The sequence below is a fragment of the Rana temporaria genome, chromosome 4, assembly GCF_905171775.1.
Source record: "Rana temporaria chromosome 4, aRanTem1.1, whole genome shotgun sequence".
Lineage (NCBI taxonomy): Eukaryota > Metazoa > Chordata > Amphibia > Anura > Ranidae > Rana > Rana temporaria.
Window position 1 is genome coordinate 40,797,190 of NC_053492.1, and position 144,179 is coordinate 40,941,368.

Sequence of the window (144,179 nt, forward strand, 5' to 3'; positions counted from 1 at the left end):
AGGGGTAACTATATGCCGGAAAAAGCCGAACGCAAACGACGTAAAAAAAAAGCGCCGGGCGGTCGTTCGTTTCTGAATCGGCGTAACTCCTCATTTGCATATTCCTCGCGTAATAATACGGAAGCGCCACCTAGCGGCTGGCCTGGAATTGCAGCCTAAGATCCGACGGTGTAAGTCACTTACACCTGTCGGATCTTAGGGATATCTATGCGTAACCTGATTCTATGAATCAGGCGCATAGATACGACGGCCGGACTCAGAGATACGACGGCGTATCAGGAGATACGCCGTTGTATCTTCTTTCTGAATCCGGGCCACTGTATTTTATTCATGTTCTTAACCTGTAAAAGCCTTATTTGTATAGACACCCAAGAGCCCTGAGACTTCAGTTGTACACCACCATCTTGGATGTGATGTCATCAGCCTCAACTAGTTGTCACTTTGTAAGTAGTAGTAATCCCCCTTTGCTTCTCCTCCCTCCTGGCAGATAAATACATTTTTTTTTAGGGAGGTGAGGGAAGGGAGGGAGATGCTGTGTCACCACAATGAGTAATTACACTCTTCCAGAAGAAGAAAGGTTTATGAACTGCAAGGAGGGAGGGGACTGTGCTACGGAATTGACTTTCTCAATGCAAGTGAATAAGAAAAAAATATGGAAAGAAAAAACAAATATGCATATAAATTATTTAAAATGTCTGTGCTTCTAACCATGAATTTAAAGTTGGTGACATGGTCTCTTTAAAGGACAATTTCATTTTTAATTAAGCTTCTCTCACGTTTCAGGGATTTTCAATGTGCAATCCCATCCAGCACTATACAAAACATCCCAATACATAAAGTAAAAATGCTCAACTTCTTTAGTAAAATAACCCCAACTAGTGGCTGAATCTGTTTAGGATCTCAGTATAGCACAGATCATGTGACTCTGAGGAGGCACGGTAATTCCTATTGCAGGTGTGAGGTCCAGAACAGCCCCAGGAGGAGCCTGGAAGGTGAAGTTTTGCAGCAGTCTTGAAAAGAAGAGGAACAGCTCTATTTTAGCCAAATTCTCCCCTGCACAGCTTCTCTTACCTAATAAAAAGGGAAGATAAACTTATAATTATGACCTACACTTACTCAAACCAATCGGTATAAAAATCAACTTAAATCAGGTTTAAGGTGGCTATAAATGGCTCAAAATTCAGCAGACCTAGCCAAATTTGGACCCATGTGTTGCCACTGGCACTCGGTTGAAAAGACCTGTTGGAAAAAAGCTGTTTGATTAGCATCTGCAGCCAAAATGTGTAGTGCTGATCTGCGTATTCTGACCGAAAAGGAGTTACAAGTTAACCATTTCCCTACCAGAGGACGTCATATGACGTCCTGGACTTTAGGGGGATATCGGTATGATGCCTGCAGCTACAGGCATCATTCAGGTATCCTTCTTTTCAGGCGAAGATTCTGCGCACCATAAGAACGATCATAGCGGCCGTTACGCCATCCATTGCTTTTCTGGGCTCTCCAATGCCATCGGAGGCCCGGAGAACGAACCAGACGGTCACCGGTCACCTCTATAGCCATCGGAGGCCCGGGCACGACGTTATTTTTTTCCCGATCTGATGCTTTCCAGCCTGGAGGAGAGATGTGGGGTCTTATCTCCATAAAGAGGACATGTCACACACTATTCCTATTACAAGAGATGTTTACATTCCTTGTATTAGAAATAAAAGTGATTAAAAAAAGTTAAAAAAAAACAAAAACAGGTAAAAAAAAATATTTAAAACGCCCCTGTCCCCAGTAGCTCGCGCTCAGAAGCGAATGCACACGTAAGTTCAGCTCACATATGTAAACGTCGTTCAAACCACACATGTGAGGTATCGCCGCATGCGTTAGAGCGAGAGCAATAAATCCAGCACTAGGCCTCCTCTGTAACTCTAAACTGGTAACCTGTAAATAAAATTCAAAGTGTCTCCTATGAAGATTTTTAAGTACCGAAATTTGGCGCCATTCCATGAGTGTGCGCAATTTTAAAGCATGGCAAGTTAGGTATCTATTTAATTCGGCGTAACATCATCTTTCAAATTATACAAAAAAAATTGGGCTGTTTTGTTATTTTTTTATTTGTGAAACCGTTAAAAAAAAGACGTTTGAAAAATTATTGCGCAAATACCTTGCGAGATAAAAAGTTTCATTGACCGCCACTTTATTCCCTAGGGTGTCTGCTAATATATATATATATATATATATATATATATATATATATATATATATATATATATATATATATATATATATATATATATATATATATATATATATATATATATATATATATTAATTTTTTTTGGAGGTTCTGAGTAATTTTCTAGCAAAAAAAAATATGATTTTTACATGAAGGAGAAAAGTGCCAGAATAGGTTAACATGCTTACCACTAGATGTTTCTGATCCCATCATAACATCGTAAAGGGAAAGGGTTGTAATTAGGTGTTAGCTTCCCTTTTAAAACAATCTGTACTGAGGGATGTCATTGGCGTGGCTAGTGCCCACATAATAAATGCCAGTGTGAGAGGAACCCTAGGTAGATGGAGCATTGGAGCCAAACACCACAGAGCTGCTAAGATGTAGTCTCATGCAGAGCTGACCTAAAGGACCATTTGCAAGTTCCAGGTGAGGTTGTACAGAATATGGGAGGAATTTCTGTAGTCACCCTGCCTCCCTTGACTTTCTTCTACAGGTCCTGCAGTGGGGTTCAGAAGACAGAGTGACTGCCACAAAATAACTAACCTTGCATGTTGCATTTCACACAAAGATTCTGCTAGTATTTCAATGTGCTGTGTCAATGGAAAGTTACAGTAAAGTGCAGAAAATACATTTTTGTGTGGACATTCATTTATTCTCAAATACTAGAACCTCAGGATGTCATAAGCAAGCAACCTCAGACCAGGAGATTGACATAAAATGGCGGAGAGTCTAACTCAACAGCAGGTGGGTGGTTGTCTTATTCAAGAAGAAGTGGGGATGGGGAATTGCACAGTTTGGCGCCAACACTTGCCAAATACACTTCCTCTTACACACTGTTAGCATACAATAGTGCAAAGGGGAGGATTCCCCCATCCACCTAATGGGTCTAAATAAAAACAAAAATGCATAGCTATTTGCAAGTGAAACGGCAAGTACAGTGTCTTGAAAAAGTATTCATACCCCTTGAAATTTTCCAAATTTTGTCATGTTACAACCAAAAACTTAAATGTATTATATTGGGATTTTATGTGATAGACCAACACAGAGTGGCACATAATTGTGAAGTGGAAGGAAAATGATAAATGGTTTTCAATTTTTTTTACAAATAAATATCTGAAAAGTGTGGCGTGCATGTTTATTCAGTCCCCTTTACTCTGATACCCCCAACTAAAATCTAGTGGAACCAATTACCTAATTAGTAAATAGAGTCTACCTGTGTTTAATTTAATCTCAGTATAAATACAGCTGTTCTGTGAAGCCCTCAGAGGTTTGTTAGAGAATTGTAGTGAAGGCCAAGGACCAGACAGGTCAGGAAAAAAGTTGTGAAGAAGTTTAAAGCAGGGTTAGGTTATAAAATAGTATCCCAAGCTTTTAACTTCTCATGGAGCACTGTTCAATCCATCGTCTGAAAATGGAAAGCATATGGCACAACTGCAAACCTACCAAGACATGGCCGCCCACCTAAACTGACAGGTGGGGCAATGGGAGCATTAATCAGAGAAGCAGCCAAGAGGCCCATGGTAACTCTGGATTAGCTGCAGAGATCCACAGCTCAGGTGGGAGAATCTGTCCACAGGACAACTATTAGTCGTGAACTCCACAAATCTGGCCTTTATGGAAGAGTGGCAAGAAGAAAGCCATTGTTGAAAGAAAGCCATAAGAAGCAAACATGTGGAAGAAGGTGCTCTGTTTAGATGAGACCAAAATGGAACTTTTTGGCCTAAAATCAAAATGTTATGTGTGGTGGAAAACTAAGGCCTTGTACACACGATAGGTTAAACAGAGGATAACGGTCTGATGGACCGTTTTCATCGGTCAAAACCGACCGTGTGTGGGCCCCATCGGTTATTTAATCATCGGTTAAAAAAAATCCAACTTGTTTTAAATGTAACCAATCCAAAAAAAATCCACGCATGCTCAGAATCAAGTCGACGCATGCTTGTAAGCATTGAACTTCGTTTTTTTCAGCACGTCGTTGTGTTTTACGTCACCGCGTTCTGACACAATCGTTTTTTTTAACCGATGGTGTGTAGGCGCGACGGACCATCAGTCAGCTTCATCGATTAGTCAATGAAAACGGTCCATCGGTCCGTTCTCATCGGATGGACTGATCGTATGTACGCGGCATAACACTGCACATCACCCTGAACACACCATCCCCACCATGAAACATGGTGGTGGCAGCATCATGTTGTGGGGATGCTTTTCTTCAGCAGGGACAAGGAAGCTGGTCAGAGGTGATGGGGAAGATGGATGGAGCCAAATACAGGGCAATCTTAGAAGAAAACCTGTTAGAGTCTGTAAAAGACCTGAGAAGGGGGCGGAGATTCACCTTCCAGCAGAACAACGACCCTTGTAGCCAGAGCTACAATGAAATGGTTTAGATCAAAGCATATTTATGTGTTAGAATGGCCCAGTCAAAATCCAGACCGAAATCCAATTGAGAATCTGTGGCAAGACTTGAAAATTGCTGTTCGCAGATGCACTCTCTAGGTGTGCAAAGCTGGTAGAGACATTCCCAAAAAGACTTGAGGCTGTATTTAAAGAGCGAAAGGTGGTTCTATAAAGTATTGACTCAGGGGGGCTGAATACAAATGCACACCACACTTTTCAGATATTTATTTGTAAAAAATAAATAAATACCATTTATCATTTTCCTTCCACTTCACAAATATATGCCACTTGGACTATGACATAAAATCCCAGATAAAATACATTTACGTTTTTGGTTGTAACATGACACAATGTGAAAAATTTCAAGGGGTGTGAATACTTTTTTCAAGGCACTGTATATTCATTCTTTGTGAATTAACTTATTCGTTTTAGGGATTTTTCACACAATGTATAAAGCTGTGACTGTTGTGCGAATGAGGAAACATTTAATGTTCTTAAGGTATTTTCTTATCAGGTTGAATGTGTTTTTAGGCTTTTATTTTCCTACTAATATAATTTTTTAAGCAATTTTTGGTCAAATGTTGTTGGGTTATTTATTTATTTTTTCCTCTTCTAGTTTAAAGTTCTTAGGCTATTGCTTTATGCTATGTTTGGTTGGATGTTGTTGGGCTAATGTTTAAGACTTTTTTCTCTTCTGTCCGAACATTCTTGTGCTATTTTCTCTTTGGATTGTTGTTAGGGTAATAGAGACGGTTAAATTCTCCCTGAATAATACAACTTAAATATCAAAACTAACATTTTAACTATACTAAAAGCATTCTGATGGTATATTCATGGATTTTACATGAATGTTGATACAGTTACACATTATTTTTATATATATATATATATATATATATATATATATATATACCAATTAAAGTTATTTTTTATTATAAAGAAATAGTGGGCCATATCCACAGCCAGCCGCCGTAACTTAAATATTCCCATTTAAGTTACACTGGCTGAAAATTTCTACCTAAGTGCCCGATCCACAAAGCACTTACCTAGAAATTTTCGGCTGTGTAACTTAAATCCGGCCGGCGTAAGGCGTTCCCAATTCAAATGGGGCGAGTCCCATTTAAATTAGGCGCGCTCCCGCTTTTACAAGGTGTACTAACTTTACACTTTGTAAAAGCAGCCCTAATTTTACAATTGCAAACTAATACTTACGGAGAAAAAACGAAGCTGAAAAGCTTCGTGGATATCCGTAAGTGCTAATTTGCATACCCGAAGCGGCATTTCGACGCAAAAGGCCCCCAGCGGCGGATGCGGTACTGCATCCTAAGATCCGGCAGTGTAAGTCTCTTACACATGTCGGATCTTCTGTCTATCTCTTGGAAACTGATTCTGTGGATCAGTTCCAAAGATAGAAACAGGGATACGACGGCAGAACAGCAGATCCGCCTGCGTATCTCTTTTGAGGATCTGGCCCTATGGGTCTTAGTCTCAAAGTATTTTAGTAATATAAGAAAGTTGGTGCGCTACTCACATAACTAACTTATTTTCACAGCTCTAAAAGTGTTTACATATAAATATATTACCTGCTGAGAAAGGCATAAAAGCTTCGTTTCGTAAGAACTGTCCATCGGCAGTTAAAAAATGCTGAGGATAAAACTCTTCCGGTCTCTCAAAGTAAGTCTCATCGCGCAAAACAGTTGTCAGTGATGGGATAATATAAGTACCCTGAAACACAGATTGAATTTTGTTGGTGGTATTGTTTTGGAGCATATTCTATTTTCTAAAGTGCATTACTATAAAAAGAAAGAGGGAGTGAGCAGATGTAAAATTTATAAAAAAAAGGGGAGAGGAGCGAGGAAAGCAGGAAAAGTGAAGGAGAGAGTGGTTGGTTAGTTTTCAAGAAGTTTGGAGAAAGTCCATCAAGTCTAATTTATGTTGTGCACAGGGCCAGAATTTTGGCTAGGGCACCACGACCACTGGGGGTGGTGCTTTGCTACCTAAGTCACAAGACCCTGCACCTTGTCCCACTACAGTTGAACCTCGGATTACAAGCATAATCCGTTGAAGGAGTATGCTCGTAATCTAAAGTGCTCACATATAAAAGCGAGTTTTCCCATTGAAGTTAATGGAGAATGAAAATAATTTGTTCCTCATTGACTTCAATAGGATGCAATACCGAATGCGGCCAGAGGTTGGGGGCGCCAGAGAGCGTCGAAAACGGCCCGAAAAGGCCAGAGGACACTTCGGCTCATTTCATGTGCCCCCGTACCTCAGGCCAAATGATGTACTGCAGGCCAATGTTTGGCTTTTCTCGGCTCCTGTGCTCCCATACCTCAGGCCAAATGAGATACTGCAGGCCTATTTACGGCTCTGCTCGACTTCTGCGCTCCCGTACCTCAGGCCAAATGAGGTACTGCAGGCCTATTTAGCTTAAATTCTGCTCGTCTTGCGGGTCAACACTCGCAAAACAAGTCAGAATTTAAAAAAAAAGTTGATCGCAAATCAAAATGCTCTCAAACCAAGTTACTCTTAAACCGAGGTTCCACTGTACTTTTATTTACTTATAGGCTCATAGAGCTTTTCAGGTCAGTGATAATTTGCCTCTGTGTAGCACTGATTAGAGGTCAGGCCCTTCAAACCATATCATAGTAGCCAATCATGAATGGGCAACATCAAACCTATTTTCATTATATTGTACTGTCCACCATAAGGTACAGTGCTGCCATCAGTCAAGGCTCTTTTTCACCAGAGCTCAAGGGGCCTTAAATCTGGGCAGACAGTAGCATCATAACGCAACCTGAGTGACTGCAGGAGCCTTACTTATAGAAGCTGAGAGCTTTTGTGCCCTGCAACCACTGCCTGCTGAGTTGGGGTCTGAGTGAGGTCTATTTTTTTTAGTTTAAAGCATTAAAGAGTAACAGAATTTTTGTTAAAAAAAACCTATCCCCTTTGGGTGATTAATATACATTGTAGGGATTTTAATAAACGTTAAGTATCTCACTAAAATTAAAATTCCTATAGCAGGGGATGCCTAAAAACTGCCTTAAATCTTAGTGCAGTCTTCTGGGAAAATCAGGGTGCCAATCACATAAGCAGGACATGACATATCCGGGGTTGTTCTGTACACCAATGGTTTACAAATTCCTCCAGGTTGACAAATTCCATGTACATTTTCTGTCCCCTCAAAATAACTTAACACACAGCCATTAATGTCTAAACCGCTGGCAACAAAAGTGAGTACACCCCCTAAGTGAAAATGACCAAATTGGGCCCAAAGTGTCAATATTTTGTGTGGCCACCATCATTTTCCAGCACTGCCTTAATCCTCTTGGGGATGGAGTTTACCAGAGCTTCACAGGTTGCCACTGGAGTCCTCTTCCACTCCTCCATGACAACATCATGGAACCGGGTTGATGTTAGGGACCTTGCCCTCATCCACCTTCTGTTTGAGGATGACCCACAGATAGGGTTTAGGTCTGGAGACATGCTTGACCAGTCCTTCACCTTTACCCTCAGCTTCTTTAGCAAGGCATTGGTCGTCTTGGAGTGTTTGGGGTCATTTTTATGTTGGAATACTCCCCTGTGTCCCAGTCTCTGAAGGGAGGGGATCATGCTTTGCTTCAGTATGTCACAGTACATGTTGGTTCCCTCAATGAATTGTAGCTCCCCCAGCACTCATGCAGCCCCAGACCATGACACTCCCACCACCATGCTTGACTGTAGGCAAGACACACTTGTATTTGTACTCCTCACCTTGTTGCCGCCACACACGTTTGACACCCTCTGAACCAATTACGGTTATCTTGGTCTCATCAGACCACAGGACATGGTTCCAGTAATCCATGTCCTTAGTCTGCTTGTCTTCAGCAAGCTGTTTGCTGGCTTTCTTATGCATAATGTTTAGAAGAGGCTTCCTTCTGGGATGACAGCCATGCAGACCAATTTGACGCAGTGTACAGTGTATGGTCTAAGCACTGACAGGCTGACCCCCCCCACCCCATTCAACCTCTGCAGCAATGTTGGCAGCACTCATATGTCTCTTTCCTAAAGACAACCTCTGGATATGATGCTGAGCATGTGCACTCAACTTCTTTGGCCGACCAGGGCGAGGCCTGCTTGAGTGGAGCCTGCCTGTTAAACTGTATGGTCTTGCTCACCATGCTGAAGCTAAATTTCAGGGTCTTGGCAATCTTCTTATAGCCTAGGCCATCTTTATGTAGGGCAACAATTCTTTTTTTTTTAGATTCTCAGAGAGTTCTTTGCCATGAGGTGCCATGATGAACTTCCAGTAACCAGTATGAGAGAGTGAGAGTGATAACACCAAATTTAACACACCCGCTCCCTATTCACACCTGAGACCTTGTTACACTAATGAGTCACATGACACCGGGGAGGGAAAATGGCTGATTGGGCCCAATTTGGAAATTTTAACTTAGGGGTGTACTCACTTTTTTTGCCAGTGGTTTAGACATTAATGGCTGCTTGTTGAGTTATTTTGAGGGGACAGAAATTGTACACTGTTATACAAGCTGTACACTACTTTACATTTTAGAGTTGTCACATGAAAAGATATAATGAAATATTTACAAAAATGTGAGGGGTGTACTCACTTTTGTAAAATACTGTATATAACAATGGGTAGATTGGACAGGTATGCCTGGAGGGAACCCACTCCTCCTTAGAGGCACAGGGGCAAACTGCACACCCTGCACATAGCACAATGGCAGCGAAGGCGTCCAGTGAGTGTCTATGATCACTTTTTCAACTTTCTGGGATGTGAAAAAGGGACCTCTTTGTATGTAGGAAAAGGACACACCCCTGCCATGATACTTAATTACACAGATCATTGTTTAACCGATTGAGGACCGCCGCACGACGATATACGTTGACAAAATGGCACGGCTGGGCACAAGAGTGTACATGTACATCCCCTTTAAGATCCCAGCCATGGGTTGCGAGCGCAAAGCCAATGGCACGCTCACGACCCGGTCCTCCTCTCCGTAACCATCACCTCAGGAACAGCGGACCCGATTGCCGCCAGGTGTCCCGTGATTGGGTCACAGAGAGGAAGAACGGGGAGAGGTAAGTGTAAACAAACCTTCAACGTTCTTCATAGTGAGCCTGTCACTGATTGTCTGTTCCCTGTCATAGGGAACGACGATCAGTGATGTCACATGCCCAGCCACGACCCCCCACAGTAAGAACACTCCCTTAGTGCACACTTAACCCCTACAGCGCCCCCTTCTGGTTAACCCCTTCACTGACAGTGCCATTTTTACAGTAACCAGTGCATTTTTATAGCACTGTCCGCTGTAAAAATGACAATGGTCCCAAAATAGTGTCAAAAGTGTCCGATGTGTCCGCCATAATGTCGCAGTCACAATAAAAATCGCTGATCGCCACCATTACTAGAAAAAAAAATATTAATAAAAATGCAATAAAACTATCCCCTATTTGGTAGACGCTATACATTTTGTGAAAACCAAACAATAAATGCTTATTGCGATTTTATTTACCAAAAATATGTAGGAGAATACATATCGGTCTAAACTGAGGGAAATTTTTTTTTTTTTATATCGTGGAGGTAAGTATGACATGTTTGTTATTTAAAAATAAAAAACGGAAACCTTTAGTGTCAATTTAACTGACCAAAGGGTACTGTAGCAAAAAAGAGACATTCGTTTCTAGGGTTTGGAAATATTTTCAAGTACCGTATTTATCTTCCTATAGCGCACCGGCGTATAGCGCGCACCCATACTCTAGAAGGGAAATCTAGAAAGGAAATTCCTGAAAAAAAAAGAATTACTTACAGTTTGTCGGTGTCTTGCCCGACGTCCATCGGCGGCCTTGTCCGGTCCGGCGTCCATCTGCGGCCTCGGTGGTGTCCTCCCCGCTTCTCCCGCGCTGTCTCTGAGCTCTCCCACGCTGTCTCTGAGCACCGCCACCGACATATACCGAGCGCAGTACACTCGGGTACACTCAGAGACAGCGGATCGGCGTATAACTGATTTTAAGGGGAAAAAAGTGGGCGTTATACGCCGATAAATACGGTATATGTAAACTCAAAACAATGGCTGTCTTTTGTTTGCTTCCTTTTGGTCTGTCAAATTTACTTTTTGAATTATTTTGCTATATCTGTTCAATAAGTGCAACAAAAAAAAAGGTTTGGTCCTGTCAGAAATCTTATTAGCTATTAGTTTCCTGAGCTCACTGCCTATACTGAATTCTTATCAGTCATCATTATTTTTAGATCTTTCTTTGGACTACATCTCTCCACTGTATATAGAAGAGGACAGGGGTGTTCTGTTGCCCTGTTCTGGGTTGACAACACTAATCCCTCATAGACACAGTTGAGAGGTCATTGTCACTCCAGGAAAAAAAAAAGTGAGTTACTAGCGAGATCACCAGATGAAAATAAACAAAAAGAAAATGAATGCAAGCACCACACCTAAAGACTGGTGAGATAAAACATATGACATTTTTGTTCTTCGGCCCTAATTGTGAGTCTGGTGCAGGCTTGTAAGAGATAAATAGAAAACGGGAGTGAAAGGTCTTGTCTATAGTATATACATTTATACATACATACCTTTGGTATAGTATATCCCCAGAATGTGACATCTGTAGTTGTTTCGTGGGGAAGGTTGTTTGGTACAATATTGGCAAATCTTTGGATCTCATGAATGACAGCATCTGTATAGGGCATTTCTTTCCTGTGAGAACTTTGTGGTCTGGAGGAACCAATCACATTATCAATTTCCTTCTGGACATTCTCTGTTCAAAGAATACACACATCAGGAAATATAAATCTGTTATTTTTTGACCTTTCTATATTTGAGACAATGAGAGTGGCTCATCTACTACACATCTACTACAAAAAAAAATGTCCAATTGCTATATAATCTCCTTTAGGTTCATAAATATTTACTATACTAAAGGTTTTTATTGAAAATATAAAAAAGTTTTTCAGCATGGATACAGAGAAGGCAGTCTGTGAATACAACCAAAAAAAAAAGTGCATATTCGAGCCGACTTACATCAAGATGGCTAAAGTGTATCGATTATCATGCACAAAATCAATCATATGCCCGAAATCCATGGTAGAGAACAATCATGTATATTATAAGAGCAACATTAAACAACTGAAGCAAAAGAAAGAAAAAGAAAAACAAAGGGAACATGAAAATAAATAAAAGAAAAGAAACAAAATCTCAGGTCATTCAGTTAAACGTAGTAGAAACCAAGGATTCCATTTAGCATCGTAAATTGGAATAGTATCTCGAAGTGTATGATGAATTTTTTCAGTTAACATAATTTGGTCCACCCTCGCCAAAACCTGCGCGAGGGGGACCGTGCTAGACTTCCAGTGAAGAGCAACTGTCCAATGAACAGCCATACAAATAGTGTAAAACTGTTTCATAAGGGGTTTTGGAATATTGTGAATTCTCTCAAATGGCAGACAGTGAGGCCTCGTACAGACGACCGGACCTGTCCGATTAAAACGGTCCGCGGACCGTTTTCATCGGACATGTCCGCTGGGATCATTTTGTCTGATGGCTGTACACACCATCAGACCAAATTCCCCGCGGACAGGATACGCGGTGACGTGGCGGCGACGTTGCAGCGACGTGGCGGCGACGATGACACGGCGACGTACGCGACCCCGGAAGTTCAATGCTTCCACGTATGCGTCAAATCACTTTGACGCATGCAAGGGATTTCGGCCGAGCGGACATGTCCGATGAGTCGTACTGACGATCGGACATGTCCGACGGACATGGTTCCAGCGGACATGTTTCTTAGCATGCTAAGAAACATTTGTCCGCTGGAAACCTGTCCGCTAGGCCGGGAATCCGGTCCGGTCGGCCCTACACACGACCGAACATGTCCGCAGAAACTGGTTCGCGGACCAGTTTCAGCAGACATGTTCGGTCGTGTGTACGAGGCCTGAGTGTGTGTCAGAGCCATGCGCCTTCCCTGCCAATCTATCCATCAACTCCAGAATCTCCCTCTAAGTGGGCTGCAGCCTCTCACATTCCCAAAACTTGTGCAGAAAAGAACCATGATGGGGGCAGCCCTGAAAGCATAAGGAAGAACTTTGGGGGAAAATTCTACTCAATCTTAGAGGAGTAAGATACCAACGGGTGAATAATTTAATAGCAGTTTGCCTAATAGAAAGGGAGATAGTACATTTCCTCAGGTTCTGCCAATTAGTCTCCCAGTCTCTATATTCATAATCAAGGCTCAACTCTTGATCCCATTGCGTCATGTGTTTCAAAATGGAGCCACTCCCACCCCCCTCCATAGACTTATATAGCGCCGAGATCAAGCCCCTCTGCCTGGGGGAAGTGCTACAAAGGGTTAGTAAATTGCGTAGGAGTTTGTACATTCAATTTTTAATATGTTTTGCCAACTAGAGCTTGCCCTTTTTAAAAAATGCTACATCTACATGGAGTTCTTACTCTGAATTTCAGGGTATTTCATCATTAGGAGAAGTCCCCATCTCAGAGTGGTGGAAGTTGTCTCCATCCCAGCAGCGAACAAGTTACTTAGAAGTATGATTAGGTTATTGTCGTGAAAGTAATTACCAGCACCAGGCTTCTCCTAGAATGGAAAGTTCAACAATGTAATTATAATGACCATAAAGATAAATAAATATACAGTATATACATTTAAAGCTGAAGTTTATTCTGCATATTTTTTGCCTGCACAGATTCCCTGATTACATAACAAATTTGAGATCCAATGACATCATCACAGTGTCTACATGCTTCTCAATGTAATAAGAGCAGATCATGGCTGGTACAGTAGAAGAGATCGACTGGTAGCTTCCAAAAAACAGAGACCGAAGTCCTGATGTAATCAGTGGGCTGACACTTGGGGGGAATTATGCAAGCATCAACATGCCTTGGTGACTGGATGTCAGTCTGGAGGAGTGGGTGTTCATAGGCAGGCTACATTTGCATGCAGACCACCCTAAATAATGCACATTTGTGATGCCAAACCTCTATAATGGAAAGCACTAAAATCCAATAAATGAAATGGCAGGCCACAGACAGTCAGGCTGGGGTGGAAAGTGCTAGAGTATGCTGGACATTCTCCAAGCAGGCGGCTGCGGGTCCCGGGAAGGCCCACGATTGCGGTCAGCAAGGGCAGAACAGGGGAATGCCTTTGTAAACAAGGCATTCCCCTATTCTGCCTAGTGACACTGTCACTGATGACCATTCCCCGTGATCGGGAACGGTCATCAGTGATGTGTCACGTGTAGTCATGCCCCCTAACAGTAAGTCAAAACTCAGTCGCTCACTGCTGAACCCGCCAAATTTGTATCTTTAGCAAGTAATGATTGCTAGTTCCTTTGAAGAAGTACCAACACAAAGTTCCACACCTAGGGATTAGAGCTCTTATTCTCACCACCTATGGATCTGCAGACTTTGTTCCATTAGTCCTTGCATGGCATCGGTCATTTAAGCTCTCACTGCTTAAAATAACTGTCATTAGGCTCAGTTCACACAGATAACACACCAGGATAAGGGCCTGTGTCTAAGGGCTTTGGGCTTATAGCCAGTGTCATCTGTTTGACATCTGTTTGAGATGCTTCTGAGATTATTTAAAATGCATTAACATTTGCATTTGAGCTGCAGTTGACCTTTTTCTGATCTGATTTGAACTGGTTTAAATGGGTTTTGCATTCCAATAGACCTGTACCAGAATGTAAAACCAGCTTGAAGCAAACAAAGGCCCTTCAGCGCAGTTTTCAGTTTTCAGTTGAGTTGAACATTACAGAGTCATGGAAAAAATAAAGGCCCATATCCTTGTTTTAAAGCTTTGTAAATTTAGCTAATTCTGGCAAACAATTTGCATAGCTTTGTGAATCAAGTCCACTCTGCAGGCCATTTGAACCTATGATGAAAAATGTAAAATAGTCAGAGATTCCATTGAATAAATGAAATGCATTTCACCAGACACCTAAACAATGTCTAGGCCCCTTAACCCCCCTGGCGGTATGATTATTTAAGATTGTAGGTGCTGAAAGTGGTACAATTATTTTGCAAGGAAATTTGGTGTTTTATACTGTAGGCCTGTAATTTTTAGGAATAACTCACTTAAATATGACCAAACAAGAGTCTAGTAGGCATCCCGGGTATGATTTTTTTTTTTAAAACAAAATTATAAATTATATTATAATAAATAATTATAAATAATTATAACAAATAATAATATAATTATAATAAAAATTATTCAATAATGTAATCAACTCAAAATCAATGAAATTTGCTCAGTTGCAGAATTGTCGCTGTCATTACTTTTATTTTTTTATGATGAATTTCCGCACAAATCACTATCGCTCAATTCTGCAAGTGATTATAATTTATTATCGCTGTTTTCTAGCTGCTCTAAAACCATTTTTGACATAAATGGACACTTTTGGTTGCTATGGACAATCTACAGTTTGCAGGCAGAAAAAACAGTTTTTATGATACAAAAGAACATGTAGGGCACTGGGCAGACCAGTAGGGACAAGGGGGGTGTGTATTTTTTACATACAGTACTGTAATCTATACGATTACAGTATACTGTATGTAATGTGTTTGTATACTTTTTTAAATTTGGCGCCGTTCTCCACCCACCTGCGTCGTAACGTTGCAGGGAACGGAGATCGGCGGCACACGGGGACACTGTGTGAATCAAGCGAGGACCCGCTCGCTCACACAGCGGGGAGGCATCGCTGGATCCAGGGACAAGGTAAGTAAACCCTGCCTGTGGATGCTGCGAGGCGAGCCCGAGTCTGGCTCGGGGGTTACCGATCGCAGCACAAAAATGTAACCCCGAGCCAGACTCGGGAATACCGCCAGGAGGGTTAAAGGTCATTGGCCAGAGTATGAACAGGTCAGTGTGCCTGAGTGCTAACATATTTCCCATCATCAGGCTTTAATAAATCTGTAGGGAGGGTAAAATGGCAAAAGACATTGCCTTTTGGGGCACAGGCAGGAAAGATTATATTGTGACACTCTTATGCCGCGTACACACGACCGTTTTTCACGATGAGAAAAATTCAATTTTTTAAATTAGTCATTAAAAACGACCGTGTGTAGGCTCCAGAGCATTTTTCTGGACAAGAAAAATTGCCATTAAAAATTTAGAACCTGCTCTATTTTTCCTCGTTGTTTTTCTCGTCATGAAAAACGGTCGGGTGTAGGCTTTAACGACAGGGAAAAAAATGTGCATGATCAGAAGCAAGTTATGAGAAGGGAAATTTGCATCATGAGCCCAAAGGGTGGCGCCATTCGAATAGAACTTCCCCTTTATAGTGCCGTTGTATGTCACCGCGCTTTGCTCAAGCCTTTCTTTTCACGATCGTGTGTATGCAAGGCAGGCTTAACAAGAATCACGTTGAGAAAAACTTCGTTTTTTTCCATGACATAAAAAATGGTTGTGGGTACGCGGCATTAGATATTTTAATTATTACAGTAATCGGTCTATGAGAATTGCTGCAGCCTCTAAATATCAGACCATGATACAAATTATCTCAAATTTTGTAAGGCATCTCTTAAAAAAATGGAATGGGAATATAATTACCTCCTTAGGATGCCAAGCTATACAATCTATAGAACTACCATTATTAATGCTTGCCAGACAACACTGAGTGGTACAATACCTCTTGTTGTCTTATGAGAAATACATCGATTAAGCTTCTCGGGTCATTTCTGTCTAGCTGAGCTGCATGTTTCATGAAAGTACTTCTTAAGAAGGTCTGAAATTCAAAACCATTTTTAAAAATGGTTTTATGGTCCCCAGGTATCCATCTTATCACTTGTGGGTAACTGTTGTACAGCTAAAAGAAAGAAAGAAAACAGAATAATGATGTATGTACTGTAAATGCAGTGAAAAGTGGAAAACACATGTTATTTATTTATATGGGAAAACTTTAACTTCAGCTGCAGGCTGACCTGCTGATTGCCTGGCTTCTTTTGCTTTTTGAGTCGCTGAACAGATATAGCATGCAGGTTAGAAGTTTTAACTTTACCTGCCACTTGCTCCCTTCTTTCCTTCTCTTGCTGCTACCTTTGGCCTTGTGATTTTGATATTATCTGGCAAATCCTCTTAGAATGCTTTGGGACAGTCCTTTGGATTACAAATACTCTCACACTGAGAATAAGCACTCTAACTGAAGTTTAGGGGCCTTGTGACTGGCAAACTTTATATTTGTTGATCCTCTAGGCCAGGGGTAGGCAACCCTGGCACTCCGGCAGTAATGAAACTACAAATTCCATCACACCTCTGCCTCTAGGAGTCATGCCTATGATTGTCAGGGTCTTGCAATGCCTCATGGAACTTGTAGTTTCACCACAGTTGGAGGGCCGAGGTTGCCTACCCCTGCTTTAGGCAGTGGTGTAGATAGGGACAAAAGCACTAAGTAAGTAGTCTTCGTTAATGTGATGATTTCTGCTTCTGCTTTTGCTCTGATGTTTTAGTTGATAGAGTTGTTCCCTCTATTTAGCCTAGTGTGTTTGGGCCAGGCACTTCACAGGCAATTTTTGGCATCATGATGTGTCATATGAGGCATCACATGATGCAGCCAGAACATCCCAGGCAATACCCATAGGTCTCAATGGCTGAGAAAGAGCTGGTGCTGGAGCCGGAAAGGGAAGTTACTGTTATGCAGCTTTAGTGACCAATAGGAAGGTTAGGTAGAAGGGAGGGTTTGGACAGAGTATCAACATCCAAGGTCTGGTCAGAATTAGCCTACATAGTGCACAAATGTTAAGATACAAGCCAGAGGTCAGGGCAGGTAGCAGAAAAAGATATCCAGGAATCAGCCAGAGGTCAGAGGAGGAAGCAAACAAGGATAACCAGGAACAAGCCAAAGGTCAAGGAAGGCAGCAGATTCAGATAACCAGGAACAAGGAGGTTGGTGCACAAAAATCAGTGGATATGATGCAGGCTGGATAGTGGAAGACTTAAAAGGGAGCTTGGCAGCTAGTTTTAAAAAGTTTTGCTTGGACAGTAAGTTGGAAGCTGCAAATAAGGTGGGCAAGAGGAAGAACCTTGTTGGTTGGCTGCAGCTGATAGGGGGAGAAGGGAGTTCCTCAGATTGACTGCAGTCTGACAGAATGGAAGAGTAGCACTCTGATAGGTTATGGGCAGTCTAGAGAAGTACACTGCTCTGAATGGCTGTTACCTTTTAAGAGCAGAGTACCGCTCTGACTGGATTTAGTCGCCACACTCCATGTAAAACAGCAGCACAGTGACTAAGTGGTCAGCACATCTACCTAGCAACACTAGGGTTATTGGTTTGAATCCCAACCATGGCAATACCTGCATTGAGTTTGCATGTTCTCCCTGTGCCTTTATAGTTTTCTCACACACATTTCTGGTAGGTTAATTGGCTCCTGTCCCAATTGGCCTTAATGTGTATGAATGTGAGTTAGGGACCTTAGATTGTAAGGGACTGATGTGAATGTACAATATATATGAAAAGTGCTGGGTAAATTGATGCTACTATATAAGTACCTGTAATGCCTTGTACACACGGTCAGACTTTTGACTGTGCAAAAGTCCGCCGTGAGTCCGTCGGAAGTACGACGGAAAGAAAGAGAACAGATTCTCTATCTAAGGTCCGTCGGACTTCCGACAAAAAAGGTCCGATGGAGGCTACACACGGCCAGACTTTCCGAGAAAAAAAACCTGTCTGACTTTTTTTCTCAGAAAGTCCAGAAGTATGTACGAGGCATTATAAATAATACCTGGCATTGTGCACATCCATAGAGTCAGATGCAGTGATAGAGTGTGGAAGGTAAGTAATGTTGACACTAGGGCAATTTAAAAAACAAAAGACAGGTGCCATAGATTCTCCTTAATTAGAACCAAACAGTAAAAAGGGTTTACCATGACCATGGGGCTTCCAATGAGCCTTGAGTTTTCCATCATCATGCTCATTAGCCTTTTAAAGATTGGATCTTCAAAATCATAGCGATGGCCGAGCATTATAGACACTATTATGTTGGCTACAGCAGAATTCATGATCATGGCATTGTTAAATGGTTTGCCTACAATAAAAGAAACAGTGTTAGAAAAAAAGAATAGAAGGCTTTCTAAACCCTTGGCTTTCCTGATGACATGGTAACACGAAACGTGCGTCGAGGCGCCTGATCACGCAAGATCAACGCACTTCCGGTCCCGCTGGCTCTCTGGATCCGAGAGGTGGAACGCACGCCACCTTGCGAGCTTCCTCAGCGTGGAAACCGTCTCTCCACTAAATATACAACGCTGACTAGCCTCAGTGCCGGGGAAAGGCACCAACAAAAGTAAGGGGCCACTTGGCGCAATCTTATTTTATACATTTTTTTTAAAAAGATATTAACCTATGGCGTTTTTTTCTTTCTTCTGACTTACTTTATGTTATGGAGTCTGGTGGAAACAAGTGATTAAGAGCCGCGCATGGAAACCATGGCTTATGCCATATGCTGTTATTGACCTCTTTTTAACTAAATAGGTCAACATCTTGTGGTAAGGTGCCATCCTTGAGCACATTTGTGGTGATTGTTCCATTTTTGGTGGAGGTGGAAACTTCTATTAGTGGATTGGAATTATTCTTCGAGCACAAGTTTATCAACAGCACTTTATGAATGGACTTTTTTGCACAATATTCATTTTATTTATAATTTGAAACCTCCTAAGTGGGGGTCATTCACTGTTTTCCTAAAAGATATGTAATTATTTGGAATGAAAAGTTACAACTTGACATTTTAGAAAATATCTGAATTAAAGTGAATCTAAATCCAATTTTAATTTTTAATTTTTAGAGTGGGTAAGTGTTAGGTTTAAAAGGCTGTTATGTCCCCATTTGTGAAATTCACGTTCTCTGTTTTTCCTGGAGACCATTGTAACAGGAAATGAAAGGGTGGAAATCCAAGATTTTGAGTTGTCACTAGAACAACAATAGAGGGGAAATCTTCCAGTGAGGACACTTGTCCAAGTGACAACGCTCAAGAGCAAAATGTCAAAAGAAAAGTTATATCTCCCCAACTGGATAGCAAAAAAGCTGTCTCGCAAAACTAGCAGTTAGAGAGTTGAGACAAACTTTTTGGGGTCATGGGGTGTTCTTTTAGAGGGTATTTATTAGGCACCTTTCTATGCATCTTTTCCCCCGAGAAAGACAAGCTGTAACTTGACAAAACGTTGGTTTAATAAAGCAACCATTACACTATTACATTTCTTCTATGGAAGTCCTACGGGTGCCCAACTATATTCTAATAGATAATGACATATATACAAACCTTTAAATGATTTAAACGTATTCACTAATGCATCACATTCTTCATGAATCTTGTCCTCCAAAGATGTCTTCCCCATTCCAAAGTCTCTCAGAGTTGAAATGGTAAACCGTCTCATTGCTTTCCAATTGTCTCCACGTGAAAATAATATACCTACAGTAGAGACATTCAATATGTCACTGTGTTAGTAGTTAGCTGTCATATTCAGTTTAAACTCAATAACTGATATATTTATGTACTGAAAAATAAAAAAAAGAAAGTCAAAATCCCCAAAAATACATCATAAAAAATGTCACTGCTGCTACAATAATTAGGATGCCAAAGTAATATAACAGATACGTAAATAAAGTGATGCAGCGCTGTGATCACTAATTATGTAAAAAAATTCACAAAACACATATGTGCAAAATATATATAGTCCACAATTTTTAAATATTAAATAGCACCCAGTGCCAAATGTGAAGCAGTTCCAATTACATCTGTATATACTTAATTGAAAATATATATCACCGTGTGTTCATGTGCTCACAATCCTTCTCCCCCAACAGGTCGGCACTTACCAGGTATCCATACTTTCTTAAGTAAGATCGGCATTATGTGCTCTTTGTTAAAACCACTGCTTGTAATTGAATTCAGCAATTCAAGGTACCATCCTCCAAAGTGGCTCTCACAGTACATAAAAGGAATAAAAGGCTCCAATAGTATAAACCAACCCTTTATTAAAAAAAAAAAATACTCAAAAACAAGAGAAGAATAGGCTTTAAAACAAAATCCCACAACAGGTAACATGTAGTAGCTATAAGCTATACTACAAGTGGGCTTTTTCTCAGTGTGTTAGCGTTACTCCCGATGTTGATACATCTGTCATTTCCAGAACACGTCACATCGGGTGGGACCACACAGGTCACTTTCTGTTACTGTTCAGTCACACCTCGATGCATTTTGGCAGTATGACTTTGTTTAGGGGGTGGCTGGTTTGCATGGCAACATTATACTTATACCCAACCTCATCCCAGAAGTACATTTTTTTTTGTGTCCTTGCAGGAAATTTATGTTACTTTTTTTCTACACAGAGACAAAAAAAAATAGATTTCTTTGTGTCCTTGCACAGATCTACAGAAATTTCACTCACATTCCTGCACGTGGTGTGAACAAGTCTATGCAAGTCAAATCTTGGCATTTTTTCCATCTGTTTTATACATGTATGGTGTGAACAAGGCCTTAAAGGGGAAATGCACAAACTACAGCTTATCCAGAATGCCGCTGCGAGACTACTTACGGGTGTGGGTCGCCGTGACCATATCACTCCGTCTTTGAGAGCCTTGCATTGGCTACCCGTGAAGGAACAGGTTCTGTTTAAGACTGGATTTGGTGCACAAGGCTACCCATGGCAGGGGGCCAATGTACCTGCAGGAAAAATTCACCAAGTATGTGCCTAACCGTACCTTAAGGTCGGCTAATTTGGAGATTTTGGTGATTCCTAAATTTCTAAAGAAAAAATGCGGAGGGAGGACGAGTGCGGTTCAGGGAGCACAGTTTTGGAACTCCCTGCCTCTAAAGTTAAGGCTTGAGAATGATCTCCTTAAGTTCCGGAAGCTTTTAAAAACTGAGCTTTTCAGTCAAGCCTATGGAATTACATAGGTCTTTTATTTTTTTTTAGTCTGCTAATCTCTTTTAAATTTTTAACTGTTCTGCTGGCTGATGTGTTTGTTTTGGTTGTGGTTGTATTGTTGTTCTAGGCGCATCGAGGCCTACGGGTAACTGACTGTGTTTTCTGTACTTTTTGTACCATGAAGAATTTTAATAAATAAATAAATACACGAATGATCAAATACACACAAAGCATAAAAACGAAATTACAAATACAAAGAACGCAATAAGCGGCTCTTAGAAGCCTTGCTAACTGCTCAATGTGAAACTGTCTCACAGGCAGCGCGCTATACACTCTCTTTCAGCATTTTACAGCAGATCTCAGGAGCTCTCCTGACAGAGGGGGTCTGCGCTGATAATTATCAGTGCATTTATTATCAGTGCAGACCCATCAAGGGTGCTTACTAGAACCCATCAGGGATGCCCACTAGAGCCACCAGGGATGCCAATCAGTGCCACTTAGAAATGCAAATCTGTGCCCGTCAGTGCCGCCCATCAGTGCCACCCATCAGTGCCACCTATCAGTGCCCATCGGTGCTGCCTATCAGTGCCACCTATAAATGCCCACCAGTGCCACCTATCAGTGCCACCTATCAGTGCCCATCAGTGCCGCCTATCAGTGCCACCTATAAATGCCCACCAGTGCCACCTATCAGTGCCCATCAGTGCCACCTATCAGTGCCCATCAGTGCTGTTGTGGAAATTTTTATTAATGTATATTGTTAGATGTCTTCAGTGCAGTTTTGCTGCAATACGCTCTTGCGAGCGTGTCCGCACATACAGACACCGATGGAGGACCGTTGGTTGCTGGAACCTGCCTGTGGTTGAGGGAGATCTGTTTGTAGATATATTTGTAGATATACATGTGCCCGATTGTTTTTTTTTTTAAAGTATACAAGTGTCTGATTGGCTGATTGTGAAGCCACCACCTTCCTTTGTTATCCCTATTTAACCCTATAAATAAACAAAGCATGTCCTTTTTCTAAGCTCAACGTGATACCAGCATCTGCCTGTGTTACTTGGAGGTATACATGCACGCTTTCCTGGCATTATACAAGAGAGTTATAATTGTGCTTATTAACGGAATTATTTGCTTATAGACTAAGCTGTTAATTTCCATGACAGATGGCGAGCCCTTGTTTAGGAGCCAACAGAACTTCCTAACACAGCAGACTTCAGGCGGAAAAGGGACCCATAACCAGACCAGCATAAGGCCGACCTATGGTAAGACAGCCATACTTCAAGGTTTTTTTTTACATTTTTGCTGTTCTGTGTTCGGGATCTTGAATCTCTGTCCGCTGTATCAGGTAAATTCTGCTAGGCAAAAGAACCTTTGTTTTTTGTCTTTTTGTATAATGGCGGGATTTCAATTGTATGTTATAGTTTTGTCATTGTAGGTAGGTCTATTGTTTGGGAAGCTAACCTATATTTAAGTCCTATATAGGTCCCAATTAATACAACCTAAAGTGTTTGGTATAGATAATTGTATGATTTGAGTGTTTGGTATAAGCAAATGTATGCTGTGTGTATAAGTGAGCAGTCGTGTTTTAAAATGGCTGCCGCATATTCATTTGACCATGCATCTGTGGGGGAGATGCAACTATGTATTGCTGACATCAGTCACAAATGGACCTGTTTAGGGGTTAAGAGGGCTATGCCCTGTGACTAAATCCTGTGGGTCGATTCTGGGATACAGGACTATAATTTGAGATATGAAAAGGCAAAGCATGCAGTAAAGATTTCTCATTGCCCTGTTGCAGTGGAAGCTGTTGTCAGAGTTAAGTCGCGTTATTTGGTGTCTCAATTGTATAGATTTTGTGGGAAGAAATTTTGGTTTTCTAATGAAGAAATCGTGGTCTGTGCTGGTTTTAGTGGGATCGGCGACATAACTCTGCACCATTTTGTCGTAGGGTGCATTTCAATTGTTAATGCTGGCATTTTTTTGTAAACCGAATTTCATCTGCCATTTTGTCATTGACCGAATTTAATCGCCCATTATGTCGTAGACCGTATTTCATTGGCCATTTTGTCGTAAATCAAATTTCATCTGCCAAATCTTGTTGTAAACCGAATTTCAATTGTTACAACTACTATTTTGTTTCTGCTGAATTTTGGTTCTGGGTGAAATTTTTCTGCTTTTTGGGCCAAATTTCAACATTTTGTGAAATTAAGTCAGCTTTATGCAGGAATTTCAGTTTTTGGCTTTAGTTGCATTGTTTTGTGCTATATTTTAGTCTCGAGTAAAAATAGTCTGTTTTTGTACTAAATTCAGTTTCCAGTACAATCACTTTGATTTTTACATTTAATTCCAGTTGTTTTGCAGAGTTTTATACTGTAATTCAGTTTTGAGTTGAGAGTAAACATTCCTCGAGTAAACGGTGGCATCCCATTTGTTGTTTTAACATCTAGGTACAGATAGAAAGAAGCCATAATATTGTTTTGTGTAGTGGAGGATTTCATTGTGCTTTGTGGTTGTCTGGCAAACACGTTTATAGGACTGTTTAATATGAGACCAGTCAGGCCGTGTAGAATAGTTGGAAATCCGGAGCATGATTGTATTAGCATATAACGTGAGGAGAAGTTTCTAGCAGACCGGTCAGGCTGTATATAATAGTCAAAATTCTGGGGGGGTGATAGTGATAAAGGTGCAAACAATAACCGCTCCGAAGGTAAAGACCAAGGGGTCTCTGTATGTAAAGTCCGCAAAAAGGCATTTTGAATCGTATAAGAGCAATGGGTCATCCATGCAGGGGGAGCCAGTCAGACAGCTGCATAGTACATTAAATCTGGGTATGGGGCTAAAGCCATTATACCCTTTAGAAGTTGTCATAAACGGTCAGAAAGTACAGTGTATTGCTTTGGAAGGTACTTTTTATGTCTGAAGGTGGGATGAGACTCCAGAATAAAAAGACCTCGGAAGTAGCTCAGCTATGGCTTCAGATATCTATAATGATGAATGAATCAGTACATGTATGTTTGTCTAGTTAAAATTTGTTCAACATGAATTAGAATTTAGCTACTGCTCACTTGGAAAATAAATTTCAAATTCTTTTGAAGTGTGTATAATTTTAGCCCATCGGAAAGAACGTTGCGGGGTAAAGCCTAGACTAGCAAAACACACTTTTTGTCTTTGCTCCGTCTGGTTTTGTCTTGGAAATTTAATGTAATTAATGTAAATGTTTGTCTTATGTTTTAGTCTCCTCATTCTTTGTATGTAGTAAAATGTTAGAGCCCACCACGGCGGCCCTCCTACCCGTCACAGCCATTGTATTTTTGTAGGAACGTGAAAGTAAAGCCATGTACACACGATCGGTTTGTCCGATGAAAACAGACCGATGGACTATTTTCATCGGACAAACCGATCGTGTGTGGGCCCCATCTGTCTTTTTTCCATTGGTGAAAAAAAATAGAACATGTTTTACATTTTTCCTATGGATAAAAAAACAATAGAAAAATCTGATCGTCTGTGTGGAACTCCATCGGAGAAAAATCCATACATTGAACATCATTTTTTTCGGCTTGTTGTAGTGTTATACGTCACCGCGTTTTGGCACGGACGGATTTTTAAATGATGGTGTGTAGGCAAGACTGATTAAAGTCAGCTTCATCGGATTTCCGACAAAAAAATCCATCGGATTAGATTCCATCAGATATCCGATCGTGTGTACAGGGCTTAAGAGTTACAGAGAGTTTTGTTATCAGTTTTAAGGAATGTCAGTGACCATTTACCAATGTACAGGAATTTTGGAATGTTGTATTGTTTGCCTTCTTTGCAGGTCAAGGATAGAGTGACAATTTTTTGTTTATACGTTTATCTTTTATAGGTTACACATGCCTAAGAGAAGGTAAAAGTATAATAAGCTAGGTACTCCTGTTATTTATTTTTCATTTTTTGCACTATTCTAAACCCTACATCTCTTCTTCCTGGTGTAATGAAGAAAATGGGGACAGAGCTAATGGTAAGAATGACAATTTTCAAACTAACAACACTAACCTCTCTAATTCTAACAAAGTTTGTGACCTAGTAGGACAACATGTTCCACGACTGTCTTTCTTTGATGGAACTTAAATCAGCAACCATCAGTCCGGTGACAGAGGGGCCTATCCAAGATGCTAAGAATATTTTTGTCAAAGGTTCCAGGTATTACACCCCAGATGGTAAGGTAAGCCACATATAGGTTATGCAGTGACCACAGCTGGTGAAATGGTGCAAAAGGGTCCCTTGAGTTCCCACATATCTGGGTTATCTCCATATGAGGTTTTGTTCAGAAGTCAACCAAAACATGGTTGTACTTTCCTCATTAGCTGTCATCTTTACATTCTCAGCTGACGGGGTATGTGCAGTCACTGCAATGTGAACTTCAAAAAGTCTGCCACAGGGTTCATGAGTCCCTCCAGGAGCCTGACACGATAACCGGTTTACATTCTATCTAACCAGGTGACTGGGTCGTGGTAAAGAAGCTTGATGAATGGGACAACTGGATCCAACTACACCAAAAAATGAGGAGTATCTATTTTTATTTTTTGCTTAGTGTATTTTAGCTAGGGTGATGATGAAAAGCATCCAAACGTATTGTTTAAAGTGCACCTCCAACTAGGTAAGAAAGCAAACAAGACCAATTGCTGGGTCTGCTCTGAATCTCCACCGAGCCTTAGTACCCCAGTGGCAGCGTCACATGCTATATATGATGTTTGTATTTGCATGAGGAAGACTCGAAAAAGTCACTTGTCAATGGAACTTAACAATACATTTCTAGAGGGTAAAATTAGTTATAGTTTTAACAATAGCTCTGGTTCTTACCAGTATGGGTATGGGGACAACTAGGTCATCCACAAGTGTGCTTCGACTTTAGTTTTGGTAAAGCAAGAAAAAGAAGGTTTGGGACTTTGAGTGAGGCAGGAGCCTCCATCCCGGTAGTAAATGAAATTAGGAGGGCGGGACTTTGAATGAGACACGCAGTCAGCAGTAAAGAACCAGAAAATGGTGTATTAAAATGTAAATCAATTTCTTTACTGCTGACTGCGTGTCTCATTCAAAGTCCCGCCCTCCTAATTTCATTAGTTTTGGTAAAGGGGATAATTTTGTGGGTACCACCACCTGTAAGGAAAGTAATAAAGTTGATCTTACCAACTCTAGATCAGATTACATCTGTTGGAAGGAAGGGTATGACGTTCAGACCGAGTGAAAAATCCTCCAGTCTATTCTGTTGCTACTCAAAGCCCCTACGACTTCTTATGCGGTACTTTAGGTTATAAGGTAATTCCCCCTAATGCACAAGGTTCATGCGTCCTGGTAAAACTCGTCCCAGTATCTTACATTGTGGACAATCGTGAGGATCTGATGGCGCAAGAGAAGGTAAGAATGGCAGGAAGAGCTAGAAGGGAATTGTTCACCAACTCCAACCAGGTCTGGGCATAGTTTCCTGCTTGGACAGGGTGGGGGATTGAACTTATGAAACGATTGAACAATTTCTCATCCAATGTGGATAGGATGTTAAATTGAAACCGTTGAAGCTATAAGGGAGATCTCACAGGAACAATGACAGATGAAGACCATTCTATTACAGGAAAAGATGGCCCTTGATTATCTTTTGGCATCCAAGGGGGGTCTCTGTAATTTCATATGAAAATATTGTTGTACCTGGATCGAGGATACTAGTGACAAAGTTCAGGCCCATATGGATAAGGCTAGATCCCTGCAAGGCAAAGCCAGAGCTATAGCTCGTAAAAGGGTGGAATCCTTTTAAGGGTCTGGGAAACTTTTTTTTTCCATCAGATCATGGTTGAAGGAAGTAGGGGTATATATACTCATGTTGTTTTTGTTTCTATTCCTTTTATATGTCGTGATGAGGTGCTCCTGTTGCCTGATTGGACGAGTGAACAGAGCACAAGCAGATGACCACATCTTCCTCGCTGAAATGAGACGTCCCAAAGCCCAACCCACGTACCAAACGCAGAGGATCCCAGAGCGACTGGCGATTACTACAGCTTACCACATCATGTCCTCCCTTTAAGTCATCCCTCCTGAAGAACAGAGTCTACAAGTCAAGGCGGGATTTTTATTTTTATGAACTCATATGGTCTGTAAAGACAGATTCATTTCCAGGTGTAAGAAGAAGATCAAGATTCATCAAGGCACACATGGCAAATGACAAATTTACAATAACAAAGAGGAGGGGCTGTTGTGGAAATGTTTATTAATGTATATTGTCAGAGGTCCCCCAGTGACAGTTTTGCTGCAATACGCTCATGCGAGTGTGTCTGCATATACAGACATCGGTGAAGGACCGTTGGTTGCGGAAACCTTCCTGTGAATGCAGGAGATCTGTTTGCCCTTTAAGGGATGTTGGCTTATGCCTCACCAAGAGACTGGCCCTCTCATTGCAACTGCATCTATGCTCCCAGCAAACAGACCCATGTACATGGGAACCATAGAATAACCGTACAAAGCCATGGCCTGCTGAGCCTTGTGGAGTATGGTTTGTGCCAATGGTAATTTTGGGAGTATGCATGTAGTCTTGATCAGAACCATGTTTGCAGTGTTCACAATGTGAGGCACATTGTGTCTCAGCAGGAAACTGCACACATTGCTCTGCACACGGCTGATTGCATACGTCACTGCTGGATATTTATTTGTAGATATACATGTGTCTGAGGCCTCGTACACATGACCAGACATGTCCGATGAAAACGGTCCGCGGACCGTTTTCACCGGACATGTCTGCTGGGATCATTTGGTCTGATGTGTGTAAACACCATCAGACCAAATTCCCCGCAGACAGAATACGCGGTGACGTTGCGGCGACGATGGCGCGGCCAACGTGCGAGCACCAGGAAGTTCAATGATTCCACGTATGCGTCGAATCACTTCGACGCATGCGTGAGATTTCGGGCCAGCGGACATGTCCGATGAGTCGTACTAACCATCGGACATGTCCGACGGACAGGCTTCCAGCGGACAAGATTCTTAGCATGCTAAGAAACTTTTGTCCGCTGGAAACCTGTCTGCTAGGCCGGAAAACTGTCTGGTAGGCCCTACACATGGTCGGACATGTCCGTGGAAACTGGTCCGACAGACCAGTTTCAGCGGACATGTTCGGTCGTGTGTACAAGGCCTGATTGGCTGGTTGTGAAGCCATCACCTCCATTTGTTATCCCTGTTCAACCCCATAAATAAACAAAGCACGTCCTATTCGGGCAGGATTTTCTAAGATCAATGTGATACCAGCATCTGTCTGTGATATACAAGCACACTTTCACGGCATTATACAAGAGAGCTATAACTGTGCTTATTAGTGCAATGGAATTATTTGCTTATAGGCAAAGCTCATAACTTTTCACAACAGTGCCACATATTAGTGCCCATAAGTGCTGCATATTAGTTCCACCTATGAGTGCCCATAAGTGCTGCATATCTGTGCCAGCTAGCAATGCCCATCAGTGCTGCTTATCAGTGCCCATTAATTCTGCATATAAGTGCCTCATCATCAGTGCCACATAATCAGTGCCGCCTTATCAGTGTCCATCAGTGAAGCCTCATCAGTGCTCATTAGTGGAGGAGAAAACATACTTATTTACAACGTCTTATAACAGAAACAAAGAAAAACTTTTTGGTCTTTTTTTATTTGTAGGGCAAAAATTTAAAAAATTTAAAAACAGTGGTGATCAAATACCACAAAAATAAAGTTCTATTTGTGTGGAAAAAAATCATAAACATTTTGATTGGATACAGTGTTGCCTGACCACACAATTGTCATTCAAAATGCAACAGTGCTGAAACCTGAAAATTGGCCTGGGTGGAAAGGGGATGAAAGTACCCTGTATTGAAGTGTTTAAAATTGTTACAATAGGGAGCGGGTAGAGTTGTTCACACTGAAGCGTTAGAATTGCTTCATGTTGCTGCGAGGCAAAAATAATGCTGCCTGAAGAGTTTGGCAGCTTCTGAGTGCAGCAGTTTTAGTAACTCTTCCTCAAAGTGTAGCGCTACAGGACATAGGGCCAGATCCTCAAAAGAGATACGCAGGCGGATCTGCTGTTCCGCCTGCGTATCCCTGTTTCTATCTTTGGAACTGATCCACAGAATCAGTTTCCAAGAGATAGACAGAAGATCCGACATGTGTAAGGGACTTACACTGCCGGATCTTAGGATGCAGTACCGCATTTGCCGCTGGGGGCATTTGGCGTCGAAATGCCACTTCGGGTATGCAAATTAGCACTTACGGAGATCCACGAAGCTTTTCAGCTTCGTTTTTTCACTGTAAGTATTAAGTTGCATGTGTAAAATTAGGGCTGCTTTTACAAAGTGTAAACTGTTTACACCTTGTAAAAGTAGACCCTTCTTACCCGCGACGCTGTTATTTTTATTTTTTTTTTAAAAAAAATTCCCGCCGTATCTTTTTTTTTTCCCGACGCAACTTTTTTGACCCGGCGCGATTCACGAAGCTCGGCGTAACGTAATTTCGCGCTATGCACGTCGGGAAAATGACATCACGAGCATGCGCAGTACGTTCGGCGCGGGAGTGCGCCTAATTTAAATGGGACTCGCCCCCATTTGAATAGGAATGCCTTGCGCCGGCGGAATTTAAGTTACACACCCGAAAATTTCTAGGTAAGTGCTTTGTGGATCGGGCACTTAGGTAGAAATTTTCTGGCAGTGTAACTTAAATGGGAAAAGATAAGTTACGGCGGCTGGCTGTGGATCTGGCCCTCAGAACCTATGTTTATCGATGAGCAAATATGCAGCTCTTATGTAAAGTACATGTCTAATTATCACTTATATATTACAATTTTGCGAATTTGCAAGGAATCATTAGAGTGTGTAAAATAAAATAAATAAAATCTCACCATATCCTTTTAGGTACTTCTGGAAAATTGGAATCTCTGGTCTTTCAGCAAACTCTTCTGCATGAGTGACGAGAGCATCTTTAATCGCTTTATAACCACAAAGTACCACCACCTTCTTTGTGCCTATCTGTATGCTAAATACTGATCCATACTTCTTGGACAGCTGGAAATAGGACATTTTATATAAATACATAATTTTTGCTATAATAATCCATTAACACACTAATACATAATTGGATACATTTTTTTTTTTTTTTTAGCTAACCGATTTGAGGAGAATCCCTTATACTCCCTGTTGTCTCTTCACATTGAGGGAAATCCTTGTAGAAAATTGTCACTAAAAGAGGTGTGCCCATTAAAAAAAAATCTATGTTTGTTTATTCCTAAAAAAATATCAAACATTGTATACAAGCCAGCAGGTGGATGAAGCCTGCATTTAGTTACACAAAGCCACAGTTTTCATTACACACCAATATGCCTTTTTACACACTGGCATCCTAACAACCAATGATATCATCAGTTAGTAAGTCTGTTGCCTCCACAGCATCCTTGTTTGACCCTCCTGTGCCCCTCTCCCTCAGCACTGGGGTGACATTAGCTGACTGATGTATAAAAATTGAGGGAGAAGACAAACATTGGAATATTAGTCAGTGCCAGTGTGCAAAAGTGTATTTGCTGAACTGCTGAACTGATCCTACTGGAATAGTTTTACAAACAATCCCCGTTGAAGTGCCCCAGTGGGTCCAAGACCAAAAGCCCTTGACACTAGACAAAGCAGCGGAACTAGCTGACCAGTATGTGGATACCTGGAGATCCCACCAACCAGAGTCTCGCAGCTTCTCCAGACCACCGTCAGCACCTGACCATATCCAGCCATCCGCCCGGCAGTCAGTCAACCTCTCTGCAATGGCCCGAGCGGCTATACCCATCAAGAAGACTGGGCCTCGCTGCTATGGGTGTAATCAAATAGGACACCAATGGGCTAACTGTTCTCGGAATGTCAATGTCACTTGATGGAACCGTGCTGCCCCTGGCCTAGCCCGGGCGGCCACTCATTGCCTGGAAGCCGCCTCACCATCTACCTCAACCAGCTGGGGTGAAGAGGAATTTGGGCTACTACATGAGGTGAACCCAATCCAAGCTGCTGCTGATGACAACCGCAGGCATCACAAGAGGCTGTAAGGGTGAATGGGCAACCCACCCAAGGACAGTTACATTGATCGGTAAAACTGGAAAGTGCAAGTGGCTGGAGCCAAAGTTTGAGATCTAGAGACGTGCATGTTGGAGTTATGAGAGATTTACCCACAGATATTCTACTTGGAAATGATTGGGGGCATCTTTCGTCATCTTTCCTTGTGGATTTATCCCCAGAAACCTTTCCTGTGACCACCCGACAACAAGCCAGTCGAGCTGAGGTTGCACTCGATGATGGGACCCAGGTAAGACCTAACTCCCCTAATCCTGACCAGACTATACCACAACGTTAGCTAGTTACCAGTATAGGGCAGGGATGGACCCCAGGAGATTTGAAAAGGAATGGATAAATCAGGAATTCATTTATCGGGTGACAAAGGGAAGGAATCTCATCCGGTGCCCAAGAGATAGCTGGTCATGCCGCAGAAATATCAGCGTGACCTGCTTAGCATCGGACATGACATTCCCCTAGCTGGTCACTTTGGAGTGACCAAAACCCATCACCATTTGACTCAGCTATTTTTCTGATCAGGGATAACTGGGGATATTAAACAGTATTGTCGTATCTCTGATACTTGTCAGCGGGTGGGAAAGATGGGTGACCGATCTAAAGCTTCTTTGCACCCCCTACAGATCATAGCTGAGCCCTTTAGCTGAAGACCTGGTAGGACTGTTACCCCGACCGAATCCATCTGGAATAAGATATATCTTGACTTTGGTAGATTAAGCTAATCGTTACCCTTAGGAAATTCCCCTGACAAACATCCATCCCGAGACAGTGGTGGAGACCCTCCTCTGGGTCTTTGTGTGGATTTCCCTCAGGAGATTATCTCAGACCAAGGGGCTCAGTTTATGTGGACCAGACATGGCAGTTGTGGAAGCTGTGTGGAATAAACCTCTACAGAGCTCCCTCTACCAACCTCAGACTAACGGACTATGTGAGCGGTTCAATGGAATGCTGAAGCAATTACTGCAGACGTTTGCAACTTCTCACTGGGATTGGAAGAACTTTCTGGCACGCCTCCTATTCGCTTACAGGGAAGTGCTGCATGAATCTATGGGGTTCTCCCGATTTGAGTTATTGTATGGGAGACGGGTGAGTAAGCCACTAGATTTACTTAGAGCCCATTGAGAAGGAGGTGTAAGGGCTGAGAAGACCTCTGTGGTAGGATGCGTACTAGCGCTCCGGGTTTGGCTGAAGGAACTTACAGATATCATGCATGCTCAGTATCAGGCTCCAACAAACCAAGACCTCAATTTAAATCTTAATCTCAACCCACCATGAAGGAATGGTAGAGACACAATTTTACAACTTTATTAGGTCCATATTAAAAGGAATGACTTTAAATCACCCCTGAGGAAGTTTGAACTGTTCCTATTCAACAACTGTACCCCAGCCAACATCAATCCTATATGCTATATGCAATTTTAAGAGAGATAGTCTATGAAGAAAGACCACCCTTTGAACAGGCTTGGGAAAGGGCTTTAGGAAGGAAACTATTAAAGGATGAATGGGCTTAAGCATATGCTCTAACATACTCTCTATCCTTGTTAAATCATATGCAGGTGGTACAGATGCCCAACTACCTTGCAAAAGATATTTTATTCGTCATCTGCTACTTGCTGGAGGTGCCAACCGGAACCAATGATCTACAGTATGTACGCATCTGGTTGAACTGTAAAAAAATTCAAACTTTCTGGCCTTTCTGGCCTTCCATCTTCCACACATATGAAAAGCAATTTATACATTTCAATAGGCTCCCCAGAGGTTTCTTTATTTTCTGTGCTCCTATGTTCTCTGTGATCTATAAAAAGAGATATCCTAAGTGCTGCCTAGTAGTAGCCTGAGCTACGATCTCCAGACACTGGAAGACAAACAGTACACTGCCATTATCCTCCCGGGCCACAATCATGAATGGCCAAATGCATACAGAGAGCCCGATAGCTGGAGACACAGATAGGATGGACCTTTTCCATCACACATGATTTAGATCCTCTCAGGTATTCCAAAACCTCTTGACATCATAATGAACAACACCACTAGGTGTTGATATTATAGTTAAACTCATACCATAGCTAGCAATCTCTGCCATAACATTCACTCATATTCCACCCGCCCCCATCCTTCCCTCCCCCTCTTCAATATTTTCTTCATCCATGATTGAAAACTAATAAAAAGAGATTTAACCTAAATGTATCAAGGGTCACAACTGTATAAGGTATGATCCAATTTCCTACATACATTTTGAACAAATAGCATCAATAGTACTGGATTCACACGGCATAATGGGTTTCTCCCTAAACAGAAAGAACACTATAGAAGCTGTTTTCTATATTTCTCTCACTGCAACTCTGTAATGAGTTTTCAGAAGGGCATGTCTCTTCTCTTTGTCCCATACTCTTTTGTGTGCAAATATCAGATTGAGCTATTGGGCTCCATAAACAGTGGGCCTTTTCAGCAAAACAATTAAGAATAGCATGGAAAACATGTTAAAAGCAGTCCAGAACTATTGAAAAAAGTGGTGATGTCTGCGCAGTGTAACAAAGGAAGGGGGGGGGGGGTAACAAATAATGTGACTATATTACACTCTAAATACTTGAGAGTAAGAAGACTAAGCCTTAAGTATAACCACTGGGTGATCCAAATAACAAATCACAAATTCAACGTGAAACACAGTGAAATGAATAACACAATATAAATGAATAGTATAAATACATATAGGAGCCAAAAAATGGCATAGGAAACACACACATGCAAACATATATATATAATGAATGAAAGGAAATATGAAAAAGTCTCTAAATGGTGATCCCAAAGGCAAGTGTTGAGGAATGGAAAACTTCAATGTGCAAAAAACATCTCCTGTGACTTTTCAGCAGCTCACCTCACAGCTGTTGCTCAAACAGCCTGACAATCCTCAAGTATCTACACAGCCAATAGTACGATATGTCTGAGAGTGCGGCTGAGGGACCCAAATCAATCCCAGATATTCATATGTGAAGAGACAACAAAGGGATATATAGCGTAACTCCACGAGCGCCGAGCTCGCAATAAAACCTACGTGACCTTTCCGGTCCCTCTTGCGATCGATGCTTGCTCAAAAGGGTGGCAATGAAATGGCAATGGAATCCTGCATGTCCTTTCCTGTCCCTCTTTGCCTCACACTTGCGGCAGATGGTTGCTCAAAAAGGTGGCAATGTAATGGGAAGAAGATGGGACACACATTGCATAACCCCGTGATGGAAACAGATTTAATGGTAAAATCAATCATAAAAAAACTCACATTAGCAGCAGGTGTACGGTAGCATACATCCACGAGCGCCGAGCTTGTCTGCCTGCCGTCAGATGGTGCTGTGTCTAGTGCTCCAATCCCTTTTTTTGTGGGGATTGGAGCACTAGACACAGCACCATCTGACGGCAGGCAGACAAGCTCAGACCTCGTGGATGTATGCTACCCTACACCTGTTGCTAATGTGAGTTTTTTATGATTGTTTTTACCATTAAATCTGTTTCCATCACAGGGTTATGTGATGTGTGTCCCATCTTCTTCCCATTACATTGCCACCTTTTTGAGCAACCATCTGCTGCAAGTGTGAGGTAAAGAGGGACATTAAAGGACACGCAGGATTCCATTGCCATTTCATTGCCACCCTTTTGAGCAAGCATCGATCAAAAGTGTGAGGCAAAGAGGGATTTATTGTGAGCTCGGCGCTCGTGGAGATATGCCCATTATTACATGCATTGGTGTGTTCATCTATTTGTGCCACCCACTGGGTTACAGAGTTACGCTATATATCCCTTTGTTGTCTCTTCACATATGAATATATGGGATTGGGTCCCTCACCCGCACTCTCAGACATATCGTACCATTGGCTGTGTAGATACTTGAGGATTGTCAGGCTGTTTGAGCAACAGCTGTGAAGTGAGCTGCTGAAAAGTCACAGGAGGTGTTTTTTGCACACTGAAGTTTTCCATTCCTCAACACTTGCCTTTGGGATCACCATTCAGAGACTTTTTCATATTTGCTTTCATTCATCATATATATATTTTTGCACGTGTGTGTTTCCTATGCCATTTTTTGGCTCCTATATGTATTTATGCTATTCATTTATATTGTGTTATTCATTTCACTGTTTCACGTTGCATTTGTGATTTGTTATTTGGATCACCCAGTGGTTATACTTAAGGCTTAGTCTTCTTACTCTCAAGTGTAATATAGTCATATTATTTGATACCCCCTCCCCCCCTTCCTTTGTTACACAGCGCAGACATCAACACTTTTTTCATTTTTGACATTTTTCTACTTAGGATAGATTACCAGGTGTCTGCAGCAGTGCCCCCTAGTTTTAGTTTTTTGGTAGTGCGGGAGTACCTCTTGTTTACAGTCCAGAACTATTATTTCTAGAACTGACCATGGCTTTTATTCTCCTGAATTAGTGTTTGACACCGAAAATTAACTCCTGATATTGCATTTAACAGGTTTAAAGGCAATAAAAGAGATTATAAAAAATAAATAAATACCTGCATGAAAGTTTCCTGTGGTCTCTTCAGATTAAGCATGTGAAGATTTCCAATAATTGGCAAACCTTTTGGGCCAGGTGGAAAACCGATGAGGACATCCTTTGGCACGTAGAAATTTTTTAGGACAAGAACAAATAGGACAATAGCAATGAGCGCTGTAATTGGATCAAAAAAGGGCATGGTCCTTTCGAAGTCTGAAAAGAGAGAATGGATATAAAGTAGAATTTGAACCAATTTTGAATTCATAATTGGGCAAATATCAATAAATTGACTAACAAATACATTTGAAATATCTACAAAAACATCCGATATGTTTTCTTCCCTGTCCTTCTTTACCATTACAATCAACTACACTACACTTTTGGCAGCTATGTACTGTCGAGGCATTTAAAAAATATGCTAAACACACTGTCCCACGAAAGCCCCATCTCATTCTGATAAGTCCCATCTTTTTTAAAGCCCCCCCCCCCCCCCACACACACACACACAAACACACACAGCATTCTTATTGAGCCAGTGTAAATGTAGACATGTTTAGTGAAAAGTATTGGGACGCCTGCCTTTACACGCACATGAACTTTGATGGCATCCCAATCTTAGTCTGTAGAGTTCAATATTGAGTTGGCTGTCCACAAGGTTTAGGAGTGTGTCTATAGGAATGTTTGACCATTCTTCCAGAAGTGCGTTTGTGAGGTCAGGCACTGATGTGGACTAGAAGACCTGACTTGTAGTCTCCACTCTAATTCATCCCAAAGGTGTTCTATTGGGTTGTGGTCAGGACTCTGTGCAGGCCAATCAAGTCCCTCTACCCCAAGCACACTCATCCATGTATTACTGGAGGGAAATTCCCTCCAGTAATAGCTATCATGGGAAAAGGCCGGGACGCTGATAGAGGGGGACCACCAGTCCTTTTGTAAGGGGCCTGGGCACACATGGGGGGCCTGAAAAGCAGGGCGAATAGGTTAAGTCAGATGGAGCAGCAATTACAGAAGGATGCCCTGTGTTGCTCTCTGCAGCAGCTGGAAGCCAGTTTCTCCCCATACTGACGGCTTTCAGCTGCTGCAAGGAGAGACACAGGGTAACCTTCCTGTAATAGGTTCCCCGATACTGATCCCCCTCTCTGTTTTGCCTGCCTCTGATTCTGATTTTCCCTTCCCAGCGTGCCACCCTGTCACTGTGACCCCTCCCCCAATGGCGCTGCAGGCTTCCCCATCCTGTAAAAAATGTTTTTAGAAGAAAAGAAAGTGAGGTGAAATCTTCTGAACAGGGGCACAGACAGCAAAACAATTGTTACAGAGGTGTTAACCCTTCCCTATGCTATCCTAAACGTAAAAAAAAAAATTTGGGCTAGAGTTACACTTACAAAATGTACCTGTAAGCAGGACAAGAGAAGTAATAATGTGTTTATTCATACAGAATAATAATAGATATTTAGAAATATGCCCAGTATAACGAACAAGAGAATTATACTGCATAGTTGTCCAAATTGACAGCATAAGCACATATCCTGATTATTACACCCAGAATTAGAGCTGCACGATTAATCGTTAAGAATCGAGATCGCAATTCTTTCCCCCTTGCTATCTTAAAGTGGAGGTTCACCCTAAAAACTATTTCTAACAATACATTGAGAAGACTGATTACACTGCGGGTATGCTGTTTTTTTTTTTTTTTTTTTCGTACATACCTCGTTATCGCCGTTTCATCCCTTGGCTTCCGGGTATGATACATTGAGAAGACTGATTACACTGCGGGTATGCTGTTTTTTTTTTTTTTTTTTTCGTACATACCTCGTTATCGCCGTTTCATCCCTTGGCTTCCGGGTATGATTTTTGTGGGTCGTTCCTAGTTGATTGATGTTCCTCCGACCGGAGGAACATCAATCAACTAGGAACGCCCAGACCTGCAAGAATCATACCCGGAAGCCGAGGGATAAACCGGCGATAACGAGGTATGTACAAAAAAAAAAAAAAAACAGCATACCCGCAGTGTAATCAGTCTTCTCAATGTATTGTTAGAATTTTTTTTTAGGGTGAACCTCCACTTTAACAAAGCATTTTCCTGATTCTATGCAGAGTTCTCTGTTCAAGCCGACAGCTGTAAAAAAAAAAAAACACTGCCAAGTTTCACAACATTCCTCGGCCGCTGAGCTTACTATAAACATTGTAATGTTTTGTCCTTTAGATCAAAGGAATAAGCTTCGGTCTGTAAATGAGGTACGTTTAACCACCTAACCGATTCCCGACTGACTCACGTAGATATACTGCTGCAAAATGGGTCTCCTGGGCAAAATCCCTGTACGGGTACGGCTTTCCCTTTAAGAGGGGGACCCGATGTGCGTGGCCCAGTGGGCACGATCGCCGATGGCCACGCGCGATCGTGTGCACGAGAGTCAGCAAGGGGATTTGTGTGTGTCACAATTGGTATCCTTGTCCGGGCTGTGGTTTGCTGCTCCTCCCTCCCCTGGCCGCGGGGGCCCATAGGAGAGAGGAGCAGAGCAGCAGGGTTCCCCGTGTGAAGCCAAAAGGCTACACTTCCGGGTACCCCAGCCACAATGGTGGTGGCAGCACCCGACAGCTGATGGAAACATCGCTGGACTCCAGGACAGGTAAGTGTCCATTTCTTAAAAGCGAGCAGCTGCAGTATGTGTAGCTGCTGTTTTTTTTGGGGGGGGCGGAACACCTCTTTAAGTGGTTAAAGTGATAATAAAGGCTAAACTATTATTATAGTTATCTGCTCTGGTTCCCTGACGGTGTTCTGCCGAGATGTGTCCCCCTGGCGGATAATGTCCACCCTGGACTGCGCAGGCGCAGTGCTCTAGCAAACGGAGCTGCTGGAAATTGCCGAATGTGAAGCAGCTGTAGACTGCGCCTGCGCAATGAACAGGACATTGTGACAGACATTGCTGCACGCTCTCGATGCTCGCTCCAGTCTGCAAGGGCCGGGTGTAAGGATGGCTACAGCAAGGGGCGGATGTGTATTACTATTATATATTGTGTAAGGGGAGGATGGCTACAGCAAGGGGCGGGTGTATTACTATTATATTGTGTAGTTTCTTGATAAAACCACCCAAATAATACACCCGCCCCTTGCTGTAGCCATCCGCGCCTTACACGACATACAGTAATAGTAATGCAGACAATATAATAGTAATACACATCCGCCCCTTGCTGTAGCCATCTGCCCCTTACACGATACAATAGTATTACACCTGCCCCTTGCAGAGTGGAGTGAGCATCGGGAGCGTGCATCAGCGTGTGGCACAATATTGTGCTCATTGCGCATGCACCGTGTACAGGTGATTGACAGCTGTGTTCATCTTCTGTGATTTTCGGAGGTTCATTGCACCTGTGCAGTACAGAGCGGGCATTATCTGCCGGGGGACAATTTTTGGCAGGACCCTGGCACTCCTGGCTCCTCCTCTTCTGCCACTTGCTATGGGGGCACTCATGCCGGCTCGCTTCAGAACTCTGCTCTGTGTTACCATAAAACACGCAGAACAGGGCTCGGCCCACCCTTCTACTCTATCCTCTTTGGCTCACTGGCTGTGATTGACAATAGCTCCTACTGCTGTGTCTCAGCCAATGACGAGCAAGAGATCCAAGAGAGCACCCATTCTTGTGCACATCGCTGGATCAGGATCAGGCTCGGGTAAGTATTAGGGGGGCTGCGGGGGGGGCTGCATACTGAAGGTTTTTTACCTTCAACCTTCACAACCACCTACAAGAAAAAGACTAGTGTGCATTATTTATACAGAACCAGAACAGATATTGCAAATTACATCCGGAATCCAAAATAGAGTAAAGTGCTGTTCTTAAAAGCAACCTAACTAGATACTGAGAATTACACCCATAAAGAAAAGAGAAGTGCTACTGTGCAGGTTTCATGTACACAATAGAAGAGGAAGACTTTTGCATTAAAGTGATTCTAAAGCTAAAACATTTTTTAAAGTGGAGGTTCACCCAAATCACAAGACTATCTTCTCTGCATCATTGCAAAACTAGAGCTAGATTCAGGTAGCTTGGCGCATCTTTGTTCCGTCGTAGCCCATCTCATATGCGCTACGCCAACGTAACTCTGAGAGGCAAGAGCAGTATTCACAAAGCACTCGCCCCGTACGTTGCGCCGGCGTAGCGTAATTTGGTTGGACATAAGCCCGCCTAATTCAAAGTAGGCAGGTAGTGGGCGTGCTACATTTAAATTAACCGTGACCCCATGTAAATGAAGGGCGATCGAACGGCGCATGCTCGCGCATGCTCAGAATCACGTCGCATATACTCCCTAAGATACGACGGCTCAATGCGAACGACGTGAACATAACCTACGCCCAGCCCCATTCACGTATGACTTACGTAAACAACGTAAAATCCGACGGCTGTTCCGACGTCCATACCCTAACATGACTTACCCCTGCTTTATGAGGGATAACTGTACACCGGACGTATGACTTACGTAAATGGCGTAGCTTACTGCGACGGGCGCAAGTACGTTTGTGAATCGGCGTATGTAGCTCATTTACATATTCAATGCGTAAATCTATGGAAGCACCCCTAGCGGCCAACGTAAATATGCGCCCAAGATCCGACGGCGTAGGAGACTTACGTCGGTCGGATGAGGCCAGAATTCAGGCGTATCTAGTCTTGAGAATAAGGCGCATAGATACGACGGCGCATCTGTTCACTTACGCTTTTTTTATAACTTAGGGGCAGATTCACGTAGAGCCGCGTAAAATTGTGCAGGCATAGCGTATCTGATTTACGTTACGCCTCCGCAACTTACACGGCAAGTGTTGTATTCTCAAAGCACTTGCTCCATAAGTTGCGGCGGCGTAGCGTAAATCGTCCGGCGTAAGCCCGCCTAATTCAAATTTGGATCAGGGGGGCGTGTTTTATGCAAAACTACTGTGACCCGACGTGATTGAAGTTTTTTCGGAATGGCGCATGCGCCGTCCATGGAGTTTCCCAGTGTGCATTGCTCCAAAGTACGCCGCAGGGACGTCATTGGTTTCGAGGTGAACGTAAATGACGTCCAGCCCCGTTCACGGATGACTTATGCAAACGACGTAACTTTTTCAAATTTCGACGCGGGAACGACGGCCATACTTAACATTGGCTGCGCCTCATATAGCAGGGGCAACTTTACGTCGGGAAAAGCCTAACGTAAACGTCGTAACTTTCCTGCGTCGGCCGCGCGTACGTTTGGGAATTTGCATATCTAGCTAATTTGCATACTCAACGCGGAATTCGATGGAAGCGCCACCTAGCGGTAAAAAAAAATGCAGTTTAGATCCGACGGCGTAAGAGACTTACGCCTGTTGGATCTAATGGATATCTATGCGTAACTGATTCTAAGAATCAGGCGCATAGATACGACGGCGCAACTCAGAGATACGACGGTGTATCTGGAGATACGCCGTCGTATCTCGGTTGTGAATCTGGGCCACACTCTTTTGAACGAAAACGGACAGGGGTTGTATTAATTTGTAATAATAAAAGCCATTGAATTCAACAGAAAAACAACATTTACAGTATTTGCCGGAGGGCTTCTGCTTTAATGCATTCCTAGCAGAAACAAGTAGGAACTTGCAACAACTCCCTGCAATTCTCACTGATTACTCAGAAAGGATTATTATTTTTTTCTCATCAAAAGTAGGATTACTGTTTAAGGCAAATTTAATCTAAAAACAGATAATCGAGTAGTACTCACAGTTCTGCGCTCACGTATCTTGTTCTTAGTACATGTATGTTTTTCTGTGAGTCTGCTGAAGAGTAGACTAGATTACTGAGCGTCTGATAATCTGTCCCTTTGTACTTTCAGAGAAACTAAACCAGCACAACCTTTACTCTTCCTCCTCCCCCTAGATTCACTACTAAATAATGACATGCCAGGAGGAAAGCGCTTGAGGGTTATAGATAGAGAAAAGAGGTTAAAGGAAAAGGAAACCTGCACTGCGAAGGTACAGTATGTACTGTATGCAGGCTACCACACCTAAACTTTTCTTTTTAAAACTATGACCGATATCTTCCACCCACTATTCCTAAGGAAATATCTACATATCCATCCTAAAGCCTAATACACCAGCAGCTTTTTTTTTGTTGTTCAACCCAGCGGGCTGAAAAAAATCAGAAATTCAAAATAAATCAGAAATTCAGGAATTAAAAAAAACGACATTTAAAAAAAAATTAGAAATTCGAAAACCTGAAAAAATTCCAAAATCGAAAAAAATAAAATAACTAATAATAACTTAACTATTACTAACTATTAAATTATGGGTATTGGAATTTTCTTTTCAAAGTTGGCTGTTAGTGAACGTAACGAATACATATTTATCCGAAGTTACGAATTTTCCGACATAACCAATGCTGCATCTAAACAAATGGAACGGAACAAATTAATAATAATTAAAAAAAAATATTATTATTAATGTAATGTATTATTATTAATTTGTTACATTCCATTTGGAACGCAAACAAATTGAACAGTGCAAAGTAATAATAATAATAATAAAAGTTTTTTTTATTATTATTGTAATTTTTATTATTAATTACTGTATTTATCGGCGTATAACGCGCACTTTTTCCCCCTGAAAATCGAAGACAAAGCAGGGGTGCGCGTTATACCCTGATAGCGCACCTCGGACTTGGAGGGGAACGAGTGCCGCCGGAATTCACCGAGTCGGCATCTTCCCTTTACTTGGCTTTGACGTCACACACGGGACTGTGTATGTGACTGTGGAACACAAACAAATTGAACGGAACAAAGTAATAATAATAACAAGTCTTTATTATTATTATTGTAATGTATTGTTATTAATTTATTACGTTCCATTTGTTTAGATGCAACATTCGTTTATTTCAGGTAAATTCGTATTCGTTACGTTCACTAACAGCCAAATTTGAAAGGGAATTCCAATACCTATAATTTAATAGCTAGTAATAGTTAAGTTATTATTAGTTAGTTATTATTTCAGATTTTCAGGGTTTTGAATTTCTGAATTTCCGAATTTTTCTGGGAATTTCAGGTTTTTGGGGATTTCTGAATTAATTTTTTTTTTCGAATTCCCAAACTTTTTGATTTTTAATAGACTTTCAAATTTTTTTGAACTTCCGAATTTCCGATTTTTTTCTAATTCCCGAATTTATGTTTTTTTTCGAAGTTACAATTTTTTTTTTAATTTACGATTTTCATCGAATTCCCAAATTTATGATTTAATTTTTTTTTTTTTTCATTTACGAATTTTCGCATATTCAAATTTACTAATATTCTAAAAACTTTGGTATGCCACCTATATATAGGTGAATGAGCACTGGAAGATAGTCAAACAGGAAGTCCTCCCCTATATAACCTCTCCTACACAGGAGAGACCTCTGTTTTTTTTCGCCAGTGTCTGTAAGGTGGAAATGGTCACTGATGTGATACATGTGCTCTTGGAGCATACTTGTAGGTCCGGACGGTTCTGCTGAGAATCAAGGACTTCAATCGGATCCATTCAAAAAAGCTATCAGCTAAAATGGATGGTACCCAAGCCTCATTGGAAGGAGAGAAGATTCTTTAAAGCAGAGTTCCACCCACAAGTGGAATTTGTGCTCATCTTATACCCCCCCCACATTTGGCACCTTTTGGAGGGGGGGCAGGATACCTGTCTTTGACAGGTATGCTTTGCCACTTCTGGGAGTCCCTGCCACGGAGCCGTGATGTCACTGTGGGGCTACCTCCTCCTTCCCCGGCCGCCAGGCCAATAGGAGAGAGGAGCGGTGCCTCGCGCATGCGCAATAGGGTTTCTGGCATGAAGCCGAAAGGCTACACTGCTGGGTTCCTGTACCCGCAATAGTGACGGAGCACCCGACAGCTGATGGAAAGATCAGCTGCGGCTGATGACATCGCTGGACTCCAGGACAGGTAAGTGTCCATTTATTAAAAGCCAGCAGCTGCAGTATGTATAGCTTCTGGCTTTTAGTGTGTTTTTTTGGGTGAAACACCACTTTAATGTTTGCCTGTAATGCAGCCTTTATGCTCTGGACCCTGCGTAATGGAACCCTGTGCAGTGTTTGTTCTGACCAAGGTGCTTTCCTGCAGGGTGCAGGTCCAGTGGAGTGGACCACACATTAAGGGGGACCCAGTCCCTGAAGGTCTTTTATGACAAAGTCCACCGTGATGGGTGAAGAGTTCTGCAGCAGGAATGGTAAGTCTGCATTGTTTTGCAGTTTCTCTGTGCCGGTCAGTGTCCGTCAGTGAAGGAGAAAACGACATTTTATAACCGAAAAAAAAGAAAACATTTTTTTTTTTAATTTCTGTCTTTTTTACTTTGTTTAGAAAAAAATAAAACCTGCAGAGGTGATCAAATACCACCAAAAAGAAAGCTTTATTTGTGGGAACAAAATGATAAAAATGTTGTTTGGGTAGAGTGTTGCATGACCGTGCAATTGTCATTCAAAGTGCAACAGCGCTAAAGGCTAAAAACTGTCCTGGACGGGAAGGGGCAAAAGTGCCTGGTATTGAAGTAGTTAAGTACCATTATGGGTCAGATTCGCCCCTATCCATTTTTTTCCAGAGGCCGTTGTTTCTCACTCCTTGATTTATACTTCATACAGCATGTAAGTAGACTGTTCTGCCTGTCAGGCCACTCTTGTGTCCTTGGGATTTGAATTTTACCTTGCCTGTCCTTGTAGAGGCCATTTTTTTAACCAATTGCAACATTTTGTTAGTCCTTTAGCTAGGAAGGTGGCTTCTTTGGTTGCTATCACTTCACTAAGTGGAGTGTCAAGCCCTGTACACACGACCGGAAATCCCATCGGGAAAAAATACGTTGGTTTTCCTGATGGGATTCCTGGCAGGCTTGCCTTGAAAAGCCGTGTATACACACGGCCACACAAAAACCCACCGTTCTTTTGAATGGCAAGAACGCAGTGATGTCATTGACTATGATGAGCTGGTGTCTCGTCACATTTGATTATGCCGCTGCCATCTTGCTACACCCCACACTAACGTGGTATGCTACCGTGCATGCGTCGAAGTGTTATCGAGCATGCACAGTTTTTCTGCCCTCCAGGTAAGCATACAGACGACCGGTTTTCACGGCAGGAAACACTCTGCCAGTAATCCCGACGGGAAAGTAGAGAGCAGGTTCTCTATTTCCCGTCGGGATTCATGGCTGTTTTCCTGTTGGGAAAACTCCTAGGGAGCATACAAATGGCCGGGATTCCCGGCCAAATTCTCTCCTGGCAGTGTACGAGGCTTCAGAGTTGGCGGCTCTTTCATGCAAGGAACCTCTTCTTGGTCTTGCATCATGATAAGGTGATGTTGCATCCTCACCCATTTTTATTGTCCAGAGTGGTTTCTAGTTTTCACTTGAATCAAGACAATGTCTTGCCTTTTTTTCTGATCCTCAGTTGGCGAGAGTAAGGTCACTGCATACTCTGGAGGTAGTTCAGGTGGTCAGAATTACTTGAATTATCGGTACAGGTCAGGAATCCTGGTATGTGCTGCCAAGTAGAACCCAGGATGGGCAGGAGGCATCCAAGTTAACTATTTTCATTGGATCCGCCAGTTAATTATTTGAGCCTATGGCTTAAAAGGGCAAGGTCCCCCACCCCTTTTTTGGTAAATGCGCTCGCTACCAAGTGTGTGGGGGCATCTTGGGCCATCAGGTGTCAAAGGCTCAGCATTTTAAGGCCACTACATGGTTTTTTGTTCATACATTCACAGAATTTTACCAGATGGATATCAAAGCCACAAAGGATGCTGCTTTGGCCACAGTATGTTTCGGTTGGCAGAAGAAGTCCTTCTCATGTGGCAGTTTCTGTGTTTGTGTCTACCTCCCCTCAAGTGCATTGCTTTAGGACATCCCACATAGTCATTATTATGGCTATTTCTTAGAGTACATCACCGGACACAGAGGTCCCTCCCATCTTTTTTGGAATATTATTTTTTTTGCAACAAAACTGAGGTGCTTCCTGTGTAGCCTGTAACCCTGAGGGGTTATATAGGGGAGGACTTCTTGTTTGACTATATGCCATTGTCAATTCACCTTTAAGAAAATGGCGCCTGGGGCGTTCCCGCTGATTTACGTTCAATAATATGTAAATCAGCGAGATACGCAAATTCACGAACGTACGCGGACCCGACGCAGTGTTCTTACGACGTATTCGTAGTGGCTTTCCCGGCGTATACTTACCCCTGCTTCTATGAGGCGCAGCCAATGTTAAGTATAGCCATTGTTCCCGCGTCAAATTTAATTTTTTTTACGTTGTTTGCCTAAGTCGTTCTCGAATACGGATGGACGTCGTTTACGTAAGCGTCGAAACCATTGACGTCCTAGCGACGTCAGTGGGAGCAATGCACGCCGGGAAATCCCGCGGACGGCGCATGCTCATTTAAATCGGCACGGGAACGCGCCTGATTTAAATAGTACACTCCCCCTAGCCACGGAATTTGAATTCCGCTGGGGGATTTTTAAGTTTGGAGGTAAGTGGTTTGTGAATTACCCACTTGCCTCTCAAACTTGCGGGAGCGGATCTTAAATCAGATAGATCAAGCGGATCTAAAGATCCGCTGATCTACGTGAATCTGGCCCAGTATATCTAATAGACTTAAAATCTTAGTAGTTAAAGCGGAAAAGTAGCTGCTGACTTTTAGTAAGCACTCTTACCTGTCCAGCGTGCCTGCGATGTCGGCCGCCCTAGGCCAATCCATCCTCTGGATCATGTGCCTTGCGGCTTAACTGCCCATTTTATACTGCTCATGCGCTTTATGAATGGGCAGCTGTCCTCTGGGAGACACACAGTTCCCAGAAGACAGCGCACCCCATCTCCCAGAAGGCAACGTGGGGAGGAAAAGAGAAAAGATCACTGCTAACAAGGAAGTGGCAGATTAGGACGATCTGCCTAGCAACAGCCATTTCTGGTAAGTATCATTTGTCTTTTTTTAAGGGTGGACCTCCGCTTTAAGCAACAAAACTAAAAGTATAAAGTCCATACAAACAAAAGTTAAAAAATTATCTATATACTGTATAACCTAGCTAGTTAATTATTTATAGATGCACCTTTAGCTGTTGATGTTGAAAGAATATTCTTTAATTTTTTTTCTTAGTTGTTGCTGATTTATTTTATTATATATATATATATATATATATATATATATATATATATATATATATATATATATATATATATACAGTATCTCACAAAAGTGAGTACACCCCTCAAATTTTTGTAAATATTTTATTATATATTTTTGTGTAACAACACTGAAGAAATTACACTTAGTAGTAGTGAGTGTAATTTGCTGTCCCCTCAAAATAACTCAACACACAGCCATTAATGTCTAAATCACTGGCAACAAAAATAAGTACACCCCTAAGTTAAAATTTCCTAATTGGGCCCAATTAGCCATTTTCCCTCCCCAAGGTCATGTGACTCGTTAGTGTTACAAGGTCTCAGGTGTAAATGGGGAACAGGTGTGTTAAATTTGGTTTTATCGTTCTCACTCTCTCATACTGGTCACTATACAAGTTCAACATGACACCTCATGGCAGAGAACTCTTTGAGGATCTGATAAAAAGAATTGTTGCTCTGCATAAAGATGGCCTAGGCTATAAGAAGATTGCCAAGACCCTGAAACTGAGCTGCAACACGGTGGCCAAGACCATACAACGGTTTAGCAGGACAGGTTCCACTCAGAACAGGCATGTCTACAGACCTAAACCCTATTGAGCATCTGTGGGTCATCCTCAAATGGAAGGTTGAGGAGCGCAAGGTCTCCAACATCCACCAGCTCTGTGATGTCGTCATGGAGGAGTGGAAAAGGACTCCAGTAGCAACCTGTGAAGCTCTGGTGAGCTCCATGCCCAAGAGGGTTAAGGCAGTACTGGAAAATAATGGTGGCCACACAAAATATTGACACTTTATGCCCAATTTGGACATTTTCAATTAGGGGTGTACTCATTTTTGTTGCCAGTGGTTTACACATGAATGGCTGTGTGTTGAGTTATTTTGAGGGGATAGCAAATTTACACTGTTATACAAGCTGTACACTCACTACTTTACATTTTAGCAGAGTGTCCTTTCCTCAGTGTTGTCACATGAAAAGATGTAATAAAATATTTACAAAAATGTGAGGGGTGTACTCACTTTTGTGAGATACTGTATATATTATTGTGACAGTGATAGGCCCTGACATGGTATAAGCATAGTAAAAAAATTGACACAGGGCTTGCACTAATGCATAGTACAGAGCTATGATACAGACTTGTAATGGTGTGCAAGGTATACAGTAGTTAGTAGAAAGACTTTTCCTGCCCCTTTCCTCCAAATTTTTATTCCCCTTATCACTGATAGACATCAACCTAAAAACAAGGCAACTATGTGATGTCAATCAACTATAGGTCGACCGACATATCGGCCGATATTTTGCCTTTTTAAATAAATCGGCATCGGTCGATTATTATGTAAAAAATGCTGATTGTGAGGGATCTGAGGCACGGGCGTGCTGGGTGGAAATCCCCCTGGCCACCTACCGTCTATTCTAAACGGCTGCTATCACAGCCACTGTCTGTTGATTTATTTATTTTTCCCCAGTGGAGGAAGTTGGCAGCGGCGGACGCCGATTGGCTGTTACCGACCGCGCTGCATTCTGGGGTTTGTAATCTGGAGGCAGAGGCGGCGCGCGCAGCATGTCAGGGGACGAATGGAGCTGTCTTTGGTCAGGCGAGTGGACGGAATGGAGCCCGCTCCGCTAGTGGGCACTAAGGAGGTGGCAGTGAATGAAATTATTAGGCTGTACTGGTGGGCACTGATGAGCTGTACTGGTGGGCACTGATGTGATGCACTGGTGAGATGCACTGGTTTTCACTGGTGGGATGCACTGGTTGGCACTGTTGGGAAGCACTGGTTGGCACTGGTGGGCAATGATGGGATGCACTGGTGGGCACTGATGATGGGCTGCACTGGTAGGCACTGATGAGGTGGGGCTGATGGGCTGCAATGATGGGCTGCACCGGTGGGCACTGATGGGGCACTGACAGGCTGCACTGTTGGGCTGCACTGATGGACACTGACAGGCTGAACTGGTGGGCACTAATGAGGTTGCACTGATGGACACTCATAGGCTGCACCTCACCTCTCCACCCTAAACAATAACCTCCTCCCCACCCTAGATTTTCTGAGATGGAGGAAAAAGAAAAGAAAATTGGCCTAAAATATCGGCCGCAAAAATCAACAACATATATTGGCCATCAGCCGCCGCGATTTCTAAATATCGGCATCGGCCAGAGAAAAACTCATATCGGACGACCTCTACAATCAACATAATAATCTCTAGAGCAGCGGTCTCCAATCTGTGGCCCTGGGGCCCGATGGGGCACTTTGCCTTTATCCGGTCCTTGAGGCATTATTCTTGCCAGTGACACCAGCAATGGGGTATAATTGCTGCCTCTGACACCAACAATGGGCACTATTCCTTCCACTAAAACCAAAGATGGGGCATAAATCCTTCAACTGGCAACAAAAACGGGGCACTATTCCACCCATTTTGGCCCCAGACCATTTTGCTAGTCAATGACCGGGCCACTTTTTGCGATTCGGCACTGCGTCGCTTTAACTGACAATTGCACGGTCTTGCGACGTGGCTCCCAAACAAAATTGGCGTCCTTTTTTTCCACAAATAGAGCTTTCTTTTGGTGGTATTTGATCACCTCTGCGTTTTTTATTTTTTACGCTATAAACAAAAATAGAGCGTCAATTTAAAAAAAAAAAAACGAATATTGTTTACTTTTTGCTGTAATAAATATCCCCCAAAACTATATAAAAAAACAATATTTTTCCTCAGTTTAGACCGATACGTATTCTTCTACATATTTTTCGTAAAAAAAAATCGCAATAAGCGTTTATTGATTGGTTTGCGCAAAAGTTATAGCGTTTACAAAATAGGGGATAGTTTTATGGCATTTTTATTAATATTTTTTTTTTACTAGTAATGGCGGCGATCTGCGATTTTTATCGGTATTGCGACCTTATGGCGGACACTTCGGACACTTTTGAGAAATTTTTGGGACCATTGGCATTTTTAGAGCGATCAGTGCTATAAAAATGCATTGATTACTGTAACAATGTCGCTGGCAGGGGTTAACACTAGGGGGCAAGGAAGGGGTTAATTATGTTCCCTAGGTGTGTTCTAACTGAAGGGGGGGTTGGACTGACTAGGGGAAATGACAGATCGCTGTTCATACATTGTATAAACATGCGATCAGTCATTTCTCTCCCTGAAAGGACCGGGAGCTATGTGTTTATACACACAGCTCCCGGTTGTCGCTCTGTAACGAGCGATCGCGGGTGCCTGGCGGTGATCGCGCCTGCCGGGCACACGCGTCGGCACCAGGGGCGACCAGGGGGCACGTGCGAGCACCCCTAGTGGCTGAAATGCAAAATCAAGTAATATTACGTGATTTTGCGCAGCAGAGCCGACCTGCCGTCGTAAAACTACGGTGGGCGTTGGGCAAGCGGTTAATACCAAAGATTGGGTATTGTTTACTCCTACTGGGCACAGTCCAACCCCCTAAAGTCTGAAGGACAGTAAACTGGCCCTTTCTTTAGAAAGTTTTGTGACTCCTGCTTTAGAGTGTGGGCTCAGCAAATGCATTCTTTAGGGGTTTGTTTGGCAGCAACAAAATGAATAAAATTTGCTCCTGTACATATGTTTTTCCCTGGCAGTACTAGATGGAATCATGCTTACTTCATAGTGGCCACCAGTTAATAACATTGGGTCATTAATTTCTGTTAATACTATAATATATTATGGAAGCGCTACCTATCTAGGAGCTGCTAAGTATTTTAGGTACCCTGTTTTCTAATGAGCCCTGAGTATTTCCTCTGCTGACGCCATCAAAATACCTTGACCAGGTGACTCCCTGGCTGTCAAACAAAGGATAACCACATACACACTGATGAGATGAATATTTAATGTATTTGTGTCACAAAAATAGCAAAACATGCAAAAAAAATAAATAAAATTGTCTGAGTCTTTCAAACGGCAAAACACCAACAGAAAAAGGCAATATAACACAAAACAGTACCACTTTAATTCACTCCCACCCTTCCTGCAGAACTGAAGATTAAAACGTGAGCTCCCAAACGGAGAGATTTTTCCCCAAGTGAGCGAAGGAGAAAGGAACAAAATGCATGGCTAGCTCCCTTGTGGTCTTCCAGTGAAAAGAGTCAGGATTTAACTCTCAGGAATTTAGGCAAGTAACCTTTAGCAGATAACCTAAGCATATGAAGAAATCTTCTGCCGACTAGGTGGGGCCCTTAAGTAGGGGGTTAGCCTGCAGCACTGGATGGAATTTAATGCCTAGAATTTAATGCCTAGACTCTAGGAACTGGCTGCGACAACTGTCTTGAGTGCAATGGCAGCATTGTGTGGGGTAGGAACCCTCTCTCCAGGTTCTACAGTGCAGCAGGGAAAAGTGATGACCTTCCATGTGGAGGGAGGGCCCCTTTTGTCCTCCTCTAGGATGGCTATGAAGGTGGCGATGACCCGGTCTGCTGCCTGCCTCCTCAGGATGAAAAACAGAAAGTGGGGGTGGTGGCGCTGTCTGTGCACTTCCTGTTTTGAGCAGGGAAAAGGCTTAGCTAATAATAGCAACCATAAAGTGATCCTAACCGCTAGTAGCGAAGGTCTTAAAATAAAAGTGTGTAAATAAAATGTGTTCAAGGAAAAACAAATTGTTAGGTGTCCACTAGATGGCAATATGTACCATAACGTGAAGTATAAATAATAAACAAAATGTTAATGCAATACACACACTGTGTAGGAGTATGTGACAACCCTCTGACAGCAATGTATAAGATATATACAAAACAAGAGTGAGATATAAAATATATACAAAGCAAGAGTGGTAAAACCTTTAGAAATAGGCAATTAAATCCACATAGTACAAAGGTTACCACTATACGATGTGATTAATTAGTGAAGGTGAACAATAATGTGAATTAATATATAATTATCTATACACAAATAAATGTGAATTAGAGAGGTCCTTCCAGCCTGTTGCAATGAATAAATAACAACAGTTGATCAGTTCATTCAATAAGTAGCATCTTGGTGACTTGATTGGTGAACAAACATGCTATGCCAAGTGGAGTCGCTGTGGTTCCGGTGCTCCCCCTTATGTATCCCCACTCACCAGAATTATGCACCCCTGCAGGGGTAGAAAGCATATATAGGGTCTCAACCAGGTGTTCCACGGCTCGGCTCTCCCGGCACTGGGTTCTCCGGACGGTCCCTTTAAATTTCAGAGTGGAGCGGGGTATTTGGATATCCTTATATATAAAAAGCTTCTGTATCATAGAAGTCAATGCATGTTGCCTGAAGTCTCCCGTGGAGCGACTTGTCTCTGGGCAGCCTTGACTTCACAAACACCACTGCTGTAAGAGCTGCCACAGTACTTTTTGCCAAGACTAATCAGGTATTACTACTGAGGTTCCCACACAAAACTGCCTCCTCAGGATGATCATCTTTTTCTGGGGGTCTTTGCAACTTCTCAACTCGGCTCAAATCAGCCTGAGCCCACGTGGATCCACTCTGCTCTCTCTGTCGCTCTCACGTCCAGCCTCCTACACAGTCTCTTCTATCTTTTTGTGGCTTATGTTCCTGCCTCTTAGTCCTCATGGGCAGTGTAGTTTAGTTCCAGCGAGTTTGAATGAGACTCCCGCTTGAAGCATACAAGTCCCAAAAGCATTTCTGTATGGGTTCTGTAATGACTAAGTTGCGGGACACTGCCATCTTGTGTCAAAAAACAGTTCTGCACAACAGTAACATTGCACAGTGCTACATTACATTTGTGGATTACCACTCGTGTTTTCCTAAATAAACAAGTGTAAAAAAGCTACTAATGTTTCTCCAAGGTGCATGCATAGCACCTGTATTTAAAAATGTATATGCTATATGCATACTATGCACTTCTCAAGAGCACAAGTCCATTTATATCTGCCAGTCAATAGGGCTGAATAGAGCCGATCAGGTCTGCCTGAAAAACTGACAGGCAGACCTAATCAGACATCTTGACCCAGGATGCTCAGATGGATTGTTTACAAACAGAGTCTGCTGCCAAATGACAAATCCCTAAGAGCTGGTTCACACTGGGGCGACTTGGGATCCGACTTGAAGTCGCCTCAAGTCGTCCCAAGTCGCGCTGTCGAGAAAAACAATGCAAGTGAATGGGAGCGGTGTTAATACACACGACTCGAGTCGCTCCGACTTCAAAAGAAGTTCCTGTACTACTTCAATCCTACTTGTAGGCGATTTGTACCCATTGATTTCAATGGAAGTCGCCTCCAAGTCTGATCCAAGTCTGATCACTGTCTTAACTGAAGCGACTTTCCAGGAAGATAACATACATTTCTCAGGCAAACCTCTCCCTCCCCCTCCCTCCCCCCTCCCCTAGAGCTGATTGTTGTTTGATTGGCCACTGGAAAGTCTCCTGTCCTGGAGACGACTTCAAGTCGTGTTGTAAATCGCCCCAGATCGCCCTGTGGTTCATGCTCAAGTCGAGTCGGAGTCGCCTCTAAAAGTTGCGCTGGAAGTCGTGTCGCCCTAGTGTGAACCGACTCTGACCTGTTTGTTTACTAACAGCAGCCAGGAAATTGTGCAAGTGAACCGATCATCCCTACTCCTGATCTGCCTAGTCCTTCCGGGTCAGTGACATAACAGGTGTTAAAGTTATTGAATCAGTATGACACAGCCATAATTTTTATAAGGACACATTGGCATCGCAAGCCAACATATTTTCTTGTGTAGGACTTCCAAAAACGCCTTTTTTATTTATTATGTCGTTTCTTATCTCTTCAGCTGATTATTGTGTTAAATTATCTGAACTATCAAGCACAAATAAAGTATTATAGATATAATTCAGCAAAAGCTTTTTATCATGCTCTGGGCAAGTACACTTCTAATAGTAAATCAATCTTAGCTTTTGTGTTTAAACAGATATTTAATACTATAATTTTAGGTTTGCGCTGAAGATGTGTTTACATAGGATCAGGGATCAGTTGTATGAAATAAAGATAAAAATCCTCTGCATTAGTTTACCATTTAAAGCTAAACTCCAGGCTAACAGCTAAATACAAAGATGTAATATATATATATACCAAAAATAAAGAAGAAATTCCGCGCTGGAAAATACACAAAAAACTTAAAAAAATGCAAGCCAGCACTGGAGGATAATTCAAATAGAAATCCCAATAGTGATCAATAACAATAAAGTGCAGCGCAACAACATATAAATTAAATAATAACACAATTGATGATCAGATAAAGTGTACAAAATTATATATAAATATATATAAATATAACTCTAATATTAACACAAAAAGAAATCCATAAAGTGCATCAGTGAAAAAAGTCCAAAAGGTGCTCCAAATAATGAAGTGACTGATTGTGATTAAATCTCAAAAAGCTGTGATCGACAGGAAGGTTCCTTCACCAATAGCTAAAGATGGCCCCTCACCTCAGCCATTCGACCATGGCTAGGTCACAAAACTTTTGAAAAACCTCCAAGGTAAGTGTAAGGACACGTCCAAGCTTTAAAGGTTACAAGCAGGCAGCAGACAGCTCAATACTCCCAACGACCACGGAGAAATATATAAAACTATAAAACTACTTTCCTTGGGTCCCTTTTCCTCTTAATGTTACTGTAAGGCCCCGTACACACGAGAGGATCGATCCGCTGGAATTTATCTGTGGACCGGTTTCATCGGATAGATCCGCTGCTGTGTACTAGGCATAAGAAGAAAGGCGTGTAGGTGTCCAATGGCAGAAGTAGATCTCAGTCAATGGATACATAGGCATTCCATAGCATGGTGGGTAGTTCAGCTGAAACTCAGCATTGCATCCAGGTCCAGCCCTTGGGCAGCAGAGATTCTTATAACCGGTAGAGACTGTGTTCCTTTTTTGTCCTCCTCATGGACCTACATCACGTTTTGTTCCTGCTGGCGTCCGTTTGGAATATTTCCCAAATGTTTGGCATATCATCCATGCAGCAGAGCTCAGGGCTGAGCTACGAGGAAAGTAGTTTTATATATTTCTCCGTGGTCGTTGGGAGTATTGAGCTGTCTGCTGCCTGCTGGTAACCTTTAAAGCTTGGACGTGTCCTTACACTTACCTTGGAGGTTTTTCAAAAGTTTTGTGACCTAGCCATGGTCGAATGGCTGAGGTGAGGGGCCATCTTTAGCTATTGGTGAAGGAACCTTCCTGTCGATCACAGCTTTTTGAGATTTAATCACAATCAGTCACTTCATTATTTGGAGCACCTTTTGGACTTTTTTCACTGATGCACTTTATGGATTTCTTTTTGTGTTAATATTAGAGTTATATTTATATATATTTATATATAATTTTGTACACTTTATCTGATCATCAATTGTGTTATTATTTAATTTATATGTTGTTGCGCTGCACTTTATTGTTATTAAATATATATATATACACACAGTACCTCACAAAAGTGAGTACACCCCTCACATTTTTGTAAATATTTTATTATACCTTTTCATGTGACCTTTTACTTTGCTACAATGTAAAGTAGTGAGTGTACAGCTTGTATAACAGTCTACATTTTCTGTCCCCTCAAAATAACTCAACACGCAGACATTAATGTCTAAACCGCTGGCAAATGTGAGTACAGCTCCTAAGTGAAAATGTCGAAATTGGGTCCAAAGTGTCAATATTTTGTGTGGCCACCATTATTTTCCAGCACTGCATTAACCCTCTTGGGCATGGAGTTCACCAGAGCTTCACAGGTTGCTCCTGGAGTCCTCTTCCACTCCTCCATGATGACATCACAGAGCTGGTGGATGTTAGAGACCTTGCGCTCCTCCACCTTCCGTTTGAGGATGCCCCACAGATGCTTAATAGGGTTTAGGTCTGGAGATATGCTTGGCCAGTCCATCATCTTTACCCTCAGCTTCTTTAGCAAGCCAGTGGTCGTCTTGGAAGTGTGTTTGGGGGTCATTATCATATTGAAATACTGCCCTGTGGCCAAGTCTTTGAAGGGGGGATCATGCTCTGCTTCAGTATGTCACAGTCAGGGCCGTCTTTAACGCAGGGCAAATGAAGCAGTTACCCTGGGCCCTGTCTTTGCTGTGAGGCCCAAAGCAGCTGTCCCCCTTGAGCCTGCACTACCTGCAAATTGCGGCCGCAATGATGGCACTGCAGAGTGCACGGGGACATGGGAAGCAGCACTGTAATCCCGAGCCAACAGAGAAGGGGCGGAGCCTGAGAGCTCCACTGATGCTCTGACCCCACCTAATGCAGCCTGGATACTCAGGTGAGAGGCAGTCTTGTATTCCCCAGCCATCAGAGAGAGGGCGGGGCTGGGAGCTCCACTGACGCTCTGACCCCACCCCATGAATCCTGTATGCTCAGGAGGGAGCAGCTGTAGTAGGAGCATAGCTCAGAGTGGGAGAATCGCCTTCAGAGATCTGAAAGTGCATGGTAAGCAAGGCTGGACAGGTATGTCCCCCCCCATACACTGCTATCCTAAACCCTGAGCTGTTGTTGGGCTGTAAAGCTGTGCACTGCTGAAAAGGTCTCTGACCATCACTTGTGGTATGTGCGCAGTCTCTGACCATCTCCTGTGTTATGTGTGCAGGCACTGACTGTCTCCTGTAGTATGTGTGCAGACTTTGAGCGTCTTCTGTATTATGTGCTCAGTCTCTGAGCATCACATGTCGTATGTGCGCCGTCTTTGAGCATCTTCTGTAGTATGTGTGCAGTCTCTGAGCTTCTCCTGTAGTATGTGCACAGCCTCTGAGAATCTTTTTTAGTATGTGCACAGTCTCTGAGCGTCTTCTGTGGTATGTGCACAGTCTCTGACCGTCTCCTGTGGTGTGTGCACAGTCTCTGACTTTCTCCTGTGGAATGTGCACAGTCTCTGACCGTCTCCTGTGGTATGTGTGCAGTCTCTGAGCGTCTCCTGTAGTATGTGCACAGTCTCTGAGTGTCTCCAGTAGTATGTCTGCAGTCTCTGGTTGTCTCCTCTAGCAACCAATCAGTGAGCAGTAATGATGAGCTACAACTTCTAGCAACCAATCAGCGAGTTGTAGTGATGTGATGTACCCTCTAGCAACCAATCAGCTAGTAGTAATGATGCGCTGAAATCTATAGCGACCAATCAGTGAGCAGTAATAATGTGCAGCAACTTCTAGCAACCAATCAGCAAGCAGAAATTATGTGTTGTAACCTCTAGCAACTGGTCAGTGAGCAATAATAAAGGGCTGTAACCTCAGGCAACCAATTCCAATTGTTGCGTGATCTGCTGCAGCAAACTGATTTTGATTCTACTGGCTATTTTTTTTAATGTCTCAGAATGGGGGGGGGGGGGGGGGGGTTTAAGAAAATGTTTGCCAAGGGTCCAATCAATATTAAAGATGGCACTGGTCACAGTACATGTTACCATTCATAGTTCCCTCATTGAACTGTACTTCTCTAGTGCCGGCAGCAGTCATGCAGCCCCAGACCATGACACTCCCACCACCGTGCTTTACTGTAGGCAAGGCACACTTCTCTATGTACTCCTCAGTCCTCACCTGGTTGCCGCCACAGATGCTTGAGACCCCCTGAACTAAATAAGTTTATCTTGGTTTCATCAGACCACAGGACATGGTTCCAGTTATCCATGTCCTTAGTTTGCTTGTCTTCAGCAAACTGTTTGCAGACTTTCTTGTGCATCATCTTTAGAAGAGACTTCCTTCTCGGATGACAGCTATGCAGACCAATTTGATGCAGTGTGCAGCGCATGGTCTGAGTTCTGACAGTCTGACCCCCCACCCCTTCAACCTCTGCAGCAATGCTGGCAGCACTCATATGTCTATTTCCCAAAGACAACCTCTGCATATGACGCTTCTTTGGTTGACCATGGTTAGGCCTGTTCTGAGAGGAGCCTGTCCTGTTAAACCGCTGTAGGGTCTTGGCCACAATGCTGCAGCTCACTTTCAGGGTCTTGGCAATCTTCTTATAGCCTAGGCCATCTTTATGTAGGGGAACAATTCTTTTTTTCAGATCCTCAAAGAGTTCTTTGTCATGAGGTGCCATGTCGAACTTCCAGTGACCAGTATGAGAAAGTGAGAGCGATAAAACCAAATTTAACACACCGGGGAGGGAAAATGGCTAATTGAGCCCAATTTGGAAATTTTCACTTAGGAGTGTACTCACTTTTGTTGCCAGAGGTTTGGACATTAATGGCTAAAGGAGTTATTTTGAGGGGACACCAAATTTACACTGTTATACAAGCTGTATGTTCACTACTTTACATTGTAGCAAAGTGTAATTTTCTTCAGTGTTGTCACATTAAAAGATATAATAAAACATTTACAAAAATGTGAGGGGTGTACTTAAGTTTTTGAGCTATTATATATATAATAGAGAGGAGAGCCTGTGCCACCATTTATTTTGGCAGTTTGGGCCAGGTTTTTCAGAAAACATGCACACTAATGAGACGGGTGTGTGCTGGGGTTATCTTGGAGCTGGGATTAGAGGTGAATAACCTCATTCTTTCGACGGGGTCAGTCTGTGAAAGGGAGCTGTGTGGAGCACAGTTTTTCCATACTGTCCACGCTGGGACAGTGAAAGGCCGAGCCTGTGAGGATGTAGCAGCAAGGAGCTGCAGGAGAAACAGTCAGAGCTGTGGAAAGTACAAGGTTTTGTGCACAAGCACTGGGACTGTGTGTTTGACAGTCTGGAGAACCAAGGCAGTAGGCCTATGCAGAAATACCGCAAAGAAGAGCCTCTGTTAGGTTATCACATTGATGGTGGAACACCCTGCGAGGGAAACTATTTTAATGTGAAATTTTGCTTTGTTTTTAATAAAAGTGTGCACAAAAGCCCTAAAACTGACTTTTGGAGTGGAGTAAACTCACTATTTGGTGCTACCAATGAGCTAAAATACCCAACTCATCACTATAAATATATACATACGAGAGGTGTTCAAGTCAAATCAGGACTTATAATTTTTACAGGCATAAAAGTGGATGCTATTGTGGCGGTACCACAGGCAGTTGGTGTCCTATTACTAAGGGCAAGAGTGTCCTATTCCTAATAGGTGGCACACATGTTGTAGGCCAGTCCAGCAGTGTTGCCAACCGTCAATATTTTTACTGGCAGCCAGTAAAAAAATGGCACTTTTCTCCTGCCAGTAAATGCCAATAAGAGTAAAAGGTTGCCAGTAAAAAAATATGCCTGTGACGCTCGGCTCGGAATTGCGCATGTGCAGCCTGGAGTCGGCCAAGCTTTGAATGCTCTTTTTTTGGCCTACATGCATATTTCCCTTAACTAACCTCTCCAGCATGCTATCCTTGGCCCAAACACACCTAGCCTAGTCTGTTTGAAACTTGTTTTTTGTCTGCTCCATTGTAGTTCTGCAGCCCCCCCTAAAATGTCTTGTTTCTCATTCCATTTAGGCAGAGTGCTAGAGGTTTTTTTTTTCAAGGCCCAAACTCAGCTAGAATCCCCCCCCCCTTAAAATTTTTAATGGGCCATCAGAGGGGTGAGGAGTCTGATAAGTGGGCCTATTTTATGTTTGGCTTGAAATACTCAAATAAATGTTATACTGATGGTGGACAAGGATGTCTTTTTGTGATCAGATTGCAATGTTTATGTGCAAAAGTACTATTTTTTTTTTTTACTCCACAGTTTCCTTCCACGCCACAGGAATGGCAGACTGTGGCATCCCATTTTGCCCAGCGGTGGGACTTCCCTAACTGCGGAGGGGCAATTGATGGGAAACACGTCCGCATAGTGCCGCCACCCCGTTCGGGGTCATACTATTATAACTTTAAAGGTTTTAATAGTATTGTGTTGATGGCGGTGGTGTCGGCACAGTACGAATTCATGTATGTGGACATGGGGAAGAATGACCGGATGTCCGATGGCGGAGTATTTGCTCAAACAGAGTTAGCCCGACGTCTCCGGACTGGTGGCCTGGCACTGCCACCGGATGAAGATAATGTGGAGGGATTTTCTGCGCAGACATTCAGTTTCCTATCTTTCGAACCTTGGGCCTGAGGCCGGACATTCCGAAACCCTGACTGGCCTGGACACTGGCCGTACTGGCTTGGCCCCCCCAAACTGCTGAGATGTACGTCAAAAATACGTGGAGTACTTCACGGGTAGGGGGGCCATCGCTATGCCAGACCATATTAAAATTTTTACAGACAAAAAAAATAAACACCAAATTTGATCTTTGAAAAACTAGTTTTGCCATTCTTGCTTCGGTTTTTTTTTATCTGTCTCCCTGGTTCTCCTAGTGCACTTGTAGTGCCAAATGTATTTCTCTGTTTTAGTAAATAACCACAATTGTCACAGTAATCACTCACTTTTAAATGTACAAATTGGTATTGAGCATAGAAAGAAGAAGCCACACATTTTATTTATTTTTTGGGGGGTTTATTCTGTGCACAACTTGTGCGTTTTGAAAATTTTCTTGTCGAAAAATATATATATTTTTTTAATTTTTGGCCGAAAACCAGGCATGGTTAAAACAAGTAAAAATCTACAAACAATGGAACTTACAATGTTCAACCTTATTAGAAACACATGAGATGGGGTGATGTCACCCCTGAACAAGCCAAAATTTGAAGATGCACATATTTTGTTGGGCAAAATGGGGATTTCTATCCTGATCCCATGCCAAATGTCAACATGTGCTATCTGCCATCATGGGGGATCAATGGATGTGTTTTGGGTGTGCAAACCCTTCCTCTCACCTACTTGAGTAGCAAGGAAGGGGTTGCACCCACAAAGCACAGACATAGATATCCTGTGATGGCAGATAGCACATGTTGACACACTGTGTGCATCTTCAAATTTTGGCTTGTGGATTATCCAATGCAAATTTGGGCGAAGAACACAACATAGAAAAATTGTGGGGGGGGGGCAGTCTATTATTCGCCCCAACATGTCAATGATGTTTTTATATTTTTGTTCAATGACATTCATCCTATTCCTCATAATGTCCATTTCACTACTGCATTCCATTTCTTGTATAACGATTTTTGCACTAGCACTTGAGAAAGGAGTAGTAGTAGTTGCTGTGACACCACCTCTCTTTCTTCCACCTCGCCTTCTTCCACACCTCCTTCTTCCACACCTCCTTCTTCAACCTCTCCTTCTTCCACATCTACCTCCTCCACATGCTGAGGTTGATGGTGTTTAGCATGTTTGTGCTTCCTAGCCTCCTCCGAATGATGTCCTCCCAGTCTTCTATCCCCTAATAAAATGAAACAAAAGGTATACTCAGCACACAGATATTGGAGGGCAGAAATAGAAAACATTGCTTGGAAGTGGGGTACAATTGTCTGTTTTGGATCTATCCTAAAATCATCACGTTGTTTTCCCAAAGCTGGAATACTGACACTTTTTGTCAAAGTGACACACATGGAGGCACCCCAAAGTATCCCTTGTGTGAGACACTAAAAAGGTGGTTTTGTTGGGCCACACAGGTGCTCCTGAGTACAGATGTGTAACCAGCTGCTTAGTATCCTCTCCTTTACACTGAATGAATCAGGTTTGCATTTCACATTCTAGTAAGTTCAAACAAACACATCATCTTGACAACAATGTTTATAAACGTTGTTTTATGCCAAATAGGCATAACTACATGTGGTTTTCCTCAGGGCTCAAGTCCTGCGGGAACGCATGGGAACAGAGTTCCTGCACTTTTTTCACAGCAGGAACTCGGTTCCCTTTGCAGGACTAGAGCAGCCGAGAGCAGCTGAGCCACCCGAGCCAATCCTTCACTAAGCGGCGATGCCCAGCTCGAGTCACTGTCAGGCGAACCTTAGTAATCCTTTATGTTACTGGGCGCTTCCTGTATATGGATTCATCGGGTAGTGCGCGGGTATTTCGTCACTTCCTCGATGCCGCAATGTCTCCTGGGAGCTTTTGTCATTGTTCCCAGGAGACATTGCGGAGGTCTGCCGCTCCCAGGAGACATTGCGGCATCGAGGAAGTGAAGGAATACCCGCACACTACCCGATGAATCCATATACAGGAAGCAGCCAGTAACATAAAGGATTACTAAGGTACAGTGGATCGAAAAAAAAACATGCAGTTTAGTAATTATGCATATGAGCGTATCTTTTTTTTTTTTTTGGTGGGGGAGTGGATCTTGGGTGGGAGTTCCCAAACTTTTTTCCCCAGGACTTGACCCCTGGTTTTCCTGGATCTGCAGAAAACATCGGATTTTTGAGGAATGATGTTTACTACGAACAGAAAAATACTACACTTTGGCCACTAACCTGAAAGTTGCCATGTTCAAAAGTACAACCAGGCCAACCAAGCACATGGAGAAAAACATGCAAAAATATAATAAAGAAATTTGCAATAAACACATGAAAATATGTACTTTTGTCAATAATTTTCTTGATCTTCCTATACTGCTCCGGCTCCTGCAATTTCAGGTCAGACCACCTTTTACGGAGCTGCTCCTTGGATCTCCTGACCCCAAAGTTATGGTAAAGACTCCTCGCCATTTTGTCCATTATTTGGGCCTTCCTCAGATAAGGGGTGTGGTATGGCCCATGATCACCATCGTAATCTTTCCTCCGCAGTATGTTCACCATCTCCACCATCTCTTCAAGTGACATATTCGTGGCCTTGTATCGTCTGGGCCTGGATCGGGACGTTCCCGCCTCCGGGCTTTCCTCGTCGGTACGGGGTATACCACGCACATGTGACACCGCCATATTGTCGTTTCACACTAAGAAGGGCCGTGGAATAGAGGAAAAAGTCCGTCATGGGCGGGCGAAGAGGGCGGCGTTTCACGCATGCGCTGGATATATAATGAGAACAACGTGACTACGTTGGGTACGCGGAGTAAGGACGAGCGGAAGTGCTGAACGACTGAAAAGAAGGTAAAAATGAAACTGGGGCCAGAAGTGGCCTATATATACTTGAGTCATGATATCAAGGCAGGGATGTCGGGTTTATGTTGATTGGACCCTTAACCAAATTAATCTTGGGGCCCCAATGCAATTTTGCTCTCCATCTGCTATGAGACATATACAGTATATATCTGTGAGACTCAAAAACAGATTATTTTACTGTGTATCAGATCAGGCAATGATTGTGATTGTTGGACAGAGGTGATTAAACAGTGTATCGTCTCATCAATGCAGAGGGGCATAATATACACATGAATGGTGCCTTCATGAATGCTGTCTTTACTTTTGCATATGAATGCCGCTTATTTATTAGATGTAAACACAGGGTCTGCAGGTAAATCATCATTACACAACAATGGTGCAGAGATGGGCATTAGTGGCAGCAGTACACACTGCGTTTAAAGGTCTAGATTGTGATAAGATAAGGACAATTTAAGCTGACCTAGTGTTTATATGTCTTTTGTTTGATCTTCTAGCAATTATGGATAAATTGAGAGAGCCAGAGATCCTGATGAGGTTCATCGACAAATATAGGGAACTGCGCAACCTCTGGGAGATAAAGAACAACCAGTATCACAACAGCGTTGTAAGAAGGGCAACAATTGAACAATTAGCCATTTATATGCAGACATGGATCCCAAAGGCAGATTTCACCATGATAAACAACAAAATAAATAACCCGAGGAATGCTTATAAGAAGCAATATAAAGAGGTCCACGCTTCGCTGAGATCAGGAGCAGTAGCAGACAAAGTTGATGTACCCAAGCTGTGGTACTTCAAACACCTCAGTTTTCTGGACGATCAGATAGAAGCCAGAAAATCACTTTCCAGTCTTCCCTCCACCCTCCCCTCCACCGTTCCCTCCAGCGTTCCTTCCACTGTTCCACCCACCCCTGCAGAGGGTGTCGAGGAGCAGGCTGAGATCGAAGAGCCAGATCTGAACATCTTCAGTCAGGTATAGTAGTTTACAACATATTTCTTGGCCTCAAATTATTGTTGGTTTAACGAGATGTTTTTTTTAACCAAAATGAAAGATTTAAACAAAAACAAAAAAGGCGTGGCCAGAAATGAGTGTGACAGGGATGCCAACTGCAGGGGTCAGATTGAGAGTCTGTTCAATTTCGATAATAACATTCTAATTGCAACAGTCATGAGCTTTAAAATGTGTGTGATTGATGAAGCAAAAAATAAAACCATGTCCATTTTTTATACACAGGAAGAGCTCAGCCAAGAATAGGAGGCTCCGGAATGTGGCAGCCAGGAGGTGGAAGGGGTGAGTGGCAGACAGGAGGAGGCTGGGCCAAGTGGCAGTCAGCAGGTACCCAGGCCAGAGGGAGCGCAGAATCACAGGTGCCTCCCCTCGAGATGAGAGTGAAGAGACCAAAGCGCATGTCCCAGTTGGAGGAGGAGTCTCTGCAGGTTATCAGGGACGCAGCTGCCATCATGAGGGCCCCCTCAACCCTGTAGAGGGCTACAGCTGCTACCTGGCAGACCAACTGCAGAGAATGGAGGAGGGACAACGGGCCCTGGCTGAAGAACTATTCGCCTCTGTGATTCACAGGGGAAAAAGGGGCCAGCTGACTGAGGCCACACACACACCTTAGTGACCTGGCCCATCCTTCTCCTCCTCCTCCTAATTAGTTGATAAGGTAGATGTATACAAGTTATCAGTTAGGGAACTGGGTTAAAGTGGGAACTAAGCTTTTAAAACCAAATATTGTTAGCATGCATGGTCATTTGGTAGTACAAACTTTATAAGTGTGTACACTGACTGTAGCTAATGCGCAGTACAATGTACAGTCTTGGCCCATTTCTGATGTCAGCATGCATGGATAATAGTTACAGTATATCGTCATAGCTAGGGATGAGCCCGATATTCGAGTCGAACATCGGTGTTCGCCTGTTCGCCGAATAGCGAATAATTTATGGTGTTTGCTGCAAATTCGAAATGAAAAACCCTTTAAAAGTCTATGGGAGAAATCAAAAGTGCTAATTTTGAAGGTTAATATGCAAGTTATTGTCATAAAAAGTGTTTGGGGACCCGGGTCCTGCCCAATGGGACATGTATCAATGCAAAAAAAAGTTTTAAAAACTGTCTTTTTTTTGGGAGCAGTGATTTTAAAAATGGAACAATAAAAGTGAAATATTCATTTAAATTTCGTACCTCGCGGCTATAATGAATTTTTGGGTCCCTGCAGTACAGATAAAAGTAATTGAAAAAAACAGCATGGGTTCCGCCACCCAGTCCATTACCAGGCCCTTTGGGTCTGGTATGAATATTAAGGGGAACCCCCAAATTCCATACCAGGCCCTTCAGGTGCTCGGATAAGGGTCTGGTATGGATTTTTGGGGGACCCCCATGCCATTTTTTTTTGGTGCAGGGTTTCCATCAAAATGCATGCCAGACCTAAAGGGTCTGGTATGGATTTTGAGGGGGACCCCTTAGCTATTTAAAAAAATGGCACAGGGTTCCCCTTAATATCCATACCAGACCTGAAGGGCACACAATTTTGTTTTAAACGACTTTTTCTCCATTAGAAATGTCATTTTGTGCAGGGACTGTTCTAAACATGGGAAAAATGCACCACTTTACAGGCATACTATAGACACTCTCCAGGTATGAAATTTAAAGGAATATTTCACTTTTATTGTTTCACATTAAGCATTATTAAAATCACTGCTCCTGAAAAAAATTTAGTTTTTAAAACTTTTTTTGCATTGATACATGTCCCCTGGGGCAGGACCTGGGTCCCCAAAAACATTTTAATGACAATAACTTGCATATTAACCTTTAAAATTAGCACTTTTGATTTGTCATGTTCATGTTCCATAGACTTTAATGGTGTTCGCGTGTTCGAACAAATTTTTTGCCTGTTCGCATGTTCTGCTGCGAATTGAACCAGGGGGTGTTCGGCTCATCCCTAGTCATAGCCATCCAATGGATTAAACAAAGAAGATGTCAAAGCTGGCAAGAAGTGAAGGGAAAATGCAGTGGCAATGGCACAGCTGAGGAGGGGTGTGCAGTTTAACTTAGGAAGAATGGAGGGGGGGGAGTTACCAAAAATGTATTAGAAAGCTCAGCTGCCCTTTGGCACCTGATCTATTCCCCTCTCCGATGGATCAAGTAAAATTGTTCTTCTTAAAACAAAGTTTGTCATTTATTTATTTTTTTATGCCCTAAACTTACCATTTCTTAATATTGTTTGTTATTAACTTGCACAGGACTGGTCTAATCACTGGATTAAAGGTGAAAGACCTCTTTCTCTTATAAAAGACAGAAAATGAATAACTGTTCAGTAGCTGCCAAGTTCGGACTCTTCCAATAGCTAATAGCAACAATGGATTTCGGATTCTCCGTAGCTACATACTTTGTGTTGGCCCTATCCATATTATATATCCTTAATATATTGTATCAGTGGAACAAAGGCAATGTCAGAAATTTTCCTCCAGGACCATGGGCTTTGCCACTCATTGGAAATGTACATATTATGAATTTAAAGAAGCCACACTTTACTTATCTAGAGGTAAGGCGACCTGTGTACCCAAAATGATATGATAGTTGGCATACAGTGTTTTACTTTACTTGGCAAAGGCATTTGGCTTGAATGGAAGCTTTACAAAAATTGAAGGAATGTTAATGCAACTAAAATATTAACATATTCAACCAAATGTTTTACACTTTTGTGCAATTACTAGCATTCCTTTTATATTTTAATTATTAAGAAAGAACGGAAGAATTACCCTCCCCCACCCCCCGCTGGAGCAAATTATATCATGCTTTATTGGGTTTTGCTTTCTTGTAGATCAACTGTGGGTAAAGGATATTGTATATAGAACGTTTCTATTCTTTTTCTTTTTTTCCTTTGGTTGAACAAAATTGTATTTTTTCATCCTAATTGCTATGTAACTGTGTAACTAATACAGAGCACTGTTGCCTCTAACCACTTAAGGACAGAAGGTGTTTTTCAGATTTGGTGTTTACAAGACTAAAACATTTTTTTTGCTAGAAAAATTACTTAAAACCCCCAAACATTATATATTTTTTTTTCTAACACCCTAGAGAATAAAATGGCGGTCATTGCAATACTTTTTGTCACACCGTTATTGCGCAGCGGTCTTACAAGCGCACTTTTTTGGGAAAAAAATCACTTTTTAGAATTAAAAAATAAGACAACAATAAATTTGAAAGGGTAAAAATTCCGCGCCAACCTAATTAATAAATTAAAAATAAGAAAAATGCTGCTCCTCTTAAAACAATACTGAATTGTGAAAGTTGAAAATAAAGGATAGAGGGCGCTAAACCACATGGGTATCATTTTACTCGGCATAACATTATCTTTTTACAATATATAAAAAAATTGGGCCAAATTTATTGTTGAAAATAAAGGATAGAGGGCGCTAAACCACACACATAAATAGTGATAAACAGTTGCCACATATAGTGTATGACAAAATAAATAATCTACAATCCAATAGCGTAATAACGTTTATTAAAATTGAACAATAAAAAACAGGGAAAGCCAAATGGCCTCTTACTTTAAAAGGTGCCTACCCGGCACTGGGGCTGCAGACTTGTCACCGCCAATCTGCGGTTCAAAATTGGGTTCAAGTAGTGGAACGCCACCGCCGTAGCTCCACCACAAGATCCTACAGTAGCTGTCAGCTCACAGGACGGGAGGACGTCACGTGACCAGGACCGCCTCCGACATATGTTTCGTTAGAATAACGTCTTCAGGGGGCGCCCTGAACCAGGAGAATCCAATAGAACCAGGAGAATCCAATACAAATGTCTTCAGGGGGCGCCCCCTGAAGACGTTATTCTAACGAAACGTACGTCGGACGCGGTCCTGGTCACGTGACGTCCTGTGAGCTGACAGCTAGGATCTCGTGGTGGAGCTACGGCGGTGGCGTTCCACTACTTGAACCCAATTTTGAACCGCAGATTGGCGGTGACAAGTCTGCAGCCCCAGTGCCGGGTAGGCACCTTTTAAAGTAAGAGGCCATTTGGCTTTCCCTGTTTTTTATTGTTCAATTTTAATAAACGTTATTACGCTATTGGATTCTCCTGGTTCTCTCTTGCATATTTATCCTAATTTGAACGCCTGGAGCTGAGGTGTATTCATATCTTCCATGTCATCATGTGTGCATGCACAATCCTGCTAAAGTTTATGTGACTATCTTTTTAATTAAAGTGGTCAACCAGTTCTGGTAAGGGCATTTAAGTTACAACACACCTTGGGTGTAAGAAGATACAAATTTGGTGGTGGCACTCTCTATTTCTCTTCATTTAGGAAGATCACAGCAGATTGAGAAGATTGTACTATCTTTCATGCACAATATTGGGACTTGATTCATATGTTTTTTTTCCTTAACACAGTGGACTCTAGTGTTTGTGTCTTTCATCTTGCAGAGCCATCTGCAATTTTTTGCACATTATTTGGAATCAATATTTAATTTTTTTCTTCAACACAGTAATCCAAGTGATTGGTTTTCACAGAAGTTACAGAGCCGTCTGCAAATGTATTGACTTTATTGTAGATTATTTATTTTGTCATACACTATATGTGGCAACTGTTTATCACTATTTATGTGTGTGGTTTAGCGCCCTCTATCCTTTATTTTCAACAATAAATGTGGCCCAATTTTTTTATATATTGTAAAAAGATAATGTTATGCCGAGTAAAATGATACCCAACATGTCACGCTTAAAAATTGCGCCCGCTCGTGGCATGGCGTCAAACTTTTAACCTTGAAAATCTTCATAGGCGACGTTTAAAAAATTCTATAGGTTTCATTTTTTGAGCTACAGAGGAGGTCTAGGGCTAGAATTATTGCTCTCGCTCTAACGATCGCGGCGATACCTCACTTGTGTGGTTTGAACACCGTTTTCATATGCGGGCGCTACTCGCGTATGCTTTCGCTTCTATGCGCGAGCTCGTCGGGACGGGGCACTTTAAAAAAAAATTTGGTGGTTATCTTATTTATTTTTATTTATTTTATAATTTTTTACAATTATCGCTTTTATTCCTATTACAAGGAATGTAAACATCCCTTGTAATAGAAAAAAGCATATGACAGGTCCTCTTAAATATGAGATCTGGGGTCAAAAAGACCTCAGATCTCATATTTAGACTTAAATGCAAAAAAAATGTCTCTTTAAGACGCTTGGCGGGACTGACGTTTTGACGTCACTTCCGCCCAGCAATGCTATGGGGACGGTTGGGGGCCATCCGCCGCGGAGACCGCCGTTATCATTCACAAGACCGCTCACTGAAGAGATGGATATCTCGGTTGTGGCAGCAGCTGCTGCCGTTACCGAGATATCCATCTTTAAATACCGACGTATATTTACAGTGGACGGGCGTTAAGTGGCTAAAAATTCTTATGTAAAATTCTGAAAAATTTATAATATTAAAGCATTTAACTACGCTGTGATCTTTTATCTGTAATTCTGTAACTTCAAATTAAATATGAGTAATATATTTATATATAATATTATAAAAACACAGTTCCTGTGTTTTTGTTTGGGTACAGCATTGCATGATTGTGCAATTGTCAGTTAAAACATTTGTTACCCCAAAACATCATATTCCTGATATGTGTCTAATGTACCATGTACTTGTATGAGAAACTATCCTGTTCTCTTTGTATTGCTTCCTTTATGTGAAATCACTGATGTTTCTGCCAGTCACTCTGTTTTCCTATTAAAACAAACTGACCACACTAAGCAGCAGAGCACACCGCGGTCAGTTTTCTAGCTATGCTGGGAACTTAGTATGCTCTCCATCAATGATCAGACTTGTCCTGACAAGCCCCCTCTACACAACCATTCACTGGGAAGCTCAGTGTGTGTCTGCTTCTCTTCCTCCCAGCTCTTATGCAGCTGATTTCCCTGGGCGCGCATCAGTCAAAAGCTGTGCCCGCCATGTCACGTGGGTGCCGATGCGATGTCCGCCAGGTACCCGCAATCAGCGGTCACAGAGCCAGGGACGTGGATCTCTGTGTGTAAACACAGAGATCCACGTCCTGTCAGGGAGAGAGGAGACCGATAGTGTGACCCTTGTACATAAAGGCACAGATCGGTCTCCTCCCCCAGTCAGTCCCCTTCCCCCACAGTAAGAATCACTCCCAGGGAACACATTTAACCCCTTGATCGCCCCCTAGTGTTAACTCCTTCCCTGCCAGTCACATTTAATCAGTGCATATTTATAGCACTGTTCGCTGTATAAATGTGAATGGTCCCAAAATAGTGTCAAAAGTGTCCGATGTGTCCGCCGCAATATCGCAGTCCTGACAAAAATTGCAGATTGCCGCCATTACTAGTAAAAAATATATAATAAAAACATTTCATAATTCTATCCCCTATTTTGTAGGTGTTATAACTTTTCGCAAACCAATTACTATACGCTTATTGGGATTTATTTGTTACCAAAAAATTATAGAAGAATACGTATCGGCCTTAAAGGGGTTGTAAAGACAAAAATATTTTCCTCTTAAATTAAAGTCTGACAGTAGCTGATAAAGTAAAAAGTAATGTTTTGCATTATAACTAGTTTGATACCTGTTGAAAACGAGCTGTTTTTATTGACCTCCAGCACTCCTGAATCGTTATTCTCACTGACTTCCTGGTTTGCGGTGCGCATTCATTCTTGCTACATCATGGCCTAATGGGAACTACAGTTCTCATTAGGCTTAGCCTCCCTGCCTGTGAGGGATAAGAGAGCATCTTCACACAGGGCTGTAGTCATAGGGAGGGGGTGAGCACATTCTGCTTTCCACCATGCAAAACGGCTCAGGTGCTGGTGGAAAGCAAGAAGAGGAGAGACAGGAAATGGCATTTTCAAACCTGGATTAATGTATTTTGGAGGTCAAAAGGAAAAACGAGGTAAGTGATATTTTAATTCTCTAGCTTACAGCAATTAATTGATCTAATAAAAAACAAACCTTTAGTGTTCCTTTAACTGAGGAAAAAACGTATTTAAAAAAATAAATAAAATTGGGATAATTATTATAGCAAAAAGTAAAAAATATTGTGTTTTTTTCAAAATTGTCGGTCTTTTTTTGTTTATAGCGCAAAAAATAAAAAAACGCATAGGTGATAAAATACCACCAAAATAAATCTCTATTTGTGGGGAAAAAAGGACGTAAATTTTGTTTGGAAGCCACGTCACACGACCGCGCAATTGTCATTCAAATCGTGGCAGTGCTGAAAGCTGAAATTTCATCTGGGCAGGAAGGGCCAGGAGGATATATGCCCAGTAAGAAAGTGGTTAAATAGGTGATAGTTTACAAACACTTTAACCCCTTTGTGCCAACCTTACACATATGTGTGGCCTCAGCTTGGTAGGCATCATCCATGTACCGTTTTTTAGAGCAGGCGGTCAGCTTTCCAGGGATAACAACTGATGCAGCTAAAAGCTACTCGGTTGTTATCCCAGAGGAGTGGGAAGGGACATCCCCCCTTTTCCTCCGCTCTTACCGGGCCTCTGGTCCCACCGGCGCTTAGAGACAGACTGGCACGAAGCCGGAAACGGCTTTGTGCCAGTCTTCTCTCTGTAAACATGGAAGCGATGTCACAACGTCACTTCCGGTTTACTCGGCTGCCAATGGCGCAAGTTTTTTAAAAAAAAAATACAGTATTCACAATCGCCGTTTTTGGCGATCGTAATACTTTGAAGTGCAAAGGAGGGATTTGGGGTCTTTTAGACCCCCGATCCCTCCATAAAGAGTACCTGTCACCACCTATTACTGTCACAAGGGATTTTTACATTCCTTGTGACAGCAATAAAAGTGATGATTTTTTTTTTAAACACAATGTAAAAAAATAAAAATAAAAAAATAAATAAGAAAAAATAAAATGTTTAAGCGCCCCATCCCCGCTAGCTCGCGCAGCAAAGAAAACTAATACATAAGTCACACCCGGTGTTCAAATCACACATGTGAATTATCGCCACGAACGTCAGAGCGAGAGCAATAATTCTAGCACTAGACCTCCTCTGTAACTCTAACCTGGTAACCGTTATTTTTTTTAAAGTGTCGCCTATGGAGATATTTAGGTACCGTATTTTTTTGCCATTCCACAAGTGTGCGCAATTTTAAAGCGTGACATATTTGGTAACATCATCTTTTACATTATACAAACAAATTGGGCTAACTTTACTGTTTCGTTTTTTTTTTTTAATTCATGAAAGTGTCTTTTTTTCCCCAAAAAGTTGCGTTTGAAAGACGGCTGCACAAATACCGCGTGACATAAAATATTGCAACGATCGCCATTTTATTCTCTAGATTTTCTGCTAGTAAAATAAAGTTAAGATTTATCAAAAAAGGGTAACTTCTCCAGCATAAGAGTCAGTACCCTGCAGTAGTCTACAGCTGAAGGATTGTGTGATATGAGAGATAACCGCAGTCACAGCTTGACATGTTGCTTGCATACTGTAGGTACTACAACTACAGACTTGTAGGAAGCAATACTCACACTTCTATTTTGATGGGGCAGAGGCAAGGCTGTATACTGGCCTAGGCCAACAAGGCCCAGGCCTAGAGCAGCACTTTACAGGGGGCAGCACTGAAAGACTCCCCGCTGTTTTGCGCTACACTGTTAGCGTAGCGCCAGTCTTATGGGGCAGACTGGGCTGAGAGGCAAATTAGTCTAGCGCCCCATAAAGGGGCCGCACTGCTTCCGGTAAGCGGGCAGTTGGCATTCTGCAACTGTGGGGGGTGGAGGGTGTTGCTTCTAATTTTGACTGTCCTATCATCCTGGACCACAAACCTTCCTCACTGTGCTATATGGTTTCTGCTGCACCATTGACATGGTTATATCTTCTTAATCCTCTCCATAATATTATCAGAATTGTATGCTTAACTACTTAAGGACCACCTCCTGCACATTTACGTCGGCAGAATGGCACGGCTGGGCACATGCACGTACAGATACGTCCTGTGCTAGTACCCAGCCGTGGGTCGCGGGCACGCGCCCGCGACCCGGTCTGAAGCTCCGTGACCGCGAGACCAGTGGACCCGGTCGCCGCTGGAGTCCCGCGATCGGTCCCCGGAGCTAACCCGTTCTTCACTGTGGTGGCGTCATCGATCGTGTGATCCCTTTTATAGGGATACACAATCGATGATGTCACACCTACAGCCACACCCCCCTACAGTTGTAAACACACATGAGGTCACACATAACCCCATCAGCGCCCCCTGTGGTTAACTCCCAAACTGCAATTGGCATTTTCACAGTAAACAATGCATTTTAAATGCATTTTTTGCTGTGAAAATGACAATGGTCCCAAAAATGTGTCAAAATTGTCCGCCATAATGTCGCAGTCACAAAAAAAATCGCTGATCACCGCCATTAGTAGTAAAAAAATAATAAAAATGCAATAAAACTATCCCCTATTTTGTAAACGCTATAAATTTTGCGCAAACCAACCGATAAACGCTTATTGCCATTTTTTTACCAAAAATAGGTAGAAGAATACGTATCAGCCTAAACTGAGGAAAAAAAAAGTTTTTTTATATATATTTTTGTGGGATATTTATTATAGCAACAAGTAAAAAATATTGATTTTTTTTCAAAATTGTCACTCTATTTTTGTTTATAGCGCAAAAAATAAAAACCGCAGAGGTGATCAAATACCACCAAAAGAAAGATTTTTTTGTGGGGAAAAAAAGGACGCCAATTTTGTTTGGGAGCCATGTCGCAAGACCGCGCAATTGTCTGTTAAAGCGACGCAGTGCCGAATCGCAAAACCTGGCCGGGTCTTTTAGCTGCATTTTGGTCCGGGTCTTAAGTGGTTAAAGTAGAACTATAGACAACACTTTTGTTTTCATTTTGGATAGAGTAAGGGAGGGTTATAGCCCCTGTCAGTTTATTTTTTATCATCCCTGTCCAATTGCGGAGATTTCCCTTCACTTCCTGCCCCATAGCCAAATAGGAAGTGAAATCTATGCAATTTAAGGGAATCCTTGCCCCCCCCCCCCCCCCCAGGCCCTCAGAACTAGTGTCCCCACTTGAAAATTTCAGGACGGGTTTAAACAGCAAGGGGTGTGGTCTTGACAGGAAGGGGTGGATCTTATTTAAATTAGGGGGTGCACAAAACCTAAATACACTACTGGGCAGAGGGGAGACAATTCTGGAGAGCATGGCAATAGCAAGCACCTTGTAGTTCACCTTTTGTAGGTTGCATTATTTGATTTCTATTTCTTGAGTGGGGGAAAAAAATTACAATACAATATTCTTTATTTCTTTTTGTTTGTTTTTATCTAAGCTTGCAAAGAAATATGGGCCAGTCTTTAGCGTTCAACTGGGTACAAACAGAATTGTGGTATTGGCTGGATATGAAACCGTGAAAGATGCTCTCGTCAATTACGCTGAAGAGTTTGGAGAAAGAGGGAAAACTAAAATATTCCAAGATATGGACAATGATTTTGGTGAGTCTGGTTTTTGACAGATGTGCTTTAAAGCTAAACTTCAGGCAGGTATAAAAAAAACACAATATTACAGCTTTGTAAGCAATAATACTGTACATCCTTAAATGTATATTTTTAAATTCAAGTAGAGTAAGTGATTGAACATAATTTGGTATCAGCCTGTAGCAAACCCATGTACAGTAGAGCTTATAAGATCCTTTACAGCCAAATATACAACCTGTTTTTTTAAACTGTGCTGGGGTTCCACATTTTTGGATGTTTTAGAGATTTTGTTACTGGATAATAAGTCTTTGAGCTTCAACTTTGCAGTATATACACGATATTGTCAAAAGTATTGGGACACCTGCCTTTACACACACATGAACTTTAATGGAAGCTTTAACTATTCTGGGAAGGCTGTCCACAAGGTTTAGGAGTGTGTCTATGGGAATGTTTGATCATTCTTCCAGAAGCGCATTTGTGAGGTCAAGCACTAATGTGGACGAGAAGGCCTGGCTCACAGTCTCCACTTTAATTTATTCCAAAGGTGTTCTATTGGATTGAGGTCAGGGCAGTCAAGTTCCTCCACCCCAAACTCACTCATCCATGTCTTTATCCACTTCCCGCCTTGCCTATAGCAGAATGACGGCTGGGAAGTGGTTCAGTTATCCTGTTTGGAGGATCTTTACCACGTGATCAGCTGTGTCCAATCACAGCTGATCACAGTGTACACAGGAAAAGCTGTGTATTGGCTGCTCTTTTGACAGGGGGTCTGCACTGATTGATTATTAGTGCACTCCAGAGGATGCCCACCCAGGACCAACAGGCATGCCCACCCATGGCCATCATGGCCCTGCCACGAGCCCCGTGACTGTGCCCGTGGGACCCACGGACTTGATGTCCGCCGGAGCTTCAGAACAGGGAGAGGCCAGTGTAAACAAGGCATTTCCCTGTTCTGCCTAGTGACATGACACTGATCTTCTGCTCCCTGTAATTGGGAGCAGTGATCAGTGTTGTGTCACTCGTAGCCCAGTCCCCACACAGTTAGAATCACTCCCTAGGTCACACTTAACCCCTTCCCCGCCCCCCTACTTGCTAACCCCTTCACTGCCAGTCACATTTATACAGTCATCAGTGCATTTTTATAGCGCTGATCACTGTATAAATGTGAATGGTCCCAAAATAGTGTCAAAAGAGTCCGATGTGTCCGCCATAATGTCGCAGTCATGATAAAAATCGATGATCGCCCCAATTACTAGTAAAAAAAAAATATTAATGAAAATGCCAAAAAACTCTCCCCTATTTTGTAGACGCTATAACTTTTGCGCAAACCAATCAATAAACGCTTATTGCATTTCTTTTACCAAAAATATGTGGAAGAATACGTATCGGCCTAAACTGAGGAAAACAATTGTTTTTATAGATTTTTTGGGAATATTTATTATAGGAAAAAGTAAAAAATCTTGCTTTTTTCCAAAATTGTTGCTCTGTTTTTGTTGATAGCACAAAAAAAAAACAGAGGTGATCAAATACCACCAAAAGAAAACTCTATTTGTGGGAAAAAAAGTCATACATTTTGTTTGGGAGCCACGTAGCACGACCGCACAATTGTCAGTTAAAACTACGCAGTGCCGAATCGCAAAAAGTGGCCCGGTCATTTGGCAGCCAAATCCTTTGGGGCTGAAGTGGTTAATAGGCCTAATCGCATTCTCTATATTTATTAATAGTATAAATTAAAAAAAGTGACAGACTCAATGGAACACATGGGCCCAGATTCAAGAAGCACTTGCGCGGGAGCAAGTGTGATTTGCGCCGCGCAAGTACTGATTTGCTCCCATGCAAATTTGCGGCTGATTCTGTAAACCAGTTAAGCCTGAAATGCGGCCATTTTCCCGCGCACGCAGCCTAGCTGCTCCTGCGCAATTTTCGCGCAATTTTGCGCGGGGTGTAAGTTGCGCCTTCATGGAATTCCCTCAGCGAATATGCAAATTAGGTACTGCCGATGATTCAGAAACATGCGCGTGTGATGCGCATCTTGCGCTGGAAGCGCGCAAGCTTTTTTCCCCGGGCAAACTTGCTCCTGCTAAAAGCAGGGGCAAGTTAGCAAAAGATGGCCAAATGTCATCTGAAGGAGCGCGCAACTTCAGCAGCACCTAGACAGACGAGCTGAACAAGCAGAGCACCCACATTTTCGGGACCTCACATCTGTGCACCAACCAGGGGCAGCTATGGTTCTTGATATTATATTGACTGAGCCGACTTGTAGGAGGGCACGGGAGAGGATTTACAGAGGGCGCTACAACCTTTTTCAGATGAGTGATAATGAGGTGTATCGCATGTTTCGCTTCAGCCCTGAAGTCATCCTTGAGTTGGTAACAATCCTGCAGGATGACATCAGCAGCCCGACCCATCGGGGACAGGCAGTGCAGCCACTGGTGAAGGTAGTGGCAACCCTTCATTTTTTGGCAAGTGGCTCATTTCAGCGCACAGGTGGAATGGTGGCGGGGATGTCCCAATCCAGCATGAGCAGGTGTGTGCACCAAGTGATCCCTGCAATACTCAGACGAATGGGCACACAATTTATCAAACCAACCACGGCTGACCTGCGGCAGAAGGCAATCAGTGATTTTTATTTATTAGCCAGATTTCCACGCACTGTGGGTGCAATAGATTGTACCCATGTGGCACTACGCCCCCCCCCCGGCTCCTCGAGCATATCTACTGCAACAGGAAACATTGGCATTCGATAAATGTGCAGATGATTGTGGATGCACATGGCCTCATATGGCATGTCCGTGCCAAACACCCAGGGTGATTGGTGAGTGACATGGATGTCAGGTATGACTGCCCCCCCCCCATGATGCAGACATCACAAGGGGCACATGCACGACTAACATCCTCCTGTCTTTTCCCTTCCAGGTGACTCTGCATATGCCCTGGGACCTCACATGATGACCCCATTTCGTAACCCTCAAACACCAGGAGAGGAAAGATATAACGAAGCCCATGCACGTACCCGTGCGGTGGTGGAGCGCACATTTGGCATCCTTAAATCTCGATTCAGATGTCTGGATAAATCAGGGGGGACCCTATTGTATTCACCCAACTTTGTGTGCCAAATCGTCGGGGCATGTAGTATTCTCCACAATTTTGCTGAGAGAAGGGGCATGCAATGACCTTACCCCCGAACCACGCAACCCCCCCCCCCCCCCAAGAAACACTACCGGATCTTCTGAGGGAAGAGCAATCCGGAATGGTCTTGTGGAACGTCTCTTTGCACATTAAACACACCCTGATCTTGTCACAAGTATAATGCATGTATGCACACCACTGTAGTCCCTAGCACACACCCGACACATGCACCCCAAATTGGATTAGACCCAAAAATACCCCATGGTATTAGGGAGCAGCAACGCCGCGTCAAGGCTCCAATTATGTTGCTGTCCATTCATACACCTTTCACATGGCAGAGGGTGACACCCCTTTTTCAGCAGGAGTGCCACCCCCCCCCCCATTCACACACCAGTCACACTGTAGTATACACTCCTCACCGTGTGTAGGGACTACAAATAAATATAAAAGCTCATATCCTGAGCATATCAAAAAAATAGAAACTCATATCCTGAGCATATAAAAAAAATAGAAACTCATATCCTGAGCATATAAAATAAAAAATACAAAATCATATTCTGTGCATAAAATAAATTTTGAAATTAGATTATTTTTTGTTTTTTTTCTTTGGGCCAAGGGTGCCCCGGCTCTGGCTCCTCAATCTCCGTGGTGCGGAGGAGGCATGGGGTGGGGATTGAGGGGGGGGAGGAGCATCAACCCCTACTTCCACACTCCTTGCAGGTGGTGGCTGCATGCCCTCTATGGCGTTGGCCAGGCGGGCGAGGATGGTGTTGGTCTGGGCCAACATCCTCATTTGGCGGGTGGTGGTATCCCGCTGATGCCGGCGGGTAACTCTCGCCTCCTCCCGCACTGCAGCGGTGTTGGCCTGCACAGCAGCGGTATTGGCCTCCACCGCAGCTGTCATCCTGCTTAATAAAGCTGGTGTGGTCTCCAGAGCCACCAAGCAGGTGACTATGGCCTTCGAGTTGCCACTAATTTCCCCCAGGCTCTGTGAGACATGTTTGTCCCGGTCCGCATGCAGGGTGAGGGCATGCTGCACAGAGGTGGAGGTGGATGCCATGCTGTCCGCCAGACGACGCACCTCTCCCACCATGGCCCCTATATGGCGGGTCTGCAGGGCCTGCTCCTCCAGCAGACCGTCACGGAGGCTGGAGGGTATATGCCTCGTTTTGGACAGAGCCTTCCTGGGAGGAGAGGCTCGGCCACGGACAGAGGGAGAAGGGGAGGGGTCCACAATGGAGGGGCTTGCCCTGGAGGGGGATGACTTGCTGGGCGGGGGGGTGGTGGGTTGCCCAGGGATGGTGGTATCCTCCTGGAGGGAGCCAGAGTCCTCCTGGATGAGGAAAAAGGAATCCTCCTCCAAAACCACTTCCTCCTCCATACTTGTCCCCGGTATGATCTCCTCCTGGACCAGCATAGACAGAATGTCCATGGGGCCTGACTGGACCCCTGGCTCTGGTATGGATGGGCTGGGTCGACCCGCAGCCGAAGACGGCCCAGCTTCATCTTCCTCATCACCACCTGTGGATGACACCAAAACTAAATATTTTGCTGGTGCAACACACTTCTCACATGTTCACTTCTACCCCCTCCCATGATGCACAGCAGATATGAAATAAAAATAATAGTTCCATCTTCACTTCTACCCACAAATATGTTCACTTCTACCCCCTCCCATGATGCACAGCAGATATGAAAGAAAAATAACTTACCAGTCCCCAAGTTCCCAACAGTGGAGTCGTACCCTTCAAGTCCCTCCACCTGCTCCTGCACGAACGTTTGGGCTATAAGCTGCTCCTCCTGATTGAGCCGGATCATACATCGCGGCCCACCTCCCGTGCCACCGGTATGTTTCCTGATAAGAGCCAGTTTATCCCGGACCCTGCGCCTCATATCGTTTAGTTTCTTCTGGATGTCATCCCAGGTACGCTCTTCATTACCCAGGGCATTGATGTCCAAGGCTATGGCTTCATAGATAGCCCTCCTTTGGGCAATGGTGGTGTTTGCCCGCTGCGCACCATATAGGACTTCTTTATGCTGCTGGAGTGCAGCAATTAGGATGTCCATCTCCGCAGCCACAAAGTTGGCCTTCTTTTTTTTGGTCCCTTTGGGAGGTGCCATGTCTTGAAAATGGGCTGAATTTCCTTGCTCAGGGGGGGTAGGAAAAAGCAGGATGAAATTCAGCAAAGAACCTGCGCAAGTCTGCTCCTATTTATTTGCTCAGTGCAAGCAGCTGAGCATGATTTGCCCTGAAAGTATGCTAGGCGCAGTTTGACGCATGCGCAGACGGCAGCGCTCTAACTGCGCATGCGCGCGCCCGGCGCAAACCTCTGCTGAGCCGAAAATTCCTCATTTACATAGGGGCACACCCACTTTGACTTGCACGGCCTTGCGCCCTCAGCTTTGCCTCAAACAGGAGCAAATTAAATGAACAAACGATTCCTGAATCAGGTGGCAATTTGGCAAAATTGCTCCAGCGCAGAGAAATTCAGCTGAGCAGCTCATGTGTAAGTAATGGGCAAATCTACCTGAATCTGGGCCATGGTCTTTTTTCTGCCATTTTCTATGTTTGTAAGTTCAAAATTATTGTATTTGTTATTCTGAAAATCTAATATTAATACAAAGTAGAGGTGAAAAAAGCATTTGTTGGTATAACGAATTCACTTTTGCTTATTAATTCTTTGTGGATAGTGTAACTAGGGGTGTGCCGGGTGTGTTCTTCATCTGCAAACTTTATGCTAGAAAGCATCCCTCTGTCTCATCCCAGAAAGTTGGATGGTTGGAATTTTGTTTTAGTCTGTGTCCCCACTGAAGAGGGTAATTCTCCCCAATGACAATATAAACCTGACAGAGGCTTTATCACTTAACGACCGCGCCATAGCAGAATGACGGCTACAGTGCGGCTCGATAACTCTGGGAGGTTCTACATTGACGTCCTCCCAGAATCATGCTCCCGTACGCCCACACAGGAGTGTCCGTGACCACCGGGTCCAGAGGACCCGGTGCATCACGGATCACAGTAAATGGCAGCTGATAGCTTGTAAACAAACCAGTGTCATGTTCGGTTCCTCTTCCCCCTCTCTGTACCGATCAGAACAGTGTGAGCGGAGAGGGGAGAGATTGGTTGCTGCAGCGCTGTGGGCTGGATCTATAGTGCCCACAGCGCTGATCTGTGCCCATTGCAGCCACATCCAGCCATCCATGCTCAGCCATCCCTCTGTATTACTCATCCATCAATCCATACTCAACCATCCATACTCATCCATCCATCCATGCTCAGCCATCCCTCTGTCATACTCATCCATCCATCCATGCTCAGCCATCCCTCTGTCATACTCATCCATCCATACTTAGCCATCCATACTGCTCCATACTCATCCATCCATCCATGCTCAGCCATCCCCCTGTCATACTCATCTATCCATCCATGCTCAGCCATCCACACTTAGCAATACTCATCCATCCATCCATGCTCAGCCATCCCATTCACCCCCAGCCATACTCAGTCATACTTAGGAATACCCAGCCGTACCCAGCCATACTCAGCCATACCCAGCCATACTCATTCGTACCCAGCCATACTCAGCAATACCCAGCCAATCCCAGACATACTTGGCCATACCCAGCTGTACTCAGCCATCCCATCCATACTCAGCCATACTCAGCCATCCCCATCCACGGCTCATCTATCCCCATTAATGCTCATCCATGCCACATCAGTTCTCATCCATGCCATTACAGTGCCTCACAAAAGTGTAATTGGTATTCAAATTCGATTTGAGAAATGTATGCCCCTAAAACCCCTGACGGTGCTCCCTGCATGTTGGGCCTCTGTATGTGGCCAAGCTGTGGTGTTGCCATACTCAGAGATTGTCATCATAGCTTATGGACTCTACAACTTTCACAAAGACCAAATAATATACCCACATTTTGGTTATTTTTACCAACGATATGTAGCAGTATACATTGGCCAAAATTTGTGAAGAAAAATTACTAATTTGCAAAATTTTATTACAAACACAAAAAAAATATTTTTTTTACAGAATTTTCAGTATTTTTTCTTTTATAGCGCAAAAATTAAAAAACCCAATGGTGATTAAATACCACCAAATGAAAGCTCTATTTGTGGGGAAAAAAAGGCAAACATTTCATTTATATTTGGGTACAGTGTTGCATGACTGACATGTCATTCAAAATGTGAGAGCACTGAAAGCTGAAAATTGGCCTGGTTAGGAAGGGGGTTTAAGTGCCCAGTGGTCAAGTAGTTAACCATTCTCTGTTCTGTTTAAAGTAAAATAAAATTACATTGAATTACATTGTATTCTTGTTTTATTTTACAGATTTTATTATGTTGTAGCATTAATATGCTGCACATTACGAGACAATATACTTTGGGGCAGATTCACGTAGATCTGCGGTGGCGTAACTTATCGCATTTACGTTACGCCGCCGCAAGTTTTACGGGCAAGTGCTTGATTCACAAAGCACTTGCCTGTAAAGTTGCAGCGGCGTAGCGTAAATTCCCCGGCGCAAGCCCGCCTAATTGAAATGATCCGGGTAGGGGGCGTGGATCATTTAAATTAGGCGCGTTCCCGCGCCGAACATACTGCGCATGCGCCGTCCCTAAAATTTACCGACGTGCATTGCGGTAAATGACGTCGCAAGGACGTCATTGGTTTCGACGTGAACGTAAATGGCGTCCAGCCCCATTCACGGACGACTTACGCAAACAACGTAAAATTTTCAAATTGCGACGCGGGAACGACCGCCACACTTAACATTGGCATTGGATAGGCCACCTAGGGGGTAGCTTTATCTTTACGCTGCGTATCTCTTACGGCGTAAATTTACTGCGATGGGCAAGCGTACGTTCGTGAATCGGCGTAACGACTCATTTGCATATTCTACGCCGACCACAATGGAAGCGCCACCTAGCGGCCATCGTAAATATTGTACCCTAAGATACGACGGCGCAGGCCGTCATATCTTAGGCATGTTTAAGTGTATCTCAGTTTGAGAATACACTTAAACATACGACGGGCTTAGATTCAGAGTTACGTCGGCGTATCTACTGATACGCCGGTGTAACTCTTTGTGAATCTGGCCCTAAATATCTCTTTGAATAGTTTAATGGCAACATGCGCTATGTTAGCCAACCATAACCATGCAGTGATTGCAATGTGGCTTTTTAAGTCCTTGAACACAATTCCCCATGGCCATTGTCACCGGGACTGAAAGTGAGGGAAAATCTTAAATTCAGAGTTGACACCAGGGTAGAAAATGAGGGGAAATCTTCCAACAAGGACACCTTCTCCAGTGATTACTAACTAGGATTTTCGACACTTTAGCGAGATCCACCTTATGTTAAATCTATGGGATGGGAAGTAATGGGAGATTTTGATATTGGGGGACGAGTTAAAAAAAAACATTGATAGAGCTTTAAAACTTTTTTTACTATATGAAACGTAAACAAAGAGAAAAAATAAATAAAGCTTTCAATATTTTAATATACTTTAAACTCTGGGCAAACATTAAAACTAAAATTCAACCCACCCACCAATATGCCATTTGTTAAGGGAACAAGTCCTCCTAAGCCCATACCTAAATCCTTCCTGGTGATCCACTGGTGTGCTTTTTCTGGTAATTGGGACCAATAATCCAGAACTGCAGTCTGTACCTGCCACTCAACAATCTTGTTTCTAACCCTCACTGTGATGTCATCATGCCACTGATGCACAGCCAATGGGGAATAACTGCATTTGCAGGCAGAGACATGGGCACCCAACGAGGGACCTTTCCACCTTGCAGCAAGAAAGATGGAAACCCTGTGACCATGACTGTTTAGGTGAGTATTTTTGGCATTTATTTATTTATTTTTTGACTACTGTTGGAGGGTTTTGATAAATGAGGTGGAGGAATGTTTAGTTGGGGATGGGCACTGGCCAGCTTTAACAAACAAATTGGCTAACAAGTATTTGCAATACTTTTCTACCAGAAAAACTGTAGGGACAAATCTTCCAAATTATAAAATACAAACACATACATCCATGGCAATAGGGTGTCTGCTGTCTAATTAAAGATATACACTCACAATGTTGAATTTCTCAGGACTTACTCACGCACGTGGTGAAAACTGGAAGGTGATGAGAAGATTTACACTGACAACCTTGCGTGATTTCGGGATGGGGAAAAGTCCTGTTGAAGAGAGCATTATTGAAGAATGTTCTTACCTAATTAAAGGTTTTGAATCTTTAAAAGGTAAAATTTGGTTACAAAATAGACAATTCAATTTCCTGCCCCAGCATTGTTATATGTTTTTGACTTTCGCTTTAAATTCTCATCACAGGAAAGCCATTTGATAATATGATGATGGTAAATGCTGCAGTGGCTAATATCATTGTGTTAGTATTACTTGGACACCGAATGGACTATGAAGACCAGCAATTTAAGAGACTTTTGAGTTTGGTTTCAGAAAATTTTAAACTTTTAGGAAGTTCTATGGTTGGGGTAATATTTTTTTTTAATTTTCACCAATTTTTATTTAGCATAACTTAGAACTGCTTAGTAGAGTTGAGCGGACACCTGGATGTTCGGGTTCGGGTCCGAACCCGAACTTAAAAAAAAAACCCGAACATGAACTCCGGACCCCATTGTAGTCAATGGGACACGGACTTTTAGAAAAAAAAAATGCGCGGAGGTCCCCGCAAATTCAATAACCAGACCCTTTAGGTCTGGTATGGATATTAAGGGGAACCCCGCCGTCAATTTAAAAAAAAAATGACGTGCGGTTCCCCCTAAATATCCATAACCAGACCCGTTATCCGAGCATGTTGACCTGGCCGGCCGCAGAAAAGAGGGGGAGACAGAGTGCGCCCCCCCCTCTCCTGAACCGCACCAGGCCACATGCCCTCAACATGGGAAGGATGTCCCCATGTTGATGGGGACAAGGGTCTCATCCCCACAACCCTTGCCCGGTGGTTGTGGGGGTATGCGGGCGGGAGGCTTATCAGAATCTGGAAGACCCCTTTAACAAAGGGGACCCCCCGATCCTGACCCCCCCCTGTGTGAAATGGTAATGGGGTACACTGTACCCCTACCATTTCACGAAGGAAGTGTAAAGTCTTGTAAGAAAAAACACACACACACTGTAGAATAAAGTCCTTTATTAATAATAAAAAAAAAAACTCCAGCGGTGATAATCCACTCGTTCGTGGCTTCCTGCTCCAACGTTGTCCCGATCCTGCGACGGCTGCGTGTGATCTCCAGCGATGAGAAGATCGAGCGACGGCCGGGTGATCTCCGCTCCAGCGATGAGAAGATCCATCCGGAGCGCAGCATCCCCGACCTCCTCTCACCACTGGACACAGCCCAGCGAATGGCGCGCTAAAGCTGTGACATTACTTATATGGAGGAGGCAGGGCCACCCGTCACGTGACCCCGCACCCTCTGACGTACCCTCTGCTACATCACTGGGGAAGCCCAGAGTCTTCCCTCTTCCGGGTTCGGGAAAAAACCAAAGTCCGTACCGAACCCAAACTTTACAGTTCGAGTTCGCTCAACCCTACTGCTTAGGTCTCTGCGGTGCACATCTGCTGTATTCAGAAAAGCTAAAGTAGGCTGCTGGATTTTCAGCCTTGGCCTGATCAACAGGTTAGTCTGTCTACGTATGCCCTGACTTATGTCTGCTAATGTTTTATTCCTGCAAATTCACTGAGCTCTGACTCTATAGCATTTCTGTTGTGACTTGATTCTTGGGTCACAGTGGGTTAGTCGAATTCTGTATCCATATTAATTTACGCATAGGAAGACATAACTACTAATATTAAATATCACCCAATGAATAATTGTTATCACCAGGATAGATGTGTACTTGGACATGCACAAGTGTTATAACACTTTGTGGTAAAGTAGTGAGCATTCATGGAATGGTTTCAGTTCAACCAACATTGCAGCTTCCTGGCAATTGGTGGGTAACATGCATGCACATCTGGAGAGCTTGAGATACTGTATGTCTCTCAAATAAGGCCATCACTTTCTGCTCTATACGAGAAAGACAATGATTGTTAAAAAAAAAATGCTACTTAAAACTTTTTTTATTTTTTCACACATGTTTAAATCAGTGTTTTTTGTTAGAAATCACTTTAAACTCCCCAAAAAGTATATATTTACTGAAAGCAGCAGGCCCCTAGAATAAAATGGTAGTTGCAAATTTTCATGTTGCACTATATTTGCAGAACTATTTATCAAACGCATATTTTTAGGAACAAACAAAATAAAATACCCACTTCTTTGCGAAGTATAAAAGATGAGGTTGCATTGGGTAACTATATGCCAAGCAGGTCAAGCCACGGTTTTAAGAGAGCATGCAATTTTAAGGCACACCATTTTAAGGCTTCAATGTATTAAGAGAAATATGGAGGCCAGGCCACTTCTCACTTACTGTATATACTTGAGTATAAGCCGACCTGAATATAAGCCGAGGCACCTAATTTTACACATAAAAAACTGGGAAAACGTATTGACTCGAGTATAAGCCTAGGGTGTCAATCTGCATGCCTCACTGTGCCTCACTTTGCCTCACTGTGTCCATGTGCATGCCTCACTGTGTCCATGCCTTACTGTGTCCAAGCCTCACTGTGTCCATGTCTCACTGTGCCCATGCCTCACTGTGCCCATGCCTCACTATGCCCATGCCTCACTGTGTCCATGCCTCACTGTGCCCATGCCTCACTGTGCCCATGCCTCACTGTGTCCATGCCTCACTGAGCCCATGCCTCACTGTGCCCATGCCTCACTATGCCCATGCCTCACTGTGTCCATGAATAGACTGACGTTTAACATGGGAGTCTATGGAAGGAGTGCCCGGCTTTCAAAAATCAGTGCTCCCCAGCACCCAGACAACAAACTTTGCACACTTATAAAGTACGGGAGATCAGCCGCAAAAGGGTGACAAAAATATGTGCTGAAAAACTCGGCTTATACTCGAGTATATACAGTACTTTAAAAATTCTAGCTTTCTGGATATCTCTGACACCAGTGCTTTCTAGGTCATTGACCTGGAAAATGAATGCAGTTAGTAAGAAAAAAAGATCCCTGCATGATTGTCCCGGGTCAGAAGCTCTGAAAATATTGAAACCTATTACATACAGGGAAAAATTATGAGATTAAAGTGTATCCTCACAGTGTGACACTGTGGATACACATATTATAGTGTGCCAACGTCCCAATAATATATGTATGGAAAACTAGAAACTAGGAAAGTTGACTTTGAAGGCACACGGGTAGACCATATAAAATAGTTAAGGTTTTTAATTAGAAAGTATTAAAAAAGATCATACATAAACATATATAACATTCAAAGTATTGTCATTGAATGACCCCACAGCATCTGATAACACCTCCAAAAATAAAAACAATTATATTGAAAACCCCTATGGTGCAGTGGTTGAACGTCCAATGATGGCAACCAAATGGGGATGCAGACGTGGAGCGGTTTAATCAGAATATTAGGCAGTACAAACCGCTGCGCGTAAAAGTACGCTTCAGGAGCATGTAGATATAATAATCATATAAGAAAAGCATAAAATAAATAAACAATTTACAGCATAACATAAGGCAACAATATTCACAAATAAATACAAAGAAAGAGAAGTTCTATTACACAACAGATTTTGTAACCATGACCAGAATAAAAAGAACATTGCAAATCCATCACCACTGCAGCCTAACAATTAAATTATATATATTTTTTTTTTTATCAGATATATAATATTTTCCCATTCTTGGGATTTCTTCCTGGTAAACACAAAGCAGTCTTAAAGAATGTGGAGGAAATGTATGAATTCCTTACAAAAACGTTCATGAAACATGTGAAGAACTTAGATGAGAATGACCAGAGAAGCTTCATTGATGCATTTCTTGTGAGGCAAAAAGAGGTAAATTTATGTCTTACAAATTATATCAGCTAAAGGTAATTAAGTAAAAGGTCTTTTCAGTCAGAAGTGTATTTCAAGGGGTTTCAGAAGGTAAGATGTTGTGGATCTCTGGCTGGATATATCTATTCACACTTTAGCCTATTTGAAAGGAAAAATGGGTAGAGGTCATTGAATGGACAGTTATGTCTGTTTCCCCCAAACATCCTTCTAGTCTAAGCAGATAATTAGCACGTAACCCAGGACAACTAATGAAATGATAGGTAAGGAAAATTAGAGATAGATAGCTAGATAGGCAGGATATCACAGGGAAAACAATTCTGCCCCCCCCCCCCCCCATAATGCACATCATGTATTTATGCAGTGTACAGTGTCTTAAAAAAGTATTCATACCCCTTAAAATTTTCCACATTTTGTCATGTTACAACCAAAAACGTGAATGTATTTTATGGGGATTTTATGTGATAGACCAACACAAAGTGGCACATAATTGTGAAATGGAAAGAAAATGATAAATGTTTTTTTTTTTTTTTACAAATAAATATGTGAGTGTGGCATGCCTTTGTATTCAACCCCCATTTATTCTGATACCCCTAACTAAAATCTAGTGGAACCAGTTGCCTTCAAAAGTCACCTAATTAGTAAATCGTGTTCATATGTGTGTAATTTGATCTCAGTATAAATACAGCTGTTCTGTGTAGCCCTCATAGGTTTTTTAGAACACCTTAGTGAACAAACGGCATCATGAAGGCCAAGGAACACACCAGACAGGTCATGGATAAAGTTGTGGAGAAGTTTAAAGCAGGGTTAGGTTATAAAAAAATATCCAAAGCTTTGAACATCTCACAGAGCACTGTTCAATCCCTCATCTGAAATTGGAAAAAGTATGGCACAACTGCAAACCGACAAAGACATGGCCATCCACCTAAACTGGCTGGCCGTGCAAGGAGAGCATTAATCAGAGAAGCAGCCAAGAGGCCCATGGTAACTCTGGAGGAGCTGAGAGATCCACAGCTCAGGTGGGAGAATCTGTCAAGAGGGCAATTATTAGTCGTGCACTCCACAAATCTGGCCTTTATGAAAAAGTGTCAAGAAGAAAGCCATTGTTGAAATAAAGTCATAAGAAGTTTGCAGTTTATGAGAAGCCATGTGGGGGACACAGCAAACATGTGGAAGAAGGTGCTCTGGTCAGATGAGACCAAAATTTAACTTTTTGGCCTAAAAGCAAAACTCCATGTGTGGCAGAAAACTAACACTGCGCATCACCCTGAACACACCATCCCCACCGTGAAACATGGTGGTGGCAGCATCATGTTGTGGGGATGCTTTTCTTTAGCAGGGACAGGGAAGCTGGTCAGAGTTGATGGGAAGATGGATGGAGACAAATTCAGGGCAATCTTAGAAGAAAGCCTGTTAGAGTCTGCAAAAGACTTGAGACTGGGGCGGAGGTTCACCTTCCAGCAGGACTACGACCATAAACATACAGCCAGAGCTACAATGGAATGGTTTAGATCAAAGCATATTAATGTGTTAGAATGGCCCAGACAAAGCCCAGACTAAATACAATTGAGAATCGGTTGTAAGTACTTGAACATTCTGTTCACAGACGCTTTCCATCCAATCTGACAGAGCTTAAACTATTTTGCAAAGAAGAGTGGGCAAACATGCCACTCTCAAGATGTGCAAAGCTGGTAGAGACATGCCCAAATAAGACTTGCAGCTGTAATTGCAGTGAAAGGTGGTTCTACAAAGTATTGACTCAGGGGGGCTGAATACAAAGGCATGCTACACTTTTCAGATATTTATTTGTAAAAAAAAAAATGAAAACCGTTTATTATTTTCCCTCCACTTCACAATTATGTGCAACTTTATGCTGGTCTATCAATCCCAATAAAATAAGTTGTTGGTTGTACAGTAACATGACAAAATGTGGAACATTTCAAGGGGTATAAATAGTTTTTTAAGGCACTTTATCCATTTCCATGGCCCTTTTTCATACTGAACATGGCTCAGTATACTGAAGTACATTATTCTAGTGTTGTAAAACATTGTGAGAGAGGACTCAGGAATCAATGCTGCATCAATCTGTTCCCTATGCTACTTGTGCTGAGATCCTAGTGTTAAAATGATATGACGCTGAGGTCCTGGTACTGGAGAACAATGCACTAGACTGAAGACTGCAGCAGTGTATTGGTTGGAGCATGTTACAGTACGGTATTTCACCACCAGGCGGCTGGTTACAGGGAAATGCTCACTGTACTTTCTGTGTTATCATTTGCAGGAGGCTGGGAATCCTCATTCATACTTTCATAATGAAAATCTAACAAGACTGGCAAGGAATCTTTTCTCCGCGGGAATGGAGACAACATCCACCACTCTGCGCTGGGGTCTGCTGCTCATGATGAAATTCCCAGCAATACAAGGTATTATATATTTTAAAGTGGTTGTACACCCTTACATATACAGTATCTAGTGGAGTGACTGGCCTCAGGTGATACACAGAGATTAAACAAATCCTACATAAGTTGTACCTGCTTATCTGTTCAAAGTGCCAAATTTTTACAGCTTGTCTGAGCCTCCAGAAAGCAGGGGGTGTAGAGCTGATGTTACACTCTGCAAGGCTCAGTGAGCTGATTGGAGGGAACACATCACACAGGAAAAGAGCTGGGACTGTCAATCATAGGCTGTGTGCTGGAGCTCCCTTTCCTGTCACTTTTTATCTCTTGGTGTCAGGAAAACTTTCAAAAGTAACTTTTGCTGACAGCAGAGGAATGAGAAATTACACCTAGTGCCCTGGATAGAGACAAGTACACACTATAGAGGGATAAGCTTGGTTCATATTTCATGTCTGAGGTTTTCAACCACTTGAAAGCACACATGTACTGTAGTTTGAAAATAATAGCCAAATAAATGTCTTTACCTTCCCTGTGCTTCTCCCACTGCTCTGCCAAAGGTTCCCTAATGCATGAAAACATGAGTGCTGTCATATGGAAATGGTGTTCTCAAAAATGCTTAAAGTGAAATATTCCTGGGTGGTGTGTATAGTATGCCTGTAAAGTGGCACGCGTTTACCGTGTTTAGAACTGCCCCTGCACAAAATGTAATTTTTGAAGGAAAAAAAGTCATTTAAAACTACTCGCGGCTATTCATGAATTGTCGGTCCCGGCAATACAGAGAAAGTCATTGAAAGTCATTGAAAAAAACGGCAGGGGTCCCCCCCAGTCCATTACGGGGTCCCCCCCCTGTCCATTACCAGGCCCTTTGGGTCTGGTATGAATATTAAGGGGAACCCCTGCCGTTTTTTTCAATTACTATTACCCCGATAATTCATTAATAGCCACAAGTAATTTTGAATGCCTTTTTTTCCTTAAAAAAATACATTTTTTGCAGGAAACCAAAATTGAAAAAAAAAATGCGTGGGGTCCTCCCAAAATTCCATTACCAGGCCTTTCAGGTCTGGTATGTATATTAAAGGGAACCCTGCCACCAAATAAAAAAAAAATGCATGGGGTCCTCCCAAAATTCCATTACCAGTTCCTTTAGGTCTGATATGGATTTTGAGGGGAACCCTGCACCAAATAAAAAAAATGGCATGGGGTTCCCCCAAAAATCCAAGCACGCAACCTGGCAGGCCGCAGGAAAAGGGGGAGGGATGAGAGAGCGCCCCCCCTCCTGAACCGTACCAGGCCACATGCCCTCAACATGGGGAGGATGCTTTGGAGGTCTGTCACCCCTCAAAGCACCATGTCCCCATGTTGACGGGGACAAGGGCTTCATCCCCACAACCCTTGCCCGGTGGTTGTGGGGGTCTGCGGGCAGGGGGCTTATCAGAATCTGGAAGCCCCCTTTAACAAAGGGGACCACCAGATCCCACCCCCCCATATGAATTGATAACAGGTACATTGTACCCCTATCATTTCACAAAGAGAAAAGAGTCAAATTGTTAAAAAACACACAGACACAGCTTTATAAGTCCCTTATTAAAAAGAGGAAAAAAGAAAAAAGAAAAAAAAGATTCCAGCGATGTTATCCACTCTCGATCTCCACTCCGCGATGGAATCCATTCTTGGTATCCAGCGACGGGTGATCTCCACTCTCCAGCGATGATATCCAGCAAGGAACACGCACACGAGCCTGACTCCACCGGAGACACCCCAGTGACGCGGCACTAGCCTGACAGCTCTTATGTAGCTGAAGGCGGGGCCATCCATCATGTGACCCCATCCCCCTCTGACGCAAGGGGAAACACCGGGCTTTCCCAGTGATGTGGATGGGTGACCACGCCCCCCCTCTGATGCAACAGAAACACCATTCACATCAATGGGAAGCCCGGCATTTCCTCTTGTGTCAGAGGGGGACAGGGTCATGTGATGGGTGGCCCGCCCTCAGCTACATAAGAGCTGTCAGGCTAGCGCCGGGTGTCTCCGGAGTGGAGATCACCCATCGCTGGATACCGAGAATGGATTCCATCGCTGGAGATCGAGAGTGGATTACATCGCTGTAATCTTTTTTTTCTTTTAATTTTTTTTATTTTTTAAAAATTACTTATAAAGCTGTGTCTGTGTGTTTTTTAACAATTTGACTCTTTTTTTTTTGTGAAATGATAGGGGTACAATGTAACTGTTATCAATTCACATAGGGGTGGGCCGGGATCTGGGGTCCCCTTTGTTAAAGGAGGCTTCCAGATTCCGATAAGCCTTCTGACGCAGACCCCCACAACCACCGGACAAGGGTTGTGGGGATAAGGCCCTGGTCCCCATCAACATGGGGACAAGGTCTTTGGGGGTCACAGACCCCCAAAGCATTATCCCCATGTTGAGGGCATGTGGCCTGGTACGGTTCAGGAAGGGGGCCGCTCTCTCTCCCCCCTCTTTTGCCATGGATTTGTCCGATGGAAGTCCGATCGTGTGTATGAGTCTTTACATTGACAGAGCCCCATTCTGGCTCTATGTGGAGTGATCGTGGGTGGCCGGCAGACATCACGGCCGCCAGCCATGCACATTTGCTCCTCCGCCACGCTGTGGCACGCCCACTGTAGCTGTTAAAGGGACCACCGTACAGATACATCGATTCACAAGAATGAGCCGACCTGCCGCCTATCAATGACATATAATATTTGGTTACCAAGTAAGATGAACAAAAAATTAAAACTGGCAAATGTTATCTTTTAACTTTTCCTTATTACCTCCAGAAAAGGTGCAACAAGAGATTTCTAAAGTTGTTGGGTTTGCACAACCTACGTACAGCCATCGGGGACAGATGCCATATACGAATGCCGTCATACATGAGATCCAGAGGTTTTCCGATCTTGTACCGCTCAGTGTTTCTCATGAAACAACTAGAGACGTCAATTTTAGGGGATATTTTATCCCAAAGGTAGATATTTTCTATCCTGTAAAAATCAATTGTATGCTACTAATACAGCGTAGAATTAAAAGGAAATTGTAATTTTACTAAGGGCATCATTGGAGTTGAAACCAGAACAGTTTTCTTTTTACAAACTACACAAAATGTTCTATTTAGAGCAGAGTTGTTCTTTAAATTAAACCAGAAGAGTAATTATCTCACATAATATAATTTGTATGTAAGAGTTATTTTCTATTTATTTTAGGAAACCTATATCATCCCTCTATTATCCTCTGTATTGCGGGACAAGACGCAGTTTGAAAAGCCTGATGAGTTCTACCCAAATCATTTCCTAGATTCTCATGGAAATTTTGTAAAGAAAGATGCCTTCATGCCATTCTCTGCAGGTTTGTATATCTTTATGTTGCATCATTACAGCTGCCCTCATTTCATAATATGGGAAATGGCTGTAACTGATCAATACAATCAGATCATGTACACAGAATTGTTCTCTATCGGAGCATATTTGAAGAAAATCTGTCTCTTTGTTCATTATAAGTTTACTTTTGGCCTAGTAGAGTCATATTTAAACTAATTTTCCTGATGCACTCACATAATAGTGAGAGAGTCTTCATCTCTGAGTATAGCTGTCTCACACGTATTAACCACTTAAGGACCGCCGCATGATGATATACTTAGACAGAATGGCACGGTTGGGCACAAGGGCTTACATGTACGTCCCCTTTAAGAACCCAGCCGTGGGTTGCGAGCGTGCCGCCGGTCCGAAGCTCTGTGACCGCGCCTGCGGGACCCGCGGACTTGATCGCAGCCAGTGTCCTGCGATCGGGTCACAGGAGCTGAAGAACGGGGAGTGTAAACAAACCTTCCCCGTTCTTTTCTGTGGCTTGTCACTGATCGTCTGTTCCCTGTCATAGGGAATGACGATCAGTGATGTCACCCATCCAGCCACGCCCCCCTACAGTAAGAAACACACAATAGGACACACTTAACCCCTTTATCGTCCACTTGTGGTTAACCCCTCACTGCCAATGTCATTTTCACAGTAATCAGTGCATTTTTATAGCACTTTTCGCTGTGAAAATGACAATGGTCCCAAAAATGTGTCCTCCATAATGTCGCAGTCACGAAAAAAATCACTGATTGCCACCATTACTAGTAAAAAAAAATATTAATAAAAATGCCATAAAACTATCCCCTATTTTGTAAACGCTATAACTCTTGCGCAAACCAATCAATAAATGCTTATTGTGATTTTTTTTTTTACCAAAAATATGTAGATGAATATGTATCCACCTAAATTTAGGGAAAACATTTTTTTTATATATTTTTTGGGGATATTCATTATAGCAAAAAGTGAAAAATATAGCATTTTCTTAATTGTCGCTCTATTTTTGTTTATAGCGCAAAAAATAAAAACCGCAGAGGTGATCAAATACCACCAAAAGAAAGCTCCATTTGTGGGAAAAAAGGACGCCAATTTTGTTTGGGAGCCATGTCGCACGACCACACAATTGTCAGTTAAAGCGACGCAGTGCCGGATCGCAAAAAGGGGCCAGGTCCTTTACCTGCATAATGGTCCGGGGCTTAAGCGGTTAATATGAGCCTACAAACCTTCATTCAAAATAAACTGATCAAATTGAAAAAAACATCACAAACCAAAAACCCTCCAATCGTTCAATTTATTGAGTTCTCAAATGATTTTGACCCCCTTAAGTCAGTCAGCTAATCACATACCTGGTGACGACTGGAATGTAGTGGAGGCCTCTCTGGCACCTCCTGCCCAGCACTCCTGAAGGTGGAGACAGAGAGTGTAAGGGCATGGAGTAGCAGAAATGCCAAAGTAGCTGACTAGTGAAGTCTGCTCTTAGGTGGAAGAAGCTGGGAGTTGTAGCCCCTAGAACAGGATTCTTAAGCAGCTTGGCACTAGAACAGGATAAGACAGCAGACCTGGTATGCAGGCAGCAACCAGCCGCAGATAGGCAACAAGAGACCAAGTCAGCAGGCAGATTAAGCCCAACTACAATCGCGTCTGGTGGGTTATTATTTTGGGGGGGGGGGCGGCAAACAAACAACCCCCCGGTGGCGCGGCAAGGAAACAGAACCCCCCAGTCCGGCACTTACCTGCTCGTGCAGGGCTGTGGTATCCGCTCCTCCAGCTTCCTCCACCATGTGTCTCCTCTTCCACCAAAGCACTAGGCATCCAATAGGATCGCCTGACGCTTTGGCCAATAGGGAAACAGGTCTTACAGACCTGCCTCCTGATTGGCGGGGAGGAGCTTTAGTGCAATAATAGCAAAAATGAATTTGCTTATCACACAGTAGGGTGGGATCGGAGCACAATGCTCTGCGTTCCAAGCCCACTCTTTTATGAAGCCTATTAGAGCCTCTGGATCTAATCAGGTGCTTAAAATAACACCCACCTCATTGGAATCCATGGTCCGGCGCCACTCATATGTATATCAGGGGGCCCGATGCATAGATAGGGGAGGCAGCGGCCGTGCGCAATCTATGGACGGGCCACCACTCCAATGTTCACAGAGATACCTAATATTTATTTTGCAGATGCTACTTATCGTCATGTGTGTGCCCTGTGTACACATTTATATACACATTAGTGCACAGGGAAGCATGGTTGCCTTTAAACTTTTTTGTTATTTTTATTAACCACTTCCTGCCTGTCCACTGTAAAATATGCCTAGGTGGGACAAGCGTCATTCTGGGATGACATATCAGTACGTTTGCGTGTCTCATGCGCACCCTTGGGGACACTAGGGGCACGTAGCAACACAATCTGTAATTGCTGTGTCTCATGGACACAGCAGATTACAGATCGGGGTACGAGACCAATATGACTGGATCTGCACTGTGACTTATCACAGTGATCATAGTAACAATAGTAGACACCGGCTTTCATTTATGATGCCATTGTTTACTACTGTGATCAATGTTATTTGACGCAGTGGTCACATGGTATAGGGCCAATTAAATTGGACCTGTACCATGTTATCGTTGTGGCCAAACACAGCGTTCACAGTAGTACTCAATGGCTGCGTGAATGTAGCCAGACAGTGTTAGAAATTATTGGTTATACAGTTTGACTGTATAAGCAAGTATAGCAAGTATATCACGGTTTATTCCAAAAATCTGTTTAAAAAACAGGGTAAAAACAGATCATTGCAGCTTAGGCGTCCATGTGTTTGGAAACACTGTTTTGCGTTCCATGTGCTCTCTATGGATGGCGAAAGTGACATATCACGATCAAGCCACCCTACCAGTTTTGTCAGTGCGCACTGACATTTTAGGGGAAATTTTTGTTGGACACATATATTACAATTTGGTGTTGGACTTTATATATATTTTTGCTTATGTTGGTGTTTTGCTGGTATTGTCATACCCTAACAACCAAGGATCATGCAGCTGCCTGCTTCCGAGCAATTCTGACGTTATTAGTCACCAGAATGCCCGCAGCTGGCTTGCACAGCTTCTTGAGTTGCTAGCAGGCAGCCAGCCACTTGTGTCCTAGCAGCCAAAGATACTTGCAGCCCACATTGCAGGTAGTAATACTGCCCTTAAATGAGTGGCTGCAGCCAGAGGTTCACTTCAGTAGAAGGGCAAACACCCTATTTAGCTCACCCATCTGCTTAATTAAGGAACATCAACATGCGTGAACCCAATCCATACTCTTGAACAACACTTAGGCCCCATACTCACGAGCAAACATGTCTGCTGAAACTGGCCCGCAGGCCAGTTTCAGCAGACATGTTTGGTCGTGTGTGGGCGCGAGCGGGCCGAATTCCAGCAAACATTTGCCCGCCGGGCCTTTTCCCAGCGGGCAAATATTCCTGGACTTGTTTTAAAACAGCCCGCTGGAATTCAGCCCGCTCGGACATGTACGGTCGTCAGTACAGACCTACCGTACATGTCCAGGCGCCCGCCGTCCCTCGCATGCGTCGAATGACTTCGACGCATGCGTGGAAGCATTTTAAAGGCGGGCCGCCCACGTCGCCGCGTCATTGTCGCGGCGACACCGCGTCATCGACGCGGCGACACCGCGGACACGCCCCGCGTATTGTTTACGCGCGGACTTCTGTACGATGGTGTGTACAACCATCGTACAGAAGCCCTCTGGCAGACATGTATGGTGAAAACGGTCCGACGGACCGCTTTCACCATACATGTTTGTCCGTGTGTACCCGGCCTAACAGTAATGACCTACAGTATCTTGATATGGCTTTCCGCTGTTAAAATTCTTTATATCTTATACTGTACATCATCCATGTGACACTTCTCTCTTTTTTTCAGGGCGTAGAGCCTGCGCTGGAGAAACTTTGGCTAGAATGGAGCTTTTCATTTTTTTTTCCAGTTTGCTGCAGAAATTCACCTTCCGTTTTCCTCCTGAAATCAGAGATTCAGATCTAATGCCAGATGTTGGAATTACCAATATGCCAAAACATCACAGGATCTGTGCTATTGCCCGGTTTTAAAATTAATTTTCAAAGCTTTAAAGTATTTGATTTGATTTGATTATTTGTAAAGCGTCAAATGGAGTTCATGAACTGCGCCTAGACAGAAGAGTTAGGCCTCGTACACACGACCGAACATGTCTGCTGAAACTGGTCCGCTGACCAGTTTCAGCAGACATGTTCGGTCGTGTGTATGGCCGACCGGACAAATGTCCGGCGGATCGGACAGGTTTCCAGCGGACAAATGTTTCGTAGCATACTAAGAAACATGTCCACTGGAAGCCTGTCCATCGGACATGTCGGTCGTCTGTACGACTTACCGGACATGTCCGCTGGGCCGTCATTCCTCGCATGCGTCGAAGTGATTCGACGCATGCGTGGAAGCATTGACCTTCCAGGGTCGCGCACGTCGCCGCGTCATCGTCACGGCGACGGTGCGGCCACGTCACCGCGATGTCTGTCCGTGCGGATTTTGGTTTGATGGTGTGTACAACCATCAGACCGAAAACTCCGAGCGGACATGTCCAATGAAAACGGTCCGGCGGACCGTTTTCATCGGACTGTCCGCTCGTCTGTACAGGGCCTTAGAAATAATTACCTTCTATGTGTTTGCAAGCAAATCAAACAATCTTGCAAATTTTTACCTTTTTTATCGCTTTTTCTCTCTCCTGCTGTTCACCGAGCATTCTAATGGAAACGTCAGAAGGCCTATCAGCTCAAATTTTCTCTCAGGTTGTTGATTAAGACATCTGCAGACTTTTTCAAACTTTGTAGTGAATACATCTGGAAAAAAAAAAACACTGATATTTCTCAAGATTTAACTAACTCTCATTTTAAATGTCCTGATTATTTTAATAGAGTGATCTCCCTGCCTTAAAGCGGAACTAAATGGTTTCTGAGTACCACAAACTGAAAATGTTATTTAATTCATCTTTAATATTCAAAGAAAACTCACCCACCCATCCAGGTCTCCATGCTTTATTTTGTTGAAAAGGGCACTTTGAAAAACACCACCTTGCATTTCTAGCCAAGGCCATCTTGAGTAAGGGCATATGATTCATGTAGTATTTACTTTCTGTGATTCATATGCCTTTAGCTTTGGAATGCAGGCAGGAGGCTGTGCTTGGCTAAGAAAGCCCCCCCCCCCCCCACAGGTGAAAGGAAAAAAAAAATACCCATGAAGACTGGAAAGGCATTTTGGACAGAAATTGGGTGTGGGGCCAAAAGGAGAGTTCAGAGTCCAGGATTACACCTGGCACACTGTCATGCGTGGGGGGGGGGGGGGGTGAGTTGATGGTTATGCCATCAATCTTGACAAAATTCAGGGAAAGGGGCATGCAGAGGAGGAAATATTATGAGCTTGGTTTTGGATAGATTGAGTTTGAGGAAGCAGTTTAATATCCAGACTGATATGTATGTCAGTAGATTAGTGATGCATTAATAGACTGATGGAGTGAACTGAGAGGTATAGCGGTAGATCTGGATGTCATCAGCATAGAAATGGTATTGAAAGTCATGAGAGGCTATCAGCTGACCCAGGGAGGAGGTGTAGATCGAGAATAGGAAAGGTCCAAGAACAGAAACTTGGGAGACCCAAATGGAAAAAAGGAAGAGGAGGAGGTAGAATGGTAAGTACAGTAACACTGAAGACGTGGTGGGATAGGTAGGATGAGAACCAATGAGGAGTACAGTCAGACACCAAAGGAGTGGAGTGGTCCAATTAGTTTTAGAAGTTAGTAAATCATTTGTGAGTTATAGGACAGCAGTTTCTTTGGAGTTTTGATGGTGAAATCCAGATAGAAGATGATCAAGAAGGTAACTTTCAGTGATGTGGTAGCTCAGTCAGTTGTAGACACTGGCCCAGATTCTCAAAGGCGTTACGACGGCGCAACACCATTTGCGCCGTCGTAACTCCTCATCTGGCCCCGGGTATCTATGCGACTGATTCTTAGAATCAGTTACGCATAGATACCCATTAGATCTGACAGGCGTAAGGCTGTTACGCTGTCAGATCTTAAAAGCAATTTTTTTCCCGCCGCTAGGTGTCGCATCGTCGTTTTCCTCGTCGTCTATGCAAATGAGGTAATTACGCGAGATTCCCGAACATACGCGCGGTCGACGCTGAGAATTTACGTTGTTTCCGTAGCGTACGCGACGCGTAAGGTTGCCCCTGCTATTAGGAGGGGCAACCAATGTTAAGTATGGCCGTCGTTCCCGCGTCGAATTTAAAAAAAAATACGTTGTTTGCGTAAGACGTCCGTGAATGGCGCTGGACGCCATTTACGTAAACGTCTAAGCAAATTACGTCGGGGCGACGTCATTTAGCGCAATGCACGTCGGGTAATTTACCCGACGGAGCATGCGCAGTACGCTCGGCGCGGGAGCGCGCCTAATTTAAATGGTGCCTGCCCCATTTGAATTGGGCGGGCTTGCGCCCAGTGATTTAACGATACACCGCCGCAGGTTTACAGGTAAGTGTTCTGAGAATCAGGCTGTAAACCTGTAAACCTGTGGCGGTGTAACGTAAATCACATACGTTACGCTGCCCAGGAGCAACGTAAATGTATGAGAATCTGGGCCACAGTGTTCAAGGAGTTTGGAGGTAAAGAGGTACAAGGAGATGGATTGTAGTTTAAGATTGGTGGGATCCAACAAAGGGTTTTTAAGCATGGGGCTGACCAGTGCATGTTTTAGAGAGTTGGGGAAGATGCCGGAAGAGAGGGAGAGATTGAAGATGTGAGTTAGAGAGTGTAGAATATTGCCAGAGGGTGACCATTAGAGAGGTAACAAGGTCCAAGGGGGCAGGTGGTTAGGCAGGTATTAGAAAAAAGTTTAGTAACCTCATTTATAGTAGCAAGGTTAAATGAGGAAAGTATTGAATGTACTAGTGGACATGGAGTGTTTACGTGGTGGAGAAAAATGTACAGTGCAGATTTCATTACAAATTTGGTCAATCCTAATTTGGAAGTATCTGGCGATCTCCTGGGCAGTGAGTGAGTCACTTGGTGGATGTAGTGGAGGATGAAGTAGAAAGTTAAAGGTAGAAAAGAGTTGATGCAGACTGGATGAGAGGGTGTTAATGAAAGTGAATAAATGAGTCTGCTTGGCAATGGGGAGGCAGATATTGTAGTTTTTGGAGGGCAGTCTTACTGGGACTTAGTCCAATGCCACAGACAACCAGCAGTGCAGCTACGGTTTTTGAGACTTCTGGTGTCATCCAATGTTGTAGTGCTCGGGCCTGATTCTGTGTGTAGTGAGGGGGCAAGGATGAAAATGAACTGTTGTAGACAAAAATTACTAGGTTGGGGCAGGACGGGGGTTATATTTTGTCAGATGGCCAGTAGCAGAACAGTGAAGAGAATGGTTAAGTTGCAAAGGTTTCTACAGTTAACTGTTAGGCTATTGGAGAGAGAGAGAGGAGGTGGAAGACAGGAGAGAGTATAACTAATAAGGTAGTGATCAAAGCGAGGAAAAGGATATAGCAATATGACGGTGGCAAAGTGGTTGTGTTATCTTGACCGGACATCATAACAGAGCCAGTGCGCACCTGCGGGGGTGCTGTGTGTCAGTCTGACACACCGCATCTCCGGTCGTGGTATGGAGCCTCTGACAGAGACTTCTTACCATGCACCTGGAAGTGCCGGTACTACGGTTCTTTGGTTTACACTGACAGGGAGAGCCGATCGGCACATTGATTATCATTGTTCATGGGAGAGGGAAGCAGGAGAAGCAGAGTCTAATTGAATGAGTTTAGTTTTCCTTTAATCCCCTATTCTTTGTTTGTCCACTTGGACATTTTGAGTGCTCATATTTTTGTTTTCCAGCACCTCCTGTTACATTATTCATAATATAAAAGCAAATAAAAAATCCAACAGGCAAAATGGGAGTTCTTCATGATGTTCAAAGCAGGTTTGCAGATCCAGGAACTCAGTGCAGATAACTAACCAATGGAGTCATTGAGAGATATGGACAATTGTTAGGTGTTTTAACTTTCCAGCATCTACAAAAAAGTGATGAAATACCAGTTTTTAGTGGACTGTTACAGATCCATAGGCTAGATCAGAAGGGTTTGCGTATCACTTGTGCCTAGTAACTGCCAAGACTGCATTTACATGAATACTGATAATGCATATAGAATTGATGTGTCCTGTGCACCGGTATATATGTAAATTACACTCAGAATGCAGAATCTGAAGCTGTCCAATTATTGTTTATTGCATTTTTAGTTTTTATTTGTTTGCTGCACTCTCTAAATAAATAAATGCTCAGATTTAAGACTTCCTAAATAGTTATTTTATTGTATTTACTTTTGAAATGCCCTGGTACAGTATTTGGGTATTTAGGCTCCTCTTTCCATTTTCCTGTTAAATGTTTTTATTGAGGTTTTCAAAAGAAAGACAGAATACATTCAAATGGGATACATTCAATGCGTATGCAAGTATAGGTGCGATCCTATGTAGGAGGATGAATGTAAACAGTACAATCAATACAGAACCAATACAAGTGGATTTCAAAAAGGACTGGAACAAAAGCGCTCTATTGGTCTATGTGTGATGTGGAATATGCTTCCAGTCCACCCGAACACCCCTAATGGGACCAAGGTGTGGACGGGTGGGGGCACATCTGTCAATTTTTACTATGGCCTCATCTAAAAATTGAGGTGTGGTGTAAGAGTTATGTAGTCACTGAAAGAACTAAGAACCCCTGGGGATCGATTGCCTCAGAATCATATGGGCCATCTCACCCTCAACAAGGGTGAGTCAAGGGAGAGGGTCCCAGGGGGTGTGTAACTACCCACCCTCATGTAATATACAGTTAAAGTATCGATCTATAACTTGTGGTAAATTGGTATGTGTTTAACCACATTAACATGTTATACCTTGGAAGATGAAAGGGTATCCCATATATATGGGCCATATGGTTGAGGATAGAGGAAGAAAATAACAGGGGGAAAAGATGAAGGTGCAGACATGTGCCGGGTTAGGGTTCCTCTATGGTATGTAATGTCAGCCTCACATGACTATTCTGAGAGGACAAAGCTATCGGACAGATTAGAAAATGTTTTCTGATCAATGTTGCTCTCCCTGAAATAAGCAGACACTAGGATTGTCTGCACATATCTCCCCTACCATGCTCTGTTGCTTAAACTGGAATTATAACATGATTAGGGTGCTCCTATTTAAGGGAAAATATGTCCACAAAACATTGTAAGATGATAACATTGTGCATGCACAGCCACACATTGACTAATGTCTATAACCAGATTTATCAGTTTTACATAACAGCCATGAGAGTGACTCCAGAGTAGGAGGTTCCTAGAAGACTTGGGGGCAAATTCACGTACCTCGGTGCATATTTCCGCCGGGCGCAGCGTATCTACACTACGCCGCTGTAACTTTTTTCTTTTTCGAATCCTCAAAGAATTTGCGCCGTAAGTTACGGCGGAGTAGTGTATCTTTGGCGGCGTAAGGGCGCGGAATTCAAATGGATGTGATGGGGGCGTGTTTTATGTAAATACGTCGTGACCCAACGTAAGCAACGGTTTTTTTTTAACGGCGCATGCGCCGTACGTGGGGGTATCCCAGTGCGCATGCTCGAAATTAAACCGGAACAAGCCAATGCTTACGACGGTGATGTCATTCTATGCAAATCCCTATTCGCAAACGACTTATGCAAACAACGGAAAAAATTCAAAATGCGAGGCGGGAACGACGGCCATACTTAACATTGAGTACGCCACCATATAGCAGGGGTTAATATACGACGGAAAAAGGCGAACGCAAACAACGTAAAAATAAGCGCCGGCCAGACGTACGTTTGTGGATCGCCGTAAATAGCTAATTTGCATACTCGACACGGAAATCGACGGAAACGCCACCTAGCGGCCGCCGAAAAAATGCACCTGAGATCCGACGGCGTACTAAGACGTACGCCTGTCGGATCGATCTGAGATGCAGTCGTATCTTGTTTTATAGATACAAAACAAAGATACGACGCGCAAAATTTGAAATTACGCGGCGTATCAAGAGATACGCCGGCGTAATTATTTTGTGGATCTGCCCCTATGTATTCAATAGTTTTATTTACCACCTCTTTAAAAAGTGTATCTGGACCTGGACACCGTGCTCCCCATTTGATACATAGTCACCTGCTGTTCAACTGTCTACCCCAGGCGCAGCGCTGTATAATAAAATATTAAGGGCTTAGAAAGGGCTTTGGAATTTAAATAACAACATAAAATAGATTTTTTTCATCAACCAAAACTGGCAGATAAAAGCACAGACAAATTGTGGTATAGTCTGGATTCCTGTGGGCGCAGACCTTTTTTTCTGAGGCTTCCAGTTTAACCTGCATATTGAGAAGTGACACCACTACCAAATGGGCAAGCAAAACTTCCTGAAGGACCGTGCAATGATCCCACAATGGGGGGCAATCCATCTTGGAGCTTAAATCCTCAATTAAGTCATTTTTTACTCTGACTCAGCATGACCTATGGAGGCCATCAAGTTGGTGCCAGAATCCTCCATGAGGCAAGATGAAGTATCAGCCTTCCCATCAGATTCACCGCACAGTGGGGTGGGTGTCTTTAGTTCAGTAATCTTGCTCTCCCAGCCCAACAGAAACTCGCTCTCCTTCACATGCTCCAAAGGGCTCTGGTCAACTGTGCCACCTCCCTCACTGCAGTCCACATCTTTCCTCTAAGCCCAGGTGTGCTCTGCTTCTCTGTTCCTTCCTTGAGCAGCTTCTTCATTAAACTGGTGGGAAGGCACCACTGCAAAGATATACTTAGCTCACAACCCACAGTGAGTACCAGACAACAACTCCCTCACTCAGACCCTTACAAGTGGTCAGCTTACACATTTATCTATAATTCATTGAAGTTAAAGAGGCCTGTTCAGTTTAGATTAGTTCTCTTTGCTCTGAATTTCACCACCTCTCTAACAAGGTAGGGAAGTAATATCAGAGACATTTTGGAGATTTGCATAACAGGGGATCATATAAAAATATTAGAGTGTGGGGGTTGCCTGAAGCAATAAGAGATGAAGATGGTAGGCAGGTTCTCCAAACCATTTTTAATTATATTTTTGACTGTCCCTCCACTACTCCTGTTAAACTTGACAAAGCCCACAGATCCATTAGGCTCACTGGTCTACCATCTTGACCGCAAGATATTTTTTGTCATGTTCATGGCTATACACTTAAGGATGACAAAATGCATATTGCCTAAAAATATGAAAACCACTGAATTTGATGGTGCAGAACACTGACATCTGCTCCAGCCACTTGTCACTGTCTTGAAAGTCAACTCCATTCTCTATCGGTGGGAATTTCCTTTCAGCTTGGCAGTCAAAGGATGGTAGATCATCATCTCTTCAAATCCTGGAAAACTGTGGCTGGGTTCTCACCATTGCGAATTGGATGCGGCATCCATGCATCCAATTCCAATTCGCAATAGCAGGAGATTTGACTGCCTCTCTATTGAGCCAGTTCACATATCTCTGCATCGAGTCCAGTGCGTTTTGCACAAAAACACTGTGCATTTTTTGGTTCATTTCAGGTCCGAAGTCAGCCCAAAATTCAGGCTGAAATCAGACCAGAAACAGTGAACCAGGACGTACCAGACCCCTGCTGTGAGCCGCATGTGGCTCATATATGAACCAAGCCTGTGACTCCCATGTGGGCCATTTTTTTATTCCCAATCTTTTTGGACTATTGGTCTGGACTTGACGGTTCCAAAGGTGATCAAGAAATGCAATCCAATCTTTTTTGAATATTTCTAAGGTTCTAAATGTTTCTAAATATTGTGTTTGGTTGTTATTATTTTTTGTTCCTTGTTTCTGTAGCACTGTAACTTGCATTGCCCTCCTGTGCCCCTCTTCCTTTTCACAGGCTTGGTATTACCTCCTAGATCAGCAATGTGGTCCCTCCATGCGGACAATTTTGCTGTGGCGCTTTATCTGGGGAGTTAGGGAGGGACTTAGACCCTCTGACTGTAAGTTATTATTATGATGAGACTATTAACCTTAAATATAAGATTTCTAAACTCAAATCACGAGTATAAGTTGGCCTTACAAGAGTTTAACAAACTCAAAAGGCTATTATTGTTTTTATTCAGGGTCATACAGTATCTAAATTCCACAGGGTGCCTGAAACATACAGCTAGACACATTTTACAATGATCTTCTTCCCCCCACAAGAGATTGGCTGGAGTAGCAATCCTGATCAGATCAAGCATAAACTTTCATCCTGTTGTCATCAATGTTAGCCCCAAGTGTTATGCCGCGTACACACGGTTGTTTTTCGGCTTGAAAAATTTTTTAATTTTTCAGCATGTCCAAAAAAACAACGTTTTTCCAACTTCATCATTAAAAACTATGTTGCCCACACACCATCGTTTTTGAAAAATGATGAACAAAGCGCGGTGACGTACAACATGTACTACGGCACTCTGAAGGGCAAGTTCTATTCGCCTTTGGGCTGCTTTTAGCTGATTCCGTGTTAGTAAAAGATGATTTGCGCTTTTTTGTCTGTTACAGCGTGATGAATGTGCTTACTCCATTATGAATGGTAGTTTTACCAGAACGAGCGCTCCTGTCTCATAACTCGCTTCTGGGCATGCGCGGGTTTAAAATGTCGTTTTAGCCCACACACGATCATTTTTTACAACCCGAAAAACGACATTTTAGAAGCCAAAAAAACATGTGAAGCCCACACACGATCATTTTAAATGACATTTTTAAAAATGTAATTTTTTTTCATGCTGAAAAACGACCATGTGTACGCGGCATTAGTATTTGAATCTTCATAGCCTAATACGGTCTTTCAAGATAATTCTCTGCAATGTGTATACCCCAAACAACTTTCTTTCAAGAACTTCTTTATTCTTTGTTTATTCTAAAGAGCCTTTGGATCCTGGCGAAAGACTTACATTTCCCAATTACCCCTCACCAAGACAGACTACCATAATTTCAACAATTTATTACAAAGTACAACCTGTTTTATGTATGCAAAATTGAGAAAAATTTACAAAATCTGTTCAAGCATGTTATTCTACCCTCACAACTCATTTTTAATTATACCATTTGCAATTAGCATTGAATCGTTCGTGGCCTTCATATACAGCAATCCAGTTATTACAAGAGTCATGAACAGGAAAAAACTATTCGCTATTTTTTTGAATGCCGATGATGTACTCTTTACACTCACTAGTCCACTGATTTCTCTCCCTAATCTACAACAGGAAATTGTGGCACCTTATTGGGATTTAAAGTAAACTCTTCTTAAACACAAATCTTTCCTGTGAAGCTGAAACTTGATCTCCACCAACTCCTGCAACACAAGTATTCCTACACCTGGAAATTAGATGGTATGAATGACTTAGGGATTTAGCTCATACCATCATTATGCAATCTGTACATATATAATTATGTCCAGTGTGATATCCCTAAGACCTTACTTAAGTGGAATTCATATTACCTGATTAAATTCTTATGCCGCGTACACACGATTATTTTTCGGCATGAAAAAAACGAAGTTTTAAAAAAATGTAATTTTAAAAAATGTAATTTAAAATGATCGTGTGTGGGCTTCACATCATTTTTCGGGTTCTGAAAAATGACCATTTTTTTTTCGAACATGCTGCATTTTTTAACGACGTTTTAACTAGTAGCCGACCAGCCGCCGTCATTCTACGGCAGCAGGTCGGCTCTACGTCGGCTCTTTGAGCGGCCACTAGGGGCGTGTGCACGCCGGTGGAGGCGCGCTCGCGCCCCCCGCTCGCCCCCGCCTCCCGTGCGTGTGCCCGGCGGGCTCGATCGCCGCAAGGCACCAGCGATTGCTCGTTACAGAGCGGGGACCGGGAGCTGTGTGTGTAAACACACAGCTCCCGGTCCTGTCAGGGGGGGAAACGCTGATCCTGTGTTCATACAATGTATGAACATAAGATCAGTGTTTCCCCTAGTGAGGCCACCCCCCCCACAGTAAGAACACACCCAGGGACATACTTAACCCCTTCCCCGCCCCCTAGTGTTAACCCCTTCACTGCCAGTGTCATTTTTATAGTAATCCAATGCATTTTTATAGCACTGATCACTATAAGAATGCCAATGGTCACAAAAATGTGTCAAAAGTGTCCGAAGTGTCTGCCATAAAGCTCTATTTGTGGGGAAAAAATTACGCCAATTTGGTTTAGGAGCCACGTCGCACGACCGCGCAATTGTCAGTTAAAGCGACGCAGTCCCGAATCGCAAAAAGTGCTCTGGTCTTTGGGCAGCAATATGGTCCGGGGGTTAAGTGGTTAAACTATGTCGTTTTTTGGGTTGCAAAAAATGATCGTGTGTGGGCTAAAACGACGTTAAAAACCTGTGCATGCTCAGAAGCAATTTATGAGACAGGAGCGCTAGTTCTGGTAAAACTACCATTTGTAGTGGAGTAAGCACATTCATCACGCTGTAACAGACAGAAAAGCGCAAATCATCTTTTACTAACAGGAAATCAGCTAAAGCAGCCCCAAGGGTGGTGTCATCCGCATTGAACTTCCCCTTTATAGTAAGACTTGAAGAGAAGATATGGACAGCCGCACACCAAAAAAAAAATAAAAGGTGGCCTTTAATGGTAAAAAGGAAAAAAGCACTACAAAACCCAGCAAGCAGTGGGGTGTATAGCTGACGCTTTTCACACTAGGGTTCAGTGCTTAGTCATAGCTATGACTAAGCACTGAACTCAAGTGTGAAATGCGCCATTGAAGGCCACCTTTTTAAGGTTTTTTGGTGTGTGGCTGTCCATATCTTCTCTTCAAGTCTTGCTTCGTGCATTGCCGGCACCCATTTGGTCCTGAGAGGACACTGATTGCAGTGCACTCACCTGGAGAGGCAGTTTTCTCCTTCCCCTTTATAGTGCTGTCGTACATGTTGTACGTCACCGTGCTTTGCTAGAGCATTTTTTTAAAACGATCGTGTGTGGGCAACGTCGTTTTTATGATGAAGTTGGAAAAAAAAAATTCTACATGCCGAAAAACATTGTTTTTTTTCATGCCGAAAAATGATCGTGTGTACGCGGCATTAGGCTAAATATCCTTGAATAAAATGTCTATTCTTTCTGAAATGTTGTATTTGTTTAAAATGCTGCAGAATAAGATCCCAGCCAAAGACTTTTAAAAACTCTATGTTGACCTCATGTTTTTTTTTTTTTATCTGGGGCTACAAACGTCATAGACTTTCAAAACAGAGTCTCTGTACATTTAAGTCTTAAGGTGGGTTGGGGATGTCGGAGACTGAAACATTTTATTTGACACTTACCCTATTAGGCAAAATGGTACAGCTTTTGGTCTAATAATGGATTGACTGAGATCAAGAAATTATGGATCTTCTCAATCCATCTTAACTCAATGCCATGGAATTCCAAACCCCTAAGGCCTTGTACATACGATAGGATAGCCAGAGGACAACGGTCGAAGGATGTTCATCCTTTGACACCTGCTATCCCATAGGGATTAATGTACAGTATGTCCGTATTTCATCCAAAAATGGATGGTTTAACTACGGACATTCTGTCCACATGTGTGAAAGGGCTCAAGACTCCATTGTCCCAATCTCTGCACTTCCTAGGTCTTCACACCTGCTGTGCTCATTATGCTCATTATGAGGGACTCCCACTCTTTGTATTGTATTTTAATATGATGGAAAATTTAGGCGGTGGTGCTGGAACACAAAAGGTGCATGCTCAAAATGTTCAACTGGGCAAGAACAGACTTGGAATTATGGTAGGGAGATGTCACTTTTAAAATAATCAGGCCGTGTAAAGTTACTGGGGCAAATCCACAAAAAACCTGCCTAACTTAACTTTTAGCAGTTAAGTTACACTGGCGGAAAATTTCTACCTAAGTGCCCGATCCACAAAGCACTTACCTAGAAATTTTCGGCTGTGTAACTTAAGTGCCTCCGTCGCAAGGCGGTCTTCTCATCCAGGGGGCGATGACAATTTAAATGAGGCGCGCTCCCGCGCCGGACGTTCTGCGCATGCGTGTCACGTAATTTTTCCTGACGTGCATCGCGCAAAATTACGTTACGCTGCGCTTTGTAGATTGCGACGGGACAATAAAGTTGCGTCGGGTAAAAAAAAAAAATAGCGGCGATCGAAAAAAAGGTATGTTTTTACAAGGTGTAAAATCCTCAAAAGTATCTCTTTTGAGGATTTGGCCCACTATGTCTAGAGTTTAAAGAAGTGTTCAGAAGTCTATATCAACAATCCCTATTCTTTAATGCTTTGCACAGTTATTCTAAAACCGGGGAATAGCACAGATGTTGTGTTGTTTTGGCATATTGGTAAATCCAACATCTGACATTAGATCTGAATCACTGACTCCAGGAGGAAAACGGAAAGTGAACTGCTGCAGCAAGCTGGCAAAGAAAATGAAAAGCTCCATTCTAGCCAAATTTTCTCCAGCGCAGGCTCTACGTCCTGAAAGAAGAGAGAAGAGTCACATAAGTGATAAATGAAGTGAATCAATGAAGAGATGTGATAACTACTTGCAGGAATCCTCTGCTTACTTTGTCAGCTTTACTATGGTCTTCTAATTCTGTTTGTGTTCCTCTAATTTGGTTTATTTTTTTATTTCTAAAACCTAATGTAGTGGTTCCCCCCCTAGGGGCTGCTAAGTGATGTGGCCCACCTGTCACGTGGGAGGCCCAAGGACATCATATGATGTCCACCCAGGATGGCAGAGCCACCTTGTGGACGTCATATTTACAATACGCCGGTATTGAAGTGGTTAAAGTGGTACTAAATGTTCGAATAAAAAAATAAAAATAACAAACATGTCATACTTACCTCCACTGTGCAGCTCGTTTTGCACAGAGTGGCTCCGATCCTCATCTTCTGGGGTCCCTCGTGGCTGTCTCGGCTCCTCCCCGCATCAGCTAACCCCCCTGGAAACCGCTTTCCCAAGGGAGTTACCTTGCGAGCGTGCTCCCAAATCCAGCATTTGCGTCCATAGACACGAATGCTGGACTTGGCCCCGCCCCCCAGCGCCTGCGTCATTGTATTTGATTGACAGCAGTGTGAGCCAATGGCTGCGCTGCTATCAATCTATCCAATGAAGAGCCGAGAAGACCAAGCCGAAATCCAGCGCATTTTCGATGCGGGATTTTAAAGGCATTAGGTAATTAAACGGGGGGCTGGGGGGCCAGTAAGCATCGGATGTTTTTTCACCTTAATGCATAGGATGCATTAAAGTGAAAAAACATGAACCTTTACAACCCCTTTAACTTAGATGGGGTAAGGGAAATATGGGATGCCCAGCTAATTGGCTATCAATCAATTGGTGGATTGTATATCAATCAATTGGGGCAACTATGTACACTTCTCTGTAAAAGTTACTACTTCAGTCTCCTCCAGAACTTTCCTTGTTTGCAGACTATTCCTCTTCCTTCCTCCTGCACATCTCCTAACTCCCTGGAGCAGCTAGCACATTTAAAGTTATGCCTGACACTGGCTCAGCCAGGCCTTAGCAATTGACTTTTGCAGGCAGGGACCGTGGGTGTAGAAATGAAAAGTCTTTAGTGCTAGCTGTCCTATTGGTAGACTACTGCTACCAGTCAGCCCTCTATAGGCCCGACTCCACTGCCCATAACATTGCAGTCCTCGCTACTGACTCTGCACCCATCTCTAACTGCATGCTCCCAGTCCTCTCAGGTGTGCCTCCCCAGACCTCCTGGCTGCGACCAGTGGTTCCCTCATGAAGACTTGTCCTGCAGTACTAGCTCTTGCTGTCCTCTTGCTCCTCCTGTGCCTCCTGTTCAGAACCTCCACCTTGTCTTGAAAGGCTCCATCCTGCACCCGAGCCCTGGGCTCACCCCCAGACTGGAGAGCTCCCTCAAAGGCCCCAACAGCCTAGTACTCCATCTACAGTTCTTCCACCCAACATCTCCTCCACAGCTGGAGTGACTCTGGGTATTTAAGGGGGCCTGCCCCTGCTAATCCAAATTGGGGATTGGTAGGGGCTCCTTAAGAAAAAACCTCAGGAAGCTCCACCTCTCCTCTCCTCCATCACTCCTTCTAGAATCCTCTAGAAGAAAGAGGGAGGTCTCAGTGAGCCTGCCTATGAGACATCAGCTGCTAAACTCTGAGACACTCCCAGCCCACACAAACCAAAACAAACAGGCCTGGCTGCCAGCCAGGCCTGCCTAAATTTACCTACAATACAGAACAGAAATTCTAGCACCTACCCAAGTAGAGGGTGTTACACTACTTTAATATTTTAAATTAGAGGCTCTTTAGCAGTTTAACATAAAGCCAAGTCAACTTAGGTCATTATGTGTGCACTGTTAGTGTTTAGGAGCATGTTATTCAAGAGAAACTCTAGGCAACACGTACATTGTATCAATGGTCTAAAAGTGCTAATACTGTATTGCCGCGTACACACGATCGGTCCATCCGATGAGAACGGACCGATGGACCGTTTTCATCGGTTAAACGATAAAGCTGACTGATGGTCCGTCGCGCCTACACACCATCGATTAAAAAGAAACGATCGTGTCAGAACGCGGTGACGTAAAACACAACGACATGCTGAAAAAAACTAAGTTCAATGCTTCCAAGCATGCGTCGACTTGATTCTGAGCATGCGTGGATTTTTAACCGATGGTCGTGTCTACTAACGATCGGTTTTGTCCTATCGGTTAGGAATCCATCGGTTAAATTTAAAGCAAGTTGTCTTTTTTTTAACCAATGGTTAAATAACCTATGGGGCCCACACAGGATCGGTTTTCACCAATGAAAACGGTCCATCAGACCGTTGTCCTCTGTTTAACCTATCGTGTGTACGAGGCCTTAAACTACATTTTGAACAATCCAATAAAGCTTTTTTTTTTTTTTTTTTTTTTTTTTATCAGAATTTGCAGGGTTTGTATGTGCTTTTCAATTGTTTATATGATTCCTCTCAGTTCAAATGTCCCTCTCTGAAAACTGTGCAGATAATACCTTAATTTCTAAAGGCTTATGTTCAGGCCATTTATGACATATGTATGTAGGTGAACTGCAGCATGGTGCAGCAAAAAAAAAACAATCAGTGAAAGAACTTGATGCAGAAACAGTTGACAGATGCTCCCAGTGGAAAGGCAGTCCAGTCGGGAACACTCACAATACCAACATTGGCCCAGATTCAGGTAGATCGGAGCAATATTTGCGTGGGCAAAGAGCAAAGATTTTTCTCTGCGCCCACGCAAATATTTTGATTTGCCCGCGATTCACGGAGCAGTAGCTCCGTAAATTGCGCGGGCGCTATGCTAATTAGCCCTGCGTAAGGGCGCCTAATGTAAATGATCCCGCCGGGGGCGGGAATCATTTAAATTAGGCGCGCTCCCGCGCCGAGCGAACAGCGCATGCTCCGTCGGGAAACTTTCCCGACGTGCACTGCGGCAAATGACGTCGCAAGGACGTCATTTGCTTCTAAGTGAACGTGAATGGCGTCCAGCGCCATTCACGAATCACTTACGTAAACGACGTGAAATTTAAATTTCACGAGAGGGAAGCGCAGCTATACTTTAGCATTGGTTGCCCCTGCTATTAGCAGGAGCAACCTTGCGCTAAAGTTGCCGTACGGAAACTCCGTACCTTGCGTGCGCAGGGCCCGCGCAACTTTTGTGAATCGGTGGTAGTATGCAATTTGCATACTATACGCCGATCACAATGGCCGCGCCCCCTAGCGGCCAACGCAAGAATGCAGCCTGGGATATGAAGGCATAAGGAGGCTTATGTCTGTCATATCCTAGGCTGCAGTCGGTGTAACGAGGTTCCTGAATCAGGAGCACTCGTTACACCGGAGCAGGTAAGCCCTTGCGCCGCGCAACCTATGGTTGCGCGGGCGCAAGTGCTTCTTGAATCTGGGCCAATGTGTAGAAAGAGCAGAACCATTTGGGGGGGGGGGGGGGGGTTGGTTGGTAAATAATTGTAATTTAATTTATTTGATTAGTTTAGTTGCATAGATTTATGGATTCCAAAATCATATCAACTTATGCGTGGCAGCTATTTCACAGAGATAAGGAAACCTAGGACATACTTAATAGCATCAGAAAAGCTAAGTCAATGTGACACGTATAATGGGCAAAGTGAAATACTTTAAATATGCTCCTTGACTTCAATCACTGTACATAACAAATTCTGTGTGCAAAGATCTGATTGGCTTCTATTGATTATTGCAATTTCCAGCTATAATGGGGCCATTTATGATGACGAAGCAGAGTAGAATACAAACCTGCAGAGAATGGCATGAAGGCATCTTTCTTTATAAAATTTCCATGAGAATCTAGGAAATGATTTGGATAGAACTGATCAGGCTTTTCAAACTGCGTCTTGTCCCGCAATACAGAGGATAATAGAGGGATTATATAAGTTTCCTATAATAAATAAAAAGGAACTTTTAAGTAAAAAGTATACTATGGCAGGTACTTAATGTTATAGTTTATTTAAAAAAAAGAACCTGGTCCAAGTTAAACAACTGTTCTGTAGTTTATAATGATAGAACAGTTTCGCAACTCATTGAAAAGAGGTTTTCCTTTTATTGTTGTATAAGTAGCTCATAATGAAGTTTTACAGGATAGAAAATAGCTACCTTTGGGATAAAATATCCTCTAAAAGTGATGTCTCTTGTTGTTTCATGAGGAACACTGAGAGGCACAATGTCGGCAAATCTCTGGATCTCATGTATGACGGCATTCGTATATGGCATCTGTCCCCGATGGCTGTACGTAGGTTGTGCTAACCCAACAACTTTAGAGATCTCTTGTTGCACCTTTTCTGGAGGTAATAAGGAAGAGTAAAAGGATTAAATATAATACCTCATTATTTTTTTCCTGTTCCTCTTACTTTGGTAACCAAATGTCCTGACAATAAACCCTGTGTCTGATTATTTATGGTTCATCTTGAAGAGATTAAGCACATGTTATCTCAAATGTCTAATGCCGAGTACACACGATCGGTTTGTCTGATGAAAACGGTCTGATGGACCGTTTTCATCAGACGAACCGATCGTGTGTGGGCCCCATCGTTTTTTTTATCCATCGGTTAAAAAACTAGGATCTGATGGTTAAAAAAACGATAGAAAAAACGATCGTCTGTGGGGAAATCCATCGGTTAAAAATCAATGCATGCTCAGAATCAAGTCGACACATGCTCGGAAGCATTGAACTTCATTTTTCTCAGCACGTCGTTGTGTTTTACGTCACCATGTTCTGACATGATCATTTTTTTAACCAATGGTGTATAGGCCCGAATGATGAAAGTCAGCTTCATCGGATATCTGATGAAAAAATCCATCAGTCCGTTTTTATCAGATGAACCAATCGTGTGTACAGGGCATTACTGTGACATCTCCCTCACAATGTCCTATTTATAATAGAACTGATAATACCTAGGCATTGTTCACACAGGCTTACAATAGCGTACAGTCACCCATAAGAAGGGACATTTTTGCGTGCGCAGGATGTTCAGATGTTCCATGCATCCCTGTGCAGGCAGTCCCATTGATTTCTTTTAGGATGCAGCAGCTCTACAGACACAGTGTAATATTCCTATCTCTCCACCGGGGCTCCTGTAATATTCCTATCACTCCACCGGGGCTGCTGTAATATTCCCATCTCTCCACCAGGGCTCCGACATCTCCACCAACTCCGGCGCAGGGTGATGACATCACAGTGACCTCCTCCTCGTATCCATATTTAAACAGCCGACGCCCATTGCTCGATGTTCGTGCTAGGAACCTGATGCTAGGCAAATAGCTCCAGGAGCTGACAGCTGCCTTCCTTCACTATTGGTCCGGATAGAGCCCCGACTTCAATCTCCCTATTGGGCCGGACAAAGCCCCCACTGCCATCTCCTTTTTGGGCTGGACAGAGCCCCTCCAACTACCAACTATTGTGCTGGATAGAGCCCCTCCAACTTCTAGCTTTTGGGCTGGACAGAGCCCCTTTTATGTTGGTAGTCAGAGGCTCTCCACTGCTCTATCCTCAGTCAGCCTACTCTACAGGCAGAATCTCTTACCTATACCACTACTCCAAGCTGACCAGTATATCTCTCCAGAAGCCACTGAGTGGCACTAACAACAGAAGACCACTCACAGCAATTATCCCTACGTTCACGATAAACTGTATTCGTGTGTGCTGCTACTATACTTAAGTTAACCCTGATGCTCCACATTGTGACTGTATATTACCAGACTAAATAAAACCACTTACATTCCCAAACTATATGAGTCTTCCTACCTGATCTCTGCCAAATTAAAGTTAACTGTTAAGAATACCATTTCCATAGACTTCCGAAGCTGTGATCCTCACCACCTATTATAGTAACTCTGAAGCATTACACACAGCCATGAACTCACCCTATCGGTGTTCAGGGACTGACACCTGCATTCACCTGCCCCTGCATGGATGTCAGATTGAGAGTAGTGGCTGCAGTCGCTGCGTCCCAGCAGAAATCAATGGGACAGCCTGCATGGAGATGCATGGAACACCTGTGCATCTCATGTAAACAAAAAGGGCCCTTTGCATGAGTGCACACTATAATATGCCTGTATGAATGAGACCTAATAAATAAACGTAATGAAGCAATATAAACAGACAAGAAAAAAGCAAATATGCTTCACCACTCTGCCCCGGTAATGCCAGATTTGTAGGTCCTTATGGCTATCAAGTGCATTCGTTTTCGTCCGAATGCATTTTCATTCGAATTTCGGGTATTTTCGTTATCGTTTTAACAAACGAAAACGAAAGCGCAGAATCTGAAATCCGAAAGATCCAACATAAAAAAATCCTTTATTTTCGTTTTCATTGCTACAACAGTTCGATATAGATAGAAAATTCGACATGACGCTGACAATAGCAATCTGTGTCTATCAAACCTGTGGTCGAATGTGCCTAACCTTAACTCTATTAGTTCAAGATTATTCTACATATAGAGGGCCATATTCTTAAACAAGTTACGTAGGCGTATCAACAGATACGCCTACGTAAGTCCCTTTCCTATGTTTAAGTGTATTCTCAAAATGAGATACACTTAAACATGCCTAAGATACACCAGCCTGCGCCGTTGTATCTTAGGCTGCAATATTTACGCTGACCGCTAGGTGGCGGTCAGCGTAGAATATGCAAATGACTACTCACGCCGATTCTCGAACGTACGCTTGCCCGCCGTAGTGTTTTAACGTCGTTTCCGTAAGCGATACGCGGCGTAAAGATAAAGATGCCCCCTAGGTGGCGTACTCAATGTTAAGTATGGCCGTCGATCCCGCGTCGAAATTTCAAAATTGAACGTCGTTTACGTAAGTCGTCCGTGAATGGCGCTGGACGCCATTTACGTTACAGTCAAAACAAATGACGTCCGTGAGACGTCATTTAGCGCGATGCAAGTCGGGTAATTTACCCGACGGAGCATGCGCATTACGATCGGCGCGGGAGCGCGCCTAATTTAAATGATCCACGCCCCCTGCCTGGATCATTTGAATTAGGATGGCTTACACGGGTGGACTTTACGCGATGCCGCCGCAAGTTCACAGGTAAGTGGTTTGGGAATCCGGCACTTGCCACTTAAACTTGCGGCGGCGTAACGTAAAGTACATACGTTCCGCCGCCTGAAATGTATCAGAATATGGCCCAGAGGAAAGATTCCACATAGAGAGAAAAAGACATTATAGAGACATAGGGCCATATTCTTAAACAAGTTACGTAGGCGTATCAACAGATACGCCTACGTAAGTCCCTTTCCTATGTTTAAGTGTATTCTCAAAATGAGATACACTTAAACATGCCTAAGATACACCAGCCTGCGCCGTTGTATCTTAGGCTGCAATATTTACGCTGACCGCTAGGTGGCGGTCAGCGTAGAATATGCAAATGACTACTCACGCCGATTCTCGAACGTACGCTTGCCCGCCGTAGTGTTTTAACGTCGTTTCCGTAAGCGATACGCGGCGTAAAGATAAAGATGCCCCCTAGGTGGCGTACTCAATGTTAAGTATGGCCGTCGATCCCGCGTCGAAATTTCAAAATTGAACGTCGTTTACGTAAGTCGTCCGTGAATGGCGCTGGACGCCATTTACGTTACAGTCAAAACAAATGACGTCCGTGAGACGTCATTTAGCGCGATGCAAGTCGGGTAATTTACCCGACGGAGCATGCGCATTACGATCGGCGCGGGAGCGCGCCTAATTTAAATGATCCACGCCCCCTGCCTGGATCATTTGAATTAGGATGGCTTACACGGGTGGACTTTACGCGATGCCGCCGCAAGTTCACAGGTAAGTGGTTTGGGAATCCGGCACTTGCCACTTAAACTTGCGGCGGCGTAACGTAAAGTACATACGTTCCGCCGCCTGAAATGTATCAGAATATGGCCCATAAAACATATTACATATACAATGTGATTCCGGAATATGTTGTAACTGACACTGTCCAGAGAGCAGAGCGCCCCCCAAAACCGTATTCAATAAAATTAAAAAACGACAAAAACCCTCCCGAGAACACTATTTTCCGCACTAAAAAAAATAATTATGAATTATATATGGAGAAATAAGAAACATAGGATATCACTCCAGACCCTAAAACAACCAAAAAAAAAGGGGGGCCTAGCGGTACCGGACGTCAAAGGATACTATGACGCAGTGGTAATGACAAGGGTGGTGGAGTGGGCCAGAGCCAACAAAGAAAAAAGGTGGGTTAGTCTAGAAAATGAGTTAGCACAGACGAGGTTGGACAAGATAATATGGAATCCTCCCCAATTTAGAACACTAGATATAAACGCACATGAAATAACAAAAAATGCACTTAAAATATGGGATAATGTATATAAAAAAATTGAGAAGGAATATAATTCACCTTTCATAGCACTAAAAAATAATGATTATTTTGCACCAGGTAAAACACAAGTCGGGGGGAATTGGATCAAACAGGACACAGCTCAATTAAGGGATATAATGAGGGAGGGCCACATAATGACACTACCTGAGTTAAAAGCTAAAAAGAATTTAATGGAAATTAATGAATGGAGGTACCAGCAGCTTAAACATTTTATCCAGGGTCTACCAGGCCCACTGAGAGCGGGAGACCAGTTAACAGAACTAGAAAAAATATGCTTCATGGAAAGAGCAAAAGGAACTACCTCAAAGCTATATAGAATTCTATTGAAGATGGATGAGCAGAACATACCTCCATTCATTAAAAAATGGGAAAGGGAATTGGGAACACAACGGGATAGGGGCACAATAGATAAAATGTTGGCTTTGATACACTCCTCTGCGGTAGATAGTCGTACGGCGGAGATGTGTTTTAAATGCATATCCGGATGGTACATGACCCCGGATAAGCTAAAAAAATTCAAAGAAGAACAGACAGGAGAGTGTTGGAGGGGATGTAGATCACCAGGAAATATGGCACACCTTTGGTGGGGATGTACCAAGGTTAAGAGGTATTGGGAAAAAATCTTGGCATGTGTGGAAGAGATCACGGGGAAGAAGATCAAGATGGACCCATGGGTCATCCTATTCCATGGGGGGGAGGAAGGTATAAAAAGCTACAGGAAAACGCTTGTACCGCATCTACTCAATGCCGCTAAGAGACTTATTCCAAGGAGGTGGCAAGAAGTGGAGTGCCCCTTAATTTGGGAGTGGATAGATGCGGTCGAAGAAACTTACAGAATGGAAGAATTAAAAGAGGGCATAGAGGGTAATAACATCCTACAAATCACGAAATGGGATAAATGGAGGACTTTCAAGAAATCGTGGAGTTACGCAGAAAAATTAAGGGTAGATGCTTAAAAGATACACTAGAAGAAAATTTGAAAGAACTTGAGATATAGGAGATTGTTTAAGGTGAGATAGGGGGGATGGGGGGGGAAGGATAAGGGGGGGATAAAAATGAAGTTGTAATCTTTTTGTGCCTCGGAAACATGAGGAGTGACATTGAATAAATAACAATAATAGATATTCATATATAAAATAAAAAAAAATAAAAAACGAAGAAAAAAAAAAAAAAAAAAAAAATTTCACACAAGAAGAAGCGACACTTATGATGCAAAACCAACATAGAGATGCAATGGGCTGGTGCGCAGAACATGAGCATATAATGCACACTCTATGAGGTGGAGTCTGAAGTGGAAAAAAAAAAAAAAAAAACGACAAAAACTACACTTTCGTGCAAATTGTTGGTTGAGTATTAATATGATGTGCTGGAAGCCTCTTGAATACAGGAAACACTTTTACTTGCATGGAGGATAACAGAACATATCTTCATATCTTAACAGCATGGAAACAGGAAAACAACAGAACACTGATGAAAGCACTTCCTCTCATTGCATCATACAATAGATTTACATGCAGGTTACACTGGGCCAGATCCACAAAAACCTGACGTAACTTAAAAAATCCAATTTAAGTTACACTGCCTTAAAGTTTCTACCTAAGTGCCTGATCCACAAAGCACTTATCTAGAAATTTCAGGCTGTGTAACTAAAATTCCGCCGGCGCAAGGCGTTCCTATTCAAATGGGGCGAGTCCCATTTAAATGAGGCGCGCTCCCGCGCCGGCCGTACTGCGCATGCGCGCCGGCCGTACTGCGCATGCGCGAAGTTACGTTACGCCGAGTTTTGAGGATCGCGACGGCTTAAAGTTGCGTCGGGGATAAAAAAAATGACAACGGCATGCATTCCTGAGGGAGAACTCCATGCCCATTTTCAAAGAAAAAAACGGCATGGGTTCCCCCCCCAGGAGCATACCAGGCCCTTAGGTCTGGCATGGGTTGTAAGGAGACCCCCCCACGCCGAAAAATTGACGTAGGGGGTCCCCCTACAATCCATACCAGACCCGTATCCAAAGCACGCTACCCGGCCAGCCAGGAAGGGAGTGGGGACGAGCGAGCGCCCCCCCCCCCCCTCCTGAGCCGTGCCAGGCCGCATGCCCTCAACATGGGGGGGTTGGGTGCTCTGGGGCAGGGGGGCGCACTGCGGGCCCCCCCACCTCAGAGCACCCTGTCCCCATGTTGATGAGGACAGGACCTCTTCCCGACAACCCTTGCCATTGGTTGTCGGGGTATGCGGGCGGGGGCTTATCGGAATCTGGGAGTCCCCTTTAATAAGGGGGCCCCCAGATACCGGCCCCCCACCCTAAGTGAATGGATATGGGGTACATCGTACCCCTATCCATTCACCTGGAGGCAAAAAGTAAAAGTTAATAAACACACAACACAAGGCTTTTTAAAATATTTTATTATTCTGCTCCGGAGGCCCCCCCTGTCTTCGTTATTAGCTCAATTAGCAGGGGGGGCTTCTTCTTCCACTCTCCGGGGGTCTTCCACTCTCCGGGGGTCTTCCGCTCTCCGGGGGGCTTCTCCGGACTCCGGGGGGCTTCTTCCATCTTCTCCCCTCTTCCGCTCTTGACTCGGCGAACCCCGGTTCTTCTGCAGCTCTCCGGTGCCTTCTTCTTCAGCGCTGGCTGCCTGCTATGTTTGTGTGTTAGCTCGATTTCAAACAGGCAGCCAGCGCGGTCTTCTGTGGCGTCAGGGTCTTCTGGTCTTCTGTTCTTCCGATGTTGCCTCGTCGCCTGTTGTCGCTGTAATGATGGAAGCGCGCCTTGCATCACATTTATATAGGCATCACCATCCCATCATGCTCCGGTAGGTACCCACGTGGTGGGTGCCTACCCACGTGCACCCACCACGTGGGTACCTGCCGGAGCATGATGGGACGGTGATGCCTATATAAATGTGATGCGAGGCGCGCTTCCATCATTACAGCGACAACAGGCGACGAGGCAACATCGGAAGAACAGAAGACCAGAAGACCCTGACGCCACAGAAGACCGCGCCGGCTGCCTGTTTGAAATCGAGCTAACACACAAACATAGCAGGCAGCCAGCGCTGAAGAAGAAGGCACCGGAGAGCTGCAGAAGAACCGGGGTTCGCCGAGTCAAGAGCGGAAGAGGGGAGAAGATGGAAGAAGCCCCCCGGAGTCCGGAGAAGCCCCCCCGGAGTCCGGAGAAGCCCCCCCGGAGAGCGGAAGACCCCCGGAGAGTGGAAGACCCCCGGAGAGTGGAAGAAGAAGCCCCCCCTGCTAATTGAGCTAATAACGAAGACAGGGGGGGCCTCCGGAGCAGAATAATAAAATATTTTAAAAAGCCTTGTGTTGTGTGTTTATTAACTTTTACTTTTTGCCTCCAGGTGAATGGATAGGGGTACGATGTACCCCATATCCATTCACTTAGGGTGGGGGGCCGGTATCTGGGGGCCCCCTTATTAAAGGGGACTCCCAGATTCCGATAAGCCCCCGCCCGCAGACCCCGACAACCAATGGCAAGGGTTGTCGGGAAGAGGTCCTGTCCTCATCAACATGGGGACAGGGTGCTCTGGGGTGGGGGGGCCCGCAGTGCGCCCCCCTGCCCCAGAGCACCCAACCCCCCATGTTGAGGGCATGCGGCCTGGCACGGCTCAGGAGGGGGGGGGGGCGCTCGCTCGTCCCCACTCCCTTCCTGGCTGGCCGGGTAGCGTGCTTTGGATACGGGTCTGGTATGGATTGTAGGGGACCCCCTACGTCGATTTTTCGGCGTAGGGGGGGTCCCCTTACAACCCATACCAGACCTAAGGGCCTGGTATGCTCCTGGGGGGGAACCCATGCCGGTTTTGTTTTTTACAAATTGACGTGGAGTTCTCCCTCGGGAAAGCATACCAAATGCCGTCGCTGGAATGGGCCTTTACAAGGTGTGACTAACTTTACACTTTGTAAAACGAGCCCTAATTTTACACTTGCAAAATAACACTTACGGCGCAAAAAGGAAGCTAGAAAGCTTTGTGGATCGCCTTAAGTGCTAATTTGCATACTAGCAACGGCATTTCGACTCGAAATGCCCCCAGCGGCGGATGCGGTACTGCATCCTAAAATTAGGCAGTGTAATTCAATTACACATGCCGGATCTTCTGTGTAACTTTGGAAAAAGCCTTTTGAGGATCGTTTCCAAAGTTACACACAGACTGAACAGCAGTTAAGTCGGAGTATCTCTTTTGAGGATCTGGCCCACTATTCTTTGTCATAACAATAATAGGGATTTGTATATATTGTATGGCTCTTATTTTGGAGAGTCCAATATCCACGTTTTTAATGTTATATTGTTCACTTTTATAATTACGTATTATAAAATGATATATTTTTCTATTTATGTTGATTCCTTTTCTTTAAAGCGGAGGTTCTGACTTTTTTTTTTATAGCCAGCAGCTACAAATACTGCAGCTGCTGACTTTTAAAATATGGACACTTACCTGTCCAGCGGGCCCACGATGTCGTCAGCCGAGGACAAGCAATCGCTCATCCCTCGGCTGCACCCGCCGCCATCCTCGGTTAGGGTATCGGGAATTGAAGCATTGCGGCTTAACTGCCCGGTCCCTACTGCGCATGCACGAGTAGCAAGCCATGCCGTCACTGGTCCCTGCTCTCTCCTGGAAACAGTGTGTTTCCCAGAAGACAGCGGAAGCTGCGGGTAGGGACGTGGCTGCCGCAGTACTGTATTCCCGGAAGTGGGTGCAAATACCTGTCTTAGACAGGTATCTGCACCCCCCCCCCTGAAAGGTGCCAAATGTGACACCGGAGGGGGGGAGGGTTCCGAAAAGCGGAAGTTCCATTTTTGGGTGGAACTCTGCTTTAAAGTCCGCCCTTAAGTCCTACTTTTCTTATTTATAGTTTATATGGATGTGGTACCCCCTTGGCCCTCTTTCTTTACATGCGCGTTATACTATAATACTGCAGCACCACCTGCTGCATAGATAGGTATAATGCATACAGTATATAGTCACAGTAAATAAGCAACTGAACTAATGAACGCCTATCCTGTATACTTGTTCTGCATCAGGGACTCTAAAAGTATTGAAGCCTTTGGATCAAGAGCTGGGCATCTAGCATTTTTCTAAAAGAAGAGATCAGTTATGGCAGCCTACTTAACATATTACAGAATGTTTAACCATAATTAAAACATATTGCACATACATCACCACTGCAACCTAACGGTTAAATAGTTCACTTATTCTTTCTTTTTTTTCTTTTTTTTTAGATATATAATATTTTCCCTTTTTTGGGCTTTCTTCCTGGTAACCACAAAACTATTGTTAATAATGTGGAGGAAATGCGTGAATTTGTTTCAAAAACATTCATAAAACATCTGAAGAACCTAGATGAGAATGACCAGAGAAGTTTCATTGATGCATTTCTAGTGAGGCAAAAAGAGGTAAGTGTATGTTTTACAAATTATATCAACTAAAGGTATTTAGTAATTGGTCTGTTCTGCCAGAAGTGTATTCCATGGAGATTCTGGAGATGACATCTTCTAGCTGTGTATAACTACCCTTACTCTTGCCTTTTTGTAAGCAATGCAGGGAAAGAGGTGCGACTTCAAAGTCGTTTGATTCTACTGTAATTTTTCGCAGTGATTTTGCCGAAATTTCAGGGAATGCCTGTGTAAGTGGCATCAAAATTGTACAAAAGTAGTGCAGGGACTACTTTGAAGTCGGAACCACTTGAAGTCATACTAATATGAATGGTTGTCATTGGAAATCATGGGAAACGACCTGTCATGCTATTTTGCCATCACAAATCGTGGGACAAGTTGTATAAGTGTGAAATGGGCCTTAAACTGTTTTCTCCAAACATATTAGTTGAGGTGGACAATCTGTAGTTAACTCAGATGAACTGATGAGTTAGAAAAATTATAGATTGATAAATAGAAATAGATAGAGAGAAAGATCAGGGATCAGGCTTGAAGACCAGTTGCTATAGCAGTGGGAAGCTCACACAGGAACCAGCAGGATAGGTACACAGGCAGGTCACCCTGGCAGATGACGTGGGCTCACCTGAGGTACGGAGTCTAACTATTAGCCAGTATTCACCGGTGCTCCTGATGGTGGAGATGGATTTTGCTGCATGTTAGTACCAGGTTGCTGACCTCAGAATCACCACACCAGGAGGTGAGCAAGTTGGGTCCAGAAGTGGATAAGCAGGTGGGATCAAACAGAAACGTACTGTAGTTGGTAAACAAGCCAAAAAGTCAGTAACAAGAAGTTGCAGGTTGGGCTCAGGCAGAAGTGGTACAAGGCAAAGGTCCATAATGAGTGGTAGCAAAATATAGACAGCAGTATGGAAGACAGGAGTGAGATACTGGCTGGTGATAGCATAATAATCTCATTCCATGTAGCTCAGCAAGAAGAGACATTGTCTGACACAGCAGAGATTCCAGACCCTGGAAGATGGAGGAGTGATGTGTAAGGCCCTCTGTTGTGTTTTATTGCTGCCCGTGTCTCCATTGGGGAGATTCTCTGCTCTATTTGGACTAGAGATCATTGTCATTGAAACAGGCTGTGATGGGAAATTAAATATTTTAGAGTTGTCCTGAGAACAACAACTGCCTAACAGGGGATGTGCCTTGAATTTCCCTTCCCTCTAACTTCCTGGTGTGTCTCTGGGACAGGAAGTGAACAGAAAATTCCCCAATGTTAAACATACAGCAAAAAATATACTTGTATGTGTTTTAAACCTTCTCTACTGTATCCAAAAACTAAAAAGAAGTAGTTAGTATACTTACCACGGAGGTTGCTTTGTGTTATATCATATGCACAATCTCCCTTCGCCCCTGAGACTCTCTCTTCTTGGAGCAGCCTTTTCTTTAGTACACTAATTAGCATATATTTGACGGTCATAATGTGGATTATATTTTGTTCAATTGATCCTTTGCTTTTTCGAGTGTACTTCATAGTTTTTGCAACCTTTTGAAAATTGTGTGAAATATCTATTTCTATATGTCACATTTTGTAAAACGTTATTTAAAATTAGTAGAAATAGTTTTAACCATACATACATGTTAGGGGGGCATGACATACTGGCGCCAAAGATGACCGCTTAACTCACAGCTCCACTAGCCTCCACAGTGGCACAGGAGAGAAGCCTGTCACCTTCATCACTCGCTCCTCATCTCCCTGAAACCCAGTCCAATGTCTAAACACTGTGAGCCCACCAAGTCACCCCAGTGAGTCAAAGACTTTTATCCATTAGTGGGACTGGTTCTCCAAGATGGCATTGGCTCTGGTTCCACCAGTAGGCTCTGAGCTGATACTCCCACTGACAGGGAGACAAGCAACATCAGAACCCTGTGAGTCTTCTCCCCCTCTACTCCCACTACATATATCGCTGCTAAGTCCAGGCAAAGAAGAGATGAGAAAGCATAACCACACTTCAGTGATACAATAGATACTGCTTACCCATATCTGAAAGCACTATGAAAAATATGTTACTGTCCCTCGGACACACTCTGCAGGAGGCTACGACCACTACACTTGTTAACCCCAATTCTATGGTTCAAGCACACAGAAAAAAATATACCACATTGAAGAAAAAAATTGGGGTTCTGTATGTGGCACACAATGATCTTGTAGATGCTTACCTTGAAGACTGCTCAAGGCAGAACAACATTACATTTCATAGCATTCCAGAATTGGTGACACCCTCTTCTCTACCTATTTTTCTTCAGAGTCTTATGAATGCTCTCATATCTACTTTAAGTGACTTAGAGCTATGTATTGATAGAGCACATAGGATCCCAAAGCCTTCATTTATTCTGCATACAGTACCACGTGATGTACTGGCTGTGGCAAAACAAAAACCAGTGCTGCCTGACACATTTGAAAATATCAAATATCAATTAAAGTAAATATACATAAACACTATAATGAGTAGTACCATCATCCAGAAGTTTTAGTATAGAGAGATTGGGTCTAAGGTCCCCAAACCAAAGAGCCAAAAGAGAGATGGGGGGGCGCGATTGGACTATTGCAGTACTGGTGAAATTAAATGTCAAGTATACAAATGCAAATATAAAACACAAAATAATTGTATTGGATACAACATCAATAAGGCACAATTGAGTACAGTATTAAAATAGTGACGACCATGCACAACACCGATATAATAATCCCAGAGGGCGGAATAGTTAGTGGGTTGAGGGTCACGACAATCATCTTGACTAGTTATGCCGCAAAATTAAATTGACAATTGGTTATACATATACCAAGAACTACAATATGTAGATTGGGGAACAAGGGCTCAGTTGCTTGCCTAGGAAGGCCCCGCAAGAGAGGAAAGTGGGGGTCACCAAACAGAGTTCCATGCGGCAACCATGGGGCACACATATGTGGATGGACCTACTTGCCAGATATATGAAGTAAGGTAATGGTTAGTATCACTGAATAAATGAGTTTTCAGGGATCTCCTAAAGGTGGACAGGTTAGGGGCTGACTGGACATATCAGGGCGTTCCAGAGGATGAGAGAGGCTTGGGAGAAGTCCTGAAGGCGAGCATGGGAAGAAGTGACAAGGGAGCTAGAGAGCAGGAGGTCCTGGGAGGAGTGGAGGGGACGATTTATGAGATATCTGCAGATGAGGTTGGTGATGTAGCTGGGGGCGATGTTGTGCATGGCCTTGTATGTTGTGGTTAGTATTTTGAATTTTATATGGTGGGGTAGGGGAAGCCAGTGAAGGGATTGGCAGAGAGGAGCAGCAGTCACAGATCGGTTAGTGAGGTATATTAGTCTAGCAACAGCATTCATAATATACTGAAGGGTAAGGGTAGACCACTAAGGAGAGAGTTGCAGTAGTCAAGGCAGAGATCTGTTTTTCCTAGTAATCAGGAACAGCGATCTCGCTCCTCCTCCAGTCTGTACACTGCCCCCGGGAGCCGTCAAACACGGCATTGCCGAGTTTAGCGTGGCTATTGTTAGTGCGCATGCGTCATAGACAGCGGTCCTGTCATTCGGCGAATATCTCCTAAATCGTGCAGATTTAGGAGATATTGCTAACACCTACAGGTAAGCCTTAATCTAGGCTTACCTGTAGGTGTAACTTGCAAAAGTGGGTTTGCAACTACTTTAAGTGGTTAAAATTCTTGCAAAAATGACCACACGCAGATTGCTGCCAATTCTCCCATACTTGATCCATCCAGACCAGGTTATCTTTGTGCCCGGGAGATAAGCCCCAAACACTATTAGATCAGGGACTTGCAGTCAAGGGAAGCAGGTGAGGTCGTAGCTCGGCAACCTGGGGTCACAGAGATTAAGGGGGGTGTGTAGCCTACCCCACCACTGGTAAAAAATTTGGGGACCCTACCACCTATGGTTCCAAAAGATATGGGGCTCTTTGCACAGCCTGTCAGAAGTTACATACAGAGCATCCACTTTAAATACAAGCTGACACACTCTGTTTTCAGCAGACTGAGAGGATGAGCTCACGGTGCCTCTCCTCACTTCATGTCAGAGGCACTGACCTCAATGAACAGCTTGCAGACTTGAACCAATGGTAAAGTACCATCATTGGTCCCAGCTGTCCAATAAAAATGTTGCAGTAGAGGCACGCCTCTCACTGCAGTGTCATAAAAGGGGCATGTGTTTAAAAGGCAAATGCTCCCTTCCAGCCCAGCCCTCTTAACTACAAGGAAAAACATGTGTTTATGTGTATAAGATTTACCCACAATCCCATGTTTTTCTCACACAGTTAAGAGAGAGAATGAGAATCTGCTGCTGCTGAAAAGGTACTGTTATATTCAAGCTAAATCTTATATTTATATGCTATAAGCTATAACTTCAAACTTCAGTAATTTGTTCTTCAAGCCACCTGCTTGAGTACAGATTTTGAAAATATAGTAAATTACCTTAAAAACAATATATACTATTAATCATTATTTGTATATGACTTACTTATGGCAATTAACCCCTTGCCACCCAGGCCAATTCTGACACTTCTCTCCTACATGTAAAATCATATTTTTTTTGCGTGAAAAATTATTTAGAACCCCCAAATATTATATAGCAAACACCCTAGGGAATAAAGGGGTTGTTTTAAACGCGTTTTTGTTTTAGAAAAAAAACTGTTTAATGAATTAAATAAAAAAAACACTAACGTTGGCCTGATTTTTTTTTTTTCTATAATGTGAAATATGTTACGTCGAGTAAATAGATGCCTATCAAGTATCTGGTTGCAGGGGAAATGTTCACTGCTATCTGTGTTACAATTGTCATTTGCAGGAGGCTGGGAACCCTCATTCATACTTCCATAATGAAAATCTAACAAGACTGGTAAGAAATTTATTTGTTGCGGGAATGGAGACCACATCAACTACTCTGCGCTGGGGTATGCTGCTAATGATGAAATACCCAGCGATACAAGGTATTATACATCTGAATTTGAAAGATTGATTGCGTTTGCCCTTGGATGGCAATCAAACATCCTTAAATAACATAGTGCCGCATCCTAATTATATTGAAGAGAGGAGGGAATGAAGAAATGGACTTTATAGGCACTTATTTGTAAAAATACAAAAATAATTTAATAGTACATAGAAAAAAAAATACAAATCCAAAAAAGAAAATAGATTAATATTGAACACAGTATAGGGTATTGAAATACAAAAGGAGTGGGCCGTGCTGAGTAATTCTCTTGGTATGAAACTCTGAAGGCCTTCAATTGGCACGTTGGTCCACTCTTTGTTCAATCCTTAAACCGTGTATAGTTGTTCCAGATAGTGCTCTACTAGTTTCACGGATAAATTCCGCTTCATCGGGAGCTTGGAACTGCAACATAAGAAATAAATCATAAATTAAATCAATTAACAATGTGTTAAACCAGAACACTGGATGTCCAAAAACCGAGAAATCTGGACAGGACATATTGTGTTCCACGTAAAATTTACTCACCATATAAAATGGTTAATAGTTCAAATGAGGAGCTGTATGTACAGAGGCACCGCCCTGCGGAGGAATCCACCTCCTGAATGACCCAGCCTGGTCAAAACACGGATTGGGATCCTACGCGGCAAGCGCCAATGGCACCCGTCGGACCAATCCTGGATTAACCTAGGGGGGACCACTGGTACTGTAGGGAAAGGAAAAAATACCCAAAGTAGTACTCATGATAAAAATACACACTGGCAAAAAAATCTTGTGCATGGTGCTATGCAAAACAAGAAAAGAAAATCAAAGGATGGCCAAAATAATATTATGGTGGATGATTTAGTTTAAATAAATTGTTAGAGTGGAATTAAATTTAGATTAGTGGACTAGCCCGGCTAATATCTTATATCAGTGAAGCTGATTACTTGTGGGAAAAGGTCTTAATGGAAGGGGCAGCGAAAAAACCCTCCTGAGCCAAAATGCTAGTGATAACAATGTAAGATACTGCATATTTATAATATTGTGCCATGGTGTAAATTTCAATTTTGACACCAAGCTAGCAGCACCAGCCAAGGCTTAGAGGGCAGAGGAAAAGAAAGACACCCCGACCAACACAAAAACCAAACCAAAATGAATAAAAAGAGTCAACAAGGATTTACCTGAAAAAGATAAACAACACTTAATGCCGCTGGAGTAGAGCAATAGCACACAATAGCAGCGTAACCGGAGCCAATCTACAAAAAAATCGGGTCAAAAATTAAAAGGTAAACCTGAACCATTAAGGCTCTGTAAGGAACAGGTAATGGGGCCGAGAACCAAAGTTGCTTACCAGTGTGTAAAAGTTGCTGGAGGACTAAAATTTCCTGGCCACCGCAGCAGCGATTGTAACTGCAGCTCAGCTCCACACTGAGTGAAGTGTATGCTGCCTCGTTATATAAGGGCCCCCGAGCGCTGTGCGTCAGACAGCCGTCTGACGTCATGCGCTCCAGCCGAGATAGGCCCATCGCGCATGCGCCGCGAGGCGCTAGCGCTTCTGGGAGTTGTAGTAAAACAGCCCCAGAGCGCTGTTGAACGGATGTGACCTAGCCGGGCCGCTCGATCGACGGAGCGGCCCGTGATGCCACTATGCCTTGAGCCTGACACTGGTCCAGAGGACAGGTGGAGGCTCGGCAAGTGGCTTGGGTGGCCGCTAGGTTAGGGAAAGGTCCTGGTGTCAGCGGTGCTGCCGGGGGAAACCAAAAGGGGGCTCCCCCTAAAGGCTGGCCTCCATACTATGCTCCTCAAAGTGAACTTAATTATCATGTAACAGTGGGCATTATCAAAATCATTCCAAAATAGGAATGAGAAAAATATAACATCTTAAAGTAAATATAGTGTTTAATTGCATCAAAAACAAGATAAACTTGATATCTAAGCAAAGATTTTTACTCTGAAAAACACTGAACATTAAAACACAACTATACATATATGTGTCAATTCAGTGACAGATCAAATAGTTAATCAACAGTTATGGTTGTTTGTATACAATAAATGTGGATGCTGTATGGAGTTCCCATATATGGAGTCAAATCTAGAGCAGGCTATGTCGGAGTTGTGAATCTCAGGGAGAAGGGAATTATGAAAAATACTGTAATTTGAAATAGAAAAGCCCGAAATGTTTAAAGCAGAGGTTAGAACAAAGGAGACCGAATGGGAAATTTTTCAATGCTAGGGCTACAGCGACGTTTCACTGCGAATTCAATTACATATGGACAAACATGTATATTATTCTAACTCCAATGGAAGTCATTACACTTTTAGGGCATGGACAATTGCCGGGACACCAATCCTGATTGATCTCTGGCGCTGGCCTTATAAACATTTATAAGAATGCATTTCATTAATGCCTGGGGGCACAGTGGCCCCCAGACGCTCTATCCAGAACGTTTCCTTTTGGAGTATGCGCTGATCCCAATTTCCCCCTCTGGGGTCCTCAGGAATAACATCTAGGACCATAAATTTGACCTGAGATACATCAAATTTATGATATAAGCCTAGATGTCTGCTGACAGGGGTTGTCATTTTGGCAAATTGCGAGTAGTATATGTGATCATACAGTCGCCTTTTAAATTCTCTGAATGTCTTCCCGACATAGAAAGCTCCACAATTGCATAGCATCAAGTAAACTACGCCTCTGGTGCCACATGATGCCTGAAAAAGGGGTTTAAAGGTTCTATTTCAAATTACAGTATTTTTCATAATTCCCTTCTCCCTGAGATTCACAACTCCGACATAGCCTGCTCTAGATTTGACTCCATATATGGGAACTCCATACAGCATCCACATTTATTGTATACAAACAACCATAACTGTTGATTAACTATTTGATCTGTCACTGAATTGACACATATATGTATAGTTGTGTTTTAATGTTCAGTGTTTTTCAGAGTAAAAATCTTTGCTTAGATATCAAGTTTATCTTGTTTTTGATGCAATTAAACACTATATTTACTTTAAGATGTTATATTTTTCTCATTCCTATTTTGGAATGATTTTGATAATGCCCACTGTTACATGATAATTAAGTTCACTTTGAGGAGCATAGTATGGAGGCCAGCCTTTAGGGGGAGCCCCCTTTTGGTTTCCCCCGGCAGCACCGCTGACACCAGGACCTTTCCCTAACCTAGCGGCCACCCAAGCCACTTGCCGAGCCTCCACCTGTCCTCTGGACCAGTGTCAGGCTCAAGGCATAGTGGCATCACGGGCCGCTCCGTCGATCGAGCGGCCCGGCTAGGTCACATCCGTTCAACAGCGCTCTGGGGCTGTTTTACTACAACTCCCAGAAGCGCTAGCGCCTCGCGGCGCATGAGCGATGGGCCTATCTCGGCTGGAGCGCATGACGTCAGACGGCTGTCTGACGCACAGCGCTCGGGGGCCCTTATATAATGAGGCAGCATACACTTCACTCAGTGTGGAGCTGAGCTGCAGTTACAATCGCTGCTGCGGTGGCCAGGAAATTTTAGTCCTCCAGCAACTTTTACACACTGGTAAGCAACTTTGGTTCTCGGCCCCATTACCTGTTCCTTACAGAGCCTTAGTGGTTCAGGTTTACCTTTTAATTTTTGACCCGATTTTTTTGTAGATTGGCTCCGGTTACGCTGCTATTGTGTGCTATTGCTCTACTCCAGCGGCATTAAGTGTTGTTTATCTTTTTCAGGTAAATCCTTGTTGACTCTTTTTATTCATTTTGGTTTGGTTTTTGTGTTGGTCGGGGTGTCTTTCTTTTCCTCTGCCCTCTAAGCCTTGGCTGGTGCTGCTAGCTTGGTGTCAAAATTGAAATTTACACCATGGCACAATATTATAAATATGCAGTATCTTACATTGTTATCACTAGCATTTTGGCTCAGGAGGGTTTTTTCGCTGCCCCTTCCATTAAGACCTTTTCCCACAAGTAATCAGCTTCACTGATATAAGATATTAGCCGGGCTAGTCCACTAATCTAAATTTAATTCCACTCTAACAATTTATTTAAACTAAATCATCCACCATAATATTATTTTGGCCATCCTTTGATTTTCTTTTCTTGTTTTGCATAGCACCATGCACAAGATTTTTTTGCCAGTGTGTATTTTTATCATGAGTACTACTTTGGGTATTTTTTCCTTTCCCTACAGTACCAGTGGTCCCCCCTAGGTTAATCCAGGATTGGTCCGACGGGTGCCATTGGCGCTTGCCGCGTAGGATCCCAATCCGTGTTTTGACCAGGCTGGGTCATTCAGGAGGTGGATTCCTCCGCAGGGCGGTGCCTCTGTACATACAGCTCCTCATTTGAACTATTAACCATTTTATATGGTGAGTAAATTTTACGTGGAACACGATATGTCCTGTCCAGATTTCTCGGTTTTTGGACATCCAGTGTTCTGGTTTAACACATTGTTAATTGATTTAATTTATGATTTATTTCTTATGTTGCAGTTCCAAGCTCCCGATGAAGCGGAATTTATCCGTGAAACTAGTAGAGCACTATCTGGAACAACTATACACGGTTTAAGGATTGAACAAAGAGTGGACCAACGTGCCAATTGAAGGCCTTCAGAGTTTCATACCAAGAGAATTACTCAGCACGGCCCACTCCTTTTGTATTTCAATACCCTATACTGTGTTCAATATTAATCTATTTTCTTTTTTGGATTTGTATTTATTTTCTATGTACTATTAAATTATTTTTGTATTTTTACAAATAAGTGCCTATAAAGTCCATTTCTTCATTCCCTCCTCTCTTCATTATACATCTGAAGGCAAAAATGTACAGTCATTTAGCAATACTATGCAAAAAAAATGAATTGCTTGAGTTCATACTTGGTAAGCCTACTACAGCATGCTCTGCACTGCTGCATGATTGCTAAAAAGGAGCATTTCACTCTGCTCTCACAATCTGTTAAAGTACAAGTAGGCAGGTTGCCCACTGTGTTCATGTTAGACAAACTAGTGTGACTGGCTGCCTAGGTTAAGGGGGGAGGGGTTAATACTGCTCTGCTTTCCTGCTCACCTTCATGGGCTTTAGGGGTCCAGCCTACTATCCTGTGACATAAAAAGTCAGAGGTTTGGGTCTCAAGAGCACAGATCGGCCAACTAAAGAACAGTAACCTGTTTAGTCTGCTAAGACTTGTAATTCGTCTACGGTTCACATGGGGTCTTGGCGCATATACAAGTATCTGAGTCTACTACAAAAACCAAGGTTCTAGTAGCATCACAGCAACAAAAGGTTAGCTGTAACTAGCCATTTGTAGAAGCCATTGGTAAAGTGACAGGTTCAGGGGGTCTGGTGTTATGGCTCCCTCTATGGCAGTCTGTCTCCAGGTGTCCCCAGTAGCAGATTAGCATTATGGAGCGTTATAGCCTGATCACTAGGTATGGAGGAACAAGAGTTAAGTGAGCATGCATGAAATCCATGCTATGTGCTTGGCACGGCACCATTCTGTTACCAGGAGTGACGTAGCAGAGGTACGCTGACTGGTGGAGTGGTCATAGGCTCTGCATGTCCCTCCTAATGCAACTAAAGCACCTGTTCAAGTGTGTAGAATACAGGATGCTATCTTTTAAAGAACTTCACATAACACTGCACACAAGTGGCTCATCTCTGAGTTGGGGGACTGCCTTAATGTTTGTCTTTAACATTACCCTGGCCCTTGTATGGACCTGGCATTAGAGCATGCCCCTTCGGGTAAGATGTAATCTGTGTTATAACTGACCCTTCTTGCTGCCTAGTGTAGCCCAAAAGAACCCACTTTGGGGGAGGCCTCCTGTGTGACCCAAGCTTGGTACCCAACAACACATGCCCCACCCTTACATATATACAAGGACAAAAATGTATACATAAAAAACTTCTCCATGTTTATCTCTTTAGTATTGCTGCAAGTACAGAAAAATTCCAGTTTATCTGCCAGAAAGCCAGTGTGCTTCTAACTTTCTGTTTGAGGTGACAGCACAGTGTCTCTGGTGCACTGAAATCCAAAGCAATGTGAGACCACCTTGCTTTGAGTCCCCTGCCTCTGCTGGTCTTCTTGCACTAACTGTAAATAGAAAGGGTCAGTGGTGTGTAATGAACTAGTTCAGGGGTCAGGAGTATGTTATGTGCAGGGGTATTTTATAAGGCAGTGGCGAATTCGTGCTTCCCTAGAAGAATGTGAAAAAACTAAACACAATCTGCAAGTGATAGCGAGAGGGTTAATTTCAAATTAAGCAGGAAAACACCTGCTAATTACCCTCAGCTACGTTGGGTGAACAAACAATGAAAAGAAATAAATTGGAATAAAATAATATTGGGACAGAAACAACTCTGAGTGGGTGCTGCAATTTAAATAACTGCTGGAATAGGCAGCAATGGACAGAAATAATAAAAGGGAGATGAAAAGCGCAACCCCCAATAAAATAAATAAATGGTGAAAAAAACAAACACTCAAAATTGAATGTGATAGCAAATATTAAGTGAATCTATGTGTCTGCTAGAAAAAGTTCTCAAAACATATATAAACTTAGGGCCAGATTCACAAAGAGATACAACGGTGTATCTCCAGATACACCGTCGTATCTCTGACTTACACTGCCTGAAATTGGTCCTATCTATGCGTCTGATTCATAGAATCAGGTACGCATAGATATGGCTAAGATCCGACAGTGTTACACTGTGTTACACTGTCCGATCTTATTTTCAATTTAAAAATGGCGCCGGGGGCGTTCCCGCTGATTTATGTTGAATAATATGTAAATCAGCGAGATACGCAAATTCACGAACGTACGCGGACCCGACGCAGTCTTCTTACGACGTTTCCGTAGCGGCTTTCCCGGTGTATACTTACCCCTGCTTCTATGAGGCGCATCCAATGGTAAGTATAGCCGTCGTTCCCGCGTCGAGTTTGAATTTTCTTACGTCGTTTGCGTATGCCGATTCACAAACACGCGCGTCGCAAGTCACGCTCACGTCGAAACCACTGACGTCCTAGCGACGTCAGTGGGAGCAATGCACGCTGGGAAATTCCCCAGACGGCGCATGCACATTTAAATCGGTGCGGGAACGCGCCTAATTTAAATAGTACACTCCCCCTAACCGCGGAATTTGAATTCCGCCGGGGGTTTTACGATCCGCCGCCGCAAGTTTGGAGGTAAGTGGTTTGTGAATTACCCACTTGCCTCCCAAACTTGCGGGAGCGGATCTTAAATCACGTAGATCGAGCGGATCTATAGATCCGCTGATCTACGTGAATCTGGCCCATAGAGTCCACTTGGTGTGAAATAGGAACGCTAGATCGCTGGTCAGACAAAGTAGCTAAATCTTCCACACTGTGATAAAGCTTCAATATGCGGGAATAAGATGTAAAATCCGGGCTGACTGGCCCCTTACTAGAAAAGATGGATCCCTGTAAAAAGAGATCATACATGCACAAGGTAAGGATTCTATGAAACGGAGGGGTGCAGGAGAAGAAGGTCCGTCTTGATGGACCTGCTCCACTCCTTTACAGCTCTCCCAGAGATGACATGGTCAGCAAATGCAATTAAAGGAAAAAGAGGGCTTCATAGCGCAGCAAGTTTTAAAAAGTTCATAAGAACCTCTTTATTTAAAAAAAGTTGCAGTGGACATCAGAATCTGGCAGCCACATTTTCATGAGTTCAACAGTTAAAACAAGAGGTATCCAATATCCATGTGAGACGTATCTCTCTGCAGTATTCGGTAAATACCGATATGCTAGGTAGTGGCTGTGTCTGATACTGAAGCTTCCATCCGACGCGGCGTCTCACCTGATAAGGTTTCTACAGGGAAAGGAACCAGTAACAGACACTACACAAGCCGCTTATCTTATAGGAGTGACACCGGAAGTGCGGGGAATTAACCCGCATCCCCGGATAACTCATGAGGATTGGCACAAATAGAGGGGAAGCATCCACTCCGTGAAATATATTAAACACAAAGACAGCATGCCAACCCTCTCATCTGTGAGGCCCCGTACACACGACCGAGTTTCTCGGCAGAATTCAGCCAGAAACTCGGTCGGAGCTGGATTCTGCCGAGAAACTTGGTCGTGTGTACACTTTTCAGCGAGGAAGCCGACGAGGAACTCGTCGGGCCAAATAGAGAACATGTTCTCTATTTCCTCGTTGTTCAATCAGGAAAGTCGGCCCGCCGAGATCCTCGGCAGGTTCAACACTGAACTCGACGAGGAACTCGATGTGTTTGGCACGTCGAGTTCCTCGGACGTGTGTACGGGGCCTGACAGGCAATAAAAATAAAGTAAGAAAAAGAGAAAAAATTATACAAACAGGAGGCAAATAAATCCTCACTCATGGATTAAACGTATTAAAAACCTGCAAAGAGGTACCTCCTCCCAAGGGTATTTTATGTAGACAAGGCATGGGTCAGGATTATGTTATATTCAGAGTGCAAGAGTCAGTGGAGTGTGGCGGGTGTTCATTAGTCCAGAGCTTAACTATGCAGGACTTACAAAATAGCGTGAGATAACCTTGCAAAGTATTCTATGGATATTTTTAATCACAAAAACATACTGTATAAATAACAATTTACATGGTTTAGTTCTAATTGGTCACCAATGATCCAGGGGCCAAGTAATCAATATTACAAAAGACTGTTGTACAATAGACATGTGCACACTGAAATATTTCATTTCGAAATTTTGTTTTCTTCTGAAAAATAAATTTATTTAGTTCATCCCCGAAATTTTGTTTTTATTTATTTTGTTTTGTTAAAAAATGCATTCGTCCGAAAATCCGAAATAATTAAGGTCGAATCTGTCATTGAAGGCTTAGGGTGTCTGTCGAATGTTCTAAGACATGGGTCTTCAAACTACGGCCTCCAGTTGTTCAGGAACTACAATTCCCATCATGCCTAGTCATGTCTGTGAATGTCAGTGTGTGACAATGCCTCATGGAATGTTTAGTTCTACAACAGTTGGAGGGCCGTAGTTTGAGGATCCCTGTTCTAAGAAGATTCGACAGAGCAGCTAAACTGTATGACGCCGCAATCATACATTTCCGGTCGAATGTTCTGCCTACAAGCTATAGAAGAATTCTAATGATGTATGACACTAGTAATAATTATATTTATAAATTATTATTACTAGTCAACCAACATCCACATTTTTCTATAGCCTATGGGCCAAGCATTTGACTGTAAATATACGTACAGTTTAGCTGCTTGTCAAATCTTCTTAGAACTTTTGACAGACACCATAAGCCTTTAATGACAGATTCAACGTTTGTATGTTTTTGCTGCTTCATCGAATCTTCGTTGTTCATGTTGAATGGTACCCCAACACTGGGCCATATTCTCTAAAAAATATCCGCCTGCTGCGCTTAGGGCACTTACACTCCGCTGTCCCAACTTACTGGAGCAGGTGTTGTATTCCCCAAACACTTGCTCCATAAGTTGGGACAGCGGAGTGTAAGTGTCCCGGCGTAGCCTGGCGGATCTCCAAGGGGGCGTCTTCTATTCAAATGAAGCGCGCCCCCGATGCGAAAGAACTGGGCATGCGCCGGGCTGCAAAAAGCCCAGTGCGCATGCTCCAGTTCTCGGCGGAAAAAGTCAATGACGCCGACGTGTGCGTCATTGACGTAAAGTCGTATTCAAGAACGACTTACGTAAACGACGTACCCGACGAAAAAACACGACGGGGACCCGACGCCATCCGTAACATGGCCTACGCGAGACTTGCGGAAACTTACCCCTCATATAGCAGGAGTAAGTTTCCGCTTACGCAAACGACGTTAGCGACGGTTACGCGACGCGAACTCGTTCGGGAATCGGCGTAGAAGGATCATTTGCATATGCAAATGACTCCTTCACGTAAATGCCATCTAGCGGCGGCCGGCGTCATTGCATTTAAGATCCGCCAGTGTAAGTGACTTACAGATGGCGGATCTTAAGTGTATCTATGCAAAAATGATTCTGAGAATCAGGAGCATAGATACACTGGCCAAAAAAGGGAGTTACGATGGAGTATCTGACTTACTCCATCGTAACTTCACTGAGAATATGGCCCAGACAGACTATCCAGTTGATCAGTCACAGTAATAAAGTCCAGCAGTCTACTTTTGATTTCCTAGTTATAGCAGATTTACACTTTATAGACTGCAGAGACCCGAGTTGCACACTGAAATATTTTGTTTCGGAATTTTATTTTGGTCCGAAAAAATAGAATTATTTAGTTACTTCTGAAATTCGTTTTTAATTATTTTATTTCGTTAAAAAATACATTTGTCCGAAAATCCGAATTAATTAAGGTTGAATCTGACATTGAAGGCGTCTGTCGAATGTTCTACGATGATTCGACGAAGCAGCTAAACTGTACGACGCCGCAATCGTACATTTCCGGTCAAATGCTCCGCCCAGAAGCTATAGTAGAATTCTAATGTTGTATGACTAGTAATAATTATATATTTTTTTTTTTTAAAGTGTAAATTTCATTGTACATGTTCAAAGCATAACAAACAACATAGTACAGTACACATTTTCTTATCTCATGGGTCAGATAATTTTTCGTTTCTTACAGTCAAGTTCAAAGTCATGACAGTACAACACGTACATATAATCCGACAAGCATAACGATCTTACTCTTTTCCCGTTTTCTTATAACATAATCCCAACATCATAACAGAAGGAGAGAAAAAAAAAAAAAAAAAAGAAAAACAAAGAAGGGGGAAGGGAAAGGAAAAACCCCAAAAGGGGATCTCCCCCCTGTGCCTCCTAGTACTCAACCCATTTCAATTCAGCCCTGGTCAGATCAGCAAGTTCCCACCTTAAACAACGTTACCTACAGCACATTCAGCATCCTCATTATACCTCTATATCTCCCGAGACCTTCTCAATCCATCCTGCCCACACCTTCTCGAATTTTTTCGGGGAAAACCCCGAGGTGCGTAAGTCAGTTTATACATTGGCAGTGCATTATTCACCAGTTTCAACCAACCCTGCAGATATGGGGGAGATGGTTTTCGCCAGTTAAGGGCCAGGGCCTTTTTGGCATAGCAGAAGAGTATTCTCAATAGCGTTTTCTTTGATACAGACAATTCCTCCTCCTCCAGGTCACCTAACAGACACCTAGCTGGAGAATATATATTAGGTAGTTCCAAGTTAACCTCCAGAAATAATAGTATCTCTTTCCAGAACCCTTCCACTCGAGGACACTGCCACACCATATGGAAAAAGTCGCCCTCCTGCCGCCTGGCAGCGGGGGCATTCAGACGATTCTCCTCTACCCATATTGTGTAACCGTTTGGGAGTGTAGTATTCTCTATGCAAGTAATTAAATTGCGTTATCTTGTCTCTAGCTGAGATCATCGAGGGCACCAGTGATTCAAGGGCCTCTGACCAGGATTCCTCAGTAAGGGATGGTATGTTTGCTTGCCACTGCGCCCTAACCCTCTCCATCCTAGGAGAGGAGGACGTCAGCAGCATAAAATAGTACCTAGAGATCAGTTGCGAGTGGTCCCCGTCAGTGAGCAACTTTTCCATTTTGGAGGGGGAGAGCGCCACCACCCCCCCCACCGTATTGAGCCGTTACAGCATGCCACAGCTGCAGGTATCTAAAAAAGAACGTGTTAGGGACCCCATACTCAGTTTTCAGATCTACAAAACTTCTGAACACCCCATCCCTGAACAGTTGATGGGCATACTTGACTCCATACTTCGCCCAGCACGACCCATCCGGTACCTTGACTATCTCTTTCAGTTGGGAATTGTGCCACAAAGGGGTATTGGGGGAGGCCTCAAGACTAGAACCCCCCACCCTTTTATTGCATATGTGGAATATTTTATACGACATTTTCAGTATTTCCCCCCCTCCCAGTGGATATGGACCATTTCTATATAGTACGTTAATCTGGCCTTCAAATGAGTGGACCAAGGCCGCCTGAGTGGCCACCGATGCAATACATAAGTTCGGGAACCCCCACCAGTGTACGTGTGTCAACTGGGCTGCAAGGTAATAACAATGCAGATTTGGCAGGGCCAGTCCCCCCTCCTTTATCGGTAAATGGAGCGTGTCCAGGGACACCCTTGCGGGCTTAAGGCCCCAGAGAAAGGATGTTAGCATCGTATTGATTTCTGCGAACCACTTTTTAGGGATATAGATTGGGGCATGCCAGAATAGGTAAAGAAACCTGGGCAAATAGATCATCTTGAAGATGTTAATTTTCCAGAGGAGGCCCAATGGTAATTTAGCCCATGTTATCAGACTTTCCTTCAAGCGAGCCTTCATAGGGGTCAGGTTATTGCACATATAGGTCCCTATCGGCAGCTGGACTCCTAAATAACGAAACTTAGATACCACTCTAAGAGGGACATCCGGGGGCAACCGCAGGAGTCCATCAGAGCTAAAGGGAAACACAATAGATTTGTTCCAGTTCACCTTAAAACCTGAGAAGTTTCCAAAGTCTGATATTAATCTCAGAGCGGTGGTCAGCGATCCCTCTGCCTCTGCCAGATACAGAAGCATATCGTCAGCGTAGAGGGATGTCTTTTCCTCCAACTCATTGATCATACAGCCCCTGACATTCACATCCTCCCTCAGCTGTGCAGCCAGTGGTTCTATTGCCAGAGCAAACAACAGGGGTGACAACGGGCACCCCTGCCGCGTGCCCCTAGCAATTGGGAAGGAATCCGTGATGGCATTATTAACCCTAAGCCTAGCTCGTGGGGCAGCATATAATATTTGGACCCACTTTGTGAATCTGGGGCCGAACCCCAACCGCCCAAGGACCGCTATAAGATAAGACCATTCTATGGAGTCAAACGCTTTATGCGTATCCAGGGACACCACTACTCTAGTATCCGGCGTGGATCCCCCAGACTGCAAAATAGTGAAAAGTCGTCGCAGGTTAATCGCTGTCGACCTCTCAGGTATAAAACCCGTCTGGTCTTGATGAATTATGGACGCAATCTTCGGATTCAGACGCTTAGCCAGTAATTTAGCAAGGATCTTTGCGTCGACATTAATGAGCGATATTGGTCTATAGGATTCGCAGAGATCATGGTCCTTGTGCGGCTTGGGAATCAGCACTATTAGTGCCTCCCTCAGAGATTCAGGAAGCACCCCCCCTTGATAGGCATCCATATACATCCTGAGCATTTGGGGTGCCAGGCTGTCGGCATATGTGCTGTACCATTCAGCCGGAAATCCATCCATTCCCGGGGTCTTATTCGAGTTCAGGGAATGTATGGCTGACACCACCTCCTCCACTGTAATGGGGAGGTCAAGCTCCGCAGCCGCCTCTCCGGAGAGCTCCAGGAGGGGCACCAGAGCTAAATAGGCCTGTACCCTTTCCTCATCATAGTCTACCCTCGAGGTATATAGATTAGAATAAAAATCAATAAAGGCCTTAGCAATGTCCTCTTGTGAGGTACAGAGCTGCATCCGTGCATTGTATATACGCGGGATAGATGTTGGTGCCTGGTGTGAATGTGCCAGATAAGCTAGCAACCTGCTATTTTTATCTCCAAATTCAAAAATGCGCTGCGCTTGATAAAGCAATTTTTTCTGTGTCTTCTCCACCAGCACCAAGTCCAGCTGACGTATACTCTCTCTCCATTTCATATGCGTGTCAGGGGTAGGGTCATCAATGTATGCCACCTCAGCCTCCGTAGCTATCTGCTCCGATTCTCTAACCCTCCACTCCCTGTCAGATTGGAGTCGTTTAACCTCCCCCTTAATCACTCCCCTGAGCGTGGCTTTAAATGCATCCCAAGTGACCCCTACCGGGACCTCCCCTCTATTCTCTAACCAAAAATTGCTAATGGACGCGGCAGTGGACCTCTCAAATCACTCCTCCTTAAGCCACAGGGGGCTCAACCTCCATATTGTGTACCCCCGGGGTTTTTCCATGTCTATAGTGACCATCAATGGGGAGTGGTCCGAAACGGCCCTTGGCAGATATTGAACATCCACCACTTGTGGGAGAAGCTCCCTGGACACAAAACACATGTCTAGTCTAGATAGGGTATTGAATGTGGCGGAGAAGCAAGAGTAGGCCCGGGTATCCGGGTGCTTCCACCTCCAGGCCTCCTCTAAGTCATATTGTGCCACACACGCCTCCAGAGAGGACCCCCTCACCGCTGCCATCCCAAACCTATCCTTGTCAGGGGATAGAACTGCGTTCAGGTCCCCCACTAGAATGATAGGACCCTCCGCCACCTGCAGAACCTCCTTCATTACATCATCCCAGACTCCCCCCGTAAACGGGGGTGGGATGTACACTGCCACTAAGGTATACGGCTGGTTATTAATTATCAGTACCAAGATCACATATCGCCCAAAGGGGTCTGTTTTAACCGTCTTAGTAGTACATAGGAGGGATTTAGCTACAAGGACCGATACCCCTCTGGCATAGGTGGAGTAGGTAGAGTGAAATGCCTTACTAATAAAAGCTCTATGCAGAGACATTGTCTTGGAGCCCACCAAATGCGATTCCTGAAGAAATATGACCTGCGGTTTATGTCTCATGATATATTTAAAAACGAGGGATCGTTTAATTTTGGCGTTAAGCCCTCGTACGTTCCAGGACAGCAAATTAATAGTCTGCATCTTGGCAGCCATATGTAAATTTGGGCAGAGGGCAGCACGCCCCGGAGCAAAGCACTCCGAGGCACCCCCCCACATATAACCAAGCAGTACCCTGTAAAACCATCATCAAATACAGTGTATCAAGACAGTAAATATATTCAAGGTATGGAGAAGCATTCATTATAGTAAGTTGTGGGCTAAGTACGAATAATTATATTTATTAATTATTATTACTAGTCAACCAACATTAGAATTCTTCTATAGCCTATGGGCGGAGCATTTGACCATAAATGTCCGCTTGCGGCGATCGTATGTTTTTAGCTGCTTCGTCGAATCTTCATGTCTCTATAATGTCGAATCCTTTCTCTCTTTGTCGAAAAATCTCGGACAAATAGAGTTAGGTTAGGCACATTTGACCGCAGGTTCGATAGACACAGATCGCTATTGTCACCGTCATGTCGAATCTTCTATCTACATCGAACTGTTGTCGCAACAAAACGAAAATAAAGCATTTTTTATGTCGGATCTTTCGGATTTCGGATTCTGAGCGTTTGTTATCGTTTGTTAAAATGAACGCGAAAATCCCTGAAATTCGGACTAGAATGCATTCGGATGAAAACTAATGCACATGTCTAGTGCTGAGCAATGATCAGTAAATGTCAAAAGTTTAGGGCTGATTGTTACAGAGATGCTTGTCCTATACTCTGGGAAACATTTTTTGTATATGAAAAAGGTTATGCTAAATTAAAATATCAGAAAACAACAAAATATATGTTACCCCAACCATCCGACTTCCCAAAAGTCTAAAATTTTCATTCGTCAAAGTCATAAGCCTCTTAAATTGCAGGTCTTCGTAGTCCATTCGATGTCCAAGTATAACTGAAACTATGATATTAGCCACTGCAGCATTTACCATCATATTATTATTAAATGGTTTTCCTATAAAGAAAATGCAAAAGCTAAAATCACAGTATATAATGTTGGACTGGGAAATCGAATTGTCCCTGATGTAATCAATCAACCCTTACCTTTTAAAGATTCAAAACGTTTAATTAGGAAAGAACAT

General features: G+C 43.3%; 2 protein-coding genes across 2 annotated transcripts; one reads left to right on the forward strand and one right to left on the reverse strand.

Moving 5' to 3' along the window:
- Nucleotides 1–246: 246 nt before the first annotated feature.
- On the reverse strand, nt 247–41,992 carry LOC120936165 (cytochrome P450 2K6-like). Its single transcript, XM_040348317.1, has 10 exons — nt 41,807–41,992; nt 36,101–36,294; nt 30,385–30,547; nt 19,894–20,043; nt 18,503–18,663; nt 16,272–16,448; nt 13,075–13,216; nt 11,202–11,386; nt 6,199–6,340; nt 247–1,071 (listed from the first exon to the last, which is right to left on the reverse strand). Exons 2-10 carry the CDS (start codon nt 36,278–36,280, stop codon nt 893–895), a joined length of 1,479 nt encoding a protein of 492 aa, XP_040204251.1. The 5' UTR covers nt 36,281–36,294; nt 41,807–41,992; the 3' UTR covers nt 247–892.
- A 24,253-nt stretch (nt 41,993–66,245) lies between these two features.
- On the forward strand, nt 66,246–97,471 carry LOC120936164 (cytochrome P450 2K6-like). Its single transcript, XM_040348316.1, has 9 exons — nt 66,246–66,554; nt 74,298–74,460; nt 83,680–83,829; nt 83,918–84,078; nt 87,333–87,506; nt 89,785–89,926; nt 92,695–92,879; nt 93,115–93,256; nt 97,173–97,471. The coding sequence occupies exons 1-9, from the start codon at nt 66,369–66,371 to the stop codon at nt 97,352–97,354; spliced, it is 1,485 nt and encodes a 494-aa protein (XP_040204250.1). The 5' UTR covers nt 66,246–66,368; the 3' UTR covers nt 97,355–97,471.
- Nucleotides 97,472–144,179: the final 46,708 nt, after the last annotated feature.

What these genes read in the sequence shown, in the direction of transcription:
- LOC120936165 (XM_040348317.1), bottom strand. Translation starts at nt 36,280, where the DNA reads ATGCCCTTTTTTGATCCAATTACAGCGCTCATTGCTATTGTCCTATTT. An exon ending in GAAATACCCTGAAATTCAGA is followed by an intron (nt 11,387 to 13,074) that starts GTAAGAACTCCA and finishes TTCTTTGAACAG; the next exon opens with AGAATGTCCAGAAGGAAATT. An exon ending in GGGGATATACTATACCAAAG is followed by an intron (nt 6,341 to 11,201) that starts GTATGTATGTAT and finishes TCTGTGTTTCAG; the next exon opens with GGTACTTATATTATCCCATC.
- LOC120936164 (XM_040348316.1), top strand. Translation starts at nt 66,369, where the DNA reads ATGGATTTCGGATTCTCCGTAGCTACATACTTTGTGTTGGCCCTATCC. An exon ending in AGATATGGACAATGATTTTG is followed by an intron (nt 74,461 to 83,679) that starts GTGAGTCTGGTT and finishes TGAATTTCTCAG; the next exon opens with GACTTACTCACGCACGTGGT. An exon ending in TTCTTGTGAGGCAAAAAGAG is followed by an intron (nt 87,507 to 89,784) that starts GTAAATTTATGT and finishes TATCATTTGCAG; the next exon opens with GAGGCTGGGAATCCTCATTC.